This window comes from Impatiens glandulifera, chromosome 3 (assembly GCF_907164915.1).
Source record: "Impatiens glandulifera chromosome 3, dImpGla2.1, whole genome shotgun sequence".
In the NCBI taxonomy this organism is placed as follows: domain Eukaryota; kingdom Viridiplantae; phylum Streptophyta; class Magnoliopsida; order Ericales; family Balsaminaceae; genus Impatiens; species Impatiens glandulifera.
Genome location: NC_061864.1, coordinates 5681485 through 5822547, shown reverse-complemented (window position 1 = coordinate 5822547; position 141063 = coordinate 5681485). Strand labels below are relative to the sequence as shown.

At 31.0% G+C, this 141063-nt stretch overlaps 20 protein-coding genes across 55 annotated transcripts in view; 7 read left to right on the top strand and 13 right to left on the bottom strand.

Moving 5' to 3' along the window:
• The window catches only part of LOC124931332 (ABC transporter G family member 1-like), a 4142-nt gene extending 1281 nt beyond the window's left edge, over positions 1–2861 (top strand). Inside the window, exons 2-8 of the mRNA XM_047471772.1 lie at positions 381–460; positions 546–1010; positions 1100–1186; positions 1283–1414; positions 1567–1764; positions 1851–1937; positions 2095–2861. Of these exons, the coding sequence (XP_047327728.1) occupies positions 381–460; positions 546–1010; positions 1100–1186; positions 1283–1414; positions 1567–1764; positions 1851–1937; positions 2095–2748 (1703 nt within the window). The 3' untranslated portion in view covers positions 2749–2861. The remainder of the gene's footprint in view (positions 1–380; positions 461–545; positions 1011–1099; positions 1187–1282; positions 1415–1566; positions 1765–1850; positions 1938–2094) is intronic.
• Positions 2862–3245: 384 nt separating this feature from the next.
• On the bottom strand, positions 3246–8296 carry LOC124932165 (pentatricopeptide repeat-containing protein At4g39952, mitochondrial). 4 transcript variants are annotated; one of them, XM_047472776.1, is made up of 4 exons: positions 5756–8296; positions 4825–4937; positions 4225–4320; positions 3246–3537 (listed from the first exon to the last, which is right to left on the bottom strand). In XM_047472776.1, the coding sequence occupies exon 1, from the start codon at positions 8286–8288 to the stop codon at positions 5946–5948; it is 2343 nt and encodes a 780-aa protein (XP_047328732.1). In that variant the 5' UTR covers positions 8289–8296; the 3' UTR covers positions 3246–3537; positions 4225–4320; positions 4825–4937; positions 5756–5945. The 4 variants fall into 4 exon arrangements, with proteins under 4 accessions (XP_047328732.1, XP_047328733.1, XP_047328734.1 ...); XM_047472777.1 differs by lacking the exon at positions 3246–3537 and adding an exon at positions 3881–3896; XM_047472778.1 differs by lacking the exons at positions 3246–3537; positions 4225–4320 and adding an exon at positions 4393–4407.
• A 2247-nt stretch (positions 8297–10543) lies between these two features.
• On the top strand, positions 10544–18848 carry LOC124928759 (probable LRR receptor-like serine/threonine-protein kinase At5g10290). Of its 3 annotated transcripts, none has more exons than XM_047469007.1 (12): positions 10544–10952; positions 12502–12618; positions 13662–13791; positions 13900–13971; positions 14988–15131; positions 15234–15305; positions 15449–15514; positions 15653–15717; positions 15815–15958; positions 16748–17089; positions 17735–18129; positions 18218–18848. In XM_047469007.1, the coding sequence occupies exons 2-12, from the start codon at positions 12540–12542 to the stop codon at positions 18530–18532; spliced, it is 1824 nt and encodes a 607-aa protein (XP_047324963.1). In that variant the 5' UTR covers positions 10544–10952; positions 12502–12539; the 3' UTR covers positions 18533–18848. The 3 variants fall into 3 exon arrangements, with proteins under 3 accessions (XP_047324963.1, XP_047324961.1, XP_047324962.1); XM_047469005.1 differs by having other exon boundaries at positions 12492–12618; XM_047469006.1 differs by having other exon boundaries at positions 12489–12618.
• A 4877-nt stretch (positions 18849–23725) lies between these two features.
• On the bottom strand, positions 23726–25113 carry LOC124930638 (protein SENSITIVE TO PROTON RHIZOTOXICITY 1-like). Its single transcript, XM_047470966.1, has one exon. The coding sequence runs from the start codon at positions 25052–25054 to the stop codon at positions 23897–23899; it is 1158 nt and encodes a 385-aa protein (XP_047326922.1). The 5' UTR covers positions 25055–25113; the 3' UTR covers positions 23726–23896.
• A 9009-nt stretch (positions 25114–34122) lies between these two features.
• On the bottom strand, positions 34123–35120 carry LOC124929012 (transcription factor MYB53-like). The gene is made up of 3 exons (XM_047469266.1): positions 34979–35120; positions 34782–34911; positions 34123–34714 (listed from the first exon to the last, which is right to left on the bottom strand). Exons 1-3 carry the CDS (start codon positions 35118–35120, stop codon positions 34123–34125), a joined length of 864 nt encoding a protein of 287 aa, XP_047325222.1.
• Positions 35121–38749: 3629 nt separating this feature from the next.
• On the bottom strand, positions 38750–40049 carry LOC124933012 (50S ribosomal protein L29, chloroplastic). Its single transcript, XM_047473737.1, has 2 exons — positions 39611–40049; positions 38750–39140 (listed from the first exon to the last, which is right to left on the bottom strand). Exons 1-2 carry the CDS (start codon positions 39950–39952, stop codon positions 38964–38966), a joined length of 519 nt encoding a protein of 172 aa, XP_047329693.1. The 5' UTR covers positions 39953–40049; the 3' UTR covers positions 38750–38963.
• A 936-nt stretch (positions 40050–40985) lies between these two features.
• On the bottom strand, positions 40986–56320 carry LOC124928883 (calmodulin-binding transcription activator 3-like). 3 transcript variants are annotated; one of them, XM_047469132.1, is made up of 14 exons: positions 56254–56320; positions 55977–56118; positions 55290–55409; positions 50549–50664; positions 50318–50406; positions 49585–49627; positions 47812–48013; positions 47603–47719; positions 47209–47513; positions 45561–46103; positions 43322–43995; positions 41903–42473; positions 41395–41718; positions 40986–41244 (listed from the first exon to the last, which is right to left on the bottom strand). In XM_047469132.1, exons 2-14 carry the CDS (start codon positions 56014–56016, stop codon positions 41134–41136), a joined length of 3255 nt encoding a protein of 1084 aa, XP_047325088.1. In that variant the 5' UTR covers positions 56017–56118; positions 56254–56320; the 3' UTR covers positions 40986–41133. The 3 variants fall into 3 exon arrangements, with proteins under 3 accessions (XP_047325088.1, XP_047325087.1, XP_047325089.1); XM_047469131.1 differs by lacking the exon at positions 56254–56320 and having other exon boundaries at positions 55977–56176; XM_047469133.1 differs by lacking the exons at positions 55290–55409; positions 56254–56320 and having other exon boundaries at positions 55977–56176.
• A 6031-nt stretch (positions 56321–62351) lies between these two features.
• Positions 62352–65634, top strand: LOC124932055. 2 transcript variants are annotated; one of them, XM_047472656.1, is made up of 7 exons: positions 62354–62672; positions 62836–62922; positions 63016–63156; positions 63620–63892; positions 64007–64103; positions 64816–64915; positions 65345–65634. In XM_047472656.1, the coding sequence occupies exons 3-7, from the start codon at positions 63133–63135 to the stop codon at positions 65412–65414; spliced, it is 564 nt and encodes a 187-aa protein (XP_047328612.1). In that variant the 5' UTR covers positions 62354–62672; positions 62836–62922; positions 63016–63132; the 3' UTR covers positions 65415–65634. The 2 variants fall into 2 exon arrangements, with proteins under 2 accessions (XP_047328613.1, XP_047328612.1); XM_047472657.1 differs by lacking the exon at positions 63016–63156 and having other exon boundaries at positions 62352–62672.
• A 151-nt stretch (positions 65635–65785) lies between these two features.
• LOC124932054 (ras-related protein RABH1e) lies at positions 65786–68189 on the bottom strand. Its single transcript, XM_047472655.1, has 6 exons — positions 67943–68189; positions 67369–67439; positions 67126–67214; positions 66686–66797; positions 66369–66459; positions 65786–66259 (listed from the first exon to the last, which is right to left on the bottom strand). Exons 1-6 carry the CDS (start codon positions 68057–68059, stop codon positions 66116–66118), a joined length of 624 nt encoding a protein of 207 aa, XP_047328611.1. The 5' UTR covers positions 68060–68189; the 3' UTR covers positions 65786–66115.
• Positions 68190–69727: 1538 nt separating this feature from the next.
• On the bottom strand, positions 69728–71829 carry LOC124931201. Of its 26 annotated transcripts, none has more exons than XM_047471622.1 (6): positions 71627–71829; positions 71189–71541; positions 71063–71113; positions 70720–70782; positions 70387–70434; positions 69728–70091 (listed from the first exon to the last, which is right to left on the bottom strand). In XM_047471622.1, the coding sequence occupies exons 1-6, from the start codon at positions 71747–71749 to the stop codon at positions 70034–70036; spliced, it is 696 nt and encodes a 231-aa protein (XP_047327578.1). In that variant the 5' UTR covers positions 71750–71829; the 3' UTR covers positions 69728–70033. The 26 variants fall into 26 exon arrangements, with proteins under 26 accessions (XP_047327578.1, XP_047327555.1, XP_047327556.1 ...); XM_047471599.1 differs by having other exon boundaries at positions 69728–70088; XM_047471600.1 differs by having other exon boundaries at positions 70387–70431.
• A 1026-nt stretch (positions 71830–72855) lies between these two features.
• LOC124929456 (glycylpeptide N-tetradecanoyltransferase 1) lies at positions 72856–76173 on the top strand. 3 transcript variants are annotated; one of them, XM_047469820.1, is made up of 2 exons: positions 72856–73030; positions 74649–76173. In XM_047469820.1, the coding sequence occupies exon 2, from the start codon at positions 74695–74697 to the stop codon at positions 75997–75999; it is 1305 nt and encodes a 434-aa protein (XP_047325776.1). In that variant the 5' UTR covers positions 72856–73030; positions 74649–74694; the 3' UTR covers positions 76000–76173. The 3 variants fall into 3 exon arrangements, with proteins under 3 accessions (XP_047325776.1, XP_047325775.1, XP_047325774.1); XM_047469819.1 differs by having other exon boundaries at positions 74646–76173; XM_047469818.1 differs by having other exon boundaries at positions 72857–73030; positions 74670–76173.
• Positions 76174–79454: 3281 nt separating this feature from the next.
• Positions 79455–86732, bottom strand: LOC124929010 (acyl-coenzyme A oxidase 2, peroxisomal-like). Its single transcript, XM_047469264.1, has 6 exons — positions 86265–86732; positions 84799–84937; positions 80629–81521; positions 80379–80558; positions 80072–80238; positions 79455–79995 (listed from the first exon to the last, which is right to left on the bottom strand). The coding sequence occupies exons 1-6, from the start codon at positions 86730–86732 to the stop codon at positions 79788–79790; spliced, it is 2055 nt and encodes a 684-aa protein (XP_047325220.1). The 3' UTR covers positions 79455–79787.
• Positions 86733–89926: 3194 nt separating this feature from the next.
• On the bottom strand, positions 89927–93106 carry LOC124928655 (acyl-coenzyme A oxidase 2, peroxisomal-like). The gene is made up of 7 exons (XM_047468896.1): positions 92618–93106; positions 92055–92170; positions 91079–91959; positions 90829–91008; positions 90522–90688; positions 90324–90447; positions 89927–90248 (listed from the first exon to the last, which is right to left on the bottom strand). The coding sequence occupies exons 1-7, from the start codon at positions 93076–93078 to the stop codon at positions 90081–90083; spliced, it is 2097 nt and encodes a 698-aa protein (XP_047324852.1). The 5' UTR covers positions 93079–93106; the 3' UTR covers positions 89927–90080.
• A 1746-nt stretch (positions 93107–94852) lies between these two features.
• On the top strand, positions 94853–97423 carry LOC124931441 (protein SCO1 homolog 2, mitochondrial). The gene is made up of 7 exons (XM_047471906.1): positions 94853–95093; positions 95936–96041; positions 96129–96207; positions 96634–96834; positions 96932–97021; positions 97109–97241; positions 97314–97423. Exons 1-7 carry the CDS (start codon positions 95026–95028, stop codon positions 97414–97416), a joined length of 780 nt encoding a protein of 259 aa, XP_047327862.1. The 5' UTR covers positions 94853–95025; the 3' UTR covers positions 97417–97423.
• Positions 97424–100767: 3344 nt separating this feature from the next.
• On the bottom strand, positions 100768–101595 carry LOC124931542 (PLAT domain-containing protein 3-like). Its single transcript, XM_047472032.1, has 2 exons — positions 101431–101595; positions 100768–101359 (listed from the first exon to the last, which is right to left on the bottom strand). Exons 1-2 carry the CDS (start codon positions 101524–101526, stop codon positions 100883–100885), a joined length of 573 nt encoding a protein of 190 aa, XP_047327988.1. The 5' UTR covers positions 101527–101595; the 3' UTR covers positions 100768–100882.
• A 5461-nt stretch (positions 101596–107056) lies between these two features.
• On the top strand, positions 107057–109034 carry LOC124932140. Its single transcript, XM_047472746.1, has 3 exons — positions 107057–107440; positions 107515–108251; positions 108331–109034. Exons 1-3 carry the CDS (start codon positions 107144–107146, stop codon positions 108848–108850), a joined length of 1554 nt encoding a protein of 517 aa, XP_047328702.1. The 5' UTR covers positions 107057–107143; the 3' UTR covers positions 108851–109034.
• Positions 109035–115453: 6419 nt separating this feature from the next.
• LOC124932925 lies at positions 115454–117087 on the top strand. The gene has a single exon (XM_047473637.1). The coding sequence runs from the start codon at positions 115587–115589 to the stop codon at positions 116916–116918; it is 1332 nt and encodes a 443-aa protein (XP_047329593.1). The 5' UTR covers positions 115454–115586; the 3' UTR covers positions 116919–117087.
• A 2047-nt stretch (positions 117088–119134) lies between these two features.
• Positions 119135–121126, bottom strand: LOC124930685 (annexin Gh1-like). Its single transcript, XM_047471020.1, has 5 exons — positions 120990–121126; positions 120250–120395; positions 119933–120151; positions 119642–119854; positions 119135–119569 (listed from the first exon to the last, which is right to left on the bottom strand). The coding sequence occupies exons 1-5, from the start codon at positions 121063–121065 to the stop codon at positions 119267–119269; spliced, it is 957 nt and encodes a 318-aa protein (XP_047326976.1). The 5' UTR covers positions 121066–121126; the 3' UTR covers positions 119135–119266.
• A 2018-nt stretch (positions 121127–123144) lies between these two features.
• Positions 123145–124866, bottom strand: LOC124931556 (60S ribosomal export protein NMD3-like). The gene has a single exon (XM_047472049.1). It carries the CDS (start codon positions 124827–124829, stop codon positions 123276–123278), a length of 1554 nt encoding a protein of 517 aa, XP_047328005.1. The 5' UTR covers positions 124830–124866; the 3' UTR covers positions 123145–123275.
• Positions 124867–129506: 4640 nt separating this feature from the next.
• Positions 129507–133293, bottom strand: LOC124931290 (asparagine synthetase [glutamine-hydrolyzing] 2-like). Its single transcript, XM_047471722.1, has 12 exons — positions 133204–133293; positions 132963–133104; positions 132750–132845; positions 132564–132658; positions 132233–132394; positions 131726–131806; positions 131415–131636; positions 131128–131262; positions 130383–130463; positions 130183–130269; positions 129979–130086; positions 129507–129893 (listed from the first exon to the last, which is right to left on the bottom strand). Exons 2-12 carry the CDS (start codon positions 133072–133074, stop codon positions 129708–129710), a joined length of 1365 nt encoding a protein of 454 aa, XP_047327678.1. The 5' UTR covers positions 133075–133104; positions 133204–133293; the 3' UTR covers positions 129507–129707.
• Positions 133294–141063: the final 7770 nt, after the last annotated feature.

Here is a 141063-nt window from a genome sequence, read left to right as displayed (position 1 = left end):
TTCTTTCAGATCTAGAAATTAAATTAAGGAATTCAACTTCTTTTCTTTTGTCCTTTACCTATTATTCCATTTAGGCCCCATTAGCCTTAATTATATATATATATATATATATATATATATATATATATATATATATATATATATATATATATATATATATATATATATATATATATATATATATATATTTTACCTTTAAAAATAATTACCAAACTTACACGAAAACTCTATTTTTTTTTTCTCTTTTTATAGTGAAAATGGGCACAACCATAAACTTAAAAACTTACATGGGTAATAAAACAAAACTAACCAACATAATTTGTTTTATCATTTGTAATAGTTTTTATGGTCAACAAAATCTTTGTGCATGATTAATATAGGAAGATTGGATTCCAACACAAGACAAGCCGGAGAGATCCTCGTCAATGGTCAAAAAAGAGCCCTTTCTTTTGGAACCTCGGTATGTATACATACATACATACATATGATATGATATATTTTATTAAACACTTATCACTCACGTTAAATAAAATTTTTACAAATAGGCTTATGTGACACAAGATGACACACTCATGACAACATTAACCGTTAAAGAAACAGTTCAATACTCAGCTCAACTCCAACTCCCGGACTCAATGTCGATAGCTGAGAAGAAGGAAAGAGCCGAAGCAACCATAAGAGAGATGGGTTTGCAAGGTGTGAGGAATACGAGGATCGGGGGATGGAGTTCGAAAGGGTTAAGTGGAGGGCAAAGGAGAAGGGTTAGCATATGTATTGAGATCTTGACTCGTCCTCAACTTTTGTTCCTCGATGAGCCCACGAGCGGGCTCGATAGTGCGGCATCGTACCATGTCATGAATAGTATAGTTAAGTTGGCTCAGCATAATAGGAGAACCGTGATCGCATCCATCCATCAACCGAGTAGTGAAGTATTCGAACTCTTCCACAATTTGTGTCTTCTATCCTCGGGAAAGACAGTATATTTTGGATCCGCCTCGGCTGCAGGCGAGGTAATTTTGAGACAAAACAAATAATATGTTACGAAAAATTAACTCTAAACCCTAAATTCTAAACCATTTTATTTTTATTTATTTTACAGTTCTTTGCTCTAAATGGTTTTCCATGCCCACCCATGAGGAATCCTTCAGATCATTATCTAAGAACCATCAATAAAGACTTTGATACGGTAAGAATGTTTTTTCTTTATTAATAAATTTATGTTGATTAATGAATAATTAGTTTAATTAATGACTATATATATTTATTCTAATTAATTAATTAGGACATAGAACATGGAAGTGGTGGCAAGTCAACTATGAAGGCAATACAAGCAATCAACATACTCGTTAAGTCATATAATTCTTCAGAAGGTTGCCGACAAGTTGAAAGGAGAGTAGAAGAAATTTCTCAACAGGTAATTATTAAAGAAATGTTTAATATTTGTATTGATAGGTACACCATAACTAATCAATGTGAAATGTGGAAATTTTGTACTTTTGCTTGTAAATAGAAGCAATTTGTGACACATTAGTCAACTAAATAATCTGTTTTCTTTTATGTATGTAGAATAAGGGAGCATTATTGGAGAAGAAGGGTGGTCAAGCAAGTTTTGTAACACAATGCCAAGTCCTCACACGAAGATCTTTTGTCAATATGTATCGTGATTTGGGTTATTATTGGCTTCGACTTGCAATTTATATAGCTTTGTGTTTGTGCGTTGGCACTATTTTCTTTGACATCGGAACAACCTATGGTTCGATTCAGGTGGGTAATGAAAAAGATTCAATCTTTTTTGTTATTTTAATAATTTATTATGACTTACTATATTTGTTGTTTAATTACAACATTAGGCAAGAGGAGCAATGCTCTTTTTTGTGGCAGCATTCTTGACATTCATGGCCATTGGTGGGTTTCCCTCTTTTGTGGAGGACATGAAGGTATCTATCATATTCTTACTTAACCTAATTTTTCCTTAATAAGGAAATAAAGAATTGAAAATGGTATGAAATGAGTTGGTATGAGCATTAAATGGACTAAATTTTTTAAATATGCATTCTAATAAAAAATAATTATTTATTTTTGTTGGAAAATCAGATTTTCACTAGAGAAAGACAAAATGGGCACTACGGAGTTGGAGCGTATGTAATTGGAAATACATTCTCATCAATACCATGCTTGTTCCTCATCTCCGTGATCCCGGGAGCCCTAGCCTACTACCTTGTAGGTCTTCAAAGGGGATTCGATCATTTCGTTTACTTTTCGCTAGTCCTCTTTACATGCATGCTTTTGGTCGAGAGCCTGATGATGATTGTAGCAAGTCTGGTCCCCAATTTCCTAATGGGGATTATAACCGGAGCAGGCATTCAAGGAGTGATGATGTTAAACGGTGGATTTTTTAGGCTCCCAAACGACCTTCCTAAGCCCTTTTGGAGGTACCCGATGTACTACATTGCGTTTCATAAGTACGCGGACCAAGGGTTCTTCAAGAATGAGTTCGAAGGACTTGTCTTTCCCAATGAGATGGCTGGGGGAGGAGCGACGATAAGTGGAGAGGAGATCTTGAAGAGTTTTTGGCAAGTGCAAATGGGGTATTCCAAGTGGGTGGATCTTGGAATTCTATTGGGAATGGTGTTAGTTTATAGGCTTATGTTCTTCGGGATTATTAAGGCTATTGAGAAGTTTAAGCCTATGATTAGAGCATTCAGGGCTAAACATTCTGATCAATCCACACAAGCACATACTGAATAAACTCATACATATAAATATATACATATATATTTTGAAGCTAAAGTTTGAATAAAGAGTGATATTTATTTATTGTAATAGTTTATATTCATATTTAATTAAATAGTTATTGCTGAGTTTTAGAATTATTTATTGTAAAGGATTAATTAAGATAATTAAACTTATATTTTATGATATGTTTTCCTGATCAATTTATCATTTTTTTTCTTTAAGAAGTTATCCCAGCAAAAAAAAGTTCACAAAAATTGCAACACTAATTAATGTAAATGTAATACCTTTAATGAGCCTAAAAACTAGTTATGTCATCCCCTTATAAAATTAAATATTTTTCATATAGATATCTTATCATGTCTAGACCTCAACTAAAAAAAGTTTCAATCTTCTGAAATGAATTAGTTCGTCTTGAATACATCTATGAATCTGCCAAAACTAACTAATCTCAATAAATATTGAATATTATGTCACAAATATAACACATTGGTTTATTTTCTTTAACTTGTTAGGTTCCCTCTATTTATTATAGATAAATAATAGAACCATTGAAAGGTCTATACTCTATAGCTATCTAATAATTTGGTTAATTTTGGTACCCCATCCTAGCTAAGCTAGCTAGGAATAGGAACACCACTTTTGTATCTCTCTTCCCCAAATCCCTTAATTTGGGATTCAGTTGATTCCATTCATCGTGAAGAAATAATAATAACAAAATTAATGCTCCAATTGGCTACATCTGTAATTCCATTTCTCCTCCAAACAGCCATTGTAGTTGTCACTCTTCTCCAGCTTTTGTCTCTACAAGCACATCAATTTTCAGCCACTACCCATGAATATGTAATATCCCTACTCTAGATCGATTCTATTAATGGTGTTGTACTGTAAACTATATAATTGATCAATATCTTGGTTTAATTGATTCACTGGTAGGATTTCAATCAAAGTTTATTTGATGAAAAAGAGAAAACCAGATTGAGTTCAACCCCTCCAAGTTGCCACAGCAAGTGCAATCAGTGTTACCCTTGCATGGCGATTCAGGCACCGACCCGACTGAGTCACGACTGGTTCCAGACAACTCGATTTGACTCAGAACCCAACAACAAGGTCCACTCCAATTATAAGCCCCTTGGCTGGAAATGCAGATGTGGTGACCACTTCTATAACACTTAATTAAATTATTATTGATATTGTACAAATAAATAAATGGACGATATATTATTACTTGTATTATAGTTACTAACTTAACAATAATTTGTAAAATAAACTTAATATATTGTTAATTTATGGTTTATGAGTTGATTTGACAATTAATTCAATTTTCTAAAAACCCCAAGATCAAACAAGGCCTAAAATCTATGATAGTTTTTTCAGTTTGTTTGGATGTAACATCATTTGAGGGTTAATTTGACATAGTTCATGCATATATTGGACAAGACTAAGAACCAATTAATGAAAATATTAGTAAAGGAAGGAAACAGATGATACCTTAGAAGCAGCCAAATCTTATTTCTTCAGATTCTAGGTACCTTATTCATCCATGGAAAAAGCAGAAGACAAAAAATCCATCCACATTGACACTTTCTGAATAAAAAAAGAGAGTAAAAGCCAACATCTTTGTATTCAAATCAAAGCAACGAGATGAAGCAGAAATGCTGGCGGTTGATGATTCTACACAGTAATGAACAAACAAGTAAACAAGTAGAACAGACATTGCAGTTCATCTAAACACTGAGTGTTTCTCATCCTAACCAGAAGGAGGGCTCACTCCTACTAATAAGAAGTGTAATTAACTAATTTCAATCTTTTATGAGAATCTATTACAAACTCAAGAAGAATCAACTGTTTCATGAACCAAAATGTTAAGTAGCTAATTTTGCACCAATCTCTACTGCTAACAAATGAAAGTGATTTAACAGAAAATGATTGAAATGCAAATATTTACATGAACAAAGGGTAACAAGACCGATCTTGCACATGATTGGAGACTTCCTACTTGGATCATTTCGATGATTGGAAGCCACTGACAAGTCAATGTAGCACCAGCTCATGCAATTGAAACAAACTATAAGGATGCATTGAACTTACCTTGTTTTGAAAAAATTATTTGGGATTCTTCAAACAACCCCAAACGTCCCACAAGTTTTTTTCCAAAGACTACTTTTTTTCGAGACCAGCACATCATCCCACCGCCATGAACCCTAAGTTCAGGATTAAGAAAATCAGATTTCAATTATGAATTATGTCACAAAACTAACTAATAAACTTCTAAAAATATCATAAATCTAATGTTCAATAACAGGCATTTCACAACAAACCCTGCTAAGAATATAAAACTGTAAAACTCTGTCTATAACTTGTTAGAGCAACGACAATAAAAGGGACATCATATAAGCATATATGTTTTCACTTTGATCAATGAGATACCCAAAAGAACATACATTCCCATGACTTGTTATATTGAATTCTAAGAAAAAAAAAACAAATTCAAGCACAAACTTGCATGAAAAAATCAACTAAGAGCTCAAACTTGTCTCATTTGTACCAATGATAGATCGCATTTTCCGTTGCAATTTTATTGAATTGAAGAATTTGTTTAAATTCATACAAATTTCTAGATTAGCATCTTTTCCTCCCTAAATTAGCTTTCAATTACCATACTCTCTAATTGCTGGGCAAAATATCTTTGAATCTCCACAAATTAGTGAAGACAAGTCTTGATACTAGCCTTTCTCATATCAGAATCATATTATTTACAACAACATTATATTTTCACTTCATATTCTCTATATGTAGTAAGGAAAAATTTATACATGAAGAACCTTTTAAATCAGCGCAAGGATACACACAACTAATAAATGAGTAAATTTACAGATGAATTTTATTAATCCATATGACCAACTTATTAAATAAACCTTGATTCTTATTTCTCATGCAAGTTTTAATCCATTTCAATTTATCATGGAAAAAAGGTACAAGCAGTTCAAGCACAAATTAGATTTTCAGTCACTAAAATTACCTTCACACTTTGATCCATACTACTAAAAAGGGGTCAAAACTGCTGGCCAGACATCGGCCAGACATCATTTCAAGGCCGATGCATGTATTTTAGCCGTTAAAGCTAATGCAGTTGTTCCGACTGGGCATGAGCATGACTAGAATTTACTCCAATTCCCAGCCACTAAAAGAAGACAATGATTTCTCATAACTCACAATTTGCTCCAACCTGCGTTCTTCCTGATCCTATTTTCCATCATTAATGTCCTCGTCCTTTCTACCTCCTGCCACATTCCTAGCGATGTATATAGGTCAGAAATTATAACATAGTACCCATCATTTGTGGGATCCGCTTCAATAGCATGCTTTGCAATCCTTATACCCATCTTGGGATCATTGTGAGTTTTGCAAGCACTTAACAGAGCACCCCATAGAACTCCATCAGCAGTAGTAGGGATTGAAAGAAGTAAAGCTTCTGCCTCCTGTAGATTGCCCGATCTCCCAAGAAGGTCTACCATACAAGCATAATGCTTCAATGTGGGAGACAGAGAATGGTCTCTCATTCTAAAGAAGAGGCTCTTACCTTCTTCAACAAGCCCTGCGTGAGCACATGCTGATAAAACAGCCAGAAAGGTAAGTCCATTTGGCCTCATACCTGAATGCTCCATTTTCTGAAAAATCTGTAAGGAAGATTCAGCATCTCCATGCAAACCATAACCTGAGATCATGACATTCCAAGAAACAACATCTTTTTCTTGCATAGCTTCAAATATTTCTCTTGATTTCTCAAGTTGCCCACATTTTGCATACATGTCTACTAGAGCAGTTGCAACGGATATTTTTGTTACAAAACCTCCATCTTTGGCAAGATTGTGAATTTCTTCTCCCTTGTTTAGTGAAGCAGTATGAGAACATGCAGAGAGAACACTGACCAGTGTAGCATCATTTGGCATAAAACCCTCCGTAAGCATATTGTCAAAAATGCTCAAAGCCTCAACAAATAACTCATTATGAGCATAAGATGAAATCAAGGCATTCCATGTACTAGTATCCTGATCCACATTATAAAAAATTCTCGAAGCAATTGTGAAATATCCACTTTTACCGTACATATCTATGAGTGCATTGGCAATTGAGGTATGCTCATGCCGCAAATGTCTAATAGCATATCCATGAACTGATCGGCCTAAATATGCAGATGCCAACCGTGAACATGACGAAATTACAGATGAAAAAACTTTGGAATCAAGTTCAATGTCTACAACTATCATGTCTCTGAACAGTTCAATACATTTTAGTGCCTCACCAGCCTTACCATACTGGAGAACCATGATGTTCCAGGATTCTTTGTCCCTGTCATGTAGTTTGTCAAAAAGCTTCTCTGCAAGAGCTAATTGTCCAAACTTGCAATACATTGACATAAGAGCATTCTTCAACGCTCGGCTCAATATATTTTTTTTTGTAATAATTCCATGAAAGGCCTTACCATCAGAGAGTCTCGAGGAATGACTGAAACCGGAAAGCACACAACTGATAGCAATCTCATCTGGATCTACTCCGGCAGCCTGCATTTCCAAATATAGATCCAAGCATTCATTCAGACGCCCTAATCGAGCATATGCACCAAGCATAGATGTCCAAGAAACAATATCTTTGTCTGGAACTTCAGAGAATGAGAGATACGATTCCCGAATGCTCCCACATTTAGAATACATAGAGAGGAGTGAAGATTTAATAACTGGAAATGAAGTAACTCCACTTTTGGTGGCTAAACCGTGTAAGCACTTGCCTTCTATCAAAGCCCCCAAGTCTCCACAAGCCTTGAAACCTCCATTTAATGTTCTGAAGTTGGGTTTCTCATCATACTCATCAATCCTATGCATCACAACAATACATTCCAAACCCTTCTCACTTTCACCATTCTGCACATATCCAACAACAAGAGCCGTCCAAGCCACCACATCTTTCATGGTAATTTCATCGAACACAACAGCTGCATCCTCCATACATCCGAACTTTGAATACATATACACGAAAGAAGAACCAATGGCGGAATTCCCATTAAAAGCCGCAGTCTTTAAGACGAACCCATGTATGCTAGTGCCATGTATCGTTGCCAAATCTTCGGCACAGGAAGTAACAACCATAGGCAGTGTGAAATCATTTATGGGTACATTAGATGATTGCATGAAGCAATAGCAGCGAATCGCTTCAGTGTATTCCCCATTTGAGAAGTAAGCCTTAATGATAGAGTTCCATAGAAAGGTGTCCTTAAGACGAAGTGGGTCAAATACCTTACGCGACAAGCTGGGCTCTCTGAGGAAGGAGTAAAGAGAGATGAGCTTTGCAGCTATGAAAATATTGTTGGAATGGCCAGTCGAGATTAGATAAGCGTGGTACTGAAGAAGGGAAGGAAGGGCGGAGAGTGAAGAAGTGGCGAGGAAGGAGTTGATGCGAAGATGGAGATAGTGAGAAATGGTAGAGGATGAATAAAGACGATTGGCAAGGAATTGAAAGGGTTTGAATCGGAGGATGATAGTAGTATTATACGACATAATAACACCTACAGTATGATATCATCAAAAGATAGTACCGAAATTCATAGTATTCACTATTCACGGAGGTTGAAGGAAGTAAATAGGACTACTCCCAGTTCATCCATTGGCGGCGACACTCCGTTTTGCTCCTAATTAATTTTTTTTTTCATTTTTTTTTTCTAAATTAGTGGTTTACTTAGTAATTTTTTTTTTTCCTTTATAAAGTAATGCCTTCTGTGATGTTTTTTTTAATGGATATTTACTTAAAACTCAAGAATAACTTCATTCTACTAAAACAAAAAAACAAAAATTATAATAAATACATATTTTTTATTATTCTTACAATTCCTCCCACATCAATTTCATTTTTTATCTCTTTTTAATTATATGATTTCATCTTTAACTTTTTTTTATATATATATAATAATATGAAATTTAAAATTTTATTTTCCATCTATACTTTTAACTTTTCTTTAATATTTACTTTATAATTCTTGTTTGATTAGCAAAAACAATTACTTTTTTAGATATTTACTTGTATAAGTAAATAATGTTTTTGTTTTTTTAAAATTTTAATATTTTTAATTTTAAAGTTATTTACTATTAAATAAAGTTATATACATTATTTTTTTATCTTTACAATTTTATATCTATTTAACTATTTAAATGAGTAATATAGTATTCACAAATCGTGGATAATATATAAATAGAGATAAATGTTGATTAAAATTGGATTTAAAATAAGAGACAGTACAATTGTATCCTGATTGTATTAATAATAAGAGACAGTACAAAATAATAATGTAAGACTTTCTAAAAATAAATTGTGTAAATTTACTTTTAAATCACTCATTTTTTAAACAAAATATCTATTTAATTAAAAAAAAATATTAGTCAAATTAAAAGATTTAAATTCCTTAAAAAATAGAAATATACATTTTAGCACTAAAATTAAGTGAATAGTTATAATTAGATGTGAATTTAATGCAATTTTGTTTATGTTATTTTTATATTTATATTTTAAACAACTATTTAATAAAAAATTATTATAAATTTATTAGGTAATTAATTAATTATAGTGAAAAGAATAGTTCTTTAAATATATTAAAAAATATATTTATAAATGTTATTAGTGACTTATTAAATATTTTGAGGTGTGTAATAGAGTTTGATTTAATTTTAAATTATTGTGTATATAATTTTTTATTTTGCTAAAAATAAATTATATTTAAAAATAATAAACTTAATTTTATAATAAATTTTAAATTTTATTAAAATATTACTTCTTCATGCACTATTCATTTAATAAAGTTGTTTAATTTTATTAAACATTTTATATTAAATTAAATTATTTTCACTTTTACTTTATAATATTAAGGTTATGTTTGTTAATTCTGAAATTGATATAGAATAAATTATAATTCAATTAGGCTTCAATGAAATTGAATAGATTGTAATTTTATTTATTTTAAGTTAACAATTGTATTTATTTTTCAAATAAAATAATTTATTATTTTATTATTTAAAATATTATTAACGTTTTGATTGATAATTTTTATTTTGATTTTTTTAATTTAGTAAGTTAGAATTTCTAACTTATATATATTTATTTTAATTAAAAAGTTAACATGAAAGTGATATTTTATTTTTGAATTTGTAAAGTTAAAATGTCTAGCTAATATTTTTTTAATCTATGAAGTTAACATATATAGATATTTTATTTTAATAAGAAATTAAATTTAAACAAAATTCTCGACACTTAACTATTATAATTGGTTTTATCATACAATATTTTAATAAAATATATAATATATATTAAAATTATTTTTATTATATATATTTTCTTCAAACACATGTGAATTTGAATTGAATTATAACTATATAATTTTTTAAATATATAAATTAAATTATAAATCAATATTAATTTTCATGAAATAGAAATTGAAATTATAATTTCAATTTATTTCCTTCAAACACACCAAGTAATTGTAATTCTGATTACATATAAATATATTATTTGTTTAGTTTTGCAAATTAAAATTTATCCCAAGTAAAAGTTAAGTTAGATTACATATTTTAATTTTTAGTGAGTATTGTTGTCTTTTTAAATTTCATGTAATCTAACTTAATTGGTAGTTTAATAATAAAAACTAAAAAGACTATTTATTGAATCTATTTATTTATTTATTTATTAATTGAAAGTATATACTAGTCTGCGTTTCGTCCTGGCTAATAGAATCGCGGACCAGCGGCGGAGATGTAGCAGTCAGACAGACAGATAGATAGCTTAAAAAATGTTAATGTTTTTTTTAATTTGAAGTATTATACTTTTCGTCTTTACAAAATCGTCAAGGAAAGCTACTACTTTTACTACTACTACTAGACTGGAGAATGAAAATGGTTTTGGTAAGTACCCACCTTCCGTCTTCACGCAATCCGTAGGTAGGTAGATCGCCGCCGCCGCCGCCGCCGACAACAGATGCTATAAGCAACGATCGCATAGATTGATTTACATCACGGCAGAATGTTTTGGAGTTGAATTTCTCGCGAATCCGAAGCCCTATTTCACTTTTCCCCCTTTTCAACACAACCCATTACCGTCGTAGAATTAGCTTGTTGAGATCTCGCTACAAGAATTGTCCAGTGAACTCCGATGCCTTATTTCATTTTGCCCCTTGCAAGGTGCTTCTTCTTTACATCTATCTCTGTCAATTTTTTTTTTATTAAGCCGTCGTCTTCATAGGCTAGCATGTTTCTCCAATTCCTCTAGTTTGTTTGTTTGTTTCTCTGAACGCATTTAACTTTTACCTTTTATAGCGTCTCTTGCTTTTAACTAGTCTTCTTTATTGTTGCTTAATCAAGCAAGCTTAGTTCCAGTTTCGATGAGCGCCTTTACAGCAAAGTAGAGTTACCCCACTTGTAGAGAAGTCATTCTCAATTGAAGTCTTTGCCATTTCCAAACACCCATTTTTTACTTGGTTTTATGGCCATAGGATAGGATCGCTCCATTTTAAGATATCTACACAAAACTCACGCTTCTTTTCGTTTGGATAGATTATGTTCTATACTATTTTCTATATGATTATTTGTCTGCATACTTTTCTTATGCAATTGAATCTATACTATAATGAGGACCCTTGTCATGAGGTGATCTTGACAAGTAGTAACTTTATAGCAAGCCAAGATCCAAATTAAGAGTAGCTTATCAGGTGGAAGGTATAGTTTTGTCTTTTTTACACTCCCCAAGGGAGTTGTTGTAGGTATTGGTTAAAATAATTCAATTCGTTTTGTCGCGCGAAAACCCCAAGTTCTAGTCATCACTTCGAGTCTCGCTATCCAAGGGAATCCTCTCTAATAAGGAAGGGAATAAAATATTCAAATTTACAGTCCCCTATGGAGCTGTTTGAGGCATTGGAGATATTTTTTCAATTCGTTTCACTTCTCCTTTTGAGTCTTGTTCTTAAGGGAACCATCTTTAAGAAGGAAGGAAATTGAATATTTAAAATGTACGACATATCTGGTCAGATAGCTGTTCCCGCTAACCACAAGGATATATGGATTATATATTTCATTGTTTGTGTCATCGTTGGAGTAATGAGAATATACCTTTTAGTGTTGAATGCTGATCCATCTAGAGTAAGTATTGCCTCTGACTTTATTTCCAATAATACAATTGAAAAATAGATGCTTCATCTTCTCATGTATATTTATTTTTACTTTATGCTATGTTGCTTGTTTATTCTGCCTTAATAATACTATATAATTTATATGCCATATTTGTTGCTAAGAGATCATTGCTTTTCCTTGCTCATAACATATCCGGTCATTTTTTCCAGAGGAAATAGTCCTACTTTTTTCAACGTCAACAAAATTCTATACAACTTTTGAACATATGATGTAGTCTATCAGGATAAGGAAGTGGCCAAGTTTGTTTACATATTTAGCTCTTTCGTCAGTAGTTGTTGATGGCAATTCCAATGCATAAGGCCCTTCCTTTCAGCGTATACAGCATACCTGTGTAAATAATTGTCAATAATTATCTTTCCATGCACATTGTCCTTAGATCTACCAGTTTAAAAGCTTGGGTAACATTTGGAAAGCCAACTGTAGACTTCCTGAACTTTATTCTTGGTGCTTAAATTTGTAGGTGGTCCATTTTTCTGAATTTCTTCTTTCTAATTTTGACAATTAAAAGTTTTGACATGATAGAATATTTAGTAGTGATCTGTAGGAAAACTTGACTTGTGACAAGCCTCAGTTTTGGAAAAAATGTGGATCAAGATGGATTTTGCCCTAGCAATTCTGCTCTTGGCATGTCTTCAATCTTTTGTAGCGCCTGATCTACAAGGTATGTTTTTGACCATTGTCCATGCATTCTTATACCAAGTTACCAACAAATGACCATAAATGTTGTTTCCCTCCTTTTAATCTATTTTACCTTTCAGTGAATCAATTGCTTAAAGTATCTGTATGGGAATAACTGAATGAACAGCTTAAACAAACATTGTTATAGGATAACTTTCTATTATTTGATGTATACAGCACAAAACATTGTTGTAGCCTTTTATATATTAGACCAGAATATCATGATGTGGACATGTACACTTGATTTAAAACAATAAATGGAATTTTTTTAGGAAACAATTAAGAAAGTTGATGAAAATTCTGTGGCGATCCACTGGTTGGCCTGTAGGATTGATTTTTTTTACTAATGGAAGGTAGTCAACTAGTTTCATGTTGGTAAATTTTTGTCCCTGAAGTTTTGCAAACATGTCAGAAGGTTGATATGAGAAGAGGCTTGGATAAAGAGGCTTATCACAAGCTGGTTCGGATACCCTGATATCACAAAAAAAATGGACAAAAAAAAGAGGTTGATAGGGGAACCTTCCCATTCCTAAGTCTTGACTATGTAAAGAATTTAAGAAATGAGACAACTGGTCTCCAAGGAATCAAGTGGTCTGGGTTCCGCTTAGTTACGAGCCTACTTGGGTTGTGTGAGGTTTCCACACAGAATCATGTATTAGCGGGAAAAGAGAAGATATTTTATTCTTTCTATGTTTTTTGTGTGATGGGGGAAATGGGAATTCAGGGAGAGATAGAGTGGTGAACTTTGAGAGTCGCGTATAATTGGTCCTCTTGCAAGAACTACACATCTGATATTACTTTCGATGATTTTTTTTGTTATGTATTTATATGTCTTCTGAGTTTTCATATAAGTTTCACATGTGGGAATAACTGCTTTTACATGTACATATAGATTTTGATATCAATTGATTTTCTCCTATCTATTGATGCTTTGTTTTTGCTTGAACTTTCAAGGGAATTCAAATATTTGCAAGAGTCTAGTTGTTTGATCCATTGTTTAATTGTAATTGTATGAGCTTGTTTCAGGGGATGCACTTTATGCATTAAGGGCATCACTGAATGCTTCTGCTGATCAACTCACTGAATGGAATCCCTATCAAGTTAATCCATGCACTTGGCCCAAAGTTAGTTGTGACAATAATAAAGTTGTATCTGTGTAAGTTCCTTAACTCCCATTTCATTGTTTCTACCTTATTATATACAACAAGCTATATGTTTACAGTGTAACAATGACACATCTCTATGTTGTTTTACATGGCTGCAGATCATTGTCATCTATGGGATTCACTGGATTCTTGACTCCTAAGATAGCAGTTCTGCAGACTCTTAGAATACTGTATGTTTAGGCTGTTATATTATGCATCTACATGATTTACCTCTGTCAATCATCATTCAATTCAAGATTCTTGTTGACTTACTGGGTATTAAATATCATGGCAATGTAATCAGTCTGCAATGGACACAATTCTATGGTACAGCGTGGCAATCATGGCTAACGCTATCTGACCTTCTATTTGCATCAATTCATGTTAGTGCTTTTTCCCATGTGAGAAAATCATGTTGGATGGACTCATTACTTGTTTCATTCTGTGAACTCATGTAGAATGACCTCTCAAACAGAGTACTGTTGGACGATATCAGATCAGTATATTGAAAAGAATTAGACTGCTATGGAAAAAGTAGGTATAATCGTATAAGGTGGGTTTAGATGAATAGCACTAAAATAAGATGTGAAAGAAAACTGTCTTTGCCAATGTTTGAATATGGAGAAACTAAATATAACACATGAGTGTTGACTTCGTGTGTCTTCTGTAAAAATAATATATTAGTAGGGTATGACAGAGACCGCTTTGACTTGAATATGTACCAAGCATAGCTTTTGGTACGACTTGATTCACTCTACTAATTTATATTTTAAAAAAGGGATGTTTCACTCTACTAATTCTTGTTCCTCTATTTCCTGCATTCCAAAGTGTATGAAACATTCCCAACCTTTAGGCTTTTATTGTTGTCCAATCTTTCTGTTTGATTATGGGTGGAGTTCTTATTGTCCTCTTTACCACCTATCTAAATGTTGAGGGAGGACATTTCTGTTTGGTTATGGACATATCTCTTGTTTTTCGTCTTTGTCACCATTAGTTATTAATAAAGCAGTATTTCGTTAGTCATTATCTTCGTGCATTTGTCTTATTTAAACTCCAATATTGTCATGAAAAAAATCTGTTGTGCTGCGCTATGATGAAGAATAATACCTGCCAAAAGATTTAATTCTTGTCCTTGCAGTTATAGTTTATGTGATACTTGTGTTCACAGTTTGATAAGATTTTGACATGTAATGATCTTGTCATGTAGCTCCCTGCAAGACAACAAGATTACTGGTGGGATACCCAAAGAGCTGGAGAATCTGACTAGCCTGACAATGTTGAATCTTGAAAATAATCGTTTAACTGGTGGAATACCATCATCTCTGGGAAATCTCAAGAACCTTCAATTCTTGTATGCATCACTCATTGCATATGGAACTTCTCTAGCTCATTTTTTTGTTATTTTTGAAGGATTGTTAATCTGAGTTTGATTTTATTGTCTGTGTTTAAACAGGTATTTAAACCAGAATAACCTTTCCGGGAGTATTCCTGACTCATTATCATCTATTCAAAGCTTAATCAATATGTGAGTAACATGATTCTAATATTTGCAACCCTGACATCAATGAAGTCTCGTGGATAAATTATGGAGACTGTGTTTAGTCTGATTATGTGGTCAGACAGACACCTTTTCCAGATGTTGATAGAATAACGCAACTTCCTTTGCAGTCAACTTGGGTCCAATAATCTCACTGGTCAAATCCCCGCGAGTTTATTCAGAGTTTCTCAATACAAGTATGATTGACATTTCATTTTATTAAATATAGTGCTCTTTGATTGGTTTATTTTTTAAATGTTTACCAATCCAAGTTCCCCTATTCATTTTGGTATGCCTCATCCTTTCCTCTGAAAAATATGGCATTGTTTATACAGCTTTACGGGGAACCAATTGAATTGTGGGACAAAATTTACTCATACATGTGCATCAGATACTAGTGGTATAGACTTCTCTGGTCTTGATTTTATAATTATGCATACCTATAACGTTGCAAGTCCTTACTTCCAACTGGCTGCCTATCATTTCTGTTTTAACAGGTTCACCGCACAAGTCAATGGTTGGCACAATTGTTGGGATTTTGTTTGGAATTGTTGGTCTTATCCTAATTGGAAGTGTCATGCTGTTTATGTGGAAAGGAAAGCATAAGGGCTACAGGCGCGATGTTTTTGTGGATGTTGCAGGTCCGTTTATGGGAGTATATTTTCTTGTTTTATGCATATGTGAAGATGTTTAGTAATAGTCAAAAGTCTCTCTACACCAGGCCTATGCTGAATCTTATTGTGGGATTTTATTGCGAAAAGAGGTAGATATAATTATTTAAGATATAGACCCATATATATAAGAGAAGATCGTCTTTATTAGGGATAAAACTTTTCACCTAAATCCTAAAAATAATTATTAAGAATAAAATGTCCATCTAAAGAGATAAGAGCAAATAAATCAATACTATAATTGAGTAACTAATATTCTATAATCTTAGTTTGAGTTTTCAAAGTTATTCCAGTCTTGTAAATCTTCTCTTGTGGCTGTGTGGTAACGTATGACTTATGGAGCGGAATATTTTATTTTCTCATTTTATATTATAGGTGTAAAATAAACTTTCTTACTCTACTTATCCACTTATAACAAAAACCATCACTGTGTGTAATCCAACAACCAATTGCTCATACCAATTGAAGCAATTGTTTGGAATTGATCTTTTAGACTTCTTATATAGTTATTCCTTACATTTCTTGGATTTTACACTTAATTGTTATGAACTATCTATGTAACGTTTGAACGCATCTTGCGCTCTTTTCAATAAAAAATGACCTTTTTTTTAAAAAAAAAATGTTATGAACTATCTATCTTAAACTTCTTGTATCCAAATTTATGTTTTCAGGTTCTTCAATCAATTTAACTTATGGTTAAATGTATAAAGTGAATTTAGGAACAGATGTAGTTTAATGTTACTTTTCTCACATGTACAGGTGAAGTCGATAGGAGAATTGCATTTGGACAGCTAAAAAGATTTTCTTGGAGGGAATTGCAGCTGGCTACAGATAACTTCAGTGAAAAAAATGTCCTTGGACAGGGTGGTTTTGGAAAAGTTTATAAAGGGATCCTTGCTGATAATACAAAAATTGCAGTGAAACGATTGACAGATTATGAAAGCCCTGGCGGTGATGCTGCTTTTCAGCGTGAAGTGGAGATGATTAGTGTAGCAGTCCACCGTAATCTGTTACGCCTTATTGGTTTCTGCACCACACCAACAGAACGCCTTTTGGTATATCCATTCATGCAGAACCTAAGTGTTGCTTCCTGTCTTCGAGGTACTGTAAGACAAAAAATTTAAAAATCAATTTCTTGATGCTTCATCGCCATTTTATCCATTTCTTTTTTTTTTCTTTCGCAACTCTAGGAGTATATAACAATATATGGTTAAAACATGAGAATAATATATAATTCTCAATTTATGCTATATTCCTATTTTTCTCTCATATCACAATTTTGGTGACATATCCCTAATATTTACTTCTTTTTTTAATAAAAGGAAATATCCCTAATATTTACTATATTAGGATTTATTCCATAACATTCTCATACCAGGCGCACAACCGAACCTTGTTATTGAAAATTCTCCTATTTCTCTCGAGCCCCATAATTCACCAAAAACTAATTGGAATGGGCAACCATTTCTTGTTAAGACGGATTGTCTTGCAATCCCTGACCCAAGCTTATAGTGTTAATATAGTGGGTCATCTCAGAGTCTATCTTTTTTAGGTTACCTTATGTTCCTTCCTTTCTACACTTTAGCTTTATCCTAACAGATTAAATTTTGGGGTAAGTTGGTAACACTTAAGATTGCATATAATAATTAGTTCAGTCAGTTTTCTACACTTGTTTAGATATATTTAACTGTTGTTTGTTGTGTTTAACAAGATGGCTGGATAATCATATTTCTATGATGTATGCAGAGCTTAAACCTGGGGATCCTGTTCTAGATTGGGCTACTAGAAAACGGATTGCTTTAGGCACAGCGCGTGGGCTTGAGTACCTCCACGAACACTGTAATCCCAAAATAATCCATCGGGATGTGAAAGCTGCTAATGTCTTACTGGATGAAGATTTTGAAGCGGTTGTTGGTGACTTTGGTTTAGCAAAGTTAGTTGATGTCCGAAAGACCAACGTGACAACTCAAGTTCGCGGAACCATGGGCCACATAGCACCGGAGTATTTGTCCACTGGTAAGTCTTCAGAAAGGACTGATGTCTTCGGTTATGGTATTATGCTTCTGGAGCTAGTGACAGGGCAGCGGGCTATAGACTTCTCGCGCCTTGAAGAAGAAGATGACGTGTTACTGCTTGACCATGTAAGATATTTAAAATGACAATTTGTTGATCCGACAGTGTATATATTTTAGTTTAGGCTTACTTACATGTGGTTGGTCTGTTTTGCAGGTGAAGAAACTGCAGAGGGAGAGGAGACTGGATGCTATTGTTGACAAGAACCTAAAATACAATTTTGAAATAGTCGAGGTTGAGATGATGATTCAGGTTGCACTACTTTGCACACAGCCATGTTCGGATGAGCGTCCTGCAATGTCAGAGGTGGTAAGGATGCTAGAAGGAGAAGGTCTAGCTGAGAGGTGGGAAGTATGGCAGCATGTAGAAGTTACACGTAGAGAAGAGTATGAAAGATTACAGAGAAGATTTGACTGGGGAGAGGACTCTCTTTATAATCAAGATGCTATTGAGTTGTCTGGTGGAAGATGATGATGATGATGATGAACAAGTACCAGAAAGAAAGAAACAAAGGCATGTCAAATGAAAGCCTTTTTTTCTTCTTCTTCTTTTTTTTTTTTTTACCTGATAACAGGATGGATGTATTGGTTATTATTATGTCTATTCTTGGTTTACAATATCTGAATATTGTGAATTCCCCCCCCATATTTGTGCTTATGTATTTCGATTTTTATGAAAACTTTGACCCTGCATGTGTAGAAATCTATTATGATTTTTTTAAACTACTTTTGTGTATTTGAAATTTGTAACACTACTATATTTTTAAAGGGTGTGATTTTTCAGTTTATCCTATTATTTTTTATTTACTTGTAGCCCCCCCATTTGTAAGAGTGTTTTGGAGATTGAGTTGAGAGCACCTGTTTTGGTACATCAGTTGATTATGCCATATTTGGTGTAACTTATCTAGGGTTTGGTATAAATCTGTTTTTTTTTTTTTTTTTTCATTTCTTTTGCACTAAAGAAGGGTTTGTAGAGACAACATGTTTGTTTTCTTATTTTCTTCTATGGAAGATATCATCACAGTGCTGGGAAATGGGCCATGGAAGAAGAAGTTGAAGATGAAGCTAATCCCAATTTTCTTCTATGGATGATTTCTTTTTCAGACTACCTAAAGTCATCGAGACAAGGCAAACAAAACAGCCCAACCCAAATATGATTGTATTTGTCATGTTTGTGGTGACCCAATCCGAATAACTATGTAAGTGAAAAGAAAAAACGATCACAATTACATATTTAAAAAAGTTGATATTTATATAAATGATTGTGTTATCAACAAGTGGTGGCGGCTATCATATCATATGCAAGATATTTTTATCCTATGTTCAAACCTTATCCAAGATGTGATGGTTAAAAGTTTGGTCTCTCTAACCAACAATTGAAACTAAAATTATTAACATTTTGAATTAGCAAACTTTATGTTATCCTCCCTTATTATTGAATATAAGTACAAATAATTGATGATATAAATATTAAATTTAGAAACAATTTACAAAATTAAAATTCTAAAAAATAAAGAAAGAACATATGCAATTTGTTGAGGGACACTTAATAATATTGAGGGTTGAAGTAGAGCAAACTGAACGAACTAATTAAACAGTGTCGAAAGAATCTCTACCAAATATTTTGATCGACCGTTGAAATTATCCAAAGCCGAAAAATGTCATGTCAAATCAAAATATTCATCTTTTCTTTTTAACTAATTAAAAAAATTAAATACTATAAATTAAAATATATTATCTAAATATTAAAATAAAATAAATTAAAATAAAATATAAATATCATTCTAATATATATTAAAAATAAAAAATTTAATAAGTATTATAAATAATATGTCTAACCAGTATTTATAAATCTTTTTAGTATGACAAAAATAAAACTTTATTTAATAAAAAATTATCATCCAACATAAATTCTGAAATACAATAAAATCATTATCCAAATAACTCATAAACGGCCTTTATTTTATTTTCAAAATTAATAATATATTTTACTTTAATAAAAGAAAATCCATTTTTTCTTTTTCAAATAAGATATTTTATATAAATTAATTTTTAATAACAAACTATATCAAACAAGCCCTTATATTATATATTGATTTATTTTGAAATATCTTAATTTCCATAGATCATATATATATATATGTGAAGGTTACATGTATAGAAATATAGAATACTCATCATATATCAATGTATGCTTTAATTTATTTAGTTACATTACATATATACATAGAAAGAATTAATAAAATACAAACAATAATCCAAGACTGTCATCCTATTCCTCTACTTAACAGAAAGAATGTAATATATAATTAAGTGAAACAATTACATGAAGAACTATAAAATAAATACATTATATATATATATTAAGCATGCATGCATGTATTATTTAATTAATTAATTATTGGAGTTGATCATCAAGATCGATCTCCTTTCCTTATTGTTGGGAAGACAGATTCTGTTACTCATACACCATTCCAACTGCCAACATAGATTCATCACATTCTCATCCTCATCGATAAATATTGTGCCTTCATTCGCTATTAAAATCTCTTTGTGGAACTCGTGAATGATCACGATCTTTGTCACTATCATTGTCATCGTCGATAATTTCTTCTTCTTCGGCCCATAAATGGGGAGGAGGCATGAGATCTTGACTATCCCATTCTTGGATGTCCATGCCATATTCAAGATAGTCAGCGCCTGCCATTGCTAGTGCTTCAATCGACATTTCTTTTATAAGTTGGTGCGGATCGATGACAGATTCGATCGAGGAGCTAATTAATACTTAATTTTTATATGTTATAATGGATAAAATAAGTTGATTTGCACGCTATATATATATACTTACAATTAGCTAGCTAACGGGGATCGAGTTGAAAAATCTATTAAGCGTTGTATTGTAGCAGACAGCCAGCAATAATAACATTATTCCCGTGATACATATCATATAATTCATCCAAATCTATATATATATAATGATGCTTAATTTTTAAAGTGTCCGGATTGTCGGGTCGAGAGCTGTGGTTAATTTGGATACTTGGGTCGGATTGTGGGTTGACCCGTTTTTAAATTTAAAACGGTTAAAAATAAAATTAAAAATGCTAGAGGTATGTTTCGAACTTGCAACCTAACAAAACAAGTACAACTCTTTAACCAACTAGGCTACAAAGACTTTATATTTTAAATTCAACACCAAATTTGATAAACGCGGGACGTTTTAATATTAATATAAGTTCAACTTTTTAACTAACTAATATATAATGATGTTGAGTAAATGGATACTTGGGTCGGATTATGAGTTGACTCACCCATAAACTTAAAACGGTTAAAAAATGTCAAAAAATGTTATCCGTAATTTTTTTTCACGATTTTTATATTATTACTCGTGCAAATGCACGGGCTAAATGCTAGTGTAATTGAAAATTAGAAATATTCATCCCTAGCTTTCTAGCTGCATACATGTTTTACATCTTTTACTTTGACCTTAATCTCAGTTATTCAATAAATTAATAATATTGGTCAAAATAGATGAAAATTACTCTTAGTTTGTATATCACAATTATTAACTATTAAATAAAAGTAAAATAAAATCAAGACTAAGGTTTGACCAAGCTAAGAGATGGCTTATGTGGTATCATGATAATCACATGAATCATTGAATACAAAATAATGATGATGAAAAGTTGCCTTTGGAATTACTCTTGTCAACTATTCTTATTCATTTTTATCGCCACTTGCACTTCCTTTGTTTTTCCATGTGGGACAAATTTACTTATGTTTGATTATTGTATTTTTTTTTCATTCACATTAATGGAAGTAATTTAGATAGTTAAAAAATTAATTGGACGAGCTTGGGACTTGTTATGGGAGATGTTAAGATTAACTAATATTAATTATATGATATAAATTTTTAAAGGGTATTAGAAGATATAAATTATACAAGTTATTAGTGTTTAATTGAAAATATAAAATATATATAAATCATATATATATTTTATTATTGTGTGTTTGGTTAGTAATATAAAAATTAGTAAAAAGTATAAAAAGATTATTTTATCCTTAAGTTTATATAAATTATTTTTAATTATTATTTTAATATTTATCTTATAATTAGTTTGTATTATTAATTTTATTAAAATTAATAAAAATATAATATATAGTTACGCGTATAAATATATTTTAAAATAAATAATATTGTTACATGGTTTACCATATTTTATATATAATTTAACTTATATAATTATAAAATATTAATAATAATAATTTTATAAAATAATATTTGAAATTAAAATGTATAATTATAATTAATTTTAAAAATAAATTATATAGATATAAGTGGTATTAATTAATAATAATAATAATAATAATATTTAGTTATAATTTATTATTATTTTATTTTAAAATATAATAAAAAATTAAAATTTTAATAATTTTATATTTTTAATTTACATTATTAATTATGTAAAATTATCATTTTAATATTTTTAATTAAAATTATTAATTATTATATTTAATTATGTTAAATTATAACTTTTAAATTTTTATACTTAAAAATAATATAATTTTTCTATCATATATATATATATATATATAAATTTAAAAAAAAAATCAAAAAATTATGTAATTATGTATTTATTATTATTATTTAAATTAAAAAATGATATAAAGTTAAATATATACTTATAGTTTATTATTATTATATTTTAAAATATAATAAAGAAATTAATATTTTAATAAATGTAAAAGTAGAAAAAAAAATATTAATTTTTTTTAAAGTTTATACATTCTTTATAACTAATATTAGTAGGTAATATGTTATACCGCATTCAATATATAAATAATATTTGAATAATACTGTATATATAAATATTAATAATTCAAATAACTTTTATAATTTTATGTAGATATAATTATTAAACGTAGCCATTATAAGAATATAAAGATTCACAAATTTTGATTAAGAGAAACTAAGAGCCCTACCCATGAGATCGAATGGAGTAAATACTTGTTTTGTGCGCACATTCTTGTGATTAACTTGTCTTAACCAAACTCTTACATTTCATTTTCTAACTAATTCATAAGTAAATAAATAAGATTAAGACTTCAACCTTAAAATGAAACCAAAATCATAAACTTTTTCTAGTTTCTAGGTAGCGACTTTCAAAGATTAAGTTGTGTTTTTATGCGAATTCAGTCTACTTCTTCTTTCTTTTTTAATTATCATGAATGAATGGGGGTTGGTGTATATGTTCTTTAATAAAGTTGAGAGAATATTTACAGATAATAGAATCTCAAGCATAAAGGATTAATAATAATAATAATAATAATAATGTTTTAAATTACAAAGTTCATGACATTTGCATCCATTAAGATCGACCCACAATAGCTTAAAACCTCCCTTCAAAAGAAAATAAACATTAGCATACATAACTTTATACCTCAAATCCTTACCAAGAAATACCCGGGTTAAAATGAGACCCTTATTAATGAGAATCGAAGACGATTTCTTAGGTAAAACCTATAAACTACTTGAGCTACATAAGCCATTATGAAGAACAAAGAGGCAATGAATAGGAAGATAAGTTATTTATTAGTAATGAAAAAGTATTGAGCCAATTTTCCTGTTTCTGAAAATCTATTCAAACCGAAGATCATACATAATAAAACAAGAAACAGAGAAAATGGAGTGATCAAAAATCGTATCCAGTGAGAATTAACAGATCAAATATGCGCCATTATTGTACTCTACAAACATCATTGGCAGTGGGTATCTATGCATCAAGAGTAGTAGTAATAGTACTTACTATCTGGGATTTGAGAAGAAGATTAGAGATGGTCAAAAGTTGAAGAAATCATTATTCAATCCGGATTCAAAACCTCCATTACTGTTAGAAGAATTGCCTAACATGTCCTGTAAACAGTAACCTTCAATCGAATCAAACCCATCAAGCATAAGCCCTTCAAACAACTCATTATCCACCGGAATAGGAACCTCCTTCGCCCTTTCAGTCTCTTCTATTTTGTTCTTTTCATCATCTTCCATGACCGCCGGCATGTGCCCTTCAAACAGCGCCATGTGACCGAACAGTTTATCCTTGCGTGAGAATGTGGTTCCGCACGAGCATCTCCATCGCGACTCACCACAGTGCTTCAAGTGGCTCTTGAGGTCAGCCAAAACTGAGAAACTCTTTTTATTGCATCGATTGCACGAATACATCTTCGGACAGTGACTCCTCTTGAAGTGATTCTTCACGCAGATTACAGATTTCAGAGGGCGAAACTTCTTGTGTTTCTTGTTCCTATTGCATCCGACGTACGGACACGAGAATCGCGTTTTCCGTTTGCCGACGGCGGACGAATACGCAATAGACGGCGAGATTTTATCCGGCTTCGCTAACGCCTCAGCCGTCTTGAACTGATTTCCATGAGCACGCATGTGCATACGGAGATTCGCATCTCGTTTGAAACCTTTACCGCAGATCTCGCAAAAATGGATATGTTCAGCGAGCAATTCCACCGCATCTAATTCAATAATCTCCATATCGTCGTCCGAAACGTCATCCTTCATCTCCTCGACGACCTCTTCTTTAGTCCAGTTAGTAACCGGCGGCGGTCGGCTAGGTTCGGAACATCCGGCGGAACTATTCAACAGTATCGGATTCGGATTTGGATTTGGATTCGGATCCGGATCGGTAGAAGGAGGTATTGTAATCTCTGGCGGTTGAGAACAGGCTAGGAGTGCGGCGCCGTTGACGATAATCTGGTGGATGGCGGAGGTGATCTCAGTAGAAACCATCCGCATCTGATCCTGTCTAAGGAGAGTGTTTCCGTTGACGGAATCAGCGAGGAATTTGTGGAGCGAATCCATTCGAGTGCGGACCGTTGAAAGATTCAGCAACGGCAAACGAATGTCTCCGCCGGCACCGGCGAGACCTGTTTCCGGCAGCAGCTGGAATGCCGCCGACATCGGAAAATAGTTATCGGAGTTATTCATCTCTCCCGAAATTGTGGTCCCTTGGAAGAAGTTGAGTTGATGATATAATTTTCGACGTCCGTCCGTCACTCAGTATATTGACTTTATTTAGTCGTTGGGTAAAAAGAAAGGATGATGAAATTACGAAAATACCCTCTCACACGATTTTAGCATTATGAGTGACACGTGCGAACTGGGTTCCCGAGTCTTGACTGTTGGAATCAAGAAAGAGACGAAGTGTCAACATCGTGGTAACAGGTAAACGACGTCGTATAAAAGTGGCCATGACCGCCGGAGGTGCGCACTTATTATCTATAATATAATTAAATTAATAAATTACATATTCATATTATTATTTTTATAAATAAAACAGTGAAATGAAATATGAAAGCTATATCAATATAAAAAAAAAAAATAGTTATTTATGATATAATGGATACCATTTTGAGTATTTGAGTAAGGCATATAGATAATTAATATCACTTTTATTGAATAAAGTAAAAGAATATATATTTTTACATTTTTTATTTCTTGAAAAAGTTGGTGACATCCTTTAATTTATATTCTTATAGCCTAAATAGAAGCTAAAATTAGTATTTATGCCTTTTGGGTTCTTTGTATTGAATTTGGAGGCCAGTGAGATTGATTTCTCTTTAGTTACAAAATCTGAGTCAAATAGAAATTGAGAAATAATTCATATATATTTTTTTTATTTTTGTAAAGATACATGATAAATTAAAGATGTGATTTGTTTAAGTATAACAAAACAAAATATAACATTATAAAAATAAAAAGTAAGAAAATAAGAAAAAGAACAAAGACGATATACGGTAGACCATGTACAATAAAATAATTACGATGATCTCCCAAACCGACTCAATAAATTTTTGAGAACGAATTTCAGATAGTGTCATATTAACGAAGTTCTAAATTATACAAATACAATTGAACATAGACCGATTCATTTCTAACTACGTTGTTCTAATTAAGATAGTATGAATGATAAATAAAGGAAAAATTCATTTATAGTAAGATTTACAAAATCCAAAATATATTTTATCTTTAATCAACAAATTTTTAAAACGTTCAAGTACTTGTTCGACAAGAAACCCGATACACTTTCTTTCATCGACAAAAGTATTCTCTCAATTGTAAAAAAAAACAAGGCTCCCTTTTTAATTTGAGTGGTCGTCTTTGACATCTCAAGCATTTCACATTTGGCCTAGTCCCATACATGGCTTAATATTTTTTTTACTTATAACTATGAATATTTTCTATGCTTAATTTGAAGGAGTATATATATATATATATATATATATATATATATATATATATATATATATATATAGTTAAATATCAATCAAATATAATTTTGTTCGAACGCTTTAAGTTAAATGGGAGATACTTTAAGGTTGTTATTTTTTTTAATAAATAATAATATCGTTGGAAAACAGAAAATTAAAAATAAATCTAACTAACAATCCCCATGTTATTGAGCTGTCTTAAATTTTTTGAATAAGCAGTTCCATGTCTAGCTAGGACTAAGAGGAGATGTATCTTTTAATGAATGTAGTTTGACTAAATTAATTAAAAATTAAATTAGTGTTGAAAAGCACACCACCAATCAAATGCTACCATTGTGAGCTTCCTAGAATATCCCTCAAAACTCTGCTTAATTTATTGATGAGCAAACCCTATTAATTCTATTTTATTTTGTTTAAAATTTATTTTATTTTTGTTATGTTGTACTAATGTAATAAGAATCTAATAATAACCTAATGTAAGAAATCTACCAAAATAACTTAAAGTGATAAAAAAAAATGACATCTTAAGTTAATGTGATGTTTATGGGTAATGCTAGCTAGCTTCTTACTTAAAATAATATATATAAAAGATAAAAGCTCAATATAATAGTTTTATTTATAGCATAAGAATCAACACTTCTTCTAAATACAACTAACATTGCTGTTAGTTAGAAAGTTGGTTATTTTTAAGAGATAATTTATTTTTAATATATTTTAGAACAATAAATATATAGTATTATAGTGTTAAAAATTATAAAATTAATATACTATAGTTAATTAATGAATTTTACACGCTTTAAAATCAAACCCTTTTAAGTAATTTTCTTGTTTTGAAAAGGGTTGTTGAAGCTTTATCCTAAAGTTTGCATGATTGATATATAAGATGGTAAGTGTTTTATTTTACCTATGAAGGTCACACAAAATCAATATATTTGATCCATAAGATAGTAGAAAATGAATTTTAACATGAATTATGATACATGCATGTCATATCTCCTAATAGAATAATTGTGTGATTTATTTAGAAATTGTATAATATATATACATAGTTTAGATCTAATGTAATAAATTAACTAATAAAACTAGAAGAAGAATTAAGAAAATATTATAATTCCCACTCTCAAGGTGGTTATAGAGAAAAAAAAAATGAATATAAAATAATAAAATTGTCAAATACGCGAGCTCACAATCGAATGTGGGTACATATCATTCTCATTTAATTGATCAGCCATGTAGGGAGACAAACGGACAACTACTTAATAATTTATTTATTTATTTCGTCTTAATTATAAGAATATGGTTCACACTATTTATCAAACAAGTCCTTGAAGTACTGCATGAATTACTAATCAAACCGTATACTAATAAAATCAAACCAATCAAGCCAAAGAAGTGTCCATGCTTATAAATATAACAACTAGTTCGTTTGAATTATTTCAATAACCCAACTTTCAAAAAAAAATATCATTTTACTCTTCATCTTTTTTATCACTACTCAATTCATTAATAAAATATTATTTAATTTAAATTATTATTTTTTATTTTATAATTATATATTAATATCCTTTAAATATTCTTACAAAAAAAAATACACTTCTAAAAAATTTACCAATCATTATTTTTCAAATAACCCATGTTATTGAAAAGGTCCAACTTCTAAGAAATCACACGTGGTTGCCATAAAAGTTGTCCAAATCATCATTTTGAGGGATCAAACACATGAATCAGTTTCAATTAGAACATGTGAACAAAATGAACAATCTAAAAAATAATTCTTATTGTATTGACATAGTTTAATAAGCTGAGAGATTATGTCCATTAACGCACACCAATATATACTAGCATTTAGCCCGTGCATTTGCACGAGTAATAATATAAAAAACCGTGAAAAAAATTACGAATAACATTTTTAATTTTATTTTTAACCGTTTTAAATTTATGGGTGGGTCAACACATAATCCGACCCAAGTATTCATTTACTCAACATTATTATATATTAGTTAGTTAAAAAATTGAACTTATATTAATGTTAAAACGTCCCGCGTTTATCAAATTTGGTGTTGAATTTAAAATATAAAATTTTTGTAGCCTAGTTGGTTAAAGAGTTGTAATAGTTTTGTTAGGTTGCAAGTTCGAAACATACCTCTAGCATTTTTAATTTTATTTTTAACCGTTTTAAATTTAAAAACGGGTAAACCCACAATCCGACCCAAGTATCCAAATTAACCACAACTCTCGACCCGGCAATCCGGACACTTTAAAAATTAAGCATCATTATATATATATAGATTAGTTAGTTAAAAAGTTGAACTTATATTAATGTTAAAACGTCCCGCGTTTATCAAATTTGGTGTTGAATTTAAAATATAAAGTCTTTGTAGCCTAGTTGGTTAAAGAGTTGTACTTGTTTTGTTAGGTTGCAAGTTCGAAACATACCTCTAGCATTTTTAATTTTATTTTTAACCGTTTTAAATTTAAAAACGGGTAAACCCACAATCCGACCCAAGTATCCAAATTAACCACAGCTCTCGACCCGGCAATCCGGACACTTTAAAAATTAAGCATCATTATATATATATATAGATTAGTTAGTTAAAAAATTGAACTTATATTAATGTTAAAACGTCCCGCGTTTATCAAATTTGGTGTTGAATTTAAAATATAAAGTCTTTGTAGCCTAGTTGGTTAAAGAGTTGTAATTGTTTTGTTAGGTTGCAAGTTCGAAACATACCTCTAGTATCCAAATTAACCACAGCTCTCGACCCGACAATCCGGACACTTTAAAAATTAAGCATCATTATATATATATAGATTAGTTAGTTAAAAAGTTGAACTTATATTAATGTTAAAACGTCCCGCGTTTATCAAATTTGGTGTTGAATTTAAAATATAAAGTCTTTGTAGCCTAGTTGGTTAAAGAGTTGCACTTGTTTTGTTAGGTTGCAAGTTCGAAACATACCTCTAGCATTTTTAATTTTATTTTTAACCGTTTGAAATTTAAAAACGGGTAAACCCACAATCCGACCCAAGTATCCAAATTAACCACAGCTCTCGACCCGACAATCCGGACACTTTAAAAATTAAGCATCATTATATATATATAGATTAGTTAGTTAAAAAGTTGAACTTATATTAATGTTAAAACGTCCCGCGTTTATCAAATTTGGTGTTGAATTTAAAATATAAAGTCTTTGTAGCCTAGTTGGTTAAAGAGTTGTACTTGTTTTGTTAGGTTGCAAGTTCGAAACATACCTCTAGCATTTTTAATTTTATTTTTAACCGTTTGAAATTTAAAAACGGGTAAACCCACAATCCGACCCAAGTATCCAAATTAACCACAGCTCTCGACCCGGCAATCCGGACACTTTAAAAATTAAGCATCATTATATATATATATAGATTAGTTAGTTAAAAAGTTGAACTTATATTAATGTTAAAACGTCCCACGTTTATCAAATTTGGTGTTGAATTTAAAATATAAAGTCTTTGTAGCCTAGTTGGTTAAAGAGTTGTAATTGTTTTGTTAGGTTGCAAGTTCGAAACATACCTCTAGTATCCAAATTAACCACAGCTCTCGACCCGACAATCCGAACACTTTAAAAATTAAGCATCATTATATATATATAGATTAGTTAGTTAAAAAGTTGAACTTATATTAATGTTAAAACGTCCCGCGTTTATCAAATTTGGTGTTGAATTTAAAATATAAAGTCCTTGTAGCCTAGTTGGTTAAAGAGTTGTACTTGTTTTGTTAGGTTGCAAGTTCGAAACATACCTCTAGCATTTTTAATTTTATTTTTAACCGTTTGAAATTTAAAAACGGGTAAACCCACAATCCGACCCAAGTATCCAAATTAACCACAGCTCTCGACCCGGCAATCCGGACACTTTAAAAATTAAGCATCATTATATATATATAGATTAGAACCGTCTTTTGGAATTTATTGTGAATGAATAATGGAATCTCATCATTCATTTAAATACTAGTTTCTATAAAAAGTTCTTAATATTAACTAAGTATACTGAGTTCTCCAATAGAACTACTTGCAATAATACCTCCATCAATGTGTGATGCACTGATGTCACAGCTTTGAACCCCAATCTATGGGAATAAAATTATTACCTACATCGAATGAATATATAAAAGAATATTTTGAAAGTAAGTTTTGACGACGCTTATGCTCCTAAGTTCTATTTTCACGATCTTTGATGATGTTGGAATCGAGTCATTGACGGATAGAGATTATTTCAATAGCATGAGTTATTTAAAAAATAATGATTTTGATAATTTCGAGGTATATATTTTTTTGGTAAAAAAATTTAAATAATATTAATATATAATATAATAAAATAAAAAATATTTAATATTTTTGTTAATAAATTAAGTGATTGATAAAAGAGAGAAGAGTGAAATTATGTTTTTTTTTTTTATTTGAGTTAATGAAATAACTCAAACCTAACAAGGCTTATTTATTTTTTTTATTTTTATTTTTTGTTGAAGGTATCGTTTGAAGGACAGGACATGGTATTTTAGTCTTATGGGGCTTCCCATATGTCTTTCTCTTCTTTTTGTTGATGTTTATTCTTTGATTATGTTAATTTATTTTTACTTAAAGATCTTTCAATTATATATTACAAGCTATTTTAATTTTAGAAGTTAATATAATTACATTTTGGGTTTAGATCTGTTGGATCCATTTTATTTTATATGGTTGAGCACTTGAGCTTGGACCCAACCAAGTCTTAAATCTTAAAGTTGTTTTAAAAGACATGGATTAATGATTTAATTAAGTTACTAGGAAAATGATCGATTAGATTATTTAATGTAAAAATAAATAAAAGGAGCATTAAAGAAGAATATTATCGAACACATTTCAACTCATAGCATCCGAAATTCTTCAATTATGCATGTCATCAAAATTTTGACAATTAAAAGTGACTTAGAAAGATAATGGAATAATATATATAATGAAGATGAAGGGAAAAGAGAGAAGTGAAATACTATATATATTCAAATTGCACTCCTGCAATATATAGCCCGTTTGGATGGTGGTTATTGTTATAATCTAGATTATTTGAAAATAATAATTCGTATTAATTTTGAGAAGATATAAAATGTATATATATATTTTTTTTTTTGATAAAAAGACTTAAAAATATTAATATATAATAATAATTTAAAAAATAATATTTTAGTATTTTGTTTAATAAATTAAGTGATGTAATGTGAAGGAGGTCCAAAAATATTTTTAAAATTTTGGTTATTTTTATAATCAAAACATAATAGGTCTATGGTCTTCGAGTTATTAAAACAACTCTAATCAAATCAAACATCATTACATTTTCATCAATCACATCATTAATTTCATTAATCAATATACTAGAATTAAAATATTTTCTATTTTAAATTATTATTTTTTATTTTATTTAATTAATTCAAAAAATCCAAACATTCAATATACCATCATTTCATCCATCAACCCTCGGGACTTGTTTTTTATTAGGTATTTTTTTAAACTTTACCCCCAAAAATTCAAACATCTAATTTACCATCATTTCATTAATCAACTCGTCTTTTTAAATATACAAAATATGATAATTCCCTTTTATTTAATTATTTTATAATTTTATTATATTATTTAAAAGGTAATTAAGTAAATAACCCTTTTAAAAACTATTTTTTATAAATTTTCAACAAAATATAGGTTTTATAAAATTTTCAAGTTTTATTCTCAGATAACCAACATCAAACAAGCTCTATAAGTCAAGGTTTGTTATTTGTTAAGACAAACACTCATTAGAACTGGGTTTGATGTGTAATTAATTAAGTTATATATGATTTAAATGTAACCACCTCAATAAGGTGTTATATTATTTTCCACTATCAAACCAATGAAAATTTTAGAAGGTGGGATTAGGTGATCAAATAATACCCTTTATTGTGGCTATACAAGTTACAACGTGGAGATGAATTCAAATTAATATTTCAATAATCTATTTTTCAAAGTGTCTTATTTTTATGACATGTCCTAATTCCCAAACTCTTATAAAAACAAAAATCAAATTAATGCATGAGAGAAATGAAGTATGTGCATACGTATGGGCCTCAAATTAAATTGACATTTCAGTCTTGTTCGGATTGAGGTTTTTAAAAAAACCTAGAGAAGGAAAAAAGTAATGATTGGTGATGATTTTGAGGAGGTGATGATTATCTTTGGTAAAAAGACTTAAAGGGTGTTGATATATATGAATAAAATAAAAAATAATAAATTAAAATAGAGGGTATTTTAGTATTTTGGTTAATGAAATGAGTAATGAGATTGTTGAGAAGTGATTGATTGAAAAATTAATTTGAGATAAGTTTTTTAAAAAACCTAAAGAGAACCGGAACTTCATCATAACTTGGGATCCCTCTCCTTCATCATTAATTGCGAATCCTTTTGACAATACCTCTTTCGGTCAACTCCCTATTTATGTATATATTTATCTAATTAACAATGATTGAATAATTATCAATTTTATCATTTGTCAAACAAGACCAAATAATACAATGCATGTTTTTCTTGAATCATTATGTCATTTATATAACTAATTAGGGCAAGGGATGGACATTATTTTAGTTACAAAGATATTAAATGTCAATTGCAAATTAATTTTTTAAGTGATAAACATAACATATTCTCAAGATGCAATTTACTTTAGAAACTATTAATGATTAATTAATATCCTTTCACCTAATAAGTGTCCCACGGAGTTGTTGGGTAATTGTGTTGGTCATGAAGAAATTAACAGAACCATCTATCTAGTTTATTAATTAATTAACTGCTCTTTCAAATGAATGATATAAATAATCAAACCAAGAAAATAATAATAATGTGCAATTAATATATCAATTGTGATTAAGTTTGAATCCATATATTGTTTCTAGAAGTAGAGGGATCCTTTAGTCATAAAAATATGACATATTAATTATAGTGGTGTTTATTATAAACTCTGAGTTGTTTAAGTTGGTCATAATAACATATGATAAAAAAATATCATAACTTTAATTTTATTGTTGTTTTTTTTTAGTTTTTCAATTTGATTGTGATTTTTGTGATTAAGTGGTGTTTATTATGACAAAGAATGTGATTATTGTAATTAAAGTTGGAATGATAATGTTTGTTTGATTTATTTTGGTTTCTTAACCCCCAACACCGATTATTTAATTTTAGTTATTTGACTTTTAGAATTGTTTTGGTTTCCTGTCCTCAATTATTTCTAGTTTTTTTCTTTTATTTATTATTGTTTTTGCATATATGTGAATCAACTGTCTAATGTCTATGCAATTTACAATGGCTTGTTTTAATACACAGAGTTTTTTTATTTTTATTTGTATTTTAAATATATACCAAATACAAATATAACATTTAATTTCCCTAGTGTGTCATTATAAGAGTCATACCTCACCATTACAAGAAAAATGCTTTTGAAAAATTATTACCCATATATAAAACATTTTATTATAATTACAAGACATTGTCAAAAGAAACTAAAAAAGAGAAATGAGTAAACTCTTATTATTTCTCTGGTATAATAAAAACTAGTAGTATGACTATATATATACATTAAAACAAACAAGCATCAACATGAATTATTAATTGACATACACTACACATATTTCAATATATGATCATGTGACCAACTTTGATATATATATGCATCGGACATGCTCTGTATTACTAATTAAACTCAATGAATAATGAACAAAATCATAAATATTAACAGTACTATACTCAAGAATCATCAATTAATGTCATGGAACATTAATGAGTCATCCTCAAGAAGAGCATCAGGCCAGAAGGGAGATGAATTATTAGGCTCTTCTGGTCCATCATAGATGTCGGCCATGGGTGCTACCAGAGCACCCTGCTGCAAAGTCAATGGAGAAGATGAAGTTGATGGCAGCAGCCATGGAGAGTTAGGAGAATCTTGGATCATATAATTGTCAAGAGTCTTCAACTCGGGTAAATCATGGGCAAAAGGGACTGAAAATTGATCAACATCATTTGGGGATGGAAATAATGGGTTGTAAGGTTGATGAATCTGATGATCATGAGTAGAATTGTTCATAATAATAGAAGGTAGTACTGATGCAGGTTGGAAAAGAGTCATCATCATCATCTGATGATCTGATGTTTTTTGATGAGCAGCTAGCACTGTAAGATTAGCAAGTGCTATAAGATATTGATGCAAGCTAGAGAAGATATCTGTTCTAGGCTTATGGGTAATCGGATCATAACCCATTTGGATTAGCTTCTTCTTTAAATGGGTATTCCAAAAATTCTTTATTTCGTTATCTGTTCTTCCTGGTAGATGTGTTGCAATGGCTGACCATCTGCATGCCATAAATAAAATCAAGAAACATATACAAACTAAATTGAGTATAATACTTAATTAATTACTTGTTCCCAAGAAAAGAATGGAGATTGAGAATTGTTTGTTCTTCGTCTTGTGAGAATTTGCCTCTCTTTATATCGGGTCGTAAGTAGTTGGTCCATCTGAGTCTGCAACTCTTTCCGCATCTATTGAGACCTGAAAATGAGAATGATTGAATTAGTTAGTAACGTGAAATCGGGAAAAATGGATAATATTTTTATACCAGCAAGTTTAGGGAGGGTTGTCCAGCTTCCATAGCCATGTTGATTAATATGATTGAGAAGCTTTTGATCTTCTTCAGGAGTCCATGGTCCCTTCTTTAGGCCACTCTCAATAATATCATATGAATTGGGATACCTTCCCATGTTTAGTTGACAATAATTCTTAATCAAAATATCTATCCTATATATATAGATTAGATTAATCAAAGCAGGTGAGTTCTCATTTGTTAATGGAACTTTTCTGCATTAATTGTCCTCATAGAGAGGATCACTTTATATTAATACTTTAATTACAGGTTAATTCATTGTGATATCATCAGAACATTTTTTTTTTTTACAATTTTCACAATGGTAAAATAGTTAATGTGAAATTGGATTTTAGAAAAGAGAAAAATAAAAGGTGATGACAAAGTAATGGCTGAAGAAATACATATTCCATACATGCACGCAATTCTTTCATCACCCCCTGCATGGTCATGTGTTATAATAGTAATAACATTAATATTAATATATTTATACATAAATAAATGTCGACTTAAACTGCTAATTATATATATATATATATATATATATAATGTGGAAAAGGGTTAAATATCTTATCTCTAAAAAATTGATATCTTTAGAGATAAATCTAGTTATTAAATCTAGCTGGCTAATGGTTTCTCTTTGACTTTGCTGATTATTTGACAAATAAAAAAGGGAAGTTTGGTGCAGCAAATTCGTACCCCCCTTTGAATTTATAATAATAATAATAATAATAATAATATATTATTATTATTATTATGTTGCTTCTTACACAATAAATAGTGTGCATCAATGTCATACACTTTAATATAGACATTTGTCCTTTTCTTTTTTCCGTTTATAAGCTAGTTTTTTTTTTTTTTTTTTAATTATCAGTAGTTTTATCAAACAAGTTTTATTTAACAAAAAAAAAAAAAATCCAAATAACTTAATCTCAAACAAGCTCCAAGTCATAGTCAACATATTATTATTATTATTAATTTTATTTTTCATTCCATTAGAATAAGAGTTAATTTAGCATTTCTATGTACTTATAATGTTTATAATGTTTGATGTTATCTATAAGAACTTGTTAAGAGTTCCATTGATTTGGGATTTTATAAAATATTGAAAGAAAAAAAAAACATGTTTTAAATTAAAGAAAAGTGGGTTACTTAAAAAATATGATGATGTATTACTAAAATAATTTTTAAATTTAGTAATTAAAATAATAAGGATATGATAAATAAATATTTTTGAAATAATTCAAAAGAAAACCAAAACCCACTATGATCTAACTAAAGAGCTCTAACTTGTTTAGAATTCTTCTATAGAAAATAAGAGAATTGTTTTTTTATTATTATTTTGATTTGTAAATTTTGGGTACTAATTTGAAATTGGACTTGTATAGTCCCCCTTTTTTTTTTAACCAAACGATGGTTACTTTTTCAAATTAATGCAACTTAAATAATATTGAGTGAACCTTTCAAACACCTAATAACTTAGGTGTCATTCAACTTAAATATTTTATCAATTTTAAATTGCAAGAATTAATTAGTTTCAATAGTTTTTTAATTGTGTTCTTTCAATTTTCATAAATAATTAATAGAATCTTCATCTTACCTTATACCAGATTTCAAAGTTTTGTTATTTAGATTCTCTTCCAACTTCTTGCATAGGTCACCTATTTATTATCTCTCGATTTTGACCATTTTTATTTCGGTTCGTCACTAACAAAAAAAATTTTAATTTCTTAAAAAAATAATAGTAAAGCAGCTTACCATCTAATGAAATTAATCAAATAATTAACGAAATCAATTCTAAATCTAACCAACCAATTATTTTTATTATAATTAAATAAGTGCATAACCGTGATATGACATTGTGGTAAACATATTGTATTTGGACTTTTTTTTTAGTTCAATTCATTTTATACATTTTTTTAGTTCGAGTTTATTTTATAAAAAAATCTAATATTTTAGTTCAATTTAAAATACTCGTTTTCTTTTTTATTTTTTACAGTGATAATCGAAATTGAGATTTTTACTCATTTATTCAATATTGCTCTCATACAAATCATCCACAAGTGTTTTTTATATATAAATAGTAATCTGAAATAACATTGAAATTGAGATATCGAGATTTATCCAAAATATTTGAACAATCAATTATTTTTCATGTACTTTTTTAAAAGTAGTAAATTTTGAGACTTGGGAAGACAGAATAGTTAAGGCAGGATTGAAGTAAGTTTTAAGGGGAAAATGAATATCAAACAATTACCTTTTACATAAAATTGAACATAATTATATTCCAAACAAGACCTAAAACATCATCAAACAGCTTAATAATCGAAATTGGAAAAATAATAATAATAATAATAATAATAATAACTAGGGTAGGGTTAGAAGATCTATGCTCATTTCATCATATCTTTAAATTTTCAAAATTTCAATCATATAATATAAATAAATATACCTAACTTTATTGTCAAAAGCCACCAAGCCACTATTGATTCCATTCATTGCTGACATCATCACTACAAGCAGCCTATTTGATTTCTTTAAAAAGTCTTGTTAAATGAAAAATAGATTTATTTGGATTTGTATTATGTTTGATAACAAGGATTGATAATGTGATACAGTGATAGTAATTAATTCCATGATAAACCCAATTGAAAGAATATAAAATTAAATTTTATACCAAAAAATAAGCAAATTGAGTGATTTTTTTTCTAAACCAAATCTTTTTTTTTTTTCTAAAGAAGGAAAACACAAGCCATTGTTATTATTTTGAATAGTATAAATATTTTTAATGAGACAATTCTTCTGAATAAATTCAAACATAACTCAAAATATTCCTATCTACTCAACAATCAACATATACACAATAATCTCTTGATCAAATTTTCCCAACCATTATGCCCAGTAACCTGGAATAAACCATTATATTTATTGAGTTATTTCAAGAGCCTTAAGCTTAGAAAAAAACATTTGTAAGGCATCAACCACTGTATAATTCTTTTTTTTAATTATTTTCATGACATCTCACAACTTTAACAGCTAATTAAGGACAACCAAAGATTCTGAGTTTGACACTTATATTTTAAACAATTTCATTATTATTATTATTATTTGTTTTAAAAGTGAGTATATGATGTTGGGTTATTTATGTTTTGTATTGGGTGATTAAAAAAAAGTATTGTTGGAAGAAGAAAATAGGTTATTTAAATTTTTAATCGGTTAAATTAGTATAATGTTCTATCCTTCTCTATTTTAGTCCATAAATTAAGGGATTTTATTGATCACAGTATTTGTAAATTACATCATACACACACATTGACCGACCCTGTTTGAAAACACCTTAAGTTTGACACATTGATCTTGTTTGAAAACACATGAAATTTGACCCATTTATTCTGCTTGAAAACACCTAAAGTTAGAGTTAAACGAATAAATGTTATTAAATTTGTTAACATATACATAATTAAAAAATATTTCAGACCCCAATAATATATTATAAAAAATTTAAGTAAATTAAAAAAAAAAATTACAAAAATGAGTATTTGTTTGTAAGTGTCCAAATATTAAAGGTTTGATTCCAACTAAAACAAAATCATGCTAATACTTATTTGTTCTTGCTCAAAATGTCATCCTTGGCTTCCATATAAAAGATGGTCAAGGTGAAAGTTGAAACATTTTATGTCTTAATTTTACTAATGGTGTTGATATTAACATTTGACTGTTAAATAGAGGTCAGAAAGGAAACCAAGATGGCAAAACATGTGAGACATTGCCTAAAGTGGTAAGCATTACACAATATCATGTTATCACATAAATATAATAAATAATCTCTGAGTGGTTGCTCAATTCTGCTTCAAACATATTCTACAATTCAAGAAATTCCCCCCCAAAAAAAAGAAGAATCTAAACCTGAGGAGGAAGATGAACTTCATACAACAGATCGAGATGTAGCAGTAGCTTTCGCTCACGTAGATGATTCCTTGGCTTCTTCAGCCGCCTCTTCCTCCCTTAACTTCAACAATGAAGGTGGTGGTTTCACAACAATGCTTTTCTTCCATTGTCTGTCAAGTTTTCGAGATATCCTTTTGTTAATTCCTTCGTCGATCTCTCTTTCCCTCTTAACTGTCAGCATTCGAGCAATCTGTTTCCATAACACATTTAACTACCATAAGTATATCAAGCATTTCATCAATATACAAGACTCTGAATTCCTTCTTTTATCAATCAAGAAAAAACCAACACTTTCATCCAATATCATTATCATAAGAACTTCCATCAACAATAAGTGGTTTCAGACAGTGAATGGAGTTTTTTAATCAGAAATTGAATGGCTTTTTGTCTGAAAAATCAGTCAATAGCCATATCACATAATCTGAAATCCAAGTGATGAGACCTAAGCACACCATAAGAAGAATACCAGTTCATTGACCTAATCCTGTACAACCAGTACTTGAATTGAATAGTGAATTGCAATATTAAGAGTTTGAGAACAGCTAAAGATATATACAAAGAGCTCATCATTTTCAATCTCATTCACCTGTGTAAAATGAATCGTGAACCTATAAAACGCAAATTAGAAGCATTGCTTGAAAGAAGGGGGGCATTAATTACCCTTTTCCGCATACGACGGAACTCGCTGGATTTGAACTCATTGCGAACTGATCTCTGAAGGCGAAGCATGAAGAGTTCTCCTTTGAGTTCGACAATCTCTTCGTTGAGCTGTTCAGTCGTTTTGGTTCTGATATCCTTCAATTCCTCGTCTTTCTTAGCCATCATCACCACTGAAGTTGAACTAGGACCGGAGAGCGAGACCTGAGAGTTTCTGACGATGGGCCATAATTGCGCCACTCGGACGCCGTGGAAGCCTGATTTACGGCTAGAGAGAACAGGCGGCGGCGGCGGCTTGGAAACAAAGGAGGCGGTCGACGACGGAGCAGCACAAAGGCTAAGCATTGCTATAATAAGATTTCGAGCAGCAGAAGAAGAATCGTCTATTCTACGAGCAGATAAGGATTTTGATAACAAAAGGGAGTTTCTTAGCAGTCTGAAAACTTTCAACCAAACAAGCCCCTTTATATCAATCACTATGGGCCGTTGGATGAAAAATTGAAGCTCAGGATATAATTTTAAATAGTGGATCATGGGTTATGATCTATGGGTCATGGGTTTTGGGCTGGTTAACTTTTATCTCATTTTTATAAATAAAAAATTAACAAAAGAAAAACATATACATTTATTTTACTAATATTTTTTATGGACTTTGATTATTTGGTATGCTTTATTTATCATTTATGATTATATATACATATTTCACTTACAAACTATAAATATACTAAATATATTTCACTTATAATATACGAGAATAATAGACTATAAAAAATAGTAGGATGATAGTGGAGGAATTTGGGAAAGAAAATGAAGGAGGAATTAACGTATCACGAAAATTTGTTATTTTTTCAGCTACGCTTAGTTATTCCCTCTTCCAATCATTTCTAAAAAATTAATTACATTCCAAACCTTGGAATACAAATTTTGAAAAATATTTTTACAAAATAACACAAACATAAATATTCAATGAACTAAATGATTTCCACAAAATTACTTAATAAAGTAGTTAGTTGTCTATTGAAAAATCCCAATAAATATGTCTCTTTTAAATGGCAATTTTAATAAATTAAAAAATTCATTCAAACTATTAACCATATAGAATCACTTTTATTTATTGTACCATTTTGTTCATCACAAAAACACATAATTAACTTAGAAGATTGAAACAAAACTTAATTTTCCATGAATAGATTATGACATCACAACGACAAAAAGGATCAAGCTAGCAAAATATTTTGAATCGGAAGAGATGTATGTTTAAATGGATATTATTCATTCAATGAAAGACCAGACCACTTATTAATTGATGATTACAGGAAACAAGTCAATATTAAAAGTTTCTTTTACTAAAGATAATTTGTTGTTCTAAGTCACTTAGAAGGAAATACTCTCTCTATTGGGGCCAGACAAATAGATCTTCTAAATTAGGGTGACATTTACAAATGGATTATTCATGTAAAATATCTATTATTGTCTGCAAATATGTATTACTACAACTGTATGTATATAAATTCGGCGAGATTCATTCAAGATACTGTGGGCATGTCATCGTCATAAAGCAATGCATCCAGATCGATCATATCATTGTCAAAATCAGCCGACTCTTCTGTGCTATTTAGAACATTATCATACACAGCCTGCGACACCACAATTCAAATGCTGGTAAGTCTATGAAATGCAAAAATGTGATCCAGAATAATTTATTATACATATTATGTAGAATTATAATCTTTTTGAATTGGGTTTGTGTTTAAAAACAGGATCAGAAAGAAGAAGACAAATAATACCTTAGTTTCCTGCATCTCAGAGACAACATTCAGTAGCCTGCTATACTGATCTCTTGCTTCAGGATACTGAATCATTGACTTCACTCTACAAAGTGCCTTTTGCAACCGTTCTTCAGTTTGCTTTCTGCCTTCTTTTAGAAAGTCATCATCATCCTCACTTGACGGAATACAAGCATTGTTATTGGCCTCGATGATTGCTTCTCGTTTGAAACCACGCAAACCACTCCCTTTTCTTCTCCATCGTAAAATTACCTTCTCTAATATCCCGACTGACCAGGTTATCTTCTTGTAGTTCTTCCTCACCTGGTATCCTCTCACATGGGCCTGGCTCAATACATAAGGCAAAAAATTTAAACCGACAACAAAATCTATAAAATTAATCTATACACTAAATGAAGTAACAAAAATCACACTATGATCTGGATTATCCAGAAAAATATTTATGCCAAACAAAAACAATATATATTTCAATTTTAACTTTAACAATTTTCCATGGGATAGTTATTACCTGAATTTTAACAATTTGTTGTCTGATTGTTAAGTATTCTTTTCTGCCCTTCCAACTACGGAACTTGTTCTGTATTCTTATAGCTGCAACATGGGGTTCTTCATTCTGTCCCAGTCTGCTTTTCCTGACAGAAATAAGAGAAAGTGCACCTTCGGAAATTCCCAAATCTTCATTTTCAAACTCTTTCTTCCGCCTTCTCTCGAACGACTGCACCCGAAAGACTTGATGAATGCGAGCAGCGGCTTGAGTGGCATTTCTGACAGCAGCTAAGGAGTCCTTGAATGAGGGTCCCTGAGGGAAATCCCCATCCGTGATTGGAGTTGGTATCCTTTCTGAAACTTTCTGTACAGCATTTACACCAGATGTTTCTCCAGCTTCAGCACTATTAGAATCCAACTCTAGAGTTGACAGGTGGGAACTCAATGAGGATTCTGCAAGATAACCAGCAATGCCTTTGTGTCCATTGCGTGAGGCTAAGTCTGCTGGTGTTCTACCAGCGTGTCTGGGAGTTGGATCTGTTAATAATCCAGGAGCTGCAACTAGAGAGATGAGCAACCCCACTGTTCGTTCTCTAATATCAAAATCAAATCAAATCAACAAAGAGAAACATTTTATTGAAGGGTTTTACGATGCATAAAATTAATAGTCTAAAGGGAAAAGGAAATAATGAACTTCACAAAAGAGTTTAGCAAAGCACATAATGCAGGGAATGTATTCTATGCAATTCATAGTGACATTTTAATAGAATTTCTTACTTTGCATAAAATTGATAGTCTAAAGGGAAAAGGAAATAATGAACTTCACAAAAGAGTTTAGTAAAGTACATAATGGAGGGAATGTATTCTATGCAATTCATAGTGACATTTTAATAGAAATTTCTTACTTTGCATGCTGTTTCCACTTTCATTTGATAAAAAAAGAAGATAATATTGAGTTTCTCATCTCTCTAAACTGCCAAGCTAATACATAATAGAATATCGTAATTTCTTTAAATTTAATGTACTACACACTGGGGCTGGTTTGTTATAAGAAAATCATGTTAATCATGATCTGGAAAAATCTACATTGTTATGCTTTCCACAAAATAATTTAATCTTCCAAAAGCAAAATTATCATGATATATAAAATAATTTGTATTCCAAATGTAGCAACAAAAGTCACACTTGATCTAGAAAATAATCTAATCATTTAAGTAATCGATTTTAGTTTTGGCGATTTTCTAATGACATTGTGATTGTGACAAAATATTAGTTTCTAAATAGGCTAACTGTCTACTTTCAATCTGTTTTAGTTTTCCTTCTAAATGCTACATAACCAAGAAATTCTAAAGAGGGGAAAACTTACATGAAAAATGAAATAAAAACATATGAAGCAAGAGCATCCAAGTAAGGGAAAACACGTGAAAAATGAGATAGTAACCTTCCACAAGATGCTGCCCAATGAAGTGCAGTCCAGCCATTTACATCACGAAAGTTAACACTCACACCTGCAGCTATTGTGGGTTTTATAGCCCAATCATAGCCAAGTGCTGCTGCCAAGTGTAGGACACCTTGACCATCTTCATCCCATACACTAGGACCTTTCCCACCTTCAACAATTTTTTGAAGGAGCCATGCATGTAGTTTTTCCTTCCATAGCTGCTGCAGCTGCCGCTCTTTCATATTTTCTGGGGATATCACTACTGAGTTGTTTAAGAATTGCTCCCACTCGTTGCTCTCTTTCATTAACGAACTGATTATAAATGATGAATTTTCAACTGCAGAACTGGGATCAGGTGTTTTGCTACTAGTTGAATCAATTGATAATAATTTTTCAAAACGCATATGCAGAACTTCTTTGCTGTTGACATCTGGAATCTCCACATCTCCGATGTTATTATCTTTATATTCGAATTCGCGTACTTCGCTACAAGCTAACCTGTTAGAACATGTTACATAGAAAGGAATCCTTCCAGCCTTATGGACAGGAGTATAGCAACAAAGGACACCATCTGCAATAACCATAGCTGGAACCTCTACTTCCCCAAACATACATGACCATTTGCATTTCTCCAGGTCTTGCTGACTCTTCAAGAATCTTCCCGTTATCAGGACCTGGAACCAAAGCAAGAAAGTGGAACTATTTCAGAACTACCTATTACATTTATGCTCTTCAAAGGACCGCCAGTACTCAAATGAAGTATAATTTAGGTTAATCCAAAAAACCCACACAAATAACCAATCCATATTATTTAGAATGGCATATTTGGCTTTCAGCTTATTCTGGGTTGAAACCAAACAAATGTTTAGGTTTGGTGATTATTTGGGTACAACCAAAATAAGAAATACAGCACTCCATTATTTTTGGGCAAACAATCAGGTTTAGCAAATAATTACCGATGAGATCTAGAGTGAGAAACGCCCATGTATTCAGTAGAACTAGACACAATGATGAACAGACTTAAAAAAGACCATATGCTTTTGCAGCATTGAATCACTCAAATTAGGCTCGGATACATTTTATAACTCCAATCCTAACTGGCTCCTCTTTAAATAATGGGGCCTTGACTGCACTAAACTTCTTTTTAATCCACATTCACGGGAATCTTTTGTTTTGGCATTGTTAGGCACTCTGGTCTTCTTTACATATATCTTGCCACATGGGCACGTTTGATTTCACTCTTGTTAATATCTTACAGGTTTTGTTTGTTTTGGGGATCTCATCATGTTGATATTTTTCTCATTTTTTGTAAGTTTCACTAAGTTGTTCATTTATTAAAGAAAATAATTGTCTTTTCTAAAAAAAAATACAGATGAGATTTGACAGAACTTTTAACTTATTTAGCATAAAGTACAAAATGGTTAGGCAAGAATCGGCTTAAGAGACCAAAAGGTCACGGGTTCGATTCCATCTAAAAGCGTTTTGAGTTTAAGCGGGAGGCTATGGTTGTGGGGGTTTCATGCTAAGTCTCCTTTAATTCCAAAAAAAATATGGTACAGTATTATTTATTCAAGGAAATATGTAGATTATATAATTAGATTGTCTAATTTGCTAGGATCACCTTGGGGGGATTCAATTAAAAGCCCACAGCCTTTTAGAGGCTTTTTTCTTTTGTTTTTATTTTATTTTCTTGGATACATGCTTGTAATATTGACCTTGCAACTTCACTACTGTCCCTAACACAGGAGGCCACACAAGCACCTCCATCTAAATGTTAAATCAAACATTGATTTGCATTGTCGCAAATTCAATTAAGTTATTATTACAACCCAATTTTAATTAAAAAACTAGATTGGTTTTGTTTGGGTTAGCTTTACATATAGGTCGATTCAAAGCATGATCCCAACCCAAAATAAGAATGGATCAGACAATGCCCTTCTAATATAAGTTTGAGATGATCAAGATTTTCACTGTGCCACAGGATCCTTGTCATCATAGAGTCCTAACTCCTAATGCATATTATAGCACATAGATTGCTTGTGTGGGTTGAATGGATACTAACAAAATCAAGAAGCTAGACCACTTCAAAGTCTATAGCCCTTTGTATAGAAAGGCACCAATATCTGGGACTTCATAACTAGTAACATTAAGAGGATAAAAAGCCCTTTGTATACATTGAGCTGTTCAAAGTGATTTTCTTAATATAAAGAGGATAAAAACAAGAAGAAAGAAAATGTACCTTGGTTTCTGAGCTTTCATAAGCCCAGTTGGGTGAGAAATCTCCAATGCTGAAGAGTTGGTCTTGGGAGATCGAAGGGCTCAACACAAAATTATCTAAATGAACTTGGGAAGCAATACTAGAATCATCAACTACATCTTCAGTTGCAACAGCTTCCCATAAGACTCCAGTGTTAGACTGCATAATGGTTTCATTAACATCTCCTAACTCCCTGCTCATCCATCTCTCAAAGCTGTTCACCTTCTTAAGCCCTTCCTTTTGTAGGCCATCTAACCGGGGTTGTCTTAGAGGAGAATAACTGGATTTTCCATCCATGAGATAAATTTCCTGTTCTGGTTTCAAGCCATGTTCACCTTCTCCAGATCTCAGTTGCATTTGAGAAACATTGTGTGTGTACTTGTTAGAGTCTACATGATCCTCATCACGGGAAGCAGAAAAACCAAATGAGTCCACATACTTGTTGATATTATATGTGGAGTAGGGATTATCTCTCAGATCCATTGGCCATTTTGAGATCTCCTCCAGGGAAGTGACTTCAGAAGCCTGCGAAGCAAATTCAAAGTGCAATAGAAGTTATAGAGAAACTAAAGCTATATCTTTAAATTTTAGAGACCATTTTTTCGTAGTTAAGACTTAATTATATTCCTTTAAAAAAGACAGAGGTTGCTAGAGGTGATGGACAACCATCACAACCCACTTTATGCCACCAATATTTTAATGGTTTCTACTGTTATCATCCAAACTATTACCCCTAGTTTTCTTGCAAAGTAGCATTGGCATATCAAGTACATCCATTGCTTTAGCCATCTAATGATGAACCAGAAGACATTAATGAACTCAAGTACATGATATTTCATTTGTGTAAAATACACAATGGCAAACAAAATCCTATACCTTTCTCATTTAGGACTAAGCAAATAATAGTCAGTATTAATAAGCAATATTGCTCCAGACAATACATAATTTAACCCTAAGCAGCTAATGAGCAATAAGGCGCAGGATAAAGCCATGTGGCATGGACAATTTGTTAAGGCAAATGATATATGGAAATAACATGTAGTTCTTGTTCTTTGGGCTTGGTGACGATCATTGGTATAAAAATGGAACCTTAAACCAAGATCCTTCACTAAGCTCAAGTGCCTAGGATAAGATTGACACCTCAAAACAAATGTAATCCTAATATTGTATCGATTTCATAAAAGTTTTTCTGAGCTATGCAATTCAATTGGGGTCATAGGTTATCACTTAACTTGCTGATAAACTCACCTTTAAAATTATCTCCAAAATATAAGAACTTAGATTTTGTCATTTTTAAGGAAATTACACCAATAGCATAGTTCATCTATGTGAAATTGGCAGTCCTCAGCAGAAAAATTGGACTGATGATGATGCATAGTCTATGTCCCAGATGAAGATGACATGCCAAAAGTTCACAACAAAGATGGTATACTGGATAACTGAACCCGAAAAAAGGAAACAAGATGGTTTAGGGAAAGAGAGGCATCTAAAAAGAAGTATTTACCCCTCTCATAACAAGTATCACAAACAGCCAAACTATGAATTAATCAAGGGGGGAGTACTATCAAGCACCTTGGAAGGAGATGTACAAATAATGTTTAAAATTTTGCATTAATTTACCACATAGTACCTGCCACCCTTGTTGATCATGCATGTATATACCAACTCCTTGATTTTTAACAAATCCATCAGTCAAAGTTTGCCCAAGTAGCTCATTTCCTACTGCAGGATTGAAAACAGTATTATTGCATTCCTCACTGAAAGTAGATGGCTTAAATTGATTATCATCAGGTACTTCTTCCCATGATGGGAAATCAGGATGACTTTGAGGCCGAAATGGTGAAGTTGAATGACTACTGTTCTTAGTGCTATCTCCTCCAACATCTTGGACAAATTTCATTCTCGGAATAACAGATGGATTTCCCTGATAATTATCTGTCAACAATTCCAAATGCTTCTAAGTTCTGATCCTGAGCTAGGTTTGTCAAATAAGACGATAATATGTATTTAAAGGGGTGTAATACCTGGGAAAGGCATTGGATAATAAGGGGTAGAAACACTTGTATTCATATTCTCCCTTGATGGTAGCTTCCTTTCAGGAAAATATTGAAATCCAGAATTAACTTGGACTACTCCATAAGCTGCAACAGACCCGTTGATAGTAAGTTTTACATTAAAGAAATAATTTTAAGATCGGTTCATTAACTCAGCTCATGACAAATGTAGATCACACCTGACTCAACATCTTCATATTCCGAAGCCTGAGCACTATTTAAACTAGTATCTGTAGTCTGTGAAGTTCCTTGATGATTTTGATATAATTGAGATGATGCAGAACTGTCAGCTTCAGATTGGAGTACAGTTTCTTCATTTCCCTTGGAAACAGGAATTGCTACTTCTGTCTCTCTCGCCCTGTTAAAGTTAGCTCTACTTGCCTGGAATGAAAAAAAAATATTCTGACTACATAACATGTACCATGAGAAAAACAGAAGCAAAAACATCACTAATTATATAATACGGTAGAATATTGACATGTGATAAATGATATGATATAACTAGCAATTAGTGCAACATAAACTTGTTGTGAAATGATTTCAGTAAATAACACATTACATGTACAAAAACAGTCTGATGTATCAAACTCATGTCCTATCTCAGATTATGTAAAATTACCAGGATTATAGATGTCCAGAAAAATATCTGAAGGAACAGAAGAAGAGAATTTTATTTATCTTTAAATGGTCATGAAGGCTCGTCGTACCCATGACCTTGTAGCCATGAGTTTTGCACTCTACCACTGAGGTAAACGAGACTTCAGAAACATAAGAGAATTATAACATAGAGCCAAAAGCATTTTGAACTTCCATGGACAGGGATACTGATGAATTAAATCTGGAATAATTATATGAATAAGAAATATAACAATTAAATATTAGATTCTAAAAAAAAGATAGCATTGCATCCCATATTGGAGAGTGGTTATAAACTTTTCTTGTTGCAAAATGAATGAGGTATTTTTTTTAATACATTAGTAGCAATTTCTTTCTTGTTCCAAAACTCTAGCACTGACTAGTGACTATGTCAATCAAGCGGTTACAGACACTCCACAACCCCACTCTGCAGGAATCTCATCATCGACCCTCAGTTTGGCGATTGTTCTCAAAACAATAATTTGAGCTGAAACTAATTCTGCCGGGCCACCTTGTTTGGGCATAAATCTATAGCCTAGATTAAGAGGGGGTGGAAATAAAAATCTAGGCTAATCCCACAAATTAACTTGTTTCACTCTAATGAATGTTGTTCATCTACTTTTCACGTATTTATATGGTATTCATCCAATCAAAGCAATGAGGAAATTGATCTGTAATCTCTCCTCTTTCTCAAATTCTTCACCTACTTCAAATTTCTTAGATCTTCGAGTTCAAATTCTTGAGCCAATTGATGTTACGGCTTTGAATATCTTCTACAAAGTCCCTTGTCATCACAATATCATCTATATAGACAATAAATCATGAGCTTTGCAAATCTTACAAACCAGACACATGGTGACTTTTTTAACTCATTCAATGACATATCCTAGTTTCTGTATCAAAATGCGGAGGAAGTATCCATGTATACTAATTAGAGGTCTCCATTCAAGAAAGCATTATTTACATCAAAATGATATATTAGAATATGAGGGAACGAGGAACTGCAGAGATCAGAAAGATGCATAGTGGCATATCTGAAAAAGAAAATGACATACTAGAGTATGAAAGACTCTGAGTGAAAAAAACACCTAACAAACATTACGTGCTGCACACTTCTTACAAAGTAACAAAACAATTCAGGGAAGGTCGAGATAAAAAATATTATAAGGTCAGTTACAAAAGACAACTTACTTCTATGTTAGCAAGGAAATAATCTTAGGGCACTAAATGTTAGCTTTTCAAGGAAAATATTAAGGTATCTAATGTATAACTCAAACAAAGCAAAAAGAAACCGAAGAAAAATAATAAACTATAACCTTCACTTCCCGATAATGAACAAGAACAATGTTTGAACGATCCCTGCATCATATAATATCATAAAAAACATGTTAAAAGGGGTCATAAACAAAGCAAAAGACAACAATGTTTGTATGATCAATGTTATTTAAAGCACCAATAACTACAAAGCTATGATCATACAAGATTTTGAACAACTTTTACAAATTGATTACATTTTGTAAGTAACACATTAGTGAACATTTAAGTTGTGTAGGAAATTCTGAGAAATGCTTTTCTAGTGAGAAAATTTGACTCTTCATTTGCAAAACTTGGATATTTTCAATCAAAAATTATGAAGCGTCACCAGAGAGAATTCTTTAGTGATTTATATCATTGAAAAATATATAGGTTGCAGATTCATCTGCTAGTACACTGGCGGAGAATCTCAAAATGTTGGGAAATTGTAAACATTAAAATTCCTTTTAGGATGGATGGAAAAAATCTTATATAGTCTCAACATGTTCACAAGGTGCTGAAACAAAAAGGAAAGAATAATGGTTGGATAAAGAGAGCTCCACTTCAGATGTATTATTTTTCATCATCTGATGATTACAATTTAGAAACGAACTGGGACATTTGTAATTTGTCTTGGATGTGTATCAGAAAATTCTCACATCCTCAAAACAGTAAAACTGGAAAAATAAAATAAAATAATATATAGTCTATCAAAAGTAATACATTAATATATATGCATCAATATTCAATACTCACTCTTCAAGCAACCAATAACTACGCCTTTGAAAATTTTCATTTTCTTCCCCATGGGCATAGTAGCAATGCAACACATCAATACTTCCAGCCTAGAATGATATTTTTACAGGAAATGACATTAGAAAATGCAAATTTCAAAACAATAACAAACTTTGTTGTCACCTAGGATAAATGTTACTATCCAGTATGGAAACACTGGTTCAGTAAATACCAACATCATGTTTTGCTAACCTTGAGCCGTTCATGAGCTTCTTTCACAGTCTTCCCATCTTTCTTTTTCCTCCAGATATGACCATCTTTCCGGAAGTATCTCAGCACCTTCCGATCGAAAAGAAAGAGTGAACCGCCTGGGAATGAAACTATATCAGTGACAAGGTGATAAAATGGACAAAAGGGGCACAACACAAAATATCTAGATAAACAAGGGTTGACTACTTCAAAAGTCCCAATAGGCAATAGATGAATGTAATACTTGAATATTGTTGAATCTGGGACCAAATCTGTCTCATTTTACTACCTTCAACACTTTGCTTTTTTTCCTAACAAATATGCACAAGTTTAAACATGTACTTCATACATTTCAAAAGGAAATAAAAGAAAAGTGTCAAGATGCGCATATGCCACTTAAACATCGGCCATCAATTTCTCTATGAAATAGAAGTGTCATGAAACTTCACATATTCTTTCAATCCCCCTCAATCATTTATCTCTGCTCATGAAATATCCCCTTAATAAATATGTGTGATAGTCCTTCTCGTAAAAAATGTTATGTGATAGTCTATTGAATTTTGAATTTCTTATTTACTTCAGAAAAACCTGAACATTTGATTATCAGAGTATAATGGATATTGAAAATTAGTGATGAACATTTGAATTGACTAAATATGTTTTTTTATGTTTAAAGTAAGGGCATATTTAACGACTAAAAAGTAAATACTAATGACCAAGTATTGAATATTTAAGTCAATAAATATGAAACATTATGAAACAAAAAGGTTACATAAACATGTTATTCAACAAATTAAGTAAACTTATTTTCAACACTACTTAATAAATTAAAAAGATTATAATGTAGAATTATGTAGGGAAGAGAATTTTCTTCATATATTCGGATTGGTAAACTATTACAAGGGAGTACAATTTATAGGCAATACTAGAAGATATAAATAAATGAGAACTCTGAGCAAATATATAAATAAAATAAATGATAGAGCAATTGTTTAGATAAGCATAAATGAGCTTTTGTTGGGAGACAAACAACTCCATCCACTTGGAATATAGACCGGGAAAAACCAACTTGATAGCTGATGCCTGAAGGCGGAGTTAGATTCCATCACGAGTGCTAACTTTCCTTTGGCAGATCAAATCAAGGAAGGAATTGAGCACGACCCGCAAGCCAAGAGTTTAAAAGAATTGAAGGAGAAGGGGAAGACTCGTCAATTTTGGCTAAGGGATGGAGTGCTCGATACAAAAGGAGATAGAAACTATGTACCAAAATGGAAAGAATTGAGGTTTACGTTAAGATTAAGATAGGCTAGACATCCTAAAAAAGTGTCATGATTAAGATGGGCTAGACATCCAGGTACACATCGTACATTGGCGCTCGTGGAACGTGGTTATTATTGTCCTCAGATGGGAGACGTCATTGAGGTTTACGTTAAGAATTTATTTTTGTGTGTCAACAAGATAAGGTGGATCAACACAAGACTGCGGGATTGCTGGAGCCATTGTCAACCCCGGAGAGACCTTGGGAAAGTATTTTCATGGACTTCATCACGTGCCTACCCAAGTCCGATGGATGTGCAAAATCATAGTCGTGGTGGATTGGTTTAGCAAGTACGGAATATTCACCCCATGACCACAAAGTTCGCAGCTGAAGTCTGCTGCTCACTCGTTCTTCAAATATGTGATGAAATATTGGGGCATTCCAAAATCCATTGCTTTACCGAAAAGTTTTGAATGGAGTTGTTCAAGCTTATGGGATCCGAACTCAATTTTTCAACTAGCTTTCATCCACAAACTGACGGACAAACAGAAAGGGTGAATGTCTTGCTTGAATCGTTTTAAGGCACTACGTAAACGTCAACCAAAGAGATTGGACAAAGTTGTTTGACATAGCCTAATTTCCATAAAATCTACCCACAAAAAAAGCGAGTCAACAGGGGGGAGCTCCTTTGAGATCGCTACGGGTCAACAACCCTTAACACCACACACTTTGGCGATGGGATACAAAGGCCCAAGCCCTACAGCCTTTAAGTTCGCCAAAGGATGGCATGAGAAAGCCGACATGGTACGAGCCCACCTCACCAAGGCCGCCAAAAGAATGAAGAAAATGGGCGAACAAAAAGAGAAGACACTCGGAGTTCGAAAAAAGAGACCGAGTGATGGTAAAATTCTCCTCTATCAAGGAAGACGATTTTCCAAAGTTCACAAGGAAGGCCCTTTCATTGTGGAGAAACATGTTCAAAAGTTAGTCTATCGTTTGAAACTTCCGTCACATTTGGAGATGCACCCCGTATTCCACATGAGTTTATTAAAGACTTATCATGAGGATAAAGAAGATCAAGTAGAGGCGAATCAAATAGAACTTCCACGGCAATCACAGCCGTACCCGAGAAAAAAGCCGAAGAGATACTGGCACATCGAGTCATACCGAGAAGGGTTTCACATCCAAGTTATGTCAAATATTTTGTGAAGTAAAAGAGATTAGCAGAAGGCGAGAGTAGTTGGGAACACGAATTAGTTTTATGAAACTCCAAAAACAACATCCAGACCTACAAGGAGTACGCGACGAAAACGTCGTCGAAATGAGTGGGGAGAATGGCACGGTGCTTAAATCTTCCTAGCCCAAAGGGATGTCCAATCGTCTAAGTAAACCCAACTCAAAAAATATTTTAGAAACATTGGAAGGATGATGACTTAGAGAAATGTGAAGGAATTCGCTAGAAGATTGTGAATGCATGCCCTAGAATAATGTGAAGGCATGACATGCCCTAGAATAATGTGAAGGCATGACATGCCCTAGAATAATGTGAAGGCATGACATGCCCTAGAATAATGTGAAGGGCATGACATGCCCTAGGATAATGTGAAAGCGCCCTATATTAATGGGTCATTAATGTGGTAGTTAGAATAAGTCTTATAAATACCTCAAAGGTATTACCTTGTAATTATCGAGTTTACAAACAATATAATAATACTTTTGATTTTTTAGGATAATGTAAAGTTTATTTTCTCTTTTTAGAGTTCCTGTGTCTATTGAAACAAGCATCGAGTGTTGTTTAGAGGCTGAATAGTTACCCATTCTCATGAAGATCATAACTAGTGTCGCACGGGTCGTTGGTAAAAAGACTGAGTCTGTGATAGTTGGTATTAGAGAGCCAAATGATGAAGAGATCGAATGAGAGTGCAACTACTAATGTCGTGGATGAAGTTAAGAAAAATTTCATCACAGGATCGAAGAGAATTTTATGAACCCTCGTAAGGTTCAATCGGGAGGATCCAAAACTACCAAAAAAAAGGGGAGATCTAGAGACGTTATCGCTGACATTATCGTCAAGTTAGAGAAAATAAAACTCACAATGGTTAATGGACAAAATAACTTCGGGACCTAAAGGAACGCATCGCCGAGGTCGAGAAAAAAAGAGACGAGCTCTGAGAAGGGATGCAATGTGACTTGAACGAGGATTGTCCAAATGTCAAGAGCAAACTCAGATCGTTGAGCAGACTCTCCTTTTTTAGATCAGTACCTTGAACGAGACGCTCGAGGGAATGGCCTCCAAATTACAAATGACACTAGTTACGATCTTCGTGAGAATGAGTAACTAGTTAGCCTTATTTGAAGCAACATTCAATGATTTTTCAATTGACACAAGAACTCTAGAGATAGGAAATAAATTATTACAAAGAGTATTATTATATTGTTTAATTATAAAGTAATACTTTTGAGATATTTATAGGACTTATTTTAACTATCACATTAATGACACACTAATCTAGGGCATTTTTTCACATTATCCTAGGGCATGTCTTCACATTTTCTAAGCCAGCATTTTTTAAATGTTTCTAGAATATTCTTTGGGTTGAGTCTACTTAGACTGGGACATTGAGCCTCCCCTTGGTCTAGAAAAAAGATTAGGGCACTGTGACACTCCCCCACTCATTCCGACAACATCCTCGTCGCGTACTCATTCCGGCAACATTCTCGTCGTGTCCTCTTTGTAAGTCTGAATGATGTTTTTGAAGTTTCATAACACTAATTCGTGTTCCCAACTAGCCTTGTCTTTCGGTAATTTCTTCCACTTCACAAAATATTCGACATAACTTGGATGAGAACCCCTTCTCGGTATGACTCAATGTGTCGGTATCTCTTCGGCTTCTATCCCGGGTACGACTGTGATTGTCGTGGGAGCTCTATTTGATTCGCCTCTACTTAGATTTTCTTTATCCCAATGATAATTTTTTTAATAAACTCACATGGAATACGGGGTACAACTCCAAATGTGACAGAAGTTTCAAGTGATAAGCTAAATTTCCAACCCGTTTCTCTACAATGAAAGAGTATTTGTATCGTCTCACAAGCTCCTTGTGAACCTTGGAAAATCAATGTGCTCCCCAGTACAACTATTATTAGCACTATTGGTCAATCATAGTGCAACTTAAATGAAGAGTATATTGAGTTCAATTGATCTGAATAATATATTAACAATGGAATGGACTAAACAATGATATACTGACTTGCCCTACACTTGAAAGTGGTAGTGAAAGTCATATTATAACCAATCTTGTAAAGCAATCAAAGGGATAGTTTTTGCCTTCAATCTTCTTCAGAATTTTCACATCTCATGAATTCTTCTTTTTTGAACCGTAAGCATTTATTTAATTTATGGATTTTTAGCATAGAAAAACATCCAAACAATAATTGATAAAACTTCTCATAATACAATTGAAAATTGAAAGATGAAAAACATACTTGGAGGTAACTGGGGAGGTTCCGGAGCAATGGAAAATTTTTGGTAGTTTCGTAGAATTTCACATATTTCTGCAGGACGTAGCCATCGATGTTGTGCTTCCAACAATATTTGCTCAATATCTATTCAAATATTGGAGTTAGAGTCTAAAAGTTGAGGAGAAGAATCTAAAGATCAAGCTGCAATTTTGTAATGACATGGGATAATTGAAAGAAAAACAAAAACATTAGCACACCCCTTCCATCATTATCCCATTTACCAAGCAAATCCGTCAGCTTTTCACGCATTTATTTTTTGGGAGGGGGCATTATTCTTAATGTGTATTTCAATCATATTATTTACCCTCAAGTGCATATAAAATTGAACTTCAATGAAATTGTGGTGTTTGTCTACATGACTTTATCTAGTCACATCGGTTGGATCACTAAAAGGATCTCATAAAGTAACTCTTAGGATATACGCCTACTTAAGACAATAGACACACATATATTCGCCTAATTTTAGCAAGAAGGGTTTTCTTGCCGAAGTTTGGAAATGAAATTCAGTGGAAAACTCAGGCGAAATCCAGAGATCGAGAAGTATATTAAAAGAGTAGGAAACGGACGAAAACAATTATTATCCTCAGCAATCAACATAAGCTATAACTCAAATCTTGACAGGAAAAAAGAAGTATATGACAAATAACTCACCCAATTGTGAACCGAGTCCGAACCGCCGACTCTCCGCCATGAACTTTATCTCCCTTCTATCTTTCGAACCGATCTCCGAGTTGATAATCAAAATCAAAGACAGGTAGTTGAATTAAGAAGCTTGGATCGCAACTTAGGGCTTCTGTTTAGAGAAAATGATGCAAAAGCTATGAATAAAAAAAATGAAAGATGATGTTACAGTGGGAATAGGAGGTAATAATGAGAGAGTCTACTTTGAAGAAATGAGAAAGAGAATGGAAATGGATTACAGTTATACCTGAGCACTGAAAGAGAAACGACGACTTCAGCGGAAAAAATGGAAGGCAACTCGAAACTTGTTTTCTCTTTTGTTGAAGATTAAATAGCCCCTGGACTAGTATTTTAAGACCAGTTAAGTAGTTACACTTTTAAGGATAAGGGAAGGCTGTATCTGAATGAATTTTATTTTTTATTCTTTTCATGGGATTATATATATATATAATTGTTTTTGGTTCACTTAAAAGCTACTTTGATTAGTTTATTTTTGAAAAACAAAATTAAATTTTTTATATTTCATTATTTTTATTTTCAACTATCAAATTATTTAAATTATTAATTAAAATATTCTTATTTTATTTTTATAAATTTTCAAATAAATAACATTATAATAATTTAACTAATAAAAACTTAAATAACTTATTTTTTATTAAAAAAATAATTAAAAACCCCCATATAAGCTGGATCAACAAAACTCTAAGTTGTTTATATATATATATATATATAGTTTTCGAAAATACGACTAATCTCGCAGGTTAACATGTCGTCTGACTAAGGGATGACAACAGGCAATTCGATTCGATAATTGCATTACCATCGCATACTGAATCTACCGGTCCATCTCGATCGGGAATGGAATTTCTGTGTGGTGTACCCAAAAATAGTTTAAAGTATAAATAATTTATATAATGTTAATTATAAATTGTTAAAATATTAAAAATTTATAATTCTAATGTATTAATTAAATAAGAGAATAAATATTTTTTCATTAAACAAAAAATAATAATAATGGCACTAAATAAGTATATATATATTAAACATTTTAAATAATTATCATTAAAAAAAAATCAGATTTTTATTATCAGATTTTTTATTCGGTTACTAGATCGGTGTGGGGCAGGTAAATATCATCCATGTCCGACCTCAACCAACATACTTTAGGTTTTTCCTGCCGTCCCGATTTCAGTCTAGAGGAAAATCGCATCAATCGGTTCAGTTCAAATTAGTCAACGGTGAACAATTTCAAATTGTCGTACTCAATCTTGGAGCAGGTGACTCAACCCCATAACTTGAACCCTACATGGGATGTCCATTTTTTTCCTTTTTCTTTTAATTGTTAGGCTAAAATTTAAACATTGATACTAGATAATTTGTTTGATTTTAATCCCTAAATATTATATCAATTCACTAAAAAAAAGTTACTAATTTAATTTTTATTTAAAATAATTAAGTTGAATTAAATCAGATTTTTATAAATCTTTCATTAATAGTAAATGAAACGTGCCATTATTTTGTTAGATGGCTTGTTTAAAATCTGGTAATTCTTAAGGGTTTTTGATTTTTTTTTTAAATAATTTGATAAATTATTTAAGTTTTTAATTAGGTTAATTATTAAAATGTATTTTATGTTTAAATTTAATAAAATAAAGTAATTATATTTTAGTTGATAAAATTAATAATATATATAAATGTAAAAAAAAACAAGATCAAACCACATGTGATTACAAATCAGAAAAGTTGTCTACATTAATATAAATTGAATATTTATAAAATATTAATCACATGATATTTACTTATGATATTTATTTAGAGACGTGTCATTATTTGATTAATATAAAACAGATGAATTTTATATTTTTTATCTTAATATAATTAAAATTATAATAAATATTTTAAAAAGTATTAATATATGTAATAAATAAATATAATTATTAAGTAATGTACAAAAAAAATTTATCTCATTTTTAAAATAAATGAGGAGACTCAACCTATTACAATTAATACTTTATTTGTCATAGTTATTTTATTTACTTAAAGGACATATAAATAATCATAGTTCACAATGTAAAGATTATTGAGTATTTAATCAATACATTTATTTTCTCTCTAGAATATTGTGTTTATTCAATTCGAGTATTTGTTTTGACTTTCGAGTAAGGTTGATTAGTTACTCATTATTATCATTATTATTATTGCGAAGATTACTCTTTTTAATCTTTTCAATTATATATTAATAAGTTTTTATATAATTTGTATTTATACTCCTACAATACTATTAAGTAATATTAAATTAATATATAACTATTTAATTAAATTTAAATATTTTAATAACTTTATTTTAATTAAATGAAACTTTTTGAAATAAAAAGAAGAGACTACCATCTCATATTTGATTTATTGTATTTTTGTTTGTAAAAGGTGTTTCAGAAAATATTAAATTTAACTGAAAATATTATAATACATATTTTATATGTTTATTTCATTTATCATATTTGAATGTTTTTAAAAATTACATAATTACTAGCATGTGAGATACATTTGCACGAATAATAATATAAAAAACCGTGAAAAAAATATTACGGTAAAATTTTTATGGGCGGGTCAACCCACAATCCGACCCAAGTATCCATTTACTCTCACATATATCCAAATTAACCACAGCTCTCGACCCGGCAATCCGGACACTTTAAAAATTAAGCATCATTATATATATATAGATTAGTTATATATATATATAGATTAGTTAGTTAAAAGGTTGAACTTATATTGTTAAAATGTCACGCGTTTATCAAATTTTGGGTTGAATTTAAAATATAAAGTGTTATTAGCCTAGTTGGTTAAAAGGTTCTATTTGTTTTGTTAGGTTCCAAGTTCGAACTATACCTATAGCATTTTTAATTTTATTTTTAACCGTTTTAAGTTTATGGGCGGGTCAACCTACAATCCGACTCAAATATCCATTTACTCTCACATATATCCAAATTAATCACAGCTCTCGATCCGGCAATCCGAACACTTTAAAAATTAAGTATCATTTTATATATATATATATAGAGATTAGTACACATGGAAATTTAACTATTTTCAAATTGAGATGAGTTTTAATAAATAGTTATTAAGAAAAATATTACTGAGGATTGAATGATATCAGATGAAATAATATATTTTTTTGAGATAAATTTAATTATGTTTGGTATGAGATATTAGACTGTAGATAAAGTATAACTTATCTACAGTAAATTACAATAACTGTTTGGTTTATTAATTGTTATGTGTACAATATTATTTATACCTTGAATATGGTATAACATAATACCTACACATACCTGTTATAAAATATATAAACATTTATAAATTTTTATAATCCTCTTTTACCCTTTAATTTTATAAAATTATTAAAATTTTAATTTATTTTATAATATATTTTAAAATATAATAATATAATAAATTATAAATAATATTTATTTATATTTATATGTGTTTAATTTTCTAATTTAAATAATAATAATAATAATAAATGTGTAATTAAATAAATTTTTTATTTCCTTAGAAAAAAAATATTTTAAGTATAATTAATAAATAATGTTAATCAAAAATATAAATTTATTAAAATTTTAATTTTTTTATTATATTTTAAAATATAATAATAATAAAGTATAACTAAATATTATTATTATTATTAATTAATACAATTTATATCTATATAATTTATTTTTGAATCTAAATATAATTATACATTCTAATATCAAATATTATTCTATAAAATTGTTATTATTATTATTTTATAAAAAAAATTAATATTTTTTTTAAAATATAAAAATATTTATAATAACACATAAATTTTGAAATTAATTATTAAGTATTAATTAATATATAAATATATTTTATTTATATAATTATATAAGTTAAATTATATATAAATAATGTAAACCATAGAATTATTTATTTTAAAAATATATTTATACAATAATTAGATATATATTTTTTTTTATTAATTTTAAGTAAATATTAAAATAATAATTAAAAATAATTTATATAAAGGTAAAATAGTCTTTTACACTTTTTACTCATTTCTTATACTACCAACCAAACACAATATAATAAAATCTATATAATTTATACCTCTTTTATATTCCCAATCAAACACTATAACTTATATAATTTATACTTCTTAATACCTCTTACAATTTATACCCCTTGTACGTAATCATAAATAAACCCTTAAATTATTAATAGTTGTTAGGTTGTTTTTTTAAGATAAGTTGTACATAATTTATTAAAGATTTTTTTTATGTACAGTAATATTTTAAATTAATTATTTAAAAAATATTTAAAATAAAAATAATATATTTAATACAATATTTTAAAATTATTAATCAGTCCTCTATGCATATATAAGAATAAATTTATAAAATATAATAAACAGGTAATATATATATATATATATATATATATATATTTGACATATTTAAATATAAATTTTTTTTAATGTATTTAATATTATAATTTAATATATTTTGAATAGTTTATAATATTTATTATTTAAATTTATAATATTATTATAGTTATATATATTCACATAAAATAATAAAATATTATGTTATTATTGTTAAATAAAATTAATGATTAATGTTAATAGTTAATAAAAAAAAGTAATTATATTATTTTTAAATATTATAAAATAGAATAAAAGCTGAACTAAATAAATGAGATAAAATGTATTTTAAATAATAATAATAATTGATACAAAATATAGAAAAATTACCATTCATTTATAAAGAATGATTTTTTATTAATTTATGTATAAAAAAATAGTTTGTAAATAATATAAAATAAAACAATGAATTAAGAATCTAAATGTTAAAATATATATAAAAGTTAAAATTCGATAAAAAAAATATATATAATGATAAAATTTTAAAAAACTTTCATGAATAAATGATGTATAAGAAGAAAGAAGGTACAATGTTTTTGAAGTAGTAGCGCCCGTGACTAGGTGGTTAGATTGACTAGAATAATTTGTTTCATTATTTGAGGTAGTTTGATTGAGATTAATTTGAACAAAATTTAAATTATAAAATAAAAAAATTATTTAATGAAATGTGAATTATTTTGAGTTAAGTTATTAAAAAAATTATTTTTAAATATTTATATTATAAATAAAATAAAGATAATTTAATCCATATTTTAAATAATTTAATTATTTAAGAGATAAATATTGTAATAAAAAGTTTTAAATTAAATTAAGATAAATCGCACATCAAACAAGCTCTAAACTATTCTTGTTTTTGGTCATTCACATGCAGGTTATTTAACAACCTGACAAAAGTTGGTCCCCCACCTTTATTACATTTATATATATTCAAAATGACCTTAATATCGTCACACTCATACGGAAAATGGAAATTTACTACTTAGCCCTCTCAATTTATTTATTTAAATTTATTTTTCTAGTTTATATGGAGTTTGAGATAATTATCTTGGAATTGTAATTTACTTGTAAATAATTAAAGACCCTTTTAAAAAATTATTATTTTATCATGTTATTTTCTAACAATATAGTTTTGCAAAAATTAATAGTACACAAATGATTAATATCGAGAAAGATTAACATAAAATAATACATTATCATGAGATTCATGACTCCAATTTTAATTAATATATTTTAATTGAAACATAAACCTCTATATAGATGATAATATAAAATATGTTTATTCATTGCTAGATTACATTTGATTATCCTTAGCTATTAAAGCATTAAAAATTAACAATTCTAAAATAAAGTAATAATTGTAGTTAAAATATTTCACACAAATATTTTTTTTTTAAAAATGATATATATTAGAAACATAAATCAGTATATATATATACTATTAATCTTCAAAGTTTTGTTATTAAAATTAAATGGTAGACTTTTAGTTTATTTGATAAGATTAGTTAATTATATATATATATTTTTTCACGGGGTTCGATGTGGACGCTATGCATATAATTTTTATTATGAAATTTTTGAGAATAAAAAATTTGGTATGAAATGTTATTATATAATTTTACTTTCAAACATGAAAAAACTACAATATTATAGCAAGTTATTTTTGTATGTGTCTTATTATGAAGATTAAATCGATGACTTATATATTTTTTTATTATTATTTTGGAGTTGAGAAATTTGAACTGAAGCGTTTTATACCTTTAATAACCGTAATGTTATGATTCAAAATGTATTATTCATAATATTATTATATTATAATATTGTATTTACAAATATTTCTTAGAGTAAAATGATGAACTAATTTTAAATACATTTAAAATCTTGGAAATATTTCACTTAAAAAACAGAGTAGGGGCAACTTGTGGAGTTGTGACACGGACGACGAGCCCCTTTTGATTCAGGTACGTATCCAGGGGGATCCTACCTGTCTCTCTCCTCCTCTCTCTCTCTCTCTCTCTCCCTCCCAATATGATGATATCTTCTCTCCGAATCTCGCTATATTTATCTACATTCCTGATGCGAAAATGCACCTCTATACGGCGATGAATTGTGTGCCTTTTGATTTCAACCTACTTCTTGCAGCTAAGAAGTCATTTCACTTTTCGGCACTCTCTTCCTTTCAGACTTATCTTCTTCGATGATGATGGCGATAATCTCGAGACAATGAGGTCAGATTTCTCTGTTTCTTTTTATGCTGCTTCAATATCAGTTTTGCTTTTCTCTCTGCATTCAGTATTAATTGAGCCGTTCGAGTTTTTTTGTCATCTAAACCTGCATTTCTTCAATTCTATATAACGCATTACGCTCATATATAGATGCATCTGTTTGCAGATACTATTGTGAACAAGAGCAGCTGTGAATCTTCTCTTTCCTATTTCCTATTGATTCACTCCTATGGCGGTTGACTCGTCCAATGAGGTGAGTTCTCTCACTGTAATCGTCGCCTTGTTTCATTATTTGCGGATATTGAATCTGTTCATCTAATTTTGCCTACATTTCGTAAGTTCAAAGACTGATGATAGGAGAAAACATTAATGATATAGAATCCGCGACTTCATTCTTCTTGTACCTATAAACAAAACTTCCTGGATCCTCCTACTTAAGGTCCGTGGTAGTCCGTACACTTCAATGGCGGCAAATTTGATCAATGAGGTGAGATCTCTATTTTCAGCGATGATGTAATTAATTATGCTACTACAATTTGATGTTAATCGTCTACCTAAGCCAGTTTGAATTGCATCCATCAAATATCTCCCCGTTGACTTCATATTGAGATTAAGAAGTAGGACAGCTACCTAAACATAACGTGACCTAACTTTTGCTGAAAGGCAATGAATGAATGAATGAATGCTTCAAATTGCCTTTGATTGACTAGAAGATATCACAGGCTTGGCTTGTTCTACATCTTGATTACCCTAGAAGTTTCCTTTCTTTATACTCTCTTACATATTAAGGCATTCATTTGTTTGGCTATATATAGAGAGTAGAAGAGGGGGGAACTACTTATGCTTTTTAGATTTTGTATATCTTCAAGATCCTATTCATCTTATGAATAAATAAATGATATTCTTGTGAATAAATGATATTCTTGATTACTTTTGCCCTATTTGTGCAGGTTGAAGACTTAAATAGTCTACTTGTCTTGCCTGAGCAAGGGTGTGCTGATTCACAGCTTGATTCACAAGTAACAATTCCTCCAAACACATTCAAGGGTGAGGTGTGCCAGGATTCGACAGTGAAAAGTGAAGCTTACTCCAATAAGCAAATGGAAAACAAAGATTCCTCCTATTCAAGTTGTCTTGTGAAGGATATTGAGATTGGGAATGCAGAGACGCTTAAAAACAATGACAAAGCTATGGAGAAGCTGAAAGCTGATACTCCCCTAACTGTAAGTTTGTTTTTACAAACATCTTGTGATCACTTACCACAATTTGCTTCAAACAAGGCAGACTGGTTTCTGCTTATTCGCCTGGAATCGTCATTATTATTATTGTTTTTGCAGAAGGTACTGCAGCGACAGATAAGCTTCCAAATAAGCGAGAAAGTCATGCAGCTGTTGATGGATGACAGCCTTGTTCTACCCAAATTTGCCTCTAAAGGTATTAAAGAATCTATTGAACATGTGATTAATATAACAAACGGTTTATTATAGGATCTATCATCGATACCATTCTGCAAAATTGGCTTCTTTTTAATGAACATAAATCAACAATATTTCCTTTTGATTTGGAGCTAGATGGTTGAACAATATCCATCAAGCTTCCATACCAGGGCCTTGTTTGATCTGGGGTTATTTGAATAAACATGTAGTTATTTTCAAATAACCACGTTTGATGTAGGTTATGAAAATACATGTTATTTTAGGGTTATTTGAGTAGAAGACATTAAGTAAATATATAATGATTCAATAATTTTAAAAAAATATATATATATTTTTTGGTTGATGATTTGATTAAGAGATTTTATCAGTGCATTAATTTAGTTCTAATTACTGAATTTTTAAGGTATGGGACCTAATTAAATTTTCTTCAACAAATATTTGGAAACTGTTATTTTGTCTAATTTATAGAATAACTGTTTCATTTAATATAATTATTTATTATGATTCAGATAATTTTCTAGATTATGTTTTAAATTATTTTCAAAATCATTGTGTGGATTTTGAGAAACATAAGAAATGTATTTATTTTGGATCGTGATTCATATAACAACTATAAAGAGATCTTAAGGAATCTCTTTCATTTCTAACAGAGATTGTTTTCATTATAAAAGTTGATTTCATAAAAAATATCACAATATTTCTGTATGCAGATAAATGTGTGACTGAAAGGACTCATGATAACAGAGCAAGGAAATACAAGAGATCTACTTCATTTAATTCTCGAAGAGTGGTTCTACTTTTCTCATTGCTGTAAGTTCAAATTCACATGGATTTTGAATGAAATATGAAGTGAACTAGAAAAGATAAAGAGTACTTGAATAGGTATTTTTGACGTCAATCAGCTTCATAATAGGTCAAAACAACATAAAAGATCATGTCTACCTTTGAGAACATGTGCTTAAGTTGTTATGGTCTCAAAATCCTTCCATTTCTGGATGATATAGCATCCATTTGTAAGTCCGATAACAATGTGGATCTTTGTCCTAGGGTTTGGTTAAATGGGGGCCTAAAGATGTAATTAATCTAGATTGATAGTTTCATTCTGGGCTCGGTTCATTTCAAACACGAGTACCACCATATAATAATAATAATAATAAAAATAGACAAAGACATCAAATGCAAAATTCAATATAAGTCTTTAGAGTAATGAATGGATCCTCATGCTGGTGCGTTTTTCAGGTCAAGTTTGGGAACGCTGGTGCTGATATACTTGACTCTAAGGGTTAGATATATGTCTAATAGTGGGTGATGGGGTTTTGTTCACTTCACAGGCTAATCTTTGGTACGTTGAATGAAGGCACCTTGTTCTTCTTGTGTGTGCTTCTTTCTATTGGTTTGTGGTTAGAGTTGCTGCTGTTATTCTTTTTCTTATGGACCATAGAGGAGAGACTCAGACACTGTGTGTACATATAAAACTTGTGTTTCAAATCTTCTTTTTTCATTGTCAGCTGGCTTTCCTTTGAGTTTCATCAATTTTCCTTTGTAAAAGGCTTTATCTATTTGCAATTGTAGCACTATTACTTGCCCAAATTATGATCTAAAAAGCTAGCTAAAACATTTTAGGCCGAAAATCATCTTTATAACAGACTTCCATCTCCCCAACTCAAACCAGAAAAAAAATGAAGTAAAGAGCATTTGAAATGCTTATATCAATTGACCATGAAAAAATGATTCCTATAAAGGAAGTAAACACACACACATATAGATACTACAACTATATGTATCTCCTAGAAAGTGTATCTCCTATTGCAATCGGTATACAGAAAGAAAGAAATAAACGAGGGTAAGAAGAAATACCAACATAGAAGAAACTCTTCACACTTCCTCCACATCTTTGATTCTCTCCAAGTAATTTGTTGTTTCTTCTGTGGGGAGGAAAAAAAGCATGAAACCCAAATCGAATAAAGAAAATATGACTAAGATAGTATATGGTTTGTTTTCTCTATCGTTTTAGCAAGCACAGCCTCCCCCTTGCTGGTCTGTGTTGGATGAATTGGATGTTGGCTTCAAATTCACATCAACCATGTCATCATGTTTTGTGGATGACAAGGCTTCCATCCCTGGTAATGCCCCAGCAATCTTTCTAAACAATGGCTGCAATATTAATTCAGTACACAAGTTTTAAGTAATAATAAACTAGAAACAGTTTTACTTATAAGTATATTGACGGGTACTCAGTATTATTATTATATATAGTCCTAACCTTTATGTTAAAGCCCGCTTTCGCACTGGTTTCGATGAACATCACCCCAGATTCACGAGCCTTAGAATCTCCTTCTTCGATTGACACTTGCCTGTTTTTTAGTATATGATAAAATACTACAAATTAACTTCATATCAAGTATTCATTTTAATGCAAGTTATGCTTTGTTTAACCATTGTTGAATGATCTACGTTACTCTTTTAAGTGTTCAACATGAGAGTAAAAATATGACAAATACAAGTATCAATAAAATTCAGACCATGGAATTCAAATATGATTAACTAAAGAGAGTACTTGAACCTCATTAAGGTGCTTACCGTTTATCAACCAGATCAGTTTTGTTCCCAACAAGAACAATTATGACGTCACTACCCCGTTCTGTGCGAACTTCCTCAACCCATTTGGAAGTGTTCAAGAATGACTGTCTATCTGTGTATTTAATAACATCCATGGAAGTTAAGCTTGATCGCCTTAGGATTAAGCAAGCATGTTGATATTTCACATAAAAAGATTGTTGAACAAGAATAAGATTAAAAATGAAACCAATCTAGAAGTAAAAAAAGATCAAAATGATAGGAAGGAGAAGGAGAAAATAAATTGTTTGTAACAGATATTTTACTATTGATCAACCCTTTTAACAATTGTAGAACCTATATACTGAAGACCATGTTTTCCTTCTTTACTGGATAATACTAACTTAGGGGAAAACATGGTAAAAAGTTTACACATGAAAAATGATTCTAAGTGGAGAACTTACTAGCGACATCATAGACAATTACAGCAACAGACGAATCTCTTATGTAGCTTGGAATGAGACTCCTAAATCGTTCTTGTCCAGCAGTATCCCTGCATCATAATGAACTTCTTTTAATATCCACCAGTAATAATTCTCAGCCTATATACCACTCCAGTTTTGGCATAAATGAGGATTATGTAGTTGAAAATCACATTTCCTGAATTGAATCACTCTTAACAAGCTTGCAGCAATAGAAAGTTATACCAGAGTTGCAATCGAACAGTACGATCTTCGAGATACATCGTTTTTGACAAAAAGTCAATGCCAATTGTTGCCTAGAAATTTCAAATATGAAAAATATTAGGAAGGAACCAAACAGAGATGATTCATGTCAATTTGACTGAACAAATATGTGCACAAATTTACACATAGTTTTGACAATTATAGTGTCCACCTTTGGATGCCCTAAATAATCCGCAGAATAGCGGAATGTAAAATAATAAAACTTTCAGATCCATTTAAACATGACCTTATTTCATCTCATTCTCATGATTTTTCTGATATAGGAATATGCAGATTCAAATCGTAAATCTGTCGGATCAAACAACTTTTAAAGTCAAAATCCATGCAAAAGCAATCGAATCACATGCGATCTTTTAATTTTTCACATAATGACTTTAATTTAAGAGATACACATGTTCTAATTATTCAAACGAAATGGCACGGATTCAAACAAACAAACCTAATAATCCGATGAATAAATAGAAAAGTAGAAATGGAAATCCGATGATGATCGATCGCGAGAAAGTAGTATAGAATAGAGAGGTCATGAGCTGACCTGATAGGTTGTATCAAATTTATCATACATAAAGCGAGTGATGATGCTGGTTTTGCCGACAGACTGATCGCCGAGGAAGACGAGTTTGTACTTAGCCAAAGGTGAGACGACCGCCATTATTGATCGATCGATTTCGTCTTGCCGAAGAGACTCTCAGATCTGAATCTAGCTAGAAGTTGATCTCAAATGCCGGAAGAGAGAGAGAGAGAGAGAAAAGAGAAATTTTCGGAGATGGAGAAGAACGAGGCAACGAAAGAAGCTTTGAATTCAATCTATTTATATATTTATATTTATATTGTACGCGGCTTTGAACAATAAACCGCCAACTTGCACGCGAAGGCACCAAGCACGTCATATTATTATTATCACAATCCTTTTATTTTATTCTATTTCATCAATTTTATCCCTCATCTCTCCATTAAAAGCATAAAATTTGCTAAAAATATTTAGATAATTGCAGTGAAAACGATTTTTTAAATAATCAAAAAAATTACATAGTCAATAAAATTAAATAACACATACAAATGTGGAAATAATAAAGCAAAAACAGTAAAACAAAAAGTGTCATCAACATTAACTTTGAATATTAAAGTGAAATTGCCTAAATAAATAATCTAAAATTGATTATGGGAATTGGGAGTAATGTACTTGTAAAGATTTTGATGGAAAAATCATATTGTAGTTCAGCCAAACATATAAATATCCAACCTACTATAGATCCTACCAACCTATAGCATATTCATGCTAATTTGCCTAACAATTTGAAGATTTTTCTCACATTGTCAACAAAAAAAATAGAATCATTCCTCTTTGACCATTAGTTTTCTGCTCCACCCATATAAACTAAATAAGTTTTTATAATTAATCCACTAAGATTGGATTAAGTGACAACTTTGGCCTAAAAAGCTAAAAAAATTGAAGATTTTTTTTATTAAAAATATTTTAAATTGAATTAAAACTATAATTTATTTATGCATTATTATGTTCCTTTTTTAACTGTCTTAATTTTTTTTTTTAAACTTAATAATTAATTAATAAACCTAAATTTAAAAACTAAACATAACCTCTTTCTTCAGACGAAAATAACATCCCTTTTCTTTCCAAGACAACCACTGTTGCGACTAAATATGTTATCTTCAACGAAACAATAGATTAGGAGAATAAATTTTGTGCATAAAAGGCTAATCAATTATCCCTTGACGATGGGAGAAACAAAACAAAAACTTATAAGGAAAATAATCACATTTCAAATACATAATTATTCCATCAAACATTACTTTTCCTTGGAAGATGATTGAAGCTAGCTAATAAGATTAAATGGTTCGATTATAATACATTAGTAAGGCCTAAGAGAACAAAAGTTACTAATTCATTTAAATTATAGACTTTTAACTCTTGCATTGTAGTGTCATGTATCCAACCTCTTTGTTCAATTTTACACATAAATATTGAAAATACATTTCTACACACCATAACTAGTTAAATTCTAAATTGGTTTATATGCAAAAAGTTAATCAGTTAGCTTGGAATGCTTCCCATTATTGATATAGAGAAAAAGTGACATCTACATTTGCAAGAATAAGAAACATTATGTCCTATATCAAAGTTATCAATAGTGTGAATCTCATTGGATGATTAATTTATACATCATATAATCACAAATTTGAGAGATTAAACACAAACAAGTAGAGAGAAAAAAACAGATTGCAAGTGGAAATAAAAACACAAGAAACTAAAATATCATCTAATTAGTTGCCAAATTAACTCCACAATCATCCAACAATGTAGTACAAGATAACATTATTTGTAAACAGTGATGAAACCATCTCAAACTGATCCTTCTTTTCATTATAACACAAGAAAAGTATAACCAAAAGGCTACTATCTTATGGGAAATATGAAATGAAAATTTCAAAGGCATGCTCAGGAGAGGGCATACTCAAAATTAACGTTCAAAGGAGATGAAAATCCAACTGTAATAGCAGTACTATAGTTCCACTATTAATGAAACTGCAACATGTGTTTTGACGATCTTCATAGCTCCTGTCAAAAAACTCAAAATCTAACATAACTTTCAAGGCCACGGAGAAACTACCTAGAAGTCCTCCTCGTGCTGCTTGCTGGCACTCCATTACGACCACCACGGCTACTGTGTCCAAAGAATGTTCAAATCTTGATCAAACTTAATCTATCATCAATTTGAAGAATTTAAAAAGGAAGTTTGAATATTCAAAGACAAATATAAATAAAAAATTCATAGGCAATTTTAAGATTTTCCCCTCCCATTTGTTAGAAAGATATGCTCAGGAGGGTGCAGGCTCCACATTCAAAGGAGATGGAAATCCAAGTGTAATACTATAGTTCCACGATTAATGAAACTTCAACATAAATCCCGTCAAGAAACTGAACAAATCTAGAATAACTTCAAGGCCAAAGAGAATTACCTAGAAGTCTTCCTCGGGCTGCTCGTTGGCACTCCATCACGATTACTACTGCATCCAAAGGATGTTACAAATTTAACAAAGCAATCACAAACATAATCAACATCAATTTGAAGAATTTCAAAGGCAAAATGAAGATTTCCCCCTCCCATTTATCAGAAAGACATTCAAATGAAATGAAATCCAAGTGTAACACTATTGTAACTCTATCAATTTAAGAAAAAGAAGGTAATATAGTTCCACTATTAATGAAACTTCAACATGGGATTTTAAAATTTTCATAAATCCTGTCAAGAAACTCAAAATATAGCATAGTTTCAAGCCACAGAAGACTACCTAGAATTCCTCATACTGCTCCAAGGAAACTTCACCGGTGCTTCATCACGGACACCACGCCTGCTGCGTCCAAAACATGTCAAAAATGTAACAAGGTGATTACTAACGTAATATATCATCGAATAATACAAGATAACATCATTTGTACACACAAAAAAACGTCCTCAAACTGATGCCTTCTTTCATTCTCATTGAGCAGAAATTTCACTTATACAGAAGGATTATAGCAGCTCAAAATGGTGCATACTCCTCAATACAAGTTCGACTATTAATGATTAAAGATCTTCATAAATACTTTGAAGAAACTCAAAATGTAACATAACTTTAAGCCACAGAGAAGTACCTATCAGACCTGGTGTAGCTCGATGACACTCCATGACGTCCACCACGGCTGCTGCGTCCAAAGGATGTTTACAAAATTTAACAAATTTAACCTACTAGCATAACACTTCAAGCCATAGATAATTACCTAGGAGTCCTATTGTTAGCACGGTTCTTTCCAAAACGACCACTCTCAGGAAAGGCATTTGCGCCTTTATCCCTACCATCAAGCCAATGAGGAGCTTTCATTTCTCCTTCCTCCACAATACTCGATCTAGGGTCTTTCGTGGCCATCTTCCTCTTGTCATCTTCAATAATGTGAATGGGATACAATTCAGGAGAAATTGACAACGAATTCCTAAGTGTAACGTACGCCTTCTTGTAGTCCGGTTTAGCAATCAATAGTCCTCCGCTTCTCTTTTTCTTCCCGTCCATGTTCAGCGTATGAACCCTGTCCACCTGAAATCCATAGACAGACTCCAAAACCCTCTTTATCTGGATCTGCAAAGAGGCAAAACATATTGACAGAAGTAAGATATAACCCTAAATAAAGCAGAAAACATGAGAAAGAGATTCGGTGCAGTACTTTGGAGGCGGAAGGGATGGTTTTCAAAGCGATTTCTCTGATGTTGTTGAATGTAGAAGGAATGAGAAGCTTAATTGGTAAATTAGCAAATTGAATTAGATTTTGAGCTACTCGACCTCCCATTTTCTGTAGCAGGTTTTCGTCTTCCTCTCGCAATAATTCTACTCAGACCCAAAAACCCTAGTTCCGGCTGATTGATAGTACGTCGTCAATGGAAGTGCATTTCGGTCAGAGAAAACTTAAATCAACCCTAAACTTGTATATTTATATTTAAATTGACCTTTAAACTTGCATATGTTTATATTAGTTTTTTAAATTAATGTTTATATATTAGAGATTATAAATAATTTTGATTTTATTAAAATAAATTGAATTTATATTTATAATTTAAAATATAATAATTTTAAATAATATAATTCATTTTTAATTATTTTTTAAAATTAAACTAGTATATAATCGACCTATTACTCAATAAAACGGGTAATGTGTTTGGGGGACTATATTAATTTATTGGTTAAAATATTAGAATGATATTGATAGTTCCAAATTCAAGACTTAAAATGATAAGGGTGAGTGCAAATTAACAACTCAATTTATTACTATAATAAGAAGAATAGTCCCATATGCCAAATATAGGCCTAGGTTCGAGTCCGTCAAACGATAAATTATACGCCTGATTAAATGGTTAAGTGTGTTTGTGGGATACGTGTTTAATCCGTTTCCCATTTTTAATCTTATATTATAGTCTAGCGATAACAAGAGATTGATATCATCAGCCTCCTTGAGAGGTTCTTGTTCGAGTTTGTCATTCGGTAAGTTTTACGTCTTGTTAAATGGTTAAGTGTGTTTGTGGGATATGTGTTTAACCCTTTGTTGTCACTTTACCTGACCAAGATAGTCCCTTTGGTAAGAGTCGGCTTAATAAGCTAATAAGTCACGGATTCAATTTCATTTGAAAATGTTTTGAGTTTAAGTGGGACAATGACCGTGAGGGTGTCATGTTAATTCTCGTTTAATTAAAAAAAAAAAACTAACGGGCTGAAGAGAAATACAATAAATAATTATCAAACGGGCCTATGGGTCTTAAATGAGCCTTTGCTGATTCATTCAGGCTGAGAGAATGAAAGGGGAAATGGGCTTCCGCCCATTATGCTGGTCGCGAGAAGAAGCCTTCGATTTGGGAGGTTGGGCTGCCCGGCGATTGAAGAGAAAGGAGGACCGTTGATGAAGCTTTGGTAAGAACGAAAGAGGGGCCGCAATTTTTGAGATCTAGAGGCATCTATCGAAATAATCTTCAGGTTCTCTCCATTCTCCAAACTATTCTAGTCCACGGTAAATTACTGTAGCAAAGGCAGACGGATCAGCTGAAGGCCGGCGCCGGCTATCTTGTTGTTACCGATCTATGTGAGTCTTGTTCGTAGCCTGGATTTCGTTTTACAGTTTATGAAATTGTGATTCCAAACGTTTTTTAAACGAAAATCTGAAGCTAATTTTGCTGATTGCTTCCACTTGATTCTTCTGAAATCACCTTTTTCGGTTTAACTTGATTTCCTTTGACATCAACTGAAGATGTGATTCCTTGCTGCATTGGACATGACAAAATAGATGATAATCTCATTGATGGAATGATTTGGAAATAATCTAGAATTATTAGGTCTGGTCGATTGGAATGATTTGTAGATAACTATTTGATCTAGAGTTGAACTGCTTAGCAGTACTTAGAATTTGGAGGGTTCTATCTGTTTAAAATGTTGAAGTGATCTGTTGGAAATGATCAAGATTCCAAATGTTGCTTGGCTTAATTCAAGTGCTAAGAGTTGCTAGCTTGGTGTTGATTTGAGGTCATTTGATCAAAGTGAATTATAAGTTCTTTATACTACCTTGACTTGAATTAGAAATTGGCTTAAATTAGTTGACCCTATAATCTTATGCCGACTGACTAAAGATAATGGAATTTGATTTTACGCAAATGAGTGAGAAGTTCTAAAGTTACTACGACAGTCTTGATCCCCGCGGGGTACGTAGGTATCATTTGCACGGACTTCATTTCAAAAAATTATATAAGATCTCCAAAATTAATTAGTTCTGACTTCTCTTTTGGAATTGACATGATTTGAGCTTCAAGGTATGAAAAATGTTGTGAATGAATTACGATTTAGGTGAGGGACGAGCTCAGTTGTATTATTTGGGTGATGATCTTAATTTGAATGAATGAGTTGATAGAATTTGAATGCCATGCTTTGTTGAGAACATGAGTTGTTGATGATTGATGTTAGGTTAATTTGAATACCGTTATGTATGTTGACAATGATGAATTGAGCTTGGTTGATGACTATGCATGATGATTGCACGCCTAGAATGGGAGTAGGAGTTGAACTTTGATGTGCAAGTTGGAGTATGCTTAATTGATTAGGGATTATAAATTATGCACGATTGACTGAAATATGAATTATCAATGCTTCTTTATGACTGTCTTTGATATTATTGCTATTCTTAATGCTTTGATATAATCATGGTGACCATTAATAGATGAACTGAACTTAGGGATGAGAACGATTGAATAGTACATTTAAGATTTCATCCCTAGATCATCTAAGAGGTAACCTTAGATTTAGCTCATTTTCAAAAGCTCTGAAGAGCTTTATATACAAATGAAGATTTGAAAATTCGTGCCAATAGGAAGAAATCATGGAGTATAAGGCCTTGTTTGATCTTGGGTTATTTGAAAAAACAATTATTTTTTGATGTAAAAGTGGATTGTTTGGATTATTTAATATGAAAAATATATCCTTAGCTATACTAGGACTTGAGTTTGGTTGAGTTTGCAATTCAATAATGATGATCTCTGACATTTATGATTGTACTTGTCGAGGAGAGTTCTATTTAGGTTATCTTCACCTGTTATATTGTTGGAATGACACATCTCTGATTTTTTCTTGTTCTAATAATATGCTTCTTTAGATTGAGTTTACTGCTGACACCATCTTATATTTGTTCAAATATTCTGCTCCATATTCAGCAGTTGTATATTACCACCTTGCAGATATTCAATCCCATTTGTTCGTAACATGGTTGATAACAAGTCTTCAACTGATCCTCTGGCCGAGGACCAAATCTCCAACACCGATGGGAATTTGCCTTCAGAAAGTGAAGCCTCAATTGATGCCTTAGCTAGGAGAGTTCAGGAATCAATTTCTCTCGGTAAGCGTCACACATTTTGGGAAACACAACCTGTCGGGCAGTTCAAGGATCTCGGTGACCCAAGACTTCCCGAAGGACCAATCGAACCCCCAACTCCACTATCTGAAGTCAAACAAGACCCATATAATCTCCCCGCTCAGTACGAATGGATAACTTGTGACATGGACTCCAACGAAATGTGCTCTGAAGTTTACACCCTCCTCACGAACAACTACGTAGAAGATGATGAGAACATGTTCAGGTTCAACTATTCGAAAGAATTCCTTCAGTGGGCTCTACGCCCGCCTGGTTATTTCAAAAGCTGGCACATAGGAGTAAGAGCGAAAAGCTCAAAGAAACTTGTTGCATTCATTACTGGCATCCCTGCAAGAATTCGCGTACGTGAAACTGTGGTTTTAATGGCCGAAATTAATTTCCTATGTGTTCATAAGAAACTTAGGTCAAAACGTCTTGCCCCAGTAATGATTAAGGAAGTCACGAGAAGAGTTCATTTGGAGAATATCTGGCAGGCTGCTTATACTGCAGGCGTTGTTCTTCCTACGCCCATATCCACTTGTCAGTACTGGCATAGATCGTTGAATCCGAAAAAACTAATCGATGTCGGTTTCTCCAGGCTTGGCCCTAGAATGACGATGAGCCGAACTATAAAGCTCTACAAACTGCCTGAATCAACTGTTACTCCTGGTTTTCGAAAAATGGAGCTTCATGATGTTCCTGCTGTTACCCGTTTGCTTCGCGATTATTTAAGCCAGTTTATGGGTGCTCCTGATTTTGATGAGAATGATGTCGAGCATTGGCTACTTCCTAAGGAAAACGTTGTGGAAAGCTGGTTGGTTGAGAGTCCGGAGACTCACGAGATTACTGATTTCTGCAGTTTTTATACGCTCCCTTCTTCGATTTTGGGGAACCAGAATTATACAAACTTGAAGGCTGCGTATTCGTATTACAACGTGTCGACTAAGACTCCTTTGCTTCAGCTGATGAACGATGCTCTTATCGTTGCGAAGAGGAATGATTACGACGTGTTCAATGCGCTGGATGTCATGGAGAATGAATTGTTCTTGAAGGAGCTGAAATTTGGACCTGGAGATGGGAAACTTCATTATTATCTTTATAATTATCGTGTTAACCATGTTCTGAGTCCCTCGGAGCTTGGACTTGTCCTCTTGTAACCTAACCTGACTTACCCTATTTGAAATTTCAGGTCGCACTGCATGATTTTTTTCAGGTTTCCCCTTGTTCTGCTTCCCCTGATTGTCTCGGTTTCAAACTGCTGTCATTTTTATTTAACTTTGTTCTGTCTCGGTACTCAAGTTAGCTAATGAACTATCTTCTTTTTTTTCTTATCGTTTTTTACTTGTATCAGCAAATTACCACTTTTGAGCTCTTGTTGCTTGTTTAGACCAATTGGCTTCCTATTTTATACTATTGTGTCAGTTTCTTGAAGCATTTCTGTTTCCTTTGTTTTTACAAATGTGCATTTGTCTGGTTTTCTCTTTTTAAAAGACATTTATTTTCTTCAATAATTTTAAATTTACAATATTATATTAGCAGCTATGTTATAACACTTTTCTATTTTGGTTATTGTGAAATTTTAAAGATTTTTTGTTCAAAATGTCTATGTTTTAAAGCCACAAGATATCAAAATATATTTGGAATTTTTGCCATGCAATATTAATTATTCTTTCTGCTTACATTTTATTTTCATTTTAGGCTAGGTATCTATATATATATAATGATGCTTAATTTTTAAAGTGTCCGGATTGCCGGGTCGAGAGCTGTGGTTAATTTGGATACTTGGGTCGTATTGTGGGTTTACCCGTTTTTAAATTTAAAACGGTTAAAAATAAAATTAAAAATGCTAGAGGTATGTTTCGAACTTGCAACCTAACAAAACAAGTACAACTCTTTAACCAACTAGGCTACAAAGACTTTATATTTTAAATTCAACACCAAATTTGATAAACGCGGGACGTTTTAACATTAATATAAGTTCAACTTTTTAACTAACTAATCTATATATATATAATGATGCTTAATTTTTAAAGTGTCCGGATTGCCGGGTCGAGAGCTGTGGTTAATTTGGATACTTGGGTCGGATTGTGGGTTTACCCGTTTTTAAATTTAAAACGGTTAAAAATAAAATTAAAAATGCTAGAGGTATGTTACGAACTTGCAACCTAACAAAACAAGTACAACTCTTTAACCAACTAGGCTACAAAGACTTTATATTTTAAATTCAACACCAAATTTGATAAACGCGAGACGTTTTAACATTAATATAAGTTCAACTTTTTAACTAACTAATCTATATATATATAATGATGCTTAATTTTTAAAGTGTCCGGATTGCCGGGTCGAGAGCTGTGGTTAATTTGGATACTTGGGTCGGATTGTGGGTTTACCCGTTTTTAAATTTAAAACGGTTAAAAATAAAATTAAAAATGCTAGAGGTATGTTTCGAACTTGCAACCTAACAAAACAAGTACAACTCTTTAACCAACTAGGCTACAAAGACTTTATATTTTAAATTCAACACCAAATTTGATAAACGCGGGACGTTTTAACATTAATATAAGTTCAACTTTTTCACTAACTAATCTATATATATATAATGATGCTTAATTTTTAAAGTGTCCGGATTGCCGGGTCGAGAGCTGTGGTTAATTTGGATACTTGGGTCGGATTGTGGGTTTACCCGTTTTTAAATTTAAAACGGTTAAAAATAAAATTAAAAATGCTAGAGGTATGTTTCGAACTTGCAACCTAACAAAACAAGTACAACTCTTTAACCAACTAGGCTACAAAGACTTTATATTTTAAATTCAACACCAAATTTGATAAACGCGGGACGTTTTAACATTAATATAAGTTCAACTTTTTAACTAACTAATCTATATATATATAATGATGCTTAATTTTTAAAGTGTCCGGATTGCCGGGTCAAGAGCTGTGGTTAATTTGGATACTTGGGTCGTATTGTGGGTTTACCCGTTTTTAAATTTAAAACGGTTAAAAATAAAATTAAAAATGCTAGAGGTATGTTTCGAACTTGCAACCTAACAAAACAAGTACAACTCTTTAACCAACTAGGCTACAAAGACTTTATATTTTAAATTCAACACCAAATTTGATAAACGCGGGACGTTTTAACATTAATATAAGTTCAACTTTTTAACTAACTAATCTATATATATATAATGATGCTTAATTTTTAAAGTGTCCGGATTGCCGGGTCGAGAGCTGTGGTTAATTTGGATACTTGGGTCGTATTGTGGGTTTACCTGTTTTTAAATTTAAAACGGTTAAAAATAAAATTAAAAATGCTAGAGGTATGTTTCGAACTTGCAACCTAACAAAACAAGTACAACTCTTTAACCAACTAGGCTACAAAGACTTTATATTTTAAATTCAACACCAAATTTGATAAACGCGGGACGTTTTAACATTAATATAAGTTCAACTTTTTAACTAACTAATCTATATATATATAATGATGCTTAATTTTTAAAGTGTCCGGATTGCCGGGTCGAGAGCTGTGGTTAATTTGGATACTTGGGTCGGATTGTGGGTTTACCCGTTTTTAAATTTAAAACGGTTAAAAATAAAATTAAAAATGCTAGAGGTATGTTTCGAACTTGCAACCTAACAAAACAAGTACAACTCTTTAACCAACTAGGCTACAAAGACTTTATATTTTAAATTCAACACCAAATTTGATAAACGCGGGACGTTTTAACATTAATATAAGTTCAACTTTTTAACTAACTAATCTATATATATAATGATGCTTAATTTTTAAAGTGTCCGGATTGCCGGGTCGAGATCTGTGGTTAATTTGGATACTTGGGTCGGATTGTGTGTTTACCCGTTTTTAAATTTAAAACGGTTAAAAATAAAATTAAAAATGCTAGAGGTATGTTTCGAACTTGCAACCTAACAAAAACAAGTACAACTCTTTAACCAACTAGGCTACAAAGACTTTATATTTTAAATTCAACAACAAATTTGATAAACGCGGGACGTTTTAACATTAATATAAGTTCAACTTTTTAACTAACTAATCTATATATATATAATGATGCTTAATTTTTAAAGTATCCGGATTGCCAGGTCGAGATCTGTGGTTAATTTGGATATTTGGGTCGGATTGTGGGTTTACCCGTTTTTAAATTTAAAACGGTTAAAAATAAAATTAAAAATGCTAGAGGTATGTTTCGAACTTGCAACCTAACAAAAACAAGTACAACTCTTTAACCAACTAGGGTACAAAGACTTTATATATTAAATTCAAACACCAAATTTGATAAATGCGGGACGTTTTAATATTAATATAAGTTCAACTTTTTAACTAACTAATATATAATGATGTTGAGTAAATGGATACTTGAGTCGGATTATGTGTTGACCCACCCATAAATTTAAAACGGTTAAAAATAAAATTAAAAATGTTATCCGTAATTTTTTTCACGGTTTTTTATATTATTACTCGTGCAAATGCACGGGTTAAATGTAGTTTATATAAAAGTAGCTATTTTCATTAAAACAAAAGTTATTTCTTCATATTGGTATGAATCTAAATCTAAATCTAAATTAGTTGGCTAACAAATAATCTATCTTGAGCATTACAAAAACAAGGTAGGTTGTCTATTCTTAACAATGGTTAAAACACCTTATTAATAATAATCCATAATTCTTTAAAATCAAAATTAAATTAAATAGTTCAACATATCATCTTCATGATCAACATAACAAACAAGCCAACCTCTTCATCTTTGTGTTCTTTGGAGAGACAGTTAGAATCCAACTATTTGTGTATAATGTGTATATACTTCCTCTGTCTATGTAGACTTCATTCCGAACGGGGCACGCAGAACTTGATCCGGCAGTTCAAACGCATCCACGAGCTCTTTCGCAATGTTCCTTACTTGAAAGCTAAGGTATTCTGTCAGCTTATGAATTACCTGCAACAAACACAATAAATAATATATATCAGTTTCACAAAACTTGGAATTTGGAATATCATTTTTTTGTTTGTTTTAACCTTAGCTTTGTTTGGAGCCACATAATCTATGTTCCTATAAGTTCCTATGTCGTTCCAGATTCGGTCCAATGCATATAGGTCACAAACCAGTTTCAGACCAGCTCGACTATTTTCATCAGGACAGCTGGAATCAAGAAAAAGACAGTGTCAATAATAATAATATCAATTTAATCTTGATCTTGGAAAACCGAATTACCTACCTCTGAACTGCTTCGATGAACTTTGTAAGGATGACAGTTTCTATATGGGATTCAGATAGAGTTAAGAGATGATTTAAACATCGATTCCAAGCCCCGAAACCTCCTAGTTTCTTGGAATGCTTTTGAAGACGTACTGCAGCTGTTTGAAGCAATCGAGATGTTCGATACTGATCACATACAGAAATCACAATTAGTAAATACAATTATGATGTCCTTTTTCGGGTTGGACTAACCTCAGATAATCTACTTTTTTCAATGATCTTTTCAAAACAAGTCTATTTGAAAATACATATACATATAAACTTACGCTAAAGGCATCCAACTGGAATTTTGGATCGCGTAAATGGTCTGCACTCTCCCAACGAGAGGTGACTGGATTCGGTTGGGAGAGATAAGAACTCATCGACTCCTTCAGATAGTTCCAAGAAACAGAGATCGTCCCGCCTTGGAATTTCTCTTGATATTGCTTCAAAAGATCTCCAGCTACCTACACAAAAGAATTTCAAATTGTAGTCATCATTTTTTTCTGTTTTAACTTGTAAAGATCCATTCTTTACCTGTTGAAGCAGCACAGTATTATCTCCTTCAAAAGTCTGGAAAACATCGTGATCATTCCTCAAGCTACCGAAACGATTTACAGCAGCATATCCATATCCATGGCCACTACAAGACTCCCTACAAACACTCAACGCCTTAGCTGTATAAGTGGTGATATAAGCTTTCAATCCCGACGAGAGTGAATGAATGTCGCCAATTTCTTTATCATCTTGAAATTTCTTCATATACGAGTACTTCCCTATCAATGACTTAGCAGCGAAATGGAAAGCATAAGCAGAAGCCAGCATCGGCATAAGTCTGTGTTGTCGATGAGAATGATAATCAAGAATCAACATTTCAGGCTTCTTCGGAGGACCAAACTGCTGAAGAAAGAATGAGTATCGAATCGCGATCGTACAAACTACCTTCAAAACGCTGACAGAATAAAAAGTGAGTCCGACCCTTCCACCCACAAGCTCGCCTAGTGTGGCTGCAAAACGCTTACTAACGGTTGGAATTCCGCTAGTGTATTTTCCATCACGACTAACGTCTCCCATCCTATTCAGAAGATTTTCTCTCGGAATCCTGACAGAACGGAACCTCAAGGCTCCGTTATCTATTCCGTTCAGGCCGATTTTTTGGCCGCAGTCGTGTATTTCTATTCCGGGGAGTGTTTGGTGGGTCTCGAGATCTCTTATTGGAACGATGAAAGCGTGAACACCCATGTCGGATACCCCTTTGTCGTCGTCGTAAGTTGGTAGTAACAGCCTTGCGAATACTGAAGCGAATTTCCCGTGAAGAGCGGCGTTTCCAATCCACCATTTGATCGCTCCGTCGTTGGGTGTGTCGATTATGAACTCGTCTGTGATTGGATCGAACAGAGCTGTTGTTTGAAGCCCTTGAACATTTGAACCTTCAACCAAAATAAGATAAGGTGAGAAGCACTTCTTCTAACAACATTGTAAGTCTAATCATTGATTCTCATCAATTCTCACTCAATTCAGTGATGTTTTATTGTCTTTTTATGCCATAAACTTTTCTTATTAAACTAATATTATTGTTTTTCTTAATTTTTTTTCTTTATCATTGTTTTTAGAAGATTCGATAATCAGAATCAACATTGGATATCAGAGCATATTTAAAGAGCATGTCGTATAAATCAACCAGAGATGCAACGGCAGTGAAGATCGAAAGAAAAGAATGTGATGCTCTCTGATGCGTTACTCACAAAGAATAACTACTCGGTGTGGCATTGAAGATGCGGATAAACATACAAGCACAAGGGTGTGGGAAGTCGTGATGCTCGACGAGGTCGACGAACGAAAGAATATAATGACTCTCGCTGCCATCTATGAAGTGCTCCCCGAGGACGTCCTTCTCATGGTGGCCGAGAATGATTCCGCCAAACTAGCGTGGGAGACGCTAAAGACGATGCACGTTGGAGTGGAGAAAGTCAATGAGGCAAAAGTGCAAACCTTGAAAACACACAAATCGTGATTAATATTCGCTCATTGGGAGAGAGAGTGGAGGAGATCTTTGTCGTCAAGAAATTCCGTAGAGTCGTACCACAAAAATACATGCAGTTCGTTACCGAGATCGAGCAATTTGGTGACCTCAAGAATATGACCGTCGAGGAAATTGTTGATCGTCTCAAAGTCCACGAGGAGAGATTTCGCGGCTACGAAGATCAAAAGGAGAAGCATTTATTGCTCACGCAAGATAAATGAATGTCACGAACGAAGAAAAATGGAGAAACCAAATTTTCTACTGGATCGTCGAGTCGCAGCGACAACGATGGAGATAACTGAGGTTGTGGAAAAACACGAGGGCGAGGTCGTGGAGAAATCTCACATCGACAAAAAGACACCAAGCCCAATAAAGACAAGAGCGCAGTGAAGTGTTACGTTTGTCAAAAGTACGGGCATTAAACGTCCGAGTGCCCTAACAAAATGCCCGACAATGAGGTAAACCTCACTAGCTTCTATGACGAAGAGCTAGCATTAATGTTTGTTGAGGGAGTGAAGAATTTATTGCCCGAAGAAGAGGATCGTGCAAGAATCGTCCAAGGAGGAACCAAAGGTGGTGTTTCTCAATGAAAAGAAAGTCATGGCAAACCTCTTCGCAAGTGGCAATGAGTATAATCACACCGACGTGTGATATCTTGACAATTGAGCAAACAACCATATGACAGGTTATGAGCTCGACAAAAAGATCACCAGATATGTGAAGTTCGAAGACGGAATCAAGGCACACTAGTTTCTTGATCCAGTTTGCGGGAAAAATTGTGTGAGCAGAGATGTCGTGTTTGAGGAGGAGAAGAAATGAGAGTGGTGCAACGAAAACAACGAACTCGTACAAAATTTCATGGAGTTTGGAATCCTACGAGATGTCCATGCAGAGGCACCACTAGTAGAGATGGATCGTGATAAATTGTTGTTGCTCACCACCGACGAGCCAACAACATATCACGAGGCGGCAGCCGAAGAGCCGTGGTATGAGGCATGAAAAAAGAGCTCGAGTCCATCAGAAAAAACAAGACATGGGAGATCATCGACTTACCACCCAGTCACAAGACCATCTGGTTAAAGTGAGTTTTCAAGTTGAAAAGTGATAGCGAAGACAACATTTCAAACACAAAGCGAGATTGGTAGCGAAAGACTATGTGTAGAAACAATGCGTTGACTTTGAGGAGACCTTTGCACCGGTGACGAAACTTGACACAATCAGGCTAATTTTTTTAATTGCAGCTCACCATGGATGAGAGATCCACCACTTGAATGTCAAATCAACATTTCTCAATGGTGATATCGAAGAAAAGTCTACGTCGCTCAACCTGAAGGCTTCATCAACAAAAATAAAGAACACAAGGTGTACAAGTTATACAAAGATCTCTACGGATTACTAATGACGTAGAACACTTGCCTCAACAAGAGAATGATGAGTCTCGACTTCGTGAAATGTTCTCAAGAGAAGAAGAAGGCTGTGTACACAAAAAACAATGGATAAGAAGTACTCATTGTTGGTGTATATGTCGACGACTTGATCGTGACAAGATCAAACATCAAAACGTTGAGAAGTTCAAAAGTCAGATGATGAAGGAGTTCGAGATGAGTGATCTCGAGCTACTCTCGTACTATCTTGGTATCAAGGTGGACTAGAAGAAAGATAATATCGAGGTGAAACAAGCGGCTTATGCGAAGAAGGTGTTGAAACAGTTCGCAATGGAGGATTGCAACTTGAGCAAATATCCGATAGAAGCAAAGATGCAACTCATAAAGGATGTGGAAAGAGTTTAGTGGATCCAAAGGAGTATAGACGTATCATCGGTTGTCTTGGATATTTGACGCACACTCGACCTGATATCTCTTATGCAGTTGGCATAGTGTTGTTGTTTTTACTCACAACGACCTAACTAGTGACACAGACGACAAAAAAACATCAGAGGGATGATGTTTTATCTAGATCGGAATTTGATTCCATGACAATCTCAAAAGTAGTGAACTATTATTGTATCTTCATGTGAGACAGAGTTTATGACAACTATTGCAGTGTCGTGTCAAAGACTTTGGCTGAGAAATTTGTTGAGCGAGGTGCTCGGATGCGAGTCGACATCGGTAACCTTATATGTCGCCAACAAGTTCACAATAGCATTAATAAAGAACCTAGTGTTTCATGGACGCGACACTCGATTCTACTTCATTCATGAATATGTCGAGAACCGACAGATTGTCGTAGAGTTCGTAAGCACCATAGAGCAACGTACAGACATTTTCACCAATGCGCTAGCAATAGTCAGATTCGCGGTGATTCGAGAGTTGCTCGGCGTGAAGAATCTCAAATCAAATCAAACTTACGAGGGAGATTGTGAATCTAAGCATGTATTGTCAGCAAATTAAAAGTTATTAGTCTCTATTATCTTTTATGCAATTATGACTTATTTAATTATTAATGAGTTTGTATGTATAAGCAGTTTATGATTTATAGGTTAATATAATTTTTTAAAAGAGTTGTTTGCAAATGATGATATACACTTAAAACTCTTAAATTTTTTCCTTTTCAACAAATATTATTGTTCTTTCCGATTTTTCCTTAATTTTTCTTTATTCATCATTGTTCTTAGAAGATTCGATATTCGTAACCCACAAACATTAATATAAAAAAAATACATAGTAAGGAGAAGAGAAGACTACCATGATGAAGTTCAGTCATGGCAAAACAACCCATATACTCCAAATTGTCGATTCCTTCAAAGTACTTTTCATGATGCTTTTTAGTTCCCAAGTTGACAACCGAACCTCCCCATAAACTGCACAAAAATATAGTGATTTTCTAATGATCCACCCTCAACAAGCCTCAACAAGATCATAATAATTAAACTATGATTCCCAATAATTTACAATGCAAAATGCAATATTCTTCAGTATAATCTCATAACTTAGAAAACAATTGTCACAAAAGAGTAAGGGCGAAGCCATGATATAAATTCTACCCGGGTTAAAAATTTATTTTTAAGGACTATAATATTTATTTTTTTCGATATAGCTACATGGGTTAAAATATTGTTATTTTTTCCAATCTGAATTTGATATTTTACAGATTGGTTGAATTTCACGGTATTCTCATGTATATATCATATAAAAAAAATTATCATCGAAACATGGAGATTATAAAATAATTCACAAACACAAATTTCTATAACACTACAAATACCAATAAAGTGATGGTCCTTATGGATAAAAAATACAATTTTAAAATTTATATAAATAAGAGAATGAATTTCAATTTAGAATCAATATATAATACAAGAAGAGAATGAATTTTAATCTAAATTTTAATCTAGAATGACCTTCTATTTTAGTAATATAAATTATAAAAATATTTCAAATAATGAATTTCAAAATTTCAAATTATGACCAACGGATATGATTATAATTAGGGGTTAGAGTATGGTTACCACTTACCAGGGTTAGGATTAGAGTATATTTTTTAATTAAGAATAAATTATATACCTTAGTATTAGTAATGGTCAATTGGGGTTGTTTGCTCTCCAATGTCTCCCTTTTTCCTCCCTTTTTCCTGGAGTCTCTCTAATTGTGAGTTAGGCTATTTTGTTATTTATATAATTGATATCCTCACCCTCACTCTCAAAAAATAATCTGTGCATGTTTAAGGGCCACGGCTATACTTTTAACTCTAAAAATAAATTTCCACATTATTAATTAACCTTATTTTAATAATATATTGTTTTATATTAAATCCACCCATGCTACAGCCCAAGCATGGTTATATGTGGCTCCGCCCATGCAAACAAGGGTAGCCCCAAATCTAATGTCAACCACTACAGTTGTCAGTCGACACATAGTTCTTCTGACATATTGAAGTATGAGAGCTTCTCCTACAGAGTTATCTATTACTATATATATATGCTAGGTGTTATGGTAAGAGTTTCACAAGCAGATAACCTAATTAATTAAGTAGAAATGTAAATGTGTAGAATAAGTCGATCGAGAAGGTTTAAGATGAAACAAAGCTTCAATAGCTAGCTAGCTAGCTAGCCATAACAGATCGAATGAAAAAGTGATGTGATAAATTGATCAGAAGTTGTAATGATCTGAAATGAAAGAATATATAATTAATTAATGAACCTGTACTGTACGCCAATCATGATCGCAAGAGACATATCGATGGTTCCAACAGCTTCAAGAATTGCAAGATATTTCTCTACATCTTCAGTGATGTAACGTAAAGGCTTGATTCCAGCTTCTTTGATCAAACTCATAAGCTGTCGGTAACAGAGCTCACGATGATCATCCATAGAAATTCCAATTGATGGAGTTTGAAGATCAGGCCGAGAATTGAAGTGCTCCAAAATCCTCTCCTGTAAATCTACGACATACTTTCCTCTCATGTAATCCGAGAGAGGCCGCTTTGTAGTACTCTTGAAGGAGGCGCACGATAGCGTATCCATGATATTCATGATATTGGACGTCGACTGCTCGTGATCAGAGATAATATTTGGATTTAGGTGCAAGGACAGTCGCTGGATTCGCCGGACGACAATGGAGTCGCCGGAATCTTCCTCGTCGCCGGTCGATAATAATTGATTGCGTATGTGAGAATCCATTCATAGCCTTCCTTAAACGATGAAATTGGGGTAGTAATATATATATACATATCAATGTAAGACGAAGAACTATGCACGTTACGTATTCGCCATCAACGTCATCATTAGATTTTGTTTATTATAATTTTAATTCATATATAAACATTTTTATTTTAACTTATGAAAAAAAAAAAAAATAATAATTTACAGTAGAAATAATGAAAACAAAATTATATTGTTTATTTTTATTAATTTATAATATAAAAATCATTATATATTTTTAATATAATTTAAAATATAATAAATGAAATAATTTTTTTTTTTAAGAATTTATCCGTGCAGTAATTTTTGGGTCAAGAATATATATCTTTTAGTCCTATCACATTTGCTTTTCGATGATGACAAACACTGCATGGTTAATGTTATTTAAATAAATTTTAAACACCTTCGAAATATTTTATGATTATTCGGTGCGTATTCGTCATCAACGTAATTAGAATCGGTGATCTTCCGTCAACATATCTTGGTATGACATTAGGTGTTAAATTACGATTCAAAGCTCTTGGGACCCAATTATCACTAAAATAGAATGTAATTGTCGAGATTGAAAAAATAATCTCGAAAGGGGGTAAGTTAATCATCATTAAGAATGTGTCATTTATGCTCACATATATGATGTCGTTATTCATTCTCCCCAATAGTGTGACAGTGAAAATTGAGAGAATAATGTGTAAATTTCTATGGGATCTTCTAACTTATCGTTTTGTCATCTAGTTAGTTGAGATAATGTTAAATGTTTTAAAGATAAAGAATGTCTAAATATTCGAGATTTTATTTCTTTTAATAAAACTCTTCTATCAAAATGGTGTAGTATATTTGAAATGAAGCCGAATAGTCTTTGGGCATCGATAATTAGATGTAAATATGGTAATGATTGGTCTGGTTGATTCACCAAAATGTCTAATTATTCAGCGGGGTGTAGAATTTGGAGGGGAATTTATTTTATGTGGAAAATTTTTTGTGAGCAATCAAAATTCATTGTGGGGATGATTTTTCCATTTGATTTTGGAACGACATTTGGTGTAGTGTCAAAAGTCTAGCTACGATATATCCTGAGCTTGTTTCTATTGTTATATGTAGAAATGTCAGAGTTAAAGATATGCTTGATCATCGGTCTAGTAATTTCTATAGCCGAATTAGATATAAAAAAAGATTAAATATTATGGAGACTTCGTCCCATAATAGATTTTTACTTTTGATAGGACGCAAACAAATGTTACAAGTTGTTCGCTAAGATGATGTCATATAATTTTTATTGGAAAAAACTTTGAGAGTTAAAATTTTCATCCAAGATCTCGTTTTTTGGATAGAGCGTTATTTATGGTGGAATTCTAACAGATGATATGTGCATGAAAAAAATTGTATTATGGTTATGTGTCAAGAAGAGGTTGAATCGGTAACTCGCTTACTTTTGTATTATTGAGGGTGACTAATATTTAGAGTTTTTGTGAAGTATTACTAGGATTCATTTGGTGATATTTGTGTCTTTAGGTAGTTGTTGTGAATAAGGTTGACAATTTGAAACTGCTCAGCGGCAACCGAACCGAATTGCCCAGTTTGAGGCAGTTTTTCCCTGGTTTGACCAGAGATGGGGCGGGATGGTATTTGTGTTCCCCGTTTCGAACCGCTTCGATTTCATCCCGATTATGCCTCGAATACTAAAAACACAATTAAATATATAAAATCATAATTATATTTATTTTTCATTATATTTTATAAGAATTTTAAATTTATTTTTTATAATAATATAATTTTTTAATATATTACAATATATTATTTTAAAAAATCTATTTATATAATTTGATTATATAAAATTTTTATTTATTTTTGAGAATATGGTATAAATGGTGCCCCGCGTGGAATCTCTAAAACCGAATAGGGCGGGGATGGTTGTAAAAAAATCTCCAAAATAAAAACAGGGCGGGGATGGTAAATGTATTCTCCACCCTGAACCATCTCATTGTCATCACTAACTTTGAAGTTTGGATTGATGCGCCTGATATGATAAACCTACATATTTTGAGTTATCATCTCAATTATTCTTTGATGAACTATCTAGATGAGAGAAATTATTGAACTTTCAATGATTGTAGTCGTCCGATGCGTATCATTCATAATACTATTATTATGATATTTTTTGAGATTCGTTTGGAAAAAACTAGAAGATCATCGATGAGTTAATCGTTCTTCTTGAAGATTTACGAGTGAGGTAACTTATTAAGCACTGTTTTTTTCTTATTTCTTATTTTTTTATTTTTTAGTAATGTTTTTTCGTTTTATTTAAACGATATTTTTCATTTTTAATACACATTTAAAAATAAAATATTTTTTTTTATTTTTCTTTAGTTTTAGTGCACCCCTAATTTAGAAATAATAATTTGTGATAATTTTAAGTAATTGATTTATTTTATAAAAAAATTAAATAATTTATTTAAATAAAATATATTTTCATTTTAATAAGTGAATAGAATAATATATTTTTTAATAATATATTTTTGTTTGCTTCCAATCTTATAACTCTTTTAACAAATATGAAGATAATAATTTGGATAGGGACCGCACTTCCATGTCAATTTGCCCATATTGGAATCAACTTATTTTACAATTAATTAGCTTTCAACCCATTATTATTATTATTATTATATTTTTTTCTTAAAATAAATTATTTAAAGCGTGAACATCAATACGAGAACAGTTTATTATAAATTTGGTTATATTGTATTATTGCGATTGGAAAATTAGTTCCATGTGAATATGGATAAATATTATTTTCTCTCTTATTCTTTTTTCTTTAGAAAAATTAGGTATCCTGTGAAAAATAAAATAGGAGTGCTAAACTAGAAAATTAGAGGTTGAGAAAGTATAATATAAAACTATAAATAAGCCCTTAATTTCAAATTTACTCCTAAATTATTATTTTGACATATTTTCTTATATCAATGACATATTCAAACAATTGCCTGTTGTTGAGCTTTGTGTAACATGAACACTCTTTCAATGATATCAAGATCTCTAAGGGTATATATGTTAAGTTACAAGAAATTATTACACTGCTCTTGTTCTTCGCTTTTAAATCACTCTATTCAATCCTCTTTAACAAGGCTTTCTCATTCTATGAGGGTATTTAAACAAGGTAGGTTGTCTATACTTGACAATGGTTAAAACACCTTATTAATAATAATAATCCATAATTCTTTAAAATCAAAATTAAATTAAATAGTTCAACATCATAATCTTCATCAACATAACAAACAAGCCAACCTCTTCTTCATATCTTCATGTTCTTCTTTGTTCTTTGGTGAGAGACAGTTAGAATCCAACTATTTGTGTATAATGTGTATATACTTCCTCTGTCGACGTAGACTTCATTCCGATCGGGGCACGCAGAACTTGATCCGGCAGTTCAAACGCATCCACGAGCTCTTTCGCAATGTTCCTTACTTGAAAGCTAAGGTATTCTGTCAGCTTATGAATTGCCTGCAAACACAATAAATAAATATATATCAATTTCACAAAACTTGGAATTTGGAAAATCATTTTGTTTGTTTTAACCTTAGCTTTGTTTGGAGCCACATAGTCTACATTCCTATAAGTTCCTATGTCGTTCCAGATTCGGTCCAATGCATATAGGTCACAAACAAGTTTCAGACCAGCTCGACTATTTTCATCAGGACAGCTGGAATCAAGAAAAGACGGTGTCAATAATTCTTTATCAATTTAATCTTGATCTTAGAAAACCGAATTACCTACCTCTGAACTGCTTCGATGAACTTTGTAAGGATGACAGTTTCTATATGGGATTCAGATAGAGTTAAGAGATGATTTAAACATCGATTCCAAGCCCCGAAACCTCCTAGTTTCTTGGAATGCTTTTGAAGACGTACTGCAGCTGTTTGAAGCAATCGAGATGTTCGATACTGATCACATACAGATATCACAATTAGTAAATACAATAATGATGTCCTTTTTCGGGTTGGATTAACCTCAAATAATCTACTTTTTTCAATGATCTTTTCAAAACAAGTTTATTTGAAAATACATATACATATAAGCTTACTCTAAAGGCATCCAACTGGAATTTTGGATCGCGTAAATGGTCTGCGCTCTCCCAACGAGAGGTGACTGGATTCGGTTGGGAGAGATAAGAACTCATAGACTCCTTCAGATAGTTCCAAGTAACAGAGAGCGTCCCGCCTTGGAATTTCTCTTGATATTGCTTCAAAAGATCTCCAGCTACCTAGATAAAAGAATTTCAAATTGTAATCATCATTTTTTTCTGTTTTAACTTGTAAAGATCTATTCTTTACCTGTTGAAGCAGCACAGTATTATCTCCTTCAAAAGTTTGGAAAATATCGTGATCATTCCTCAAGCTACCGAAACGATTTACAGCAGCATATCCATGGCCACCACAAGACTCCCTACAAACACTCAACGCCTTAGCTGTATAAGTGGTGATATAAGCTTTCAATCCCGAAGAGAGTGAATGAATGTCCCCAATTTCTTTATCATCTTGAAATTTCTTCATATCCGAGTACTTCCCCATCAATGACTTAGCAGCGAAATGGAAAGCGTAAGCAGAAGCGAGCATAGGCATAAGTCTGTGTTGGTGAGATTGATAATCAAGAATCAACATTTCAGGCTTCTTCGGAGGACCAAACTGCTGACGAATCATAGAGTATCGAATCGCGATCGTACAAACTACCTTCAAAACGCTGACAGAAGAAAAAGCGAGTCCGACCCTTCCACCCACAAGCTCACCTAGTGTTGCTGCAAAACGCTTACTAACGGTTGGAATTCCGCTAGTGTATTTTCCATCACGACTAACGTCTCCCATCCTATTCAGAAGATTTTCTCTCGGAATCCTGACAGAACGGAACCTCAAGGCTCCGTTATCTACTCCGTTCAGGCCGATTTTGTGGCCGCAGTCGTGTATTTCTATTCCGGGGAGTGTTTGGTGGGTTTCGAGATCTCTTATTGGAACGATGAAAGCGTGAACGCCCATGTCGGATACCCCTTTGTCGTCGTAAGTTGGTAGCAACAGCCTTGCGAATACTGAAGCGAATTTCCCGTGAAGAGCAGCGTTTCCAATCCACCATTTGATCGCTCCATCGTTGGGTGTGTCTATTATGAACTCGTCTGTGAGTGGATCGAATAGTGCTGTGGTTTGAAGCCCTTGAACATTTGAACCTTCAACCAAAATAAGATAATATAAGGTGAGAAGCAATGTTCTTCTAACAACATTAATATCAAAAATAGATAGCCAGAAGAGAAGACTAGACTACCATGATGAAGTTCAGTCATTGCAAAACAACCCATATACTCCAAATTGTCAATTCCTTCAAAGTACTTTTCACGATGCTTTTTAGTTCCCAAGTTCAGGACCGAACCTCCCCATAAACTGCACAAAAAGATAGTGATTTTCAAATGATCCACCCTAAACAACCCTCAACAATATCATAGTTATTAAACTCCGATTCCCAATGATTTACAGTACAATATTCTTCTCCATACATCTCATAGCCTATTAGAAAACAATGCCACAATCAAGGGCAACCCCAAATCGAAAGAGAAGAGCTTCTCTTACAGAGCTATCTAGTACCATATATGTTAGGTCTTCTTATTATGTTAAGAGTTTCACAAAAAGATAATGAATCTATCTTGACAAAGTTTTGTTAATGAGAGAAGGTTTAAGATATATAGTCTTCCCTGCAAACAAACCTTCAATAGCCATTTCCTCAGCTTGATAAAAAGTATGATGTTAATCGACATAACAGAATGAAAAACTGATATGATCAATTCAGTAGTTGGAATCTGAAAATTCCGATCGCAAATGAAAGAAAATTACCTGTACTGTACTCCAAACTTGATCGCAAGAGACATATCGATGCTTCCAACAGCCTCAAGAATTGCAAAATATTTCTCTACATCTTCAGTGATGTAACGCAAAGGCTTGATTCCCGCTTCTTTGATCAAACTCACAAGCTGTCGGTAACAGAGTTCGCGATGATCATCCATAGAAATTCCAATTGGAGTTTGAAGATCAGGCCGAGAATTGAAGTAGTCGAAAATCCTCTCCTGTATATCTACATACTTTCCTCTCATGTAATCCGAGAGAGGCTCAGTGTTCAAGCTGAGCTGCTTTGTCTTGGAGGCGCACGATAGCGTATCGATGATGGACTGCGTGTAGTCCGAAGCGTGAGAGATTGGATTGAGGTGCAAGGACAGTCGCTGGATTCGCCGGACGACGATGGAGTCGCCGGAATCTTCATCATCGCCGGTCGATTGATTGCGTATGTGAGAATCCATAGCCTTCAAACGGTGAAAAAATGGGTTTATAACTTTTATATATATATATAGATATTCGAAATACTTGCACACATATCAATGTAGAGAGAGAAAAAAAGAAAGGACTATGTACGTTACGTGTTCGCCATCAACGCCATTAGATTTTATTTTAATTCATATATAATTTAAAATATTATAAATTAAATACAAAGTTATTATTTTTCTTTAGTTTTAGAGCACACCTAACTTATGACTTGTTATTTTTAAATAATATATTAATTATTTAAAAATGATAATTTAAATAATAATATATTTTTATATGTTAATTAGTAAATTGAATAATTGTAAAGCCATTTTTTCTTTGTACAAATCTTACCCTATTTCTATTAAATAAGTTGTACTGTATAGATAGGGTTGATTTATTTAATAAATAAAATTATTGATTTCTTATGATATATTTTATACAACTAATTAATGATAAATCTCTCTTGATTAATATAATATCGTTGCTTAATTTGACTTATAAAAACGTTAAAGAATAATTAAGTTTATAAACTAAATATTACTTATTAAAGAATTAATTAATTTTTAAGAAAGATGAAGATAACAATTTGGATAGGGACCGCATTTCTATGTGAATTTGCCCATATTGGAATCTATTTATTTTGCAATCAATTAGCTTTCAAATCATTATTATTATATTTTTTTCTTAAAATAATTTATTTAAGGCGTGAACATCAATACGAGAACAGTTTATTATAAATTTGCTTTAAATGTATTATTGCATTTGGAAAATTAGGTCCCCTATTAAAATGGATCAAATTTATTTTCTCTTTTTTTTTTCTTTTTTTTTTTCTTTCGGAAAAATAAAATAGGAGTGCTAAACTAGAAAAGTAGAGGTTAAGAAGTATAATATAAGCCTATAAATAAGCACTTAAATTCAAATTTACACCTAAATTATTATTTTTATAAACTATTAAATTATAAATTTGTCTTTTATATGAATTGGTTTTAAGTCATAACTTTAAATCAATTTTACATTTGTTTTATTATAGATTTGAGATCTGAATTTTAATTTTACAATTCTTTTTCCTTTTTAATAATCAAATATATTTTAATATAGAAGTATAATAGATTATTTAATTAATTATATTGAAGATATTGAGTCATTTGAATTTTGTTTTATTAGAAACAAATGTTTAATTAAAAAATAGAATATTTTACTTCTAAATTTGATTTTCTGTTTAATGTAGAAATTTATACTTAAATTTAAAATGTTTTAAGTGAAATTTCTGTTTTTAATTGTTGAAATTAATATAATATTGTTTGTATTTAAAATTAAATAAAAATAATAATAATTTAATATTTATATATTTTATTAATTAGTCTACTAAAATTGTTTAAGCTTAGTTTTAAGTTGGAAATAAAAATTAGAACTCAATTTATTTTAAGACATATGATAACAAATAAATATTTATGAATATCATAAATCTAACTCATCAACCATCCAATTAAGATGAGTTTAGTTTAATTAATAATTTTTTCTATAAAATAATTATAAATTTTTTAGATAATTTTCTTGAGAGTTTCAATTTTTAAAATTTGTTTCCATTTTATTTGAGAAGCCTATAATGATATATAATTGTTGAATAAATCATTGTTTTTTGTTTAAGAAGCAACATATTTAACTTTAAATAAATAGCCGTTTTGATCGGAAAAAATAGAAAAGAAAATAGATAGAACACAGAAGGGACACAAGACTAGTGGTTTGACTCTTGAGGAAAAAGAAACCTAAATTATAACGCAATCGCAATCGCAATCGCAATCGCAATCGCAATCGCCCCCGCGTTTCCATCAATCAGAAGGGGGAATAATAATACTTTCTTCTCAACTTCGATTCTGATTCATTCAACGAATTGGTGCTTTATTCAGCAAATCTCAGTAGCCAAGAACAGAAGAACACATACCATGTCACTGCTGAGGTTTCCCATCTCTATTAGACGCCGGACTGCACAAGCCCTGAGTCAGCTTAAACGGTACCCTTTACTTGCACCTATGCTTGAAGTAGATATGAGCTAGTTGTTTCTGGTTTGATTTTCTAGCTGGTTTCCTCCATTTACCGTATATTCTATTTGCGACCCGACTCCGAGTGATGCATTTCTCGAAACCATAACTTTTTGACATGGGTTTAGTCTCTATAACGTTCTTGGAACTGCAATGTCTCTTGGCAGGAAGAATTTTTTGGAGTCTTTAGGAGAAATTATGGTTTTCTTGTACATTATTTGTTTTTCCTCAATTGATTGTTTGATATTTTCTAAAACTCAGGGTTTTGCTTGATGAATTGTTGATATTCTGTACAAGGGATGCTAAAGATATATTATTTAGGAACATTGCAAAATTTAGACCCAAGTGATCTCATGTATATATTGTATCAAACAGTTTACAAATGGTCTACTTGAATCTGGAAGATGAGCAAATATTTCTTTGAGAGAATGAATGTTGGCCTGTGGTTTGACAGCTTCATTAGTTTAGACAATGGTTTAGGAAGGTCACAATTAAGAAGGTTAAGTAACTTGATAAAAAAAAAGAGTTATGTTGCTATCATTCTGAGGACATATTTGCTTATATCAATGACATGCTATCGTGATGGTTTCAAACAATTACCTGTTGTTGAGCTTTGTGTAACATGAACACTCTTTCAATGATATGAAGATCTAAGTGTATGTTAAGTTACAAGAAATTATTACGCTGCTCTTGTTCTTCGCTTTTAGATCACTCTATTCAATCCTCTTTAACAAGGCTTTCTCATTCTATGCGGGTATTTAAATAACTATTGTGTTTTCCCCTTTACTAATGTAAAGTCTGAATTTTCCAAAAGTTTTCACACTTCGAACCATGTGAGAAATGCAAACTCAACAAAACCACGTCTGTTGCCTGAGCAAACAACAAGTTCAACCACGGCTTCATGGAATCCTTTCATCGTAGTATGTTAATTTAACACTTGAGCAAATTTGTACTTGTGGTGTCTAATCTATTCATTAAGTATGTCTTTTCTTTGTCTTTATTTGTAGCCGGCTGCTGTACTAGGAGGGATTGGTGGGTTGGTACTACTTTTCCATTACAACGATGAGAGAAGAGCAATTCCCAAAGGTGTTTCTTATTGTCTTTATAACATATTCTCATGTGAATTTACCAGGTTTTGTATGTTTGGAGAGACTCATATTGCCTATTGAGGAGATATTTTCAAATGTACAAGTAATGACAGATTGATTAACACATTGAGAATGGCTTTTCTTGACTTTAGCATTTCAAATCATCTTTTGGTTAGAAAAATTTTAGTTGTAGGTGATGTGATTTCAAAATGAGAGATCCAAGGCTGTAATAATTTGCTTATTGGAAAAAAAAACAAGAATGATTGATGAATTTGGCTAAAATTGTTTGAACAAACAGCCTGTCTACCAGTTGAGAGTTGGTGAGTGCTTTATTGATAAATATTTCAGTTGCAGTTATGCTTGTTAATACATTTTAATGCTTACTCTTCAAAATGTTAGTGTGTTTATTTGTAAATTGGAATAGGCCAGGGTGGAAAGCTTGAGAGACGAAATGTTGAAGGGCCTAGAATAGGTGGTCCTTTCTCTCTAATTGACACAGAAGGTCGAAGAGTCACTGAAAAGGATTTTTTGGGTAAATGGGTCATATTCATCTTTGGATATTCGTCATCTCCAGATGTTGGGCCAGCAGAGTTGCAGAAATTGACTAAAGCAGTCCAGACATTAGGTTTTCCTCCTCCTCCTCTCTATCTTTCTCTTGGCTCTGTTGAGGAGATTTCTATTTGTGTGGCCAACTGATTCAAATACTTTGTTTGGATCAAAAGAATCGAAATACAACATTAAGGTGCTACCAGTTTTTGTCACAATTGATCCTCAGCGGGACACTACTTCCCAGTTGAATGCTTACCTTAAAGGTTGGTTTAATTTGGTTTGGTTTGATGACTATAAATTTATGTTTCATTAAAATATTCTCCTCTTCATCATTTTTTTACTTGTTGCAGAATTTGACGAGAGAATTATTGGATTAACTGGACCAGTTCATGCCATAAGATCGATGGCGCAGGAATATCGTGTGTATTTCAAGCGGGTTGAAGAAGAAGACGGCGATTATCTTGTTGAATCCTCCCATAAGATGTAAGTTCTAAACTAAATTTTCAGATTATTATATGAAAAGAGGCTTAATTTGAATGAATTTTAAAAAAACAGGTACTTGCTGAATCCAAGGATGGAAGTAACAAAATGCCTTGGGATAGAGTACAATGCTGAAGAACTGGCTGATGAGATATTGAAGGAGGTGAACAAATCATAACTTCTTTTTTAATCTTGGACTACATCTATTTGCTAGGTTTATAGATCGAGAATCTGAATCAAATTTATAGCTGGAAATTGATGTCAAACTGAAACAATTAGAATTATGTTTTTATTTCTTCTTCTGGTTATGTAGAGAAATTTTGGAGGGTGCGTATGATAGGAGGTGGGTGAGTCCTTTGAAGCCTGCCCGCTGTCGAATCAAACGCACCCTTAATTAGTTTTCCTATTAAATTCATAAATTGAGGTTAAGATCTGACCTACTTAGTTTCTAATATGATATTTGGTCTAATAAGTTCTATGTTAAATTGTAAATAAGGAAATGTTGGCTGGTTTGAGAATAGTAATATCATCATAAAACATAAAGGGTAAAGATTGGACTTTTAAAATATAAGGTGTAGGGCTGCAAATGAGCCGAGTCGAGCTCGAATTTGCTTGAGCTCGAGCTCGACTCGATTTAGTATTTATTAGCTCGACTCGAACTCGAGCTCGAACAAGTTTATAAATTTGAGCTCGAGCTCGACTCGATTTAGTATTTATTAGCTCGACTCGAACTCGAGCTCGAACAAGTTTATAAATTTGAGCTCGAGCTCGAGCTCGACTATTTACTTACAAGCTCGGCTCGACTCGAAAAGCTCGAACTCAAGCTCAAATTTAAGATCGAGTTCGAGCTCAAACTCAAGCTCGAGCTCGAATTCAAGCTCGAACTCAAACTAAAATTTATTTTCAAAATGAAATATCAAACTTTCATACAAATTCAAAATTTAAAACATAATATTTAAAATAGAAAATATGAAAAAATCACAACTATTTAAAATTCCAAAACATAATCCAAAAAGCATTCAACCACAATCATTAGTCAAAATTCTAAAATATAAAATTTTAAAATTAAAGTACAATACTATATAAATTGTTTGAACATTCAATATATTAATATTTTTTAAGTCACGTCTTCAAGCATAGCACAAGTACATCTACCTGCATTTAAGCTTAAAAATAATTAATATAAAAAACACATGTTAAAACAAATAACTAAAATTTAACTTACTTTAAAGTTTAAAGGTAGATACAGACAAAAACAAAATCAACCTATTTTTTATTAAATATTATTATCTATAATTAAATTATTTGGGTACAAATATAACAAGAATTTATTAACTTATTTATAGCAAGAATCTATTAATTTATTTATATATTATAATATATTATTAATATTGTAAATTCATTTTTTCTCTCAACATATTATATATAATATATACTAACCTTTTTTATCTCTTCATAATATATATAAAATATAAACTAATATTTTTTATCTTTCATAATAATGTTATTCTATATAGATCTTTGATCAATATATATTAAAATATTTTTTTATATAGATCTATGAACAATATATATTAAAAGTATTTTTCTATATAGATCTATGAACCGATTAATATATATAACAGTGTTTTTCTATATAGATCTATGAACGATTAATATATATAATAGTATTTTTTCATATAGATCTATGAACGATCTATATAAGCACAAATTTCTCACAATACAAAAAAAAAAAATTAAAGTTATTTAAAAATATGAGCAATAGTTATAGTAGAAATGAAAATATATTTTAATTTACCTGTAGGGATGTCATTTGATTTGATTGAACATTTATTTAAAATTACAAGTAGGGATGTCAATAGGGGCGGATCATGGCTAAGAGTTAGGAGTGCATTTATCATTCTTGCACGTTTTAGGGATTTTTTTTAATACATTTCTGTCACGTTCGATTCTTCTAAAAAAATTTGTCTACGATAAAATTATATAAAATGATTATTTTATATAGTAAAATATTAAAAAATTATGTTATTATTAAAATTAACTTAAAAAATTTAATAAATAAATATATTGGTGATGATATATATTTAATTTTATTTATTAATGTTTGAGTTAGATACTAATAGTTTAATATCATTCTCAACCATTCTATTTTGGGATAAGTTTATTTACATTTAATAAAATAATATAAGAATTATAATTAAATTTACTATTTTTTTAACATAAAGAATATTTAGTATAGTTATTTAGATAAAATCAAAATTTTTTATTTTGTTATTGTTCAAAACTTTCAATTTTATTTTTTATTTTTAACAATTATTTAAAACTAAAACATGGGTAGTCAAATTTTCTTTTCAAGTTTTTGGGAATGGGGCAGCCCTTATATATAGTCATTGAATGATATAAAAAAATGTTTGTAAATATATTTATTGAAAATATAAAACCCAACAAGAAAAATGAGTATGACAGGTTATTCAATGAGTAGTAGGTACAAAATAATAAATTCATTGAGGACTCATGATACAAATACAATGAGCCACGTCGTGGGCCTCATCGCATTAATTAAAGATAAATCAATTAAGTTTGTAAATAGGTTTACATAACTTTTATTTTTGTAGCTGATTATAATAAATCTACTCAACTTACAATAAATAATAGAGAACTAAACTAAGATAACATATATTTCTTCACGTTTCTTTGTATGATGACACAATCATTTTTTATATCAAAGGAATTAATAAAATTTTGATTTTATAGTTTTCCTTTTATATGTCTAATAGAAATACGTGATCAATTTTAACCCACGTGTTTATGCTATGTTGCCACTTGCAACATTTTTTTCCTTATTTTATATAATTAATAAGAAAATTGTTTGAACTAAAACAGATAAAAAAAATATAATTTTTCGATTGTCATAAAGTACAGATGGACATATTTACATTCAATTTATTTTCATGTTTTTTTTTTCAACTTTAACATTACCTTTAATCTTAAAAATGAGATGGAATAAGGAGAGGCAATATTTGTAATTCACCAATTTTTCTCTAGTTTTTTTTTACCTATGCCCTAGTCGAATATCTAGATAGAAACCGGGAGCTTAATCGAGTTGTGGATGGATTCTCATTCATTTATTTTTTGGTGTGTACTATTTGTTTAAAAAGAACCATAGGACTTTCAGTCTTCATGGCCTGCACAACGCTACCTACTATTATGATGATTGATGATATCTCTTCTAAAAAATCGATAAATGCAGTTATTGAACTCATTGATCTTCTTAAACATCTCCAAGGTTAGAAATCGTTAATAATTAATTTTGTATTATGTTTATTTGTTGGTGTGCATTTTTAGTTGTACATAATGATTAATCTAGTTGTTATGTTTGGTGTGAAAGTAAAATTTCGTGTTTTGTTCAGCTTATACTTTTATTGAAAGTAAAAAAACATTTCATTTTCATTATAAACCACATAAATATAAATATAAATATATATATATATTATTAAGTAGAAACTTGGTAAGATATATGTTATTAATATAATAGAAAGGTAGTAATAATATATATATAACTCACAAAATAATGATTAACAGACAGACGTCCATAAGACATTTATTAGATTAAAACAAAATAAGAGGTACACAACCACTCACTCTCACATTGCAGAAACAGCAGCCTCATCATCTCTACCGTTGATCATTGCCGGATCCCTGATCTTAGATAGATCCGATGATCCACAGTTGTTAATAAAGGCGGTGAGCTCGTAGGGATAAGTATCGGTGGCTAACCATTGCTCGACGGTGAATAGTTGTTGCGAGCAGGTCTGATGGGCGCCGGTGGAAGTGACCTCCACATAGTTACAGTACCAACCGTGATGAGAACCCGACCCGTCTGATGTCAAATTGAGTGCGCAAATAGGGCCGGTTAAACACGAAGCACGACCGCTGAAAATGTCAAGGTTTCCCCTTTCGAAATAGTCGTAATCCTTACCCATTAACCCGCCCCATGATTCAATATTGTTGATTTGGATCCCCCAACCCTGATTGTCGTAAAGCGTCACGCTCATTTTAGAATCTGTTCCTCCTTTGAAGATGGATCCGGTTCTTACGTACAACGTGTAGACGCAATCATCCTGTATTTATTTTGTTTATTTATTTACAGATTTAGAATGAAATGATGAATATGATTAATTAGCTTACTTACGGAGGATCTGGCTATGGTGGGTATAACTGTGGCAAGAAAGACGATGAATAGATGAAAGTAGAAAACGTTGACTGTTGAATCTGATGATCTTCCCATAGCTTCTTTCTTTCTTTCTTTCTTCGTTTTTGTTTTGTTTTCTCTCTCTACTTCTCATATTATACTCGTCCAATCATATGATGGGGATAAGTTTAATGGAGGAGGAAGGGGAAGAAGATCACACTAATATTAATTAGTCTATTTTAATTCAGAATTAACTTAATTTAAATGGTTATATTAAACCCAGTCAGGGTAGACATTATTGTTTATTTATGGATGGTTACTTGATTAGATTGTTATTGTTGAAAAATAAGTCCCAACAACACCCATATCTATAAATAAAATAAATAATATTTATGTTATAGATTATAATACATTGGTTTAAAACTAATATAATGTTTATGTGATAAAATGTTAATGGAAAAGACAAGATATATAAGTTCATGGAGAATAATCTAGCACTCTGTGGAATATTCTATTCGGACGAGATATAAAATGGGTCTTTCTTGGAAAACAAATTAGTGTATAAATATAATAAGTGAAATATTATTCATATTTTACAAATATTATAAGGAATGAATTATTCATTGTTTTAATTATAATTGATGATAAAAAAAAGTTTAATGATGTGTCAATAAAGCCACTAGTTTAAGTTATGTCTTGATTACTTGAAAATATTTAAAATCTAAAATTGTGGATGGAAATTGTGCTAATTCTTTTGGGAATTTAAATATTTGTCTCTACGTAATATTTTATTTATTTATTAAATACATGTATAATTGAGGTGATACTCAATTAACCATCTTTTACAAAAATAAATAAACAACCTCTAGTTGATATATAAATTATTTTGTTTCGTGCAACATCTTTTAGGGTATTGGTGATCATTTTTGGAGTCTATGTTTACCCTATTGTTAGAAACAAAAAAACGAAATTATTGAATCTGTAATTGTTTTTAATAATTTCAATAATGAGTTATTTGATTTAATATTTCATATAGAAACCTTCTTATAAATATTGTCTTATGATTTGTAAGGATTTCTCAACATTTCGGTCAATCATTATTTATATAGACATTCACATCTTGCACCCTAAATTTTATAATTAAAATTCTTGACTAATTTAAATAAACATAAAAATGGTACAAATAAATCCAACAAACTAAATGAAATAAAATGAAAATTATATCTATTAATTTTACTCGGTTGTGTTTGATTTGGAAATTGAAGAAAAAAATATACAATGATGTAAAATGGGGTTAGGCGTATCAGGAGGACACCAATACCCTAAAAGAATTCAAGCTTCAGCTGGACCCAAGCTTATCAGACAAGCACCCGGCCGAAAGTGTCAAGGCCACAGAGAAGTCAAGCGACTCCCAAAAGCAGTCAACAGAATTTCAACGCCCGGAAGCGATTTGCGTCCGAAGATGATGTAGTTAATTAGATGTGCGCAGCGGAATAATTTATAAATCTAATCTAAACATATAATCATAGGATCCATGCATAATTGATAGAATCATGATATATAAATTATAGTAATATACTTTTGATGCGTGAATCGGATCAGATTTGGTAGTAATGAATAATCGAGAGCCCCACATGTTGCTCCTCTACTTGGTCCACACGAGCCCGACTAGATCTCTTTACTTTCGACTGTTAGGACGAAAAAGGCAAAGGGGAAGCAATCCAATTGCTAGATTTAAAAGATGATTTATTTCTTTTCTTCTTACAAGTTACCACCGTAATATGATAAAAACTATTTTTGAAAAAGAAACAATTCTCTCTATTATCACGTATCTCGTGTCTCTTACAAAACCAGAGAATATTTATCTCTTAAATAAAATTCATTTCCTAATTAAGGAGAGCGAATCAAAAAGAAACAAAAAAAAAAAAAAAACGTATGACCTTATTACCTTTTGTATTCTCTTATTAAATAGTCTTAGCTCCATAATTAACCATTAATTATATATTATTTTATTTTACAAATAAATAATATTTCTTATTATTAATAATATCTAATATGTATTAATAATTAATCATCTTTCTCGTTTATCTAGTCTGTCAACTCTAAGTGTGTGACCTCATAGGACCCGATTATAATAGTTATAGGTTTAACCCCATTAATCGTAGTTGACTTCTAGCAAAGCACTACGACTCCTAAAATAATCGGATTAAATTATATATGTTAATTTGTCCTATCCAAGTTTAGTCATTGCACATTCAATTAAATAACACAATTCCTTCCGATGATGCTCGAGCGCGACCCGCAACTTTGTATTCTTCCCCGGGTGACAACAGATAAGAGATATTTTTTTTCATTATTGGAAAAAGCTTTCACAACCCTTTTCGATCATTGATCACAATCCTTCTGTGATCATTCCCCAATTGCTTGAAAGATTTTTGAGGAACCGGATAAAATCAATTTGCATGTACAGTTTATTTTTTATTTTTTTGGGTGTGCATGGTTTGGGATGTCTTTGGATCAATTTGAAATTTAATTTTGTATGATATATATATAATCAATTGTTTATATTGATTTTGTAGGTTTTATTTATTTTTTATTATTTATTAATTAGTTTTTTATATTTACTTTCAATTGAATTAAATAAAAATCAATTTCTTATCTAAATAAATAAATAAAATATGAGACTTAAAAATTTTAAAATTAATTTATAATAAGAATAGGGTAAACCAATGGGCAAGGGAAACCCAGCCAATGACAGCCATATAAGCTTTTAAAATTATCCGTGCATTTTCAGAATTAAAAAAAAACAAAAAAATCCGTGAAAGGCGGATTGTAATTCATCTTTCTTTTAACATGTCTTCTTACATTTATTTATTTATTATTATTTTTTTCATAATTAACTTTCCTTCAAATTTGATAAACTTCCATTATTAAATAAACTACTACTACAAAAAAATTAGAATTACATATGATATTTATTATATATACTCACACAATCTTATTAATTTAAATTTTGAAAGATAAATATGGATTAATATGTGAATTAGAGCTAGTTAGATTTTTTTTATCAAGCACTAGAGCGGTCAGACGGGCCAACTCATGGCGGGATGGGCCTATTCATCAAAACTCATCGTTTGATGGGTCGACGGTGGGCCGACCCACCATCTCGGCGGGCTGAAAATCCCAAATCCCAGGTAGGTTGCGGGTTAAACGGGCTAGCTCGCGGGTTGTCTCAATACAAATAAAAATCATTAATAGTTCTAAAGAGATAAGAGTTCAAGAATATAATCAAATAGTTATAATACACATCAACAAGAGTATTATATATCGTTACACATTAATTTATCAAATAGTTCAACAAAACAACTAAAATTTGAAAATTTCATAAATTATAAATTTCAGTAAAATACTAGAATCGTGAGACATATGCCTATCAGATTAGATTTGTTTGTCAACCCGCGGACCAATTCAAGTCCGACCCGCCTAAGCCTGCGACCCGAGCGGGCCAATTAACCCATCACATCGGGCCTAACCCAAATTAACGATTTTATCAAAAACTGATATATTTTATTTTATGTTTTTTACCATTAAATCACTTGACAATTAAAATAATTTTATTATATTTTATAAATTTTAAATATAATTTTTTTTATAAATTTATATTATAAAATTATAAATAACTCAATTTTTCTTATAAATAATTTGTTTTCATTTAAAAGTTCATTACAGATTCTATAAAAAAAAATCATAATTACACAAATTATTGCGTGTCATTTTAATTAACTTGTTTATATACAAAATTATAAATATAAAATAATAATTTAAATAATTTATGATTAAAGTTTCATAATCCATCCTAAATAATACAAATTTAAATAAATTATATGAGTGTAATTGTTTCTTTAATGTAAAAAGTTATTTTAATAATTTATAAATTAATTATATATTATTAAAAAAAAAGTAAGATATGTAAATCAAGAAGATAAATATTGTTTTAACTTAGTATTAAATTTTATTATTTAAATAATACGCTTAATAACTCGATTAATCACATCTCAAAACTTATCTATCTATCAAAATTAGTATTATAGTTACATTAATATTTGAAATTATTATTTATTATAAATTTTATGAACTATTGCATAATCAATTTAAAACAATTAATTATAAATTGTTAAGTTTAATAATGACATCTTTCAAATCGTAAATGGTAAAAAGTGGATGAGTAAGAGATCGATTAAACATAATCGATCTTAAAAATAGAAAATTAAAATTTATGAAAAATAATGATCCAAACACTAATAAAAGACATTTTCATTTAGAAACGCTTAGGTAGCTGGATACTCATTGTTGGGTTAATATTTAATTTAATTTTTAAGAGAAAGAATTGTGAAAAAAATATTTGGAGTGAATGAATTTGAGAGGAAACAATATGACATAATCTCGTTCAATGAAAAAATAAAAGAATTTATATCTACTTTTTCCTTCACATTTTTCTTTTTTTTCAACCAATAAAGTTATTTTTTTTATTTCATTCCCTTTTTTATGAAATTTGGGAGAGATAATTTGAAATAATGGCGTGGACAATCTGAATCATTGAGCTCACCCCAATTATAATATAATGTTATTACACGTTATTTTCTCTCCAAAATTTTCTCTTTATCACTCCTTTAAAATAATATTATTTTCAAACAAATCAAAGAGGGAGTATGAACAATTATGAACAATTTCTCTTTTCGGCCAATTTCCCGCCGTGTCATTTTATCTATTATGAAACTTTCAAGTCATACAAAATTTTAACACAAAATAATTAAAATGACATTATTATAAAAAAAAATTGAAAATTAAAATATATGAAAACTAAGAACTATATATTTAATATTATATTAAACTCTGTTGTGTTTAAACCAGTATTAATTTTCTTTTATAATAAATGAATCTTTTATAATAAATGAATTTCCTAGATATACTTGATATATATAATGTGTGAGTAACTAACTAATACATCTTGAATGGATTAGGTAACCCCTTCAGTCAAATCTGGTTGACAATCCAAACGCTTGTAGATAGATAGATAGATGTATTCAATTCATGAATATTGATTAGGCCAAAATATTACAATTTTAAATCTTGACTAAGAATATGAAAAGTAAAGCTAACATAATTTGTTTTATAATATTGAAGACCTCTACAATCTACAAGTATATCATGACATAGATATATTAATATGTAATTATATATATAAATAATCAAGATCGGTTACAATTCACATCTAAAACGTCTTAATTAAATAATCTAAGTATCATGATACCCAACATAAAATAAAAATAAAAATAAAATCAAATTAAGCTAAGCTAATCCTTGCTTTTTAATACCCAACAAATGGGAATTTAGTTTTATTGTAATATGGGGATATTCGCATAATAATAAAAAAAAGAAAAAGAAAAATGGTCTTGACGAATCCAAAGTTTGCTTACTTACTGTCTGTCCAGTAGGAAGGAACTACACGTGGCGAGGTGTGGCGTGTATTTCAATCGCCTTCCATCTGCTGCCACTTTTTTCTTTCTTTTGCTTCCGTGATCATGAGACAGACTTAGACATGGTCAAATTCTTCTTGCACACCTAATTCCTTTCTATATATCTTACTTTCTCTCTCTCTCTCTCACCATCCCATTCATTCCTAAACGGTGGAGCCGCGAGATCCCCACGAAAAATGGGGTTAAAGAAATCTGAATCATTAACCTTAATGCTAATCTATTTGGCCGGAATCATGGAACGGGCCGACGAATCACTACTCCCCGGCGTTTATAAGGAAGTTGGCGCCGCCCTTCACGCCGATCCAACTAAACTCGGATCTCTAACTCTCTTCAGATCCATAGTACAATCGTCTTGCTACCCACTTGCTGCTTATCTATCCGTCCGTCATAATCGCGCCCATATAATCGCCCTCGGCGCATTTCTCTGGGCCGCCGCCACTTTCCTCGTCGGCTTTTCCACCACTTTTCTCCAGGTCTAGCTAGCTACATCTCTCTAATCTAATCTAATGGGTGTTCAAATCTTAATACTTTATTTCCATCCTAATAGGTTGCAATATCAAGAGGTTTAAATGGTATAGGATTAGCACTTGTTATACCTGCAATTCAATCTCTTGTAGCAGATTCCACCGACGAAACCAATCGCGGAGCGGCTTTTGGCTGGTTGCAACTAACAGGAAACTTCGGTTCTGTAATTGGTGGTATTTCATCTATCCTTATTGCATCAACTTCATTCATGGGAATAGCAGGTTGGAGGATAGCTTTTCATCTGGTCGGAATAATCAGTGTTATTGTCGGAATATTGGTTCGTTTATTCGCCGACGATCCCCTCTATTCAAATTCTAAGAAAATCCCGAGTCAATCGTTCTTATCTGAACTGAAGGATCTTCTTAAAGAAGCAAAGTCGGTTATGAGAGTACCTTCATTTCAAATCATTGTTGCCCAAGGTGTTGCCGGTTCATTTCCTTGGTCGGCTTTGTCATTCGCACCCATGTGGTTGGAACTCATTGGATTCTCGCATCAGACGGTGGCGATTCTTTGGTCACTTTTTGCAGTCGCCGGTTCCATCGGTGGACTTTTCGGCGGTTACATGGGGGATTATCTGGGTCAACGATTTCCTAATACAGGGAGAATCCTTCTTTCACAGATTAGTTCATTTTCCGCCATCCCATTAGCTGCAATTCTTCTTTTGGTTCTTCCTTATGATTCATCAACAGCATTCATTCACGGGTTTGTTTTAGTCATTATGGGCTTATTCATATCCTGGAATGCTCCTGCTACAAACGGGTAAGTTTTCTTCAGAATTGTTTTGATTATGAAATGTGGATTCAGATTCAGAGGCCTTAATGTTTTTGTTTTTGTTCAGTCCCATATTTGCAGAGATTGTTCCAGAAAGATCTCGGACAAGCATATACGCATTAGACAGATCTTTCGAGACGGTTTTAGCTTCGTTTGCTCCTCCTGTTGTGGGGATTCTTTCTCAGCATGTATTTGGGTTCAAACCGTTGAAAACAGGGGCTACAGGATTGGAAGAGATCCAAACCGATAGAGAAAATGCAGCATCGCTGGCGAAAGCACTTTACGCGGCAATTGGGATTCCAATTGGGATGTGTTGTCTCATTTACTCGTTCCTTTATTGCACTTATCCGAGAGATAGGGAGCGTGTGAGAATGCAGGCATTGATTGAGTCTGAGATGGGAAAAATTGGGGAAAGTGAGAATGATGATCTTGTTGTTCTTGGCGAGACGGAGGTTCTTCAGAAGAAGGAATGGAGCGTGATTGAATTGGAATACAGAGGAGTAGGGGAAGAGGAAGAGTTTGACGAGAACGATGAAAGGAAGTTGCTTTCTTCTTCTCATCATCATCAAAAAACTGTCTCAGAATGATGTTTTTTTTTATAGTAAGTTAACAAACACACAGGGAATCCATTTTGGGTTTTATTATAGGAAGGAAAGGGATTATTTTTGTCATTAGTTGTTGTCTCATGTTGATAGATTATATACAATACAAGAGGTACATTCGATTCCAATTGTTTAGGAATCGTGAAATGAATACATAAATTTTCAATTTCAATTTGTCAAAAAGATCTATATATATACTGGTTTTAGTTAGGATTCCTTTTATGACTTTTCATAATAATCCAAAATCAAACAAGGTTATTTAAATAACTTAAGGTGTTATTTTAATTGCCCAAAACAGAACAAGGCCTTAAGGAATGACAATTATGCAATGTTCAAATATCTTCCTCAAAATCAAACATTATTTTTGAGGTCCATTAGTTAAGAAAGTCAAGCACAAATCATTTAGACAAACCAAAATAACAAATTGACATAAAAAAAAAAAAATTGATCCTCCAAAATATCGTAGAGGCGTAATTAAGTGACGGGTGACAAATCCCGTCACCTTATCTATTGAAATTATGAACCTTAACGAGATTTTATGTGATCCGTCACCTTATCTATTGAAATTATGAACCTCCCACAAACTTGTTAAGCTATTCCCAATCTTTTCGAATGTAACTAAATTTTTGGTGAATTACCTTTTGTTTGTATTGTTAGCTTTTGGGGTTTATAAAATGTTTTGTTTCTTTTATTTTTATTTTTGCTAAATAAAAGAGGTTGGCCTAGACTCTAGAGCTTGTTGGGATTAAATCCAAATAAATAAATAAATAGATAAATAAATACATATTAGATCGAGTAAAAGGTGAACAATGTGGGGGGACCATTCTGAAATGTGGTCTGTCGTAGGTAACGTGAATTGTGTCGGAGTGAGAGCTTTCACTAAATAAATAATAATAATATTAATATTAATATGTATTTCCCAGATCAAATCAAACGCAATTGTGTCGGCTGTTTGATTAATACTAATAATAGATATTTTGGTTACTAATTAGTATTTAGTAGTATACAGAAGGACCACATTTCATGGATTTATGAACAAGTTGGATCTGTAATATATATAGGTATATAATTAATTATTGAAATCAGGTATTTTATTTCAAACTATGGGTCATTCTTTACACATGTGTCGCTGACTAATGAGAAAATATGCCCTATTTATATATGTGATTATTGGATTATTATTTATTAAATATTCCTGAATATCACTGTTCAATTTATCAACATAAATATTTTAAATTACGTCCGTGCTAAACATTTATATTACAAAGATGTTGTCCACAAGATATGACATTAAATATGTTAAATATCAATCTTACTTAAAATTTTAGAGTATAGGCTGAAAATGGAAGCAATCACAGTGATTCGGGTTGGAGGTAAGCCCTTTCTAATTAGAGGGCATAAATTGTATGAGAATAAATTATAAATAAATACCAGTAAAAACATCAATTCATATTTTGGTTATTTAATGTCGACCAAAGACAATGTTAGTTTCATCAAATTCTCTGAGAATGACTGGTCCCATGTATCATATAAAAAAAAATATATGAAAAATGAAATGCCGGCCGGATTTTACTATTTTCTCTCAATACTCTTATATTGTGATTATCTGACTCAAGTTTAATTAAAATATAAAAAATAATGCTCATAATTATTGGAATAATATTAAAGAATTGATAACAATTTTATTATTATTTGGTAATGTTTATGAAATTTGAAAAAAAAAAATATAAGATCCCATAGGTTTGAAAAGTGATTTAAAAATGTAATTACTCAAATAACATATGAATATAGTTGCTAACTCTATTTAAAATTTGTTATTTTTATATGAATATATTATTATTTGATTATTTGTTGTTGAGTTTAGTTTGTAGTGTGTTTTTTTTTATTATTTTAATTTAGAAATTTAAATATTAATAGTTTCCTTATTGTGTTGGTAAGAATTACAACTTTAATAATAAAATGTTCATTATTTTATTTTAAAAAGTAAATTATCCTATACTAAACAAGTAAGTCTAATGTACTTAAGTAGTTTATTTAAAATATATAAATTAATACAAAATCTATTTTACCATTTAATGATTAAAAAAATAAGAATTTCAAGTAAATAAAGGAGTGGACGATAAAAAATAATAATATGTATTGAGAATTTTATGTCAAATAAGAAGAAGTTCCCAAAATAAGAAGATATGGACCAAAAGAAGACCACTACTTTAAAATGCCGCGTTTTAGGCACTATGGCATGTTTGTAAATATAGATGTTCTTCATCTACATTTAGCAGCATTCATTATTTTATTTTATTTTCTTTAGAGATGATATAAATTTTAAACATCTAATTCATGTATAGCTTTTGCTAAGGTTGTAAAAAAAATGATGAAAATTTAATAAAAAGTAGTACAATATAAATTATGGCTAGATTAGTAGTGCTGTAGTGGGTTCAAAATTCAATTTAAAACATTAAACAAAGTAAAAAAAAAATCACAACACTTATGATATCATTCATCATGCTACAAATACAAAACAATTGTGAATCTAAAAGTTGATATCTGCATCTTGTTGGTATGTGAATAAATAGAAAATGTCTTTATCTTCTCAATGTGTGGACTTTTTTTATCAACAACATTTTCTGATGTTTTCGAATTAAATGTTTTGGCCAAAGCTGTAAATTCTCGTTTTTTCACAAATTGACTTCTTCTTTAGGGTATATATTAGGTTCAAAATAGTTTTTTTCGCCTAAATGTTACTTCTTCTGGATCCTCTTCAAGTCTACCGATATTATGTTTACTATCGATTTTAATAGATGATTGTCTAATTTTGTGTGTTTCTTTTGAACAACATGCTATGTTGCCTCTATTTGGATTAAACAACCTTTTTAAAATAAGCCAAATCATTGCCTCATTGGGTATCATGACAGTGATAATTTGTGTATCAGGACGCAAAATGTCTTCCTCTAACCCTTTTATATATTTTATTTTATTTTGAATTATTTCAAAATATTATTACAAAATAGAAAGTCATTACAAATAAATCGATTAAAAAGATGTTTGGTAGGAAAAAAAATGACAATAGAAAAAACCTTATATATATATATATATTAAAATTAGTTGTATATATAATATTAATTAAATTTAAACAAAAAATATTAATTACTTTAAATAGACAAAACAACACACTAATATTAGCAAATGCAACGCTGAAATCAAATATTACAGCTCTATCTATTTGACTTTCAAGTAAGAATGCATTTATTCCGTTATATATAAATATTTATTTTTAAATAGCAGGAAAAGTAAAAAAAAATACAAAATTTATATTGTTTTTATTTATTTATAATGTGTTATTCAATTTATTAATTAAAATATTAAAATATTTATTTATTTTAAATTATTATTTTTTATTATATATTTATATTATTTAAGACTTTGTTCAGTTTGGATTAATTATTTAAATAACTCAATCTATCATACATTATTTTACTCTCATTCATATCAATCACATCCTTAATTTATTAATCTAAAATACTAAAATAATCTATATTTTAAATTATTAATTTTATTTTATTAAGTCTCTTTACTAAATATACGGAAAAAATCTCTAAGAGAAAAACATTAAAAAAAATTATATATCTAGAAGATTATTAAATTTGGTAGGATGGATGGTCACAAAAGGTTAATAACAATTTCTTTATAGCCAAACAAATTAATAATAATAGAAATAGAAACACTACTATAAGTCATATTTGATTGTTCAATTCATGCATCCGATTGATCAACACTAATTCTAAAAAAGATATCCCAACAATATGCTTGTATTAACTCTAAAATCAATCTAATATTTTAAATAAGAATTGAAAATTAAGTCATAGGATAATAAATCTATTAGTTTAATAAGTCTACCCATAATAATCACTAGTATAATACAAAGTAATTAAGAAAAGGATATAATTAAGGAGAAGAAACTAGCCCTAATTAATTACTAATCAGAGAGCTTCCATATAATTTTCAAAGACATTATAGTATTGATTTTGAAAGAATTGTGATCCTTAACTAATGTTGGGGCCCAGTTCTATTTATAACATGTCTTTTTTATATATATATTAATTTATTCTATTTGAAATATTATATCAATCCATATATACATAGGACTAAAACATCAAAATCAAGTTTATTATACTGTTAAAAAAAAAAAAAAAGCATCTTCTGGAAATGGTAAATAATATTTAAAAAATGTTGAAAAATTAATATAAAACGTATCCATAATTAATTGTAAGTAAAACCGCGTTTAAAGCAAATAAAAAATTAAAATAAATTAAACCGCGTTGATGAATAGGTGAGGGATCCCAAGTTCTCTTATTATATCATCTTCTTCCACTTTGACTTAAAGTTGAGTTGACTTTCAACTCATCTTTCTTTACAATTGAGAATTATCATTTTCAACATGTTTAGTGTTTATTATTATTATTTTTTAAAATACATTTCTAGTAATGAATTTATGGGTTGCATTTGCCTAACAGTTAATAATGCTAACTTTTGGGGAAGAATAAATATATATTCTTAATTAAGGGTTGTATTTACTTTTTGTTCTAAATTTGATAAATGATGTACATTGCAATTTGCAAAAATGAAAATATACTTTATAGTAATTGTATAATCATATATACTTTTTAGTTAAGATATTGTTGAAAGCTATGTAACGATTGAAAAGAAGTAATACTTAATATATTTTGGTTGACTAATCTAGTAAAAATGTAATGGTAATTTTTTCAAAATCAATCTTAAATCGTACTATTAATTTTGAGCTCTCTCATAATCTTATTAAGTTTTTGATGAATACAAATCTTTAAGTGCATTAGTTATGTTTTGTATTTTTCTTTATTTGCTTATTTTCTACCTTATTTTTTGAACTATAATTTGAGTCTTAATTTATTTTTTAGTTTTTTCAACAATATTTTACAAAAATAAATAAAATTACAAAATTATGATTATTTTATTTATTTTTTATCATGAGAATTATATCTTAGAGTTTATTCGGATGGTTGTTTTTTTAAAAACCTAGAGTGAGAAAAAAATAATGATTATTGATAATTTTGAGGAAGTAATAATTTTTTTTTTTTGATAAAATGACTTAAAATGTATATTGATATATATAAATAAATTAAAAAATAATAATTTAAAATATAGAGTATTTTAATATTTTGATTAATAATTTGAGTGATGTGATAAATAAGAGGAGAGTGAAATAATGTTTTATTTTGTTTAAATTATTTTAAAATCCAAACCGAAACAACGCCTTATAAAATTAAGGCCACCATAAACTTGTATCCAAACACGCGTAGCTTTCTATTATAAGATTCATTTAATCTGAGTTATATATGACACTCACTTAGTTTAGTAACATAATAATGATTGTTGATGATTTTGAGGAAGTAATAATTTTTTTAGTAAAAATATTTAAAAGGTACATTAATATATATATATAAATAAAATAAAAAATAATAATTTTAAAATATAGAGTATTTTTATATTTTGATTAATAATTTGAGTAATGTGATAAATGAGAGGAGAGTGAAATGATGTTTAATTTTGTTTGAATTATTTAAAAACTCAAACCGAACAAGGCCTTATCATTTATAAAATTAAGGCCACCATAAACTTGTATACAAACACGCATACCTTTCTATTCTAAGACACTCACTTAGATAGATTAGTAACATTAGCTAGATTATTAATTTAATAATCTTATGTAACTTTACCATAATGTTGGTTAGTTAAAATCTGACTTTCTTTATCTAAACAAAGACGTACAATATTCACATTAAGTTTGGAAAAACAACCAAAATTAAAAGTAGCCAATAATAATTAAGAAACAACACTTCAAAGTAAAACTAGTCCACAATAAAACAAAATTGAGTAGTTATCTCTCTAATATTCATTCGAGAAGCAAATTGTCCTTCCTTGAGATCTACTAACTTAATAATTTATTGGACTATGGATTTTTCGTGGATTATTATTATTTTTAATTATAAATTGACCATTTAAAATAAAATAAAATTAATAAATAAAAAGAATATTAATTTTTAATTGACCCTAATATTATCTTTTGTCACCACACAAAATCAAAAATAATATATATTTTGCAAAAACAAAACACAATAATTTTGTTTGACAATTTTTCATCCAAATGAAATAAAAAAAAGAATGTTACAACTTTAATTTACTATATACAGAAAAATAGAAAGAAAACAAATTTCACCAACCTAATTTTTAGTCATTTATGATAAAATATTAATTTACAAATTATTTTTTTTATGGATTTTTTTTAGTTGTGACAGGTATTTTAAGAAAGTGAATAAGATCGGTTATGATTTTGAAAAAGTGAAAATGGTTTGTTTAAAGTATTTAAAATAATATAAAACTGTAAATATGATATCAAATTAATGATAGACAGGGAATTACCAAAATAATAATAATAATAATAATATATAGGTGTGGATTGGCATATAAATTATTAAAAAAGTGATATAAGATGGGAAAACAATTAAGTATAGAAGATCTAGACCATCTCATTGAATGCAGTCTTAAGAGGCAGCGGGCAAAGGGCGTTTATAGAAGCAATTAAATATCAACCCATTTCATTTCAATTCAATCTGGCCCCTCTCTCTCTCTCAGATCTCTCTCTCTAGCGGCTGATCTTACTGAGTGAGAGAGTCACTTACAGTCATCCATGGCTCCACTCCGACATTTCAGTTGCAGCAGCAGCAAGAATAATAAGGTATTCATCACACTTAATCTCCTTCTCTTCTCTCTTCTTCTTTCTTCTGCTGCCCAATCCATTGATCCACCCAGAAAACAGCTCTTCTTAGATCAACCAAAATCATCAACCCACAACAAAAACCAAACCAAACTCATTAAATCTTCATCATCCAAAAACCAAACCAATCTTCACAAACCCACTTCCGAATTCCTCTCCTCCTCCTCCTCCTCCAAGACTAATAATAAAACAAACCTTCTTAAATCCCCCCTCCTCCTCATCAAAGATAAACTTTCATCTCAACTGATCAAGAAACACCTTAATTCCACCTCTTCTTCTAAACCATCTAATTCAACCAAATCAACTTCCGGAACAAAATCCTCCATCGATCTGTCCAAGTTACCCTCCTCACCCAAAAACAAAACAACCAAACCCATTTCCACAAAACTACCAAAATCCCCAGTCCAACTAAACCAAAATAAATCCAAAACCCCAGATAAGCAGCAGCAGCAGCTTAAGAGCACCACCACCACCGACAAGAAACCCATTTCGATTAAATCGCAGAAAAAAGTACAACCCAGTTGGATTGATGAAGACGATGACGAAGACATTGTTTCGGGTCTTACAGATCTACCTTCGAAATTTCAAGAAACTATATACCCTGATTTTAAACAAATGACTTCGACATCAAAGGATTATCTAAAGAAAGCAAATAAAGAGATCACAAAAGGAATGAACCCAATAGTTGGGAAGAAATACGCAGCATCAATGGCTTCCGCAATCTCCTTCGTCTTCATCATAATTCCTCTGGTTTTAGTCTTTCTTCTCTGCAATCGAATCAAATCATACTTCTCCCTCCAGAAACTTCTAATCTTCATCCAAGCTTACCTCGCCATCTACTTCTCAATCCTCTGCATCTCCTCCCTCGTTACCGGCCTGGAGCCGCTCAGGTTTTTCTACTCTACTTCGCAGTCCACCTACATTTGCCTGCAGGTGCTACAGACGCTTGCTTACGTGTTATACCTATTGCTTCTATTGATGTATCTAGTGCTCGTTTTCTCCACCGACACTGGATCGGGTTCTAAGTTATTGGGCCTGGCCCAGACGATAGTGGGCTACGCTGTTGGGCTTCATTATTACATGACGGTGTTTCATCACGTGGTGCTTAGGCAGCCTCCAAAGACTAATTGGAAGGTACATGGGATCTATGCCACGTGTTATCTTGTCATTTGTCTGTTGGCTACGGCTGATAGGACCAAGAAGTCTTATTTGGAAGCCAGCGGTGAAGAGAATAAAAAGAATTAATTATTAATATTTATTATTATTATTATTATTGGTTAAGCGGATGGATCTTTACTATTTTTATTTTAGTTTTAAAAAGGAATTGTAATTTTTCTACCTTTGTTCCCCCCTTATATGCAATTGTTTATTAATATCAATATTTATCCCAATAATTATCATGTTAAATTATTCTAACCATTTTCCTTTAGTTAATAATTTGTTAGATACATATTATGTTTTGAAAATATATTTCACTATTTATCAATTTCTATTAAATAATCTCAAAATTTTATATTATGTTTATATTAGTAATGTAATGATTGATAGATAGATCAAATTTTATTTTCTTTTTTCTTTTTTTGAGTTTATTTTGAAGGTTATTATCTTCAATTGGTGGCAACTACATGGACAACTAAATTACAAAAATATAACTAACCAACTTTAAAAAGCTGGTTTTAACTTCACTAGACACCAATGATAAACGATACTTAAATTATTTTCCTTATTTTAATTTTAAGTTTACAAAAAAAAAATTATTTATTTATTATTTTAAGTTAAAAATTAAATAAAAACAAATAATTATTAAATAAAATAATAAGTAATATATATATATATATATTAAATAAATTCGTTAATAATAAATTGCATATAAAATTTTCAATTTAATTATATAAATAATATATTATTAAAAAAAAAAAACTTAAATTTATAATACATACCAAAAACATGATAATGTTATTTCTAAACCATACAAAAAACATGAATACTTACTCATGTTATTCATATGATCTTCTTCATTATAATTTTGTTCTTTAATGCACACAAGTCACATCTTCTCCATCAATTAGATTTCCTAAACTGTTGGAAACTTTCTCAATAAATCGGGAATATCTCGATAGACTGAATTTGTAATGGTAAGTTATTTGCTCTTGCATATATTACTTTACTCCTGTTACCGAAGAACAAATCGATTCCCTTATCCAACTGGTTAATTCTTATGGACTTGACTCTGCAGCAGCAACGTGCTGGATTATTATAAGCTGCTCGAGAAATAATAACGATCGGATTCGTATATGAGATACGTGTTGCCTCAATTGGACTGTGGTCGGGATTGACTTCAACTCTAGAACAAGATTCGCACATTCGATCTTCAACTGCATATTCAAAGACGACAAAGTATTATTCTAGTATATCTCCTTTTACTTTAATTCTCTCGGATTGGGATTTTGTGCAGATGAATTCTGCATTTATCTCGGATTTTTTCCGTGTTCTTGAACTTTTAGCGCAAAAAAAGTTACAAATTTCTTGGATTCCAATTGGGTTTTGTCCATGTCCTTGGCTGCGACTGTAAATAACTATGTTCAAGACAAACCTCTTCTAACAATTTTGCGTTAAAAGACTAAAACACGAAGAAAATCAGACAGATAAATATTGAATTTATCTGCACAGAATTCCATTCCAAGAGAATCAAAATAAAACTCACAATAGAGAAAAAGAAGTCTTTTAAGTGTCTATACTTGAACAATCCTTTGTCATAGAATATGCATTTCAAGATCTGTGTGAATCTTGTTCGAGGGTTAATTTGTGATTGTTAATATTAATTAGTATTGCGATGCAACGATATATCACATTTGTGATCGGTCAATGAAGAAATTAACTGATAAACACTTGTTAAGGCAGTTAATTAAGGTATTGATTAGTTAGATTATTTAGTTTTCATATTATGTTGATTATTTTCATTTTTTTCAACTTCTCCATCCGTCTTCTCTTTTTTTTCTTTTTATACTGTAGATCGTATCAAAAGTTTTGGTACAAGAAAATTATATCAATATTTTCGTATACTCAAAATGTTATCACATTATTTTCTACTCCCGCTTTACATCATTACTCTATATATATACAATTTTTTTTGATTGAATTTTTTTTAAAGGTACATTTACCGTTCAAATTGACAACTAAACTAAACTAAAAATTAAAATAAAAAACCAACTTTAATTTTTTTTTTGTGCCAATTTCAATGTTAAAAAATACTTCTAATCGACACCAATAATAAACATTACTTAAATTAGAGCCCATGGACCTAACAAACCCAAATCTATTTTCATATAGAGAGTGTTTCCAAATGACAATAATTGGGATTTTGATTTTTTTAGCTGTGCTGTTTTTCCTCAATTTTGACTATCAAGAACCCTTGATCCTTACTTTCAGTTTAGTAGTATCTGATTATGGACTTTAGAAAGTTGCATTTAAATTAATACCCAATCTTTAATAAATAAGTCACAAATAAAAGACAAGAGTTTCATACACGTTTTATTCCGACATTATGTGTCCCTTAATTCTTAGAAGTCTTCTCAATCCTCAATCCTCAATACTCAAACCTCATGTCCCACCAAAGTGAGAAGCATCCTCTTGTAATCACCAGAAGTATCTCCCGAAATGGCATGTTCGAGAGGAACGCTGGCTCTTCGCTGAAACTCTTCCTTTATGCGCTTCATGTCGACTTCAGAACGACTTGCCACAACCCGAGTAAGTGCCCATTCATCAGTACCAATCCCATTTATGGCTAACCGCAAAACCTTAGCAAAATACTTTTCAGGATAAGTCAGACACTTCACTGTTGCTCTTACAAGACTCAAGAAATCATCCTTCTCCTCATCCTTCTCCTTCTTTAAATCCTGTCAAGAAATTCAGTCAAATAGAAATCCCAAAAGCCTCCATTGATTCTTTTCTTTTGTATTATTAAGTACCTTGTTGATAGCATTTCCAAATTCATCGTTATAGTGGTTCAGAGTTGCGTTTATCTGTGCTTTGCTCCTCGTTGTCAAGATCCTGATAACCTCCTCATCGTCATAGTGCTTATTGTTTATCTTTTCATGAAGTATCCTAGCTTCTGATCTTGCCAGCTTGGTGTTTATCTCAGGTCCTTCGTAACGAAATGAGCTCACAAGAGGCACCAAAAGCTGAAATCACAGTTAGATTTGATATAATGAATGAAGTGAATAAGAGTTATGAATTGAAGTTAATTCTAATAGACTGACCTTACGAAAAGCACCATTTGTGTGATATGCAACATCTTCTTCAAGAGATTTCTTGTAACGAGCATGATAGGCTTGCTTTAGGTTCAATAGATCATGAGAGGATCTGGTACAAGCAATTTCCATCAGCACCCAGTTGCTAGAGGTGAACCTCTTTGTGGCCTCGTTAGCCATAAACGCATCGCGTTCAGCAGGATCCAGGGTCCATAGCACAACAATCCTCTGTTTCAGTTAATGATATTATCAAACATTATTAATTGGACTGCAATAATTAAAGTTAGACAAAGTAATTCAATTTGTATGAGTGCAATATAGTGAACCTCAAAGTCACTTGAAAGTTCCCTGTCAAGATCTTTCATAAGATCTTCTCCATATAATTCAGCATAAGTTTCGCGGATCAACTTGCGTTGTGCTGCACCTCTGTGACCCAAGATATCAATAATCAGGTCTTCATTAGTTCCCCATCCTGCATCATCATTAATCTTTCAAATTACAACACATTTCAGAAAACTAAAAGAAAGATTAAATGAACAAAATAGATATAATAGATTAGGTTTTAGACTTTTAGTAACAAATCCAAACAAATGTCATTTCGTGATCATGTTTGATTCAGTATCTGATCCGAATCTTACATAATCAGCTTATTATAAAATAGAGCGTAAAACGTAACAGACAGAAAAACAGTATATAGAACAAGCAAACGAAGATCAAAGAAAGTTGAATCGATAATGAATTTCCAACTAGATAGATAGATATAATCAAATTTCATAACATTTCTAAACTACAAAAATCAAACAGATCAAAGAACGTTGATTCTAGTTAAATCCGTGGATATTCAACAGATCGATCGATCGTCAATCACTTGGAATGCGATAAACTCTGTCATTACTGTCAATTAACACTGATCTGATGCATTTGACGAGTATGTATATCCGCAGGTACCGTATAATATATAAACTATAATCGGAAAAACAGTAAATCGTCTGCATTCATATGCATGCTAGCTTAGCTAGCTAGCTGCTATTGATTGTATTGAAATGATAAAATAGATATGCTAAACCTGCAAAGGCTTTCCTGAGCTGCTCGCAATCCTCGGCCGGAGATGGAATTGTTGGTGGAATCGTCACTGTTGCCATTGATCTCTCTCTCTCTCTCTCTCTCTGCGGAAATCTATCGTTTGATCTCTCACAAGTATTATATATATTGATGCATTTGAGAAATCTTTGTGGAAAAGAAAACGTGAAGAGAGTAATATTATTATTATGACATCTGTCGTTTTTTTATTTATAAGACTTCATTGAAATCAACGTTACTTTTTATTTATTTATTATTAATGTTTATCTTCAAATTAATTTATTTCTGCTTTTTTATTATTTATTTAACTAAACTTTTCTATAAACAAAAAAATTTATTTTTATCCAATCCTTAGAAAAGACTTGACACAATACATTAATTCAATTGCCAATTTTTAATAACAGGAGTAGACATGGCAAATTTCCGGGACCCGGATCCGAACCGAATCGGACCCGATTTTGTCCCCGAAAAAAATTGGTATTTAAATTATTCGAAATTTCGGTTCGAAACCGATGGGTACTCGACTCGAACCGGATCCGGTTTTAAAAAAAAATTATATTTTACAAATTTAATTAATTTTTACAAGTTAATATATTTTTAGTTTTTACATATATTTTAAACATAATTTGATTAAAATTGAACAAAATTTTAATATTTTAAATTATTTGACAATACAATAAAAAATAATTCATGTATTTTACACTTTAAAAAAAATACTTAATGAAAACAATTATAAATATTATATTAAATAAAATAAAACAAACAGACAGTTCTATATTATATAATATCAAATAAATAATATTTAAAAAAATATATATTTTAAAAACAATTTATTTTTCTCTAACCTATCATCCATCTTCTTCCTCATCTCTTCTTCTTTGTTCCCTCTCTTATTTTCAGTTTTTTTTTTCTGCCATTTCACTCAAACTTAAATATAGCTGCAGCGCTTAGAAATGGAATTATGGAAACAAATGCCAGAAGCGAGAGAAAAACGTCTGAGGCTAGGGAACGGCGCCAACACAAACGAAACGGAGAACAAAAAAAAATTAATTATCGAAATATTTTTCGGGTACTCGAACCGAACCAGACCCAAACCGGAAATGATTGGTTCCGACCCGAAATTACCCGAAACCGAAAAACAAACGAATTATCTGAACCAATCGAGTCAGGTATCGGTTCGGTTCCTTCGGGTATCCAACCCATCAGAGCTAAAATGCCATGCCTAAACAGGAGTTGAAATAACATTTGGAAGCATATTTTTTCTTCTTCTAACAAAAGTGAAATCCAAAACACCATATCGAAAACATTATAACATTTGACTTTTCTTTAATTTTGTAAAGTATGATAAAATGTATAATATTTGATGATCATACTCAACATTAAACATTACTAAGGCTAAGGCTTTGTTCGGTTTGAGTTATTTCAACAAACTCAAACTTCTTTTCACTCCCTCTTATCAATTACATCACTCAATTCATTATCCAAAATACTAAAATACCATTTATTTTAAATTACTATTTATTATTTTATTATTATATATCATCACCAATCATTACTCATTTTCCCCCTCTAAGTTATTACAATAACCCCAATCCGAACAAGGCCTAAATTTTAATATTCAAATTTCAAATCAACCCATCTAATAAAAAAACAATCTGATTAATGACAAGTACATACTTTTTTTTATGTAAAGATGCTTCTTCTAACTTTCAATAGAAAATGAAAGATGCTTCTAACTTTCCAACCAATTCTCACTCACTGCCTACTAAAGAGAGTAAAGATTATGCATTAAAATTTAATATTCTAAATAATACAAACCCCTTTAAGATGTTGTGCTCTTTAGAGTCATCATCTTTGGTTAAGAATATTTGAACAGATTCCAAAATTATCAAGTTAAAATAGTCATCATTGTATCCCCTTTTACATCAAAAGGAGAGGCTAATGGAAGATTTCATATGTTAATCTTAAAACAAGTTCATAATCATCTATTTCTAGTCTATGTACAAATATATTTGGATTTTAAAGGTAATTCATTAAAAAAAATGACAAACAACAAAGTCTAAAGAAGAAACAATTTTCCCAAACAACAAACAAGTTTAGTTCCAGCTACAAAATTTGCAACAAAATAAGACATAGTTTCACAAATAGAGTCGAGAGAAAAAAACAGCCACTTAAAAAAAAGTACTTTCAAAACGAAAAAATAAATCATCAAATCCCATAACAGAAAATAGCACACCAACAAAATCTGAACTTTGACAAAAACATAACTTACTTACTCACTCATGTTACCATCATCATCAACTTCATCTTCATTATCATCATTTAGTTCAAGATCAGCCAGCAGTTCATCCAAAGGCACAGAAGGCACATCCTCTCCATCAGTTACAGATCCCATTTCAGACGGCTGATATTCCTTATTCCTATATAAAGATATATTAAACCTCAAATCCGGATTTTCCTCCAAATCCCTCAAGAAACTTTCATATTCAGAATCCCTCTTCTCTTCTTCTCCTCTAAGCCCTCTAGCATTAGGATCAACTTCCATATTCAAAGATTTCAGCTTCCAAGACCGCACCTTCTTTCCATGTTTCCTCAGACGTCTCTCCTCGTAGCATTTCTTCACTAAGATCGCTTCAGGAACAACAAGACCTCTATACTTATCAAGCTCAATATCATTGCTATTAGCACCATATAAGTCATATCCAAGAGCATAGTCTCCCGGATTCAACAAATGGCCCAAATGAGTTCTTATATTAAATATTGTATCATTTCTACCAAAATCTGACACTCGAGCAACTTGGGCATCGGCCATTAAGTACTTAGAACCAGCAATACTAACTTCTGAGGAGATTACCTCAATATCTAGAACAATATACTGAACGAGCTGCCGACTTGTAAGTAGTGATTTGAATCCGACTCGCCAATACTGATCGGCGTCTAGAAAACAGTGCCTGAGGCTAATAGGGTCCAAAAGGGATATAGTGTTGCTAACTTTAATGCAAATTACGATTGGTCCGAGATTTCCCAAGCTGTTTGAAACTTTCGACGGTAGACAGATGAGATCTTCGCGACAGATTGGGCATATCTCGACTGAAAAAGTGTATTTGTAATGGTAAGTATTGCTCTTTTGGTCTTGAGAGACAAGTTGTTTATCGTCGCGACTTTTGATTGGAACGACCTTCCCTAGAAACTCGATGAATTTCACAGCGTGACTCCTGTTACCAAAGAAGAAATCAATTCCCTTATCCAATTGATTGATTCTTATGGATTTGACTGCAGCATCGTGCTTGAGTATAAGCTGCTCAAGAAAGAAGAATGACCGTCTATGAGAGACGTGTTGCCTCAATTGGACTGAGGCCACCCACTGGTCAGGATTCGCTTGAACTCTGGAACAAGATTCACACATTTGGTCTTGAACGACATACTCGACTACATATGACTGTTCAAGTATAGCCCCGTTAAGGACTTCTTTCTGAACAGTCAGCTTCACTTTTATCCTCTTGGAATGAGGCTCAGTCCAGATGAATTCAGCATTCACCAGCCTCATTTTGTTGATATTTTTCAGCCTCTTAACGCAGAAGGTAAGAAGCTCTTTAGATTCTAGCTGTGTTTTTATCCACGTCCTTGGTGGCTGTAAATAGCTATCGCATTCGGGGCAGTGTATGATAATCACATGCTTTTGTAAGCCTTCTGTGATATCAACTTCTGATCGAAGACATTTCACGCACATGTTGGCAGCATTAGGGATCATTGAGATACCACATTTGCAACATAGAACATTACCGACTGTTTTCTGGACGGTGAACATGCCTGATTCCATGGCCATGGCTACAGACCTGAAGGAATAAAATAATCAATGAAACATCATGATTTCATTCAAAATCAATGTTCTGTCATAGTTTTATTTGTTGGGTCAAGAAATATCAGATCTTAATGAAGTAAGAATTCTCTAATTTGTCTAAACAATCCACAATACAAAAGCAACTATGAGATGAAACGAGGAAAAGGGTTTTCAAATTTAAGCTAACTGAAGACTCATATTGCATGTTTCATCTCATAGTTTTAAGCTAAAAGAAATCTGAAGCATAAGTTTGATTCTGCTTCATTTAGCTTTAAAACAGCGTTTATCTATAGGCCTCAACAGGCTCCAAAGATTAATTCCTAATACCGCCATAATGCACAGAAACTCAGCTGAAGAGAGACCTGAATAGAATTGATAAACCTACAGTTTTATCACACTTAAAATTCAGCTATACAATAACTAGATTGAGATTTCCTCAACAAACAAACAGTAACTAGCATATCCTATCATCTGTAACAATATAAGGCATCCATTGACCTAGAAAACTTAACAGAATGAAGTCAAATTTCACAATTCTTCTAAAGGTGACAAAACGTGTGCTAGCATCCAATTCAAAGAAACTTAATAGTATCTCGATATATCCTCGTAGGCAAATAAACAATCACAATACAAAAAAAGCAAAAGCAAATTCGAGATGAAAAGAAGAAACGGGAATCTCATGCTAGTTTTTGTTTTCAAACATCATTTCCGATATAAATCATATCATTTTCAGAATAAACCTCTTTCACAGATTAGGGTTTCTTACCAGACGGCTTCTGATGATGATGATGTGATTGTAATCGCCGGAGAAAGGTGGCGATGGAGAGAGATGGAGAATCTGTGACCTTGCTTTGCCTATGAAGTTGAGAAAGAGGCTAGGTTTTCTATTTAGGTTTCTCCTCTATATTTCTTCAAGGCGGCGTTAACCATATCATTCATTAAACCTAAATATTTTATTTATTATTTTTTTAAATAATATTAAACATAAATTCTATACACTCATATTTTTGTATATCGAAACGTAATGTACTGTTTCATATACCAATATTTTATAATGAAAAAATCAAATAAATATTTTATAAAAAGAAATCAAACCCACTGAGATAAAATCAAATTAGTTTTGTTTAGTGAAAATTAAAAAGGTAAATAATTTATGATGACTAAGTGAATTTAATTTAAAATGAAAATAAAATTTTGATTATTTATAACTTTATTAGTCATTATGTATTATTTGTTTACAAATATTATATATATATATATATAATCTTACTATTTTTTATACTAAAAAAATCAATAATTTGTGATATTTTGTGATAATGTATTTTATAGATTGAGTTCTAAGTGTTACTTGAACACTTATGAAGTAATTCAAATTAAAAATTTATAAGAATAATTGTTGAGTTGAGAAGATATATTAACATTCTAAATCTTGTTTAGAGTTATAACAAATCAAAATCATCTATAATTTTTTTTATCCCTTTTCTTCTCTTATCCAAACTCTTGATCATTTTCTACTACAATATAAATACTTAATACTTAAAGATTCTTAACCCTAAACCACGATAAAGATGATATGATAACGGAGAGATGGAGAATATCTGACATTGTTTTGACTATGAAGTTGAGAAAGAGGCTGCAGCAGATAATTTGAGGTTTTCTACTTATGTTTCTCCTCTTATTTCTTTTCACATTTGTAAGGAAATTATAATTCATTAAACACAAATATTTTATTTTAATATATTAATATTTATTTATTATTTGTTAAAAATAATATTAAAATATATAATATTTATATTTATTTATTATTTTCTCAAGTTTATCCTAACATTCTTATTATTTTAATTTTTTTTTATAATATTAATATTTTTAGAAAAATGAATACTTTAAAATCTGTTTTCTTAACTTATAAAATCTCTTATTACTGAAATTAATTTCCAATTTTTTCAATTCACTAAATAAACCTTTTATATTAATCATAATCTTATATCATAGATTACATTAAATATATCTTTTAATAAATAGTTTTTATATACAAAAATGGTTTAACAAAAATAAAAATAACTCATTATTAATTATATGGTCTAAAAGTTATATTTTAAAAAATAATAATATAAATTTATAATCGTATAAAAATATTTAATTTTAATTATATATGATTTGAAATTAAGACTTTTAAATAAAATATTAAATTATTATTATTTTCCTTATTTTAATTTTAAGTTTACAAAAATGTATGTATGTATTTATTTATTATTTTATATTTAAAGTTGAAATTTTAATAAAAACAAATAATATAAAATAAATAATAAGATTAAATAAATTCGTTAATAATAAATTGCATATAAAAATTTCAATTTTGTTTTTGATAAATACAACTCTTATATTATATAAATATAAATTATTTAATGTTATTTTCAAAAAAACAAATTCAATTAAATTTATAATACATACCAAAAGCATTCTAAACATACAAAAAGCATGATTTACTGGTATTTATCCATCCAATGGTCCATCATCTTCACCATCAAACCCATTTAATTTCAGACTCAATTTCGGATTCTCTTTCAAATTCTTCAATAAATTTTCATATATTCAGTATCTTCTCCTCAACTATAACTAGCTAGCATTAGAAGTATTTATCCTTTGAGTTCTTATAAAAAAATATTTTAAATAACTTAACCCAGATGGATTCAGATTTAGCGGTTTTATTTTCTTCATTTCCTTAAGCCTTCTAAAGCAAAAAATATTACAAGTTTATTGGATTTCAATCGGGTTTGATACATGTCCTTGGTGCCGACTGTAAACAGCTATGTTCAAGACAGCCTCCGTATGCAATAGCTATTTACAGCCGTCTAGGACATGATCGAAACCAAATTGAAATCGAAAATACTTCTAACATTTTTTGTGTTAGGAGACTTAAGAATCTGAAGAAAATCAGGCAGGTAAACGCACAATTCATCTGAATTAAGCCCCACTCAAATAGAATAAAAATAAATGATACAATATTTTCTATAAGAACTCATTGAATGAACAAGTAGTTCAGATTATCAGATCATATTGATAGTTCAAAAAAATAATTTAAAAGCTTATACTTGAACAATAATTTTTCGTTCGAATATGCAGTTCAAGATCATATGTGCGAATCGTGATTATTAATATTGACTATCATAATGGCCATAAACAAAAATTTGTGGTCGTAATTGTATTTCTAAACATTGTTTACATATTTAATTTTAGGGTATGTTCTTTTCATTTCCTGGATTACAATTTTGATCAAAATAGTTTGACTGATTTTTTCTCATTGATAATTTAAAAGCATAAGTTGAGAGATTTATTGTCTGCCTGCTTGATAAACATATCATGAGTGAATGACTTTATTTTTTTTCTAAATTATTGTTTGTCCTTAATGTCTAGGCAGAAACTAACAATTCAACCAATTGGAGATCTCTTTTTATTGAGTGTTGGTGAAGGGTCTAGCAAAGGTTCTCACGCGAAATACGTACTTCTTCTGATTTTTTGGATCTAGCTAGTATCCTTTTTCTTTTTAGTTTTAAATAAATTATTGGATCTTTGTGTTATGTTCCTTGTCTTAGCATCAATATGCCATGAAGAATGTTAAAGTGTATGGAACATTGAATGATTAGTGTAGTTGTATGAAAGATGTGATTGACTTGCTCATTTATTGTTCAAGGCTAATAATAGCTAATGAATGAATGAATGAATGCAGTACATGAGAAGATGAGCAAAAGGGCAATTCACAAGGCATTGTAAGAGTCAACTGCTCTTGTTGGTGACAGTGTTGTGCAAGTTTACCTTCTTAGAGCCTTTTTGAAGAATATTTCAAGGATTTAGTTTTTTTCTTCTTCTTTATTTGTTCTCCCCTCAGTGCTTTTTTGAATATTTATCTCATAAGTTAACAATGTTCTTTTTGGTTGTTCTACATTTGTTTACTCTTTTCTTCCTCTACTTTTTACTTTCTATTGTGAATGTTTGGACATCGATGTCCTTTCAAATCTAGTTTTGTTTCACTTTTTATTCCTTTATGTTTGTGGAGATTTGTTTTGTCATTCCAATGGGGGTATTTTTTCGTGATGGCAGAGTCCTGCAATCATTGATCTTTTGTTTATTTATTTTGATAGAAGAAATGCCTCAATGGTTGCACGCATCAATGTCAATTGCTTCTTCTTCTCAAGCCATAATAATACCAACAAACAACATCATCTCTTTTACAGTAAGCAACCTGAATCAAATTTAGTTGCCCTCCCATTAGTATGATTAGGCTATAAAATTAAAGAGAATCTTGAGATCACATTTTAAGAGTAGCTAAATGATTGTATTATACCTGAATTGTAATACTAGTTTAGAAAAACAAACAGAAAGCAGAGACGATTCTTAACAAAAACCAAACACTTCCCTCGCGAACTCAAGCTTTCTCTACGTTCTATGAATCATGAAATCTTACGTTACTCAAGTGACCAGAATCAACCTAATAGAACAAACATCACTCAAAGAAACCTTCATAGTTTAGAATGAAAATTTTCAATAATTAAGTGTATTAGTGATAAATACTTAATAAGAGTAACTATCCATTAATATTTACCATAAGTAATATATTTCATTATCAAAATAAGAAAATATAGGTATTTAATTCATCATTAATTATTTGTCCACAAATATAATAATACAGAACTGCTTATTATCCAATCTAAGAGAGAAAGAGCAGATAATTTTGACATAACTTACACTTCACTAGTGTTACCAAATGTCTTTGGCAAATAACTAAATAAACAACTATAGACCATTGTAATAATAATAATAATAACATTCTCATTTGAGATTGATCTTCTAATATTGAATTACAAGTTAAGTACAACCATTGGAATTTCCTACTGCTGCTGCTGCTGCTTTATCGTAAGCATCGGAATGAACCCCAATTGCAGCGCGCCCAGATGGGTCAAGGTTCTTCGACCATGTCTCATCCCATTCTACTGCTTTCGCTGTGCTGCAAGCTATGCTAGGCCCTCCTGGAACTGTCAATCTTGCCGCATTCTGCGACACAAATTTATATAATAAATAATCAATCCCCAACCCTTTTACATCTACTTATGATCAGCATAATTACTTAGTGTCTAACCTTGGGAAAGAACTTCTCAAAGATGGTCCTATAATAATATGCCTCTTTTGTCAATGGAGTGTTTTCAGGATAAACAAAGCTGGCATGTCCCAACATTACATCGGTAACCTGTTCTCATTCATACCCCCAACTCACCCATCCATCAAAATATCTCTATTCATCTAAAACCAGATCAAAATTTAATTAATTCTTCTAAATAATAACCTGTTCGTTTGCGTGAGCCTTCAGCCCATCAATCCAACTGTATCCAACACCATCACTGAACTGTTCCTTCTGCCTATATAAAATGTGCTGACCAAAACAAAAATAAACAATTCACAACTGGTTAGAAAGGAAATAAGGAACTCACTTCCATTACAACAATCAATAGGTTGTTGCATGATTCACACAAAGAATTAACAAACCTTTGGGAGATATGGCTTCTTATCATCATCAAATGCATTACGCAAAACCCATTTTTCAATCCTTCCCAGATCAGGCCTAATCTGCATTTAATAAATTTGTTTTGTTAGCTAACAGTTCGTATAATGGTAAGCAGATATGCATGCTTGAAAGCATAATTCATAGTCTGCTAGAGAAAATCTTTGGAATCTCAACACTTTAAATTTTCCATAAAACCATGTTATTGCAATATGTTGAAAGAAAATGCAGACATGAAGTAGGAAGAACAAAAGTCAAGCACTGGTAAGGCTATTTTGTCATAATGTTGAACATAATCTCGGCAATTCTACATTTGTTATGTCAGTCAAAAATCAATCAATCAGACAGACAAAAAATCTCTATACCAAATTAAGGAAAAGTAGATTATAATATAGAAAATAATAAGTTTACCTGCAACAAAAATCACATTATAATCTAAATCATGATCATCCAAAATACCAAACAAACAAATAAAAACATTTTCAATTTTAACTTTGGCAATTTTCCAATGAGATCGTCAGATTATAGCAAAATATTAGTTTCCAAATAGGCATTCTGCTCCCAGAAATGCCACATAAGAGCACCCATGTTTCTTAGATGCGTTTCAAAGATGGTAAGCTTTTGACAGGATACATTACCATTTTGAACACCCTTTTCAACAAAGATGCCACGCATATCCCCCCAGAAAAAGAATAAACACCTTTTTTCAACAAAAACAGGATACATTACCATTTTGAATTCCGGGTCAATACTCATGGCAACGTTGATGAATTCTTTGTCTAAGAATGGTACACGAGGCTCAACACCCCATGCTGATGTTGATTTATTGGCCCTCAGGCAGTCATACATATGGAGAGCTTTAATCTGATATCACATTAAGCACCAATCAAAACATCAAGTCTTTTAGTAATAATGTTTATGACAATAGACTTTATCTTGACATTAAATCCATTTGATCAACATTTATACAGAAGAAAAAAAGTACAAAAAAAAACACATTGCCTGCCTTCAAGTACCTTTCGACATGATTCTTGATGGAACTCATCCTTGTTAGGTGCCTTGTGGAAATACAAATAGCCACCAAAAATCTCATCGGCACCCTCTCCAGAGAGGACCATTTTGACACCCAACGATTTGATTTTGCGGGACATGAGAAACATTGGAGTACTTGCTCTGATTGTAGTAACATCATAAGTTTCAATGTGGTAGATAACGTCTTCAAGAGCATCGATTCCTTCCTGGTATAGTAGTGGAAATAGAACTCTTCAATTACAGTTAATAAATGAAAATTAAGCAGCTTCTTACAATTGAATTCAAGAAGGCAGACCTGAACAGTGAAGTGAAACTCATGGTGAGCGGTTCCAAGATAATCTGCAACCTCTCTGGCAGCTTTAAGATCTGGGGAACTCTGAGATCAATAAAAACCGAACAAGGACATAAACAAAGATATAAATCAACCAATAAAGGACATATTCATAGTCTAAGATTTGGTCTATTTGGATGGAAAGATACTGCTACAATTTTACGTAGGCACTACATATCCACATCTAAATTGGTTTAAGGCAAGAGGCATCCTTGTGAGATGTGGTTTTCAAAAAGAAACCCTCACCTAATATCATTACTAGCACCAATCTAACTTGTTAACCTTCTAAACAAGAAAAAATATCTATGTGACTGGTGATCTTTGAATTAAAATGTCACCTAGACCATACATGCGGTAAATTTATAAAACACAGAGCATGGTATTTATGGATAGTGGAGCTAATGGAACTGCGTATAAAAAAAAAGATTAATAATACTGCTAAAAGAATCAGCTTGACTGTAGTATGAGGACCTTCAACCCAATGCAAAATGTATGCAACTGTAAGCCCCATTGTGAAGCAGATTCTGATTCTGCCATGTAACGAGATGTCACAGATGCAACAAGTGACGAGTCTAGACCTCCAGAAAGAAGTACACCAAATGGAACATCTGTCATAAGTCTCTTGATAACTGCCTGCATGTACATACAAATAAAGAAGAGTGAATGCAAATTTGTAGAGTTTTAGGACTGATCTGTTCTCCAGATTCATGAAGTTACTTCAGACGGTTCTTTATCTTCTTTATGACTGAAAAGTCTTAGGTAAAATATAGGAAAATGTATGAGCAACCATGCAAGCACAAACCTTCTCAAATGCTGCACGCAAGACCAAGGGATCATATGGTGTGGAAGGTGTTTGTTCAAGGTACCATTGTGGATTATACCACCTCCTCAATTCCCCTACATCAAAGAAATACATGGTGAAAGACCTTAAAATTTTATGATCTGAAATTTTTCCAAAGTTGAAGAAGCCAATTTCATCACAACACACCAGTTTTACTAGAATATAAGTGCCCTGGGGGGAAACTGATGAACCTTTCACAATCATCACTTAAAGCTTTCATCTCTGATGCAAACCAAACAGAACCTGCAGAGAATACCAACGAGTTCATTCATGCCTATTTGACCAAGGAAACTTTCTTACTCATAATAATAGGCAATAAGATGAACTCAAGAATAGGAGAAAAAGGTAAAACTAGCATACCGTCGAGTCCCCATCCCATGTAAAGAGGTGTAATGCCAATAGCATCTCGAGCAGCAATATAACTTTTATCACGAGTATCAACAAGGACAAAAGAGAACATCCCATCCAACATGTCCACAAATTCCTCCCCATGTTCTTCATACTGAAGATATTACAATTGAGAACAATGCAAATCTACATCAGAAGATGATAACAATCCACATATGACAGTAACAAAGCTGGCCAAAAATTGAGCACTTACAAGATGTGCTATCACTTCACAATCACTTCCAGTTCGAAATACATGAGACTTGAGCTTCTCACCTAACAGTTTATGGTTGTATATCTCCCCATTGACCTACAAACAGATGCACCAATATAAAATAAAAATTTAATCAAGTCATAAAATGCAAAGCAGAAAATACAAAAACAAAAACAAAAACAAAATCAAAGGTATGTTTAAGAAAGAAGGTCGGCTTACTGTGACAACAACAGTCTTGTCCTCATTATAGAGCGGCTGATCTCCAGACGATGGATCAATAATAGCTAGGCGTTGATGAGCAAGGTAACAATCCTCATAGCAATGCAAGCCACTCCAATCAGGACCTCTATGGCGCAACCTATACTTTGCATTTATAATAATAATAAGAAAATGTCAAGTCCTGATGATGTAAGTCTAAAATTTTAGGTAGGTCACATGAAACGCCATCTCGCATTATCAGCTCTACATAAATTAGCGCCAGCCAAACAAGAATCAAATTAGTCCGGATCCTTTGCCTATGATAAGCTCGCAAATCCAAGAGATAGAAGAAACATGCAAATGAATGGCGAAGCATTACGAATGAGATAGAACAGAAGAATGCAAATGAAGAACGATCGATCTTCTTCCAATGAATCAATGATTCCTGTTCGGTCGGAATGCATGCAATGCAATGCAACAAACAAGAGATGAATCGATCATTTACCTCCCGGAGAGCTCGATGACTCTAGCACGCTTTGCCTGAGATGTATCTTCGGATCCGAAAATGGCTAGTATTCCACACATTGCGAGAGAGATCTTATTTTTCTTTCTCTCTCGTCCGTCTCTGCGAAGAATGGAAAAGACTCGCTCCTCTCACAAATATATAAAATAATTATGCGTTTCAATTTTCATAATATTAATACAGTTTGTAAATATTCAATTACAAAGCATTATTATTAGTTATATGTTTCTTCAAAACTATATATTTAACAAATAATATTTTACACGTAAAATATAATAGTATTTAAATTATAATCCAACAAATAAAACTTTCTAATTCAATATATGTATATATGTAATCAACAAATAACACTATAATCTTAGTTATAATCTTACTTAAAAAAGTATCACTATAATCTTAGTTAAAGTAACACTATGATATCAAAAGTCAACAAATAACACTTAGGCATTGTTCGGTTGGGGTTATTTAAATAATTTAATTCACTCTAACATTTTTTCTCTCCCCCTCTCATCAATTACATCATTCAATTCATTACCCAAAATAGTAAAATACCCTTTATTTTAAATTACTATTTATTATTTTATTATTATATATCAATACATTTTAACTAATTTTACCCAAAACATTCTCATCTTCTCAAAATCATCACCAATCATTACTCATTTTCCCCTTTTAGGTTATTACAATAACCTCAATCCGAACAAAGCCTTATTAGATTATATCAAAAGTAATCATTTTTCATTTTTATGATAATAAAAAATATCAAAATAAATTTATATCAATACAAAATAATCAATTATAAATGTGATATTGTGATAAAATATTTCTAAAAGACTGGCTCATTAGTCAACATTTTGAATTGTTGTAATCTTCTATTTTTGTAATAGAGAGTGACCATGCATATGTTCCACTACTTCTATATTTAAGATATTGTTTTCTTATCTAATTTTTTAAAATAATTAAGTTAACTAATATGATTAAAGTTCACATAATTTAAAATAGTGGTGATTAATCATCACCATTTTTATCTATATTAAAAAATAATTTTTATGATGATTTTGAGTAAGTAATATTTTTTTTAATAAAAATGACTTAAAATATATTAATAAAAAATAATAAAATAAAAAATAATAATTTAAAATATAAAGTATTTTAGTTAATAAATTTAGTAATTTAACGAAAGGGAGGGAAGTGAAATTAAATTGAATTAATTTAAGTTATTTAAATTATGGTTTTGAGTAGGGTTGTCATCACTCTCGAATGAAGAATAAAAAACGAATCTATAATATTATAATTTTTTTCCTGCTTTAAATAAACCATTTTTCTTGTTAATAAAAAAATAGACAATACAAATAGATGAAATTGCAAAAAAAATAAAAATAAAAAAATTATTGTAATATATCATGAATTCAAATTAGTCTTGTAAGAAAATGAAATGATATTTTGAGGTAGAAAATTACAAATTCATTGTAATTAGTTTTTACATGAAAACAATTATATGTTAGAACATTTAAATGATAAGTATTATAATAAAAGAAGTGAATATATACCATTATCCAGACGAAAAATATAAGTCATCTTACAAGTTTGAAGCCTTCAATACAGGTGTTATTTGAGTTTAACAATATTTGGTTATTTTATATCTTAAAAACATATGTTATTATTTTGTACAGGGTAATAAAATGTGTATCTTTTAATTATTTTAATCGCTTACTTTTAGTCTATAAATTATTATTTTTAAATAAATCGTTTCAAATTTTTAAAAAATGACACCAAGGTCATATGTTCATTTTTTCCTTTAAACATAATCATTCTGAAACCCTTCAACCTTCAACTATTCTCATAGTTGACTTTTGTCTCACCAATTATTGTTAGTTTTAAACCTTAAATTATTTGTTATACTAATTGTCCTAAAATTGTAATTTATATTATTTTATGGGTAAAGTTGCAGAAAGTGTAATTTATCATTAAGAAATGATGAGTGAGAATTTTAAAGAAATGACGTGACTAAATTTGACCGAAAAAATAACAAAATTTTTCTCTATTATTTTTTCTCATCCTTAATCATTTTTTTATTTTTCTAACCAATGATATAGTGAGATATCATTATCTCCCATATTCTCTCAAATTCCCTTTCTCTTGTCACTTCGCTCTATAATTCTCTCAATCAATATATACTTTCAATATATGAGATAAAAAAATAAAATAAAATAAAAAAAGTGATAAAAACGTATTTGATGACTTTTTCTTTAACTTGAAAGAAGTCGATTACTTTTTCTGAATTTTTTTGGGATTATTTATTTACTTTTTTTTAGATTTGAGTGATTCTTTAAGGGTGTGTTTGATAAGAGGAATTGGAATTGGAATTGGCATTGGAATTCTAATTTCAATTTCATGAGAATTGATATTGAATTACAATTCAATTCCTATGTTTGGAAAAATTATAGAATTGTAATTCAATTCTAATTCCTATGTTTGGGAAAATGATAGAATTGTAATTTAATTCTAATTCCTATGTTTGTAAAATAAAATATCGGTTCAAAATATTAACTTTTTAAATATGTTTTCACGTTTAACATGATTTTCACACGTTTTAACAAGTTTAACACGTTTTTCACGTTTTTGGCACGTTTTTAACATGTTTAATACGTTTTCACACGTTTAACATGTTTTTCACGTTTAACACGTTTTTGGCATTTCTAACACGTTTTACACATTTTTGACACGTTTAATACATTTTCCCACGTTTTGGCACATTTAACACGTTTTTCATACGTTTTTCACGTTTTTCATACGTTTTTTCACATTTTTCACGTTTTTCACACGTTTTCACAAGTTTTTCACATGTTTTAACACATTTTCACGTTTTTCACACGTTTTTCACGTTTTCACACGTTTTTCACGTTTTTAACACGTTTTAACAAGTATAACACGTTTTTCACGTTTTCCACACGTTTTTCACACGTTTTATCAAGTTCAACACGTTTTTCATATTTTCACACGTTTTTACGTTTTTCACACGTCTTTACACATTTTAACAAGTTTAACACTTTTTTCACGTTTTTGGCACATTTTTAACTTGTTTAATACGTTTTTCACACGTTTAACATGTTTTCACGTTTTTCACACGTTTAACATATTTTTGGCATGTCTAACACGTTTTACACATTTTTGCCACGTTTAACACTTTATTTCACGTTTTGGCACATTTAACACGTTTTTCACATGTTTTCACGTTTAACATGTTTTTCACACAATAAACATGTTTTTCACGTTTTCCACACGTTTTTCATACGTTTTTCACACGTTTTAACACATTTTCATAGTTTTCACACGTTTTTCACGTTTCCATACGTTTTTCACATTTTCACATGTTTTTCACATTTTTAACACGTTTTCCACACGTTTTCACACGTTTTCACGTTATTCACACGTTTTAACAAGTTTAACACGTTTTTCACGTTTTCACACATTTGAACAAGTTTAACATGTTTTTCACATTTTGGCACGTTTTTAACATGTTTAATACGTTTTTCACACGTTCAACATGTTTTTCACGTTTTTCACACGTTTAACACATTTTTGGCATGTCTAAAACGTTTTACACATTCCAAACATGTGAAAAACTTGTTAAACGTGCCAAAACGTGAAAAACGTGTTAAACGTGTCAAAAATGTGATAAATGGGTCAAAAATGTAAACAAATGTGTTAAATGTGTCAAAAAAGTGAAAACGTGTTAAACGTGCCAAAAACGTAAAAAATGTGTTAAATGTGTCAAAAACGTGAAAATGTGTTAAACGTGTCAGAAACGTGTTAAATATGTGAAAAACTTGTTAAACGTGCCAAAACGTGCAAAATGTGCCAAAGTGTAAAAAATGTGTTAAACGTGTTAAAAACGTGAAAAACGTGTTAAATGTGTCAAAAACGCATTAAACGTGTCAAGGATGTGAAAACGTGTTAAATGTGTCAAACGTGTCAAAAACATGTTAAACGTATTAAAAATGTGTTAAAAGTGTCAAAAATGTGTTAAAAGTGTCAAAAATGTGTTAAACGTGTTGAAAACGTGAAAATCACGTTAAACGTGTCAAAACGTGTTAAACGTGTCAAGGACGTGTTAAACATGTCAACGACGTGAAAAACGTGTTAAATGTGTCAAAAACGTGTTAAACGTGTCAAGGACGTGAAAACGTGTTAAATGTATCAAAACGTGTTAAACGTGTCAAAAACGTGTTAAACGTGCCAAAAACGTGTTAAACGTGTCAAAACGTGTTAAGAACATGAAAATCATGTTAAACGTGTTAAACGTGTCAAGGGCGTGAAAAACGTGTTAAACGTGTCAAGAACGTGAAAAACGTGTTAAATGTGCCAAAAACGTGTCAAACGTGCCAAAAGCGTGTTAAACGAGTCAAAAACGTATTAAACGTGCCAAAAACATGTTAAACGTGTCAAAAACGTATTAAACGTGTTAAAAACGTGAAATCATATAAAACGTGTTAAACGTGTCAAGGACGTGTTAAACGTGTCAAAGACGTGAAAAACGTGTTAAACGTGTCAAGGACGTGAAAAACGTGTTAAATGTGTCAAAACATGTTAAACGTATCAAAAACGCGTTAAACGTGCCAAAAACGTGTTAAACATGCCAAAAACGTGTTAAACATGTTTAAAACGTAAAAATCATATTAAACGTGTCGAGGACGTGTTAAACGTGTCAAGGACGTGAAAAACGTGTTAAATGTGTCAACAACGTGTTAAACATGTCAAGGACGTGAAAAACGTGTTAAATGTGTCAAAAACGTGTTAAACGTGTCAAAAACGTGTCAAAAATGTGTTAAACGTGTCAAAAACGTATTAAAAACGTGAAAATCGTGTTAAACGTGTCAAAAACGTGTTAAACGTGTCGATGACGTAAAAAACGTGTTAAATTTTAAACGTGCCAAAATATGAAATTATGTTAAACGTGTGAAAAACGTGTTAAAAACGTGTTAAACGTGTTTAATATGTGAAAAACGTGTTAAACATGTCAAAAACATAAAAAACGTGTTAATTTGGAATTACAATTCCGACCTAAAAAGATTGAAATTGAGAACTATCAAATTACATTATATTGAATTTCATTGTAATTGTAATTCCAATTCCAATTCTTAATATTAAAGTGTCTAACAAATATAAGAATTGAAATTGGACCTTCCAATTCCAATTCCAATTCCAATTCCAATTCCAATTCCAATTCCAATTCCAATTCCAATTCCAATTCCAATTCCAATTCCAATTCCAATGCCAATTCCAGAATTATCAAACATATCTTTTATTGACAAAGCTCCAATGTTTAATTGTTTTCTGATGGTAGGTCTAAGATCGCGGTCCCCCTCTACGACAAAGCTCCTCTGTACTTTATTTCTCGAGAGCCGGACAGAAGAAAAAGAAACAAGAGAAGATCAAATGTACAAAATAAATAAATAAAGGGATAAGGCCAAAGGACAGCTCCGTTTGTTTGTTTGTGGCTTATTTTTTTACTTTTCCGCGTGGCGTGGGAGATAACAAAATAATATGTCAGGGCTGGTTTCTTTGTTTGTTTCCGTGGAAGGATAAAATAAATGAGATATAGGCTTGTTTGATTTCGGCAAAAATAGGTTGCATGGGAGCCTTCGAGATAAGTGGGTTTTTTCGATTTTGGCTCATTCAAAAAAATACAATATCAATTATCCTCTTATCAAACACATCATTTAATTTATTAACAAATATATATATATAATTATAAATAACATGTTATTGACATGAAATAAGTGATATAACTAAAAATTTAAAACAAGTCAAGCACATTTATAAACAACATCAAATGTAATGTAAAAACCCATATTTCAGAGTTTATGTGAACTTGAAAAAAGTTTTGAATAAGCTAAAATTAGGGAGAAAAATTTAAATAAGAAAAGTGAATAAATGTAAATTTTAGTATTTTTTTTTAATAATTATATAAACATTGAATTAATTGAAATTTAAAAAAAGTTATGGGACAATATCAAATTTTACCGTAAATATAAATATATATATATATATATATATTTATTTTTTCGGGTGGTAAACTTCAACCCACCGGAACTCATGTATAGATCCTCTATGCTAATATGTTCATATAAGCTTTGAACGCAAATTAGTTAGCATATTACTTGAGGCTGGTAAAGAATAAAATTCAAAGGCTACATTCTAGACTAGTATAGAGATTGCTAATTTGCTAGTCTAACAATCCAAAGTCTATTAGGTCTCGTTCGTAGAAAAAATTTTTATTATAAAATTTATTTTTTATTCTAAAATTCAAACATATTATCAACCATTATATTAAATAATTTTATAATTTAAATACTAAAATTATCATTTAATTTTATCATTTTCTCTAAACCATCTTCTTTCAACTATACCAAATCTTCTAAAGTTAAAAGGTAAATTAGTTTTCAAATTTAAAAAATTAAATTTTTATAATTTTTATTAAACAAAAATTTTTAGAATAAAACTCGAAAAAACCCTTCTCTCAGACAAACTTTGACTCTCTTTAAATCTTGTGAGACCAATGTTTGATTGGGACTTTAACTTCTTTTTAAATTGTTAGACAATGTGTGTTTTTTTAAATATATATTTTTTCTTAATAATAATAATTATTATATTTATATTTAAAGATTGTTAATTTATATTTCACATTAAAAAAAATATGGACTTTTTAATGTAAAACATGTGAAAGTTGAGATATATATATTTTTATTTTAAAAAATTAGTATGATTTTCATTTTCATTCTTCCTACTTTATTATTTGAACTATTATTTAAAAACTATTAAAAAAAAAGTTAATAAAAAATTATAAATTTTATTTTAAACTTATTTTTGAAGCAATTTATGAGAAAAATTATGTTTGTTTTTATGTATATAACTAAAATACATGTGTCAGATAATAAACAACTCATATTTCTGTCCGTACTAACTTAAGCCTTGTTCAGATTCAGGTTTTTTTTTTAAATTTAGAAGGAGAAAATAAATAATGATTGGTGATGATTTTGAAAAGGTGATAATTATTTTTTATTAAAAATACTTAAAGAGTATTGATATATATAAATAAAATAAAAAATAATAATTTTAAATAAAGAATATTTTAA

Coding starts and splice junctions, on each gene's coding strand:
- LOC124932165 (XM_047472776.1), bottom strand. CDS start 8,288: ATGTCGTATAATACTACTATCATCCTCCGATTCAAACCCTTTCAATTC.
- LOC124928759 (XM_047469007.1), top strand. CDS start 12,540: ATGTGGATCAAGATGGATTTTGCCCTAGCAATTCTGCTCTTGGCATGT. Junction 13,792..13,899: donor AATAATAAAGTTGTATCTGT/GTAAGTTCCTTA, acceptor ACATGGCTGCAG/ATCATTGTCATCTATGGGAT. Junction 15,959..16,747: donor TGTTTTTGTGGATGTTGCAG/GTCCGTTTATGG, acceptor TCACATGTACAG/GTGAAGTCGATAGGAGAATT.
- LOC124930638 (XM_047470966.1), bottom strand. CDS start 25,054: ATGAATAACTCCGATAACTATTTTCCGATGTCGGCGGCATTCCAGCTG.
- LOC124929012 (XM_047469266.1), bottom strand. CDS start 35,120: ATGGGAAGGTATCCCAATTCATATGATATTATTGAGAGTGGCCTAAAG. Junction 34,912..34,978: donor AACCCTCCCTAAACTTGCTG/GTATAAAAATAT, acceptor TCTCATTTTCAG/GTCTCAATAGATGCGGAAAG. Junction 34,715..34,781: donor CATTCTTTTCTTGGGAACAA/GTAATTAATTAA, acceptor TATGGCATGCAG/ATGGTCAGCCATTGCAACAC.
- LOC124933012 (XM_047473737.1), bottom strand. CDS start 39,952: ATGCTTAGCCTTTGTGCTGCTCCGTCGTCGACCGCCTCCTTTGTTTCC. Junction 39,141..39,610: donor TCCGTCGTATGCGGAAAAGG/GTAATTAATGCC, acceptor TTATGGAAACAG/ATTGCTCGAATGCTGACAGT.
- LOC124928883 (XM_047469132.1), bottom strand. CDS start 56,016: ATGGCGGAGAGTCGGCGGTTCGGACTCGGTTCACAATTGG. Junction 48,014..49,584: donor TTCATTATCGGGAAGTGAAG/GTTATAGTTTAT, acceptor TTTTCATTCCAG/GCAAGTAGAGCTAACTTTAA. Junction 41,719..41,902: donor AACAAATTGTTAAAATTCAG/GTAATAACTATC, acceptor GTATTGAGCCAG/GCCCATGTGAGAGGATACCA.
- LOC124932055 (XM_047472657.1), top strand. CDS start 62,899: ATGGCGGTTGACTCGTCCAATGAG. Junction 62,923..63,619: donor CGGTTGACTCGTCCAATGAG/GTGAGTTCTCTC, acceptor CTATTTGTGCAG/GTTGAAGACTTAAATAGTCT. Junction 64,104..64,815: donor ACCCAAATTTGCCTCTAAAG/GTATTAAAGAAT, acceptor TTCTGTATGCAG/ATAAATGTGTGACTGAAAGG.
- LOC124932054 (XM_047472655.1), bottom strand. CDS start 68,059: ATGGCGGTCGTCTCACCTTTGGCTAAGTACAAACTCGTCTTCCTCGGC. Junction 67,440..67,942: donor AATTTGATACAACCTATCAG/GTCAGCTCATGA, acceptor TGAAATTTCTAG/GCAACAATTGGCATTGACTT. Junction 67,215..67,368: donor ACTGTTCGATTGCAACTCTG/GTATAACTTTCT, acceptor ATTATGATGCAG/GGATACTGCTGGACAAGAAC.
- LOC124931201 (XM_047471622.1), bottom strand. CDS start 71,749: ATGGGAGGTCGAGTAGCTCAAAATCTAATTCAATTTGCTAATTTACCA. Junction 71,114..71,188: donor GCTAACAATAGGACTCCTAG/GTAATTATCTAT, acceptor CTTTGGACGCAG/CAGCCGTGGTGGACGTCATG. Junction 70,092..70,386: donor AGCCCGAGGAAGACTTCTAG/GTAATTCTCTTT, acceptor CTTTGGACACAG/TAGCCGTGGTGGTCGTAATG.
- LOC124929456 (XM_047469820.1), top strand. CDS start 74,695: ATGGTTGATAACAAGTCTTCAACTGATCCTCTGGCCGAGGACCAAATC.
- LOC124929010 (XM_047469264.1), bottom strand. CDS start 86,732: ATGGATTCTCACATACGCAATCAATTATTATCGACCGGCGACGAGGAA. Junction 81,522..84,798: donor CATGACTGAACTTCATCATG/GTAGTCTTCTCT, acceptor TTTTGGTTGAAG/GTTCAAATGTTCAAGGGCTT. Junction 80,559..80,628: donor ATACTGTGCTGCTTCAACAG/GTAAAGAATGGA, acceptor TCTTTTGTGTAG/GTAGCTGGAGATCTTTTGAA.
- LOC124928655 (XM_047468896.1), bottom strand. CDS start 93,078: ATGGATTCTCACATACGCAATCAATCGACCGGCGATGATGAAGATTCC. Junction 92,171..92,617: donor AAGTTTGGAGTACAGTACAG/GTAATTTTCTTT, acceptor CTTTTTGTGCAG/TTTATGGGGAGGTTCGGTCC. Junction 90,249..90,323: donor TGGCTCCAAACAAAGCTAAG/GTTAAAACAAAC, acceptor TTGTGTTTGCAG/GCAATTCATAAGCTGACAGA.
- LOC124931441 (XM_047471906.1), top strand. CDS start 95,026: ATGTCACTGCTGAGGTTTCCCATCTCTATTAGACGCCGGACTGCACAA. Junction 95,094..95,935: donor GCCCTGAGTCAGCTTAAACG/GTACCCTTTACT, acceptor ATTTTCCAAAAG/TTTTCACACTTCGAACCATG. Junction 96,835..96,931: donor TAAAGCAGTCCAGACATTAG/GTTTTCCTCCTC, acceptor TTGGATCAAAAG/AATCGAAATACAACATTAAG.
- LOC124931542 (XM_047472032.1), bottom strand. CDS start 101,526: ATGGGAAGATCATCAGATTCAACAGTCAACGTTTTCTACTTTCATCTA. Junction 101,360..101,430: donor CCACCATAGCCAGATCCTCC/GTAAGTAAGCTA, acceptor AAATAAATACAG/GATGATTGCGTCTACACGTT.
- LOC124932140 (XM_047472746.1), top strand. CDS start 107,144: ATGGGGTTAAAGAAATCTGAATCATTAACCTTAATGCTAATCTATTTG. Junction 107,441..107,514: donor TTTCCACCACTTTTCTCCAG/GTCTAGCTAGCT, acceptor CCATCCTAATAG/GTTGCAATATCAAGAGGTTT. Junction 108,252..108,330: donor AATGCTCCTGCTACAAACGG/GTAAGTTTTCTT, acceptor GTTTTTGTTCAG/TCCCATATTTGCAGAGATTG.
- LOC124932925 (XM_047473637.1), top strand. CDS start 115,587: ATGGCTCCACTCCGACATTTCAGTTGCAGCAGCAGCAAGAATAATAAG.
- LOC124930685 (XM_047471020.1), bottom strand. CDS start 121,065: ATGGCAACAGTGACGATTCCACCAACAATTCCATCTCCGGCCGAGGAT. Junction 120,152..120,249: donor AACTTTCAAGTGACTTTGAG/GTTCACTATATT, acceptor TAACTGAAACAG/AGGATTGTTGTGCTATGGAC. Junction 119,570..119,641: donor TTGGAAATGCTATCAACAAG/GTACTTAATAAT, acceptor ATTTCTTGACAG/GATTTAAAGAAGGAGAAGGA.
- LOC124931556 (XM_047472049.1), bottom strand. CDS start 124,829: ATGGCCATGGAATCAGGCATGTTCACCGTCCAGAAAACAGTCGGTAAT.
- LOC124931290 (XM_047471722.1), bottom strand. CDS start 133,074: ATGTTGGATGGGATGTTCTCTTTTGTCCTTGTTGATACTCGTGATAAA. Junction 131,637..131,725: donor AGTTTCACTTCACTGTTCAG/GTCTGCCTTCTT, acceptor CTACTATACCAG/GAAGGAATCGATGCTCTTGA. Junction 130,464..131,127: donor TTGACCCGGAATTCAAAATG/GTAATGTATCCT, acceptor TATTAAATGCAG/ATTAGGCCTGATCTGGGAAG.